The sequence below is a fragment of the Marmota flaviventris genome, chromosome 2 (assembly GCF_047511675.1).
Source record: "Marmota flaviventris isolate mMarFla1 chromosome 2, mMarFla1.hap1, whole genome shotgun sequence".
Taxonomy (NCBI): domain Eukaryota; kingdom Metazoa; phylum Chordata; class Mammalia; order Rodentia; family Sciuridae; genus Marmota; species Marmota flaviventris.
In genome coordinates, this window is record NC_092499.1 from 46,944,944 (window position 1) to 47,089,122 (window position 144,179).

Sequence of the window (144,179 nt, forward strand, 5' to 3'; positions counted from 1 at the left end):
CCTCGGTTAAATCCCTGGTGCCACCCAAACAAAACAAAGCAAAACAAACGAAATCCTGTACGGGAGAGGAAAAAATTAAGTCCGCACCGCACACAGCTCTTTTCCACACACCACACACACCAGCACTCCTCTCTTCCGGCTTTGGTAGGCGGGACGTCGGAAAGGGGATTAGACCGGAGTTCCGCGGACGTCAGCATAAGGGAGTGGCGCATGTAGATGAGCACGCACGCTGAGGCTGCTGGTCCGGCTCCTCCTGGGCCCCCACGTCCCGGGTGGGCATTATACGCATTGTCCGTGATGACTTTTTTCCGAGCCATATGGGGGCGGGAAGGTGAAGAGGCCGCGTGGGGGGATGACCGTGAGTGTAGAGTGAGGCTGGCGCCAGGGTGTGGGTCGAGGGTTGGCTAGCAACTCATACTTACCTGGCAGGGGAGATACCATGATCACGAAGGTGGTTTTCCCAGGGCGAGGCTTATCCATTGCACTCCGGATGTGCTGACCCCTGCGATTTCCCCAAATGTGGGAAACTCGACTGCATAATTTGTGGTAGTGGGGGACTGCGTTCGCGCTCTCCCCTGGTTATTCTTTGTTTTAAAAGCAGACTTTCGGGTCTCGGTTTTGTTAGAGTGGTGTTCTGTTTTGTTCTTTTTTTCCGTTCGCGATGTTTTTTTTGTCTCATGTAGCGTCTCACTGTGGACTGTGGTTAAGTTGTTCTGCGCACTCCGCGTGCGCCATGTGGATCCCAGTACCTTGGGAAGCTGAGGAGGAGGAGGATCGCGAGTTCAATGGTCACCTCAGCAGTATGGTGAGGCGCTGCGTCCAAGTAAAATGCGAAGCAGGGCTGGGGCTCAGCGGCTGAGTACCCCTGAGGTTCAATCTTCGGTACCCAAGGACGAGTAAGTGAAGATGGCTGTAGTCATCCAAGCAGTGAACAGACGCTGCTAGGATTTAGTCCTCCCGGGAGGTCGAGTTCATAGGAGCTACTGCCTCCGTCCAGGGTGAAGTCCTTGCTTTCCCAGAAGCAGGCGGGTGCTGGGCTGGTTGGCAGCAGGGTGGGTGTTCGGCGAGGCCTGGCACGGCGTCATCCCACTCCCCTGGCGATCAGCGAAAGAATACAGGACTTGTCTTTTCTTCAGTGGACTGGGGAACGCCTTCCATGAAAACCGGAAGGAGAGAATCTTTCTGCCTTTGAGCAGGATGAGTGGGGGCAACATTAACATGGGACTTTCTTCTGTTTTTACCTTCCCAATCCCTTTTATCTAATCTATGGGTAACCATTTCTTAGTCATATTCCTGTTCATCCTTGTCTAAATGGCACTTTCTTCTGCATCTATTGTGTAGGTGGCTTCCTTCTACTTCTATTTATCTCTGAGTTATGTATTTTTTAAAAAAATATTTTTAGTTGGACACAATACCTTTGTTTTTATGTGGTGCGGCGGATTGAACCCAGTGCCTCACGCATGCTAGGCAAGCGCTCTGCCACTGAGCCATAATCCTGGCCCCATATGAGTTATCTTTTTTTATTGTCGGTGGCAAGTTGACTGGACTCAGGTCCTGATGAATCTTGCAGTTTCTGCAGAGTATCCAGTGGATTGGCTATCCCCCCCCATCCCCCCCCCCCGTTTCTTTGTCTCTCTTCCTTACCTCCTTTCTTTCCAAGGTTTCACCAAGTTGGCCAAACTGGCCTTGAATTTAGGATCCTTGTCTCACCCTTCAGAGTCACAGGATTACAGCTGGGCACCACCGTGAGGCTTCTGCAGGGAATTAAAAAGATCAAGCCTCTTTGCCAGCAAAATCTGTCCCCCCCCCCCCATTTTATCTGCAAGTCGGAGTTTGGCTTAAAGGTGTACTTGGTACCCTCAAGTTAGTCATGCCACAGAGTTTACACCTGACATGGCAGAGCAGCCTTGGGGAGTGGTGAATAATCTGAACAGCTGCAACAGTCCTAAACTGCTATCCTTGACTTTCTGCCTAAACTTCTTGTTTTAAATACCTGTAGTCGAGGTTATATTCTTGCCAGCCTCCAATTTTTACACTGCAGGTCATTTTAAGGGGAAAGGATGGTGAAAGGGTAAAGTTTCTAAGCTGCTTCTAAACTGCAAAGCCTGAGTTAAAATGTAAAAGACCGGGCATTGTAAAGTTCCTAAGCTGCAAGGCCTGAGTTAAAAAGTGAAGGACTAGGTATTATTAAGTTCCTCTGCTACACCCAGAACCTGAAATTCCTGAGGCAGTTAAGACAACGCCCTACTGGCCATTTAGTTGATTAATAGCCTAGGGCCCTGTGCGATCTTGCACGTAGGCATCGCAGGGCCTAAACCAATCAGTTTGAATGTGTACCCCGCTTAGGAGTAATCAATCACCCCCGCCGGACCTGTTCCCGCCAATGAATGAACTAATCATGTTTAGGAATTGTTGTTTGATTTTCCCACGGTGTATGATGATTTGTTAAAGGAAACTGTGATGTATGTAAAGTCCCCGCCCTCCCCAAGAAGTGTACTTAAGCAGTGCTCAGCCCCTGCTCTGGGCTGCTCTCCTTTCTTGAGTGAGCACGGAGCCCCAGCACGCTGGATTGGATCCTCAATAAATAAATCCCCTTCTGCAATTGCATGAGTCAGTCTCTTGGTGGTCTCTTCCTCCCACGCTTCGCTGGACCCTTACAATGGGTGTGGGTGGGTGGCGGGAGACACGTTCCCTTTTCTATCCAAAACAACATAAGGTAAGAAAGATTCAAGTGGGATTTCACTCCCTTAATTAAAATCCCCAATCCTTCCCTGTTCCCTAGTAATTTTGTTGTTTTGTGGTACTGGGGATTAAACCCAGAAGGGTCTGCCACTGAGCTGCATCCCCAGCCTTTTTAGGTTAATTTTCTCTAAATTGCTGAGGCTAGCTTCAAACTTGTGATCCTCCTGCCTTAGCCTCCCAAGTAGCTTAGATTACAAGAGTGTGCCAGTTTACAGCAGTTTTTCTTTTTAAACCAACTACTTATTCTCCTCCTAATTCATTCCACATTTTAGAAAGATCAGTTTGAGCTCAACATCTATAGCTATTTACTATAAGACATTAGGAATATCGTACAAAATTCTCTAAGTACAGACATCTCACTCAGGCTTTTACCCTCACTGGTCAAACGAATCAATCCAGTATCTTCTGTAATTTCAGTTCCAGCCTTCTACACCTGCACTGCATAAACTTTTCTTCCTAAACTCCCAGGTTCCACCCCATAGTTGACTCATCAAGCTTCTCCCATTGCTTAGACTTCTCTTCCTCCTGCCCCTTAAGAACACATAATCATCACCTGAGAGGCCCTATAACTCCCACAAAGTGCTTCTTGGCTCCCAAGGAACCATCTTAGAATAGTAACTGCGTACAGTAATTGTCCACGCATCACCTTCTCTCTACATAGCCTTGTCTTCCCACTTCACCTTTGTATCTCCTAGGTACAAGACTGTCACTAAATGTTAAAATGAATGCTTCAACTCGACTGGGACATACTCCATTTTATTAATCCTCCTCAAAGAACCCAGGTTGGCTGAGCTTTGAAAAAAAATGTTTGTTCTGAGAGCACAAAAAAATCTCTCCTTAGTATACCCACGATGGAGTGATATACATTCTCTACCTTATTTGAAGATTTTGTGAGAAGGCCTTGCATAGTATGTATAGATTAAGCACTCTCCCCCCTCTCAGCACACAATCTAATGCTAACTCCTTCCTGTTTATCTTGATCCCTACAAGCATTCTAAAAATGTAAACCAGGAGGAGTGTGGTAAAGTGGTAAAGCAGTTGACTAGCATGTACAGGCTCTGGGTTCAGTCCCATTGCCTGCAGGGATGGGGGTGGTGCACACAATACAAGATAATTTATTTGCTTGGTGTAGTAATATACACCTCTGATCCTAGCTACTCAGGAGGCTAAAGTTGGAGGATCCCAAGTTTAAGGCCAGCATGGGCAGCAAGACCCTGACTGAAAATTTAAAAACAAGGAGGGGGGGCGGTTGGGGATGTAGTTCAGTGGTATAATGCTTGCTTAGCATGCTCCAGGCCATAACAAAACACAACAAAAATCATCAGGTGTCCAGGGACATACTCCATTCTACATCCTCCTCGAAGAAAGAATATCCGATAGGTAGGTAAAACACTGTCTAGCTCTTGGCCCTGTACTTTCTATTTCTTAGCATTTACACAGCATCTTCACATTTCCAAAGTAAGGTACCAACATTTATTAATCCTCACAACACCCCTGTGAGGTAGGTCAATATGTCCTTTATAGTAGAGAACAGAGGCAGACGTCTAGCAACCTGCTCAAACTTGCTTGAGACCACAGGGCTTCTGGGGAAGGACTACAGCTGAATCCAGAAGCTAGGTCCCAACATCCCACCACTGGTGGAAACTGCATGGGCATATTCTTACCAATGAAGGTTACATGAAGGACAAAGTACATAGCTCTCTCAGCCAACAACAGAAAAACCAACAGTTCAAATGGCATTGGGGAACATGTCAATTAAAAAGACAAAACATTAACCGGTACATGAGTGAGGCAAGAGAACATGCTGCTGAGAAAGGCTGGAATCGTGACTGGCAATAAGACAGAGACCAGGTGACCAGGCAATCTTCAGAACCATTTGGGAAAATGTAAACAAATCAGGAACCCATTCAAGGGGTGACCAGCTCAAATGCCTGAAGTTAGAAAAAGACAGTGGAAAAGTCCAACCACTCAATCTAACTTTAAAGTAGAAATGACAATAATGTTCATTCACATTAGAAAGGCCAATATTATTTGTAATGTAACTACTCACAATTAGTATCCTATATGCACACCAACTTTCATCCCAAATAGTCCCTTTTCTTCACACGCAACAACTTCCCCTTCTACACATCAGTCTATATACTGGCATAACTACCAAGTGGCTCAATAGCATACATCTCATGGTTAACTGGCTGAGTTAGGGACGGAATCCAGAAAAACAGACTGCATGCTGCTCCTCTCCTGCCTTTGCCCAGTTCCACCTATGAAGTGCACATGGGTGAGCAGTTCATTCTTTTCTAAAGGGATTAGTGAACCTGGTTCAATATGCCATTTTAAAAGAAATAGGGGGGAAAAGGAGAAATCAAGACCTGCACTGTAAAGCATAATATCGGAGTAGATTTATTAGAACTACTCCAAAATTTTAGAGTGATACCATGACCACAAAGTTAAAAACTATAACTGTTATCGCTGGTTATTTTACAATAATTGGTTTAGTCTACAAGTTTAAGGCAAACATACAAATGCATTTGCTTTTCTTCAGAGATCATACTTCTAAAGATTACATAAAGTCTGGCCCAAACCTTTTATGTTGATTAATTAAACGTAAGTTTGATTAAGATGCTTTACAAGAATGAATGAAATAAAGTATACAATGCTTTTTAAAAATGAAATTTAAAAAAAATTCAGAAAGGCAATCTTTATCTCGTTTGAACAATGTATTTTAAAAAGGTTAAACTTCAGAAATTATTTAAAGGTAAATAAGATTGGCAGCCATAAGGAATACTATTTATAAAGTAAACACAGTTATAGAGGCTACTTAAAAATAAAGACCAAACTTTGGGCTTCTGAGTAGGACGACTGCACGGTGACAGACCACCGTCTAGAGGAGCAGAGTGCAGCCTCACATCACACAGATGGGCATTGCGGGTGCACAGCGCTGCTCCACTATTTCTCAGAAAAAGAAGAGTAGATGCACTTTGTCAGCTGTTTTGTTTTCAGTGAGCATAAATGCTTTAACATCATTAAGAAAACAAAAATAAGATTTAAAGGAAGGCAGCCCTTTTTAATAGGAAGTAGAATGTGGCTTATGTGTCTCCATTTAACACTGCCAGGCAGTTCTGCAGTAACTGGAGGTTACCCTAAAAAGAAAGAAAAAATAAGTTATGAATGTCTTTAATTCAAAACAGTTTGAAAACATCTTACTGAAAATATACATGATTAGAAACCAAACCATTTAAAATTTGTTAAGATACCAGAATTTTGCAAACAGCCATTCATTACAGTCAAATAAAGGTTTAAAGACAATAAAAAAAAAAAAAAACAGATACTTCAGTAAATTTCTATCTAGACCAATATTAATGGTTTGGATTATCTGACATGTTCTAGTAAGCATAAAGTATGCCTTTTGTGTCTTAAGTTTAATTATTGAACTTGACTCCTAATTTTACGACAGGTTTTATTGCTTCCTTTAGCTATATATACATTAGCATAAATGTACAATTTTTTGTAAACACAGACCACTTACAAAAGTATTCTATAAAATTATCCCTTGTACCTGCATACCCCTGGGTAGAACCAGTGAACTTGCATCCAAATTTATAGATAATAAGGACAAAGACGGTTAAGTTACATTAATATGCAAAAGGGGGTGAAGGGACAGCTCTTCCTTACAGAAGAAAGTCAACTACAATGGAAAAATGATGATGGAATTAAAAAAAAAAACAACCACCATTTGGGGCTGGGGCTATAGCTCAGTGGCAGGGTACCTGCATTTGCCTAGTATGTGTGAGGCCCTGGATTTGCTCCCCAGCCCCATCCAAAAAAAAAAAAAAAAAAAGAGGGAGAGACAGAAAAAGGAAGAAAGAAGAAAGAAAAAAAAAAAAAAAAAGCTGGACACTGCAATCCTTGAGACTTGGGAGGCTGAGGCAAGAGGATCCCAAATTTAAGGCCAGCCTCAGCAACTCAGTGAGACTCTCAGGAACTTAATGAGACCCTTTCTCAAAATATAAAACAAAAAGAAGGACTAGGGATGTAGCTAAGTGGTACAGTACTAAAAAAAAAATAAAAGCAGCAGGGCATGTTGGCATATGCCTATAATCCCAGTGATTCTGGAAGCTGAGGCTCATAAATTCAAGAACAGCCTCGACAACTTAATGAGACCCTATCTCAAAATTTTAAAAAAGGGGTAGGGATATGGCTCAGTGGTAAAGGGCCTCTGGGTTTAATTCCTAGTACCCACACACACACACTCAAAAGGAGGAAGGAAATCGACATTTGGCAACTATCATAAAAAAAAGTGATTCAGGCAAGAATCATTATTTTTTTGGTGGGGGGTGGGGTGGGGTAGGTGGGACATAATATTGGGGATTAAACTCAGGGTATTCTACCACTGAGCTACATCCCCAGACACTTTTGTGGGGGTGAATGAGTACTAGGGATTGAACCCAGAGGCACTTTATCACTGAGCTACATCCCCTACCCTTCTCATATTTTTGATACAGGGTCTCACTAAGTTGTCCAGACTGGCCTTGAACTTCCTACATCAGCCTCCCAAGTTGCTGGGATTACAGTGTAGCACCTAGCTTTCATCAATGGATCCTAAAAGCAATGTGGAAATACACTGTCAATACTACAGTTACTAGCCATAAGTAACTAGTTTTCATCAATTAAAATTAAATGAAGTTAAAAACTCAGTTCTGCAGCAGCACTACCCATATCTTAAGTGTCTGACAGCTAAAAGTGATCAGTGGTCATCATACTGGACAGTGCTGATTCTAGAACACTGCTATTACTGTACAAAGTTATACTGGAAAGTACTGGTTATGGGATATTTATATAGTCCCAAAGTACTTCTCTCCACAGAATACCTCCCTCATAACTACAAAGTATAAAGTATCTTTCTTTGGGGGGGTGGGGGGTGGGTTGGTACTGGGGATGTGGCTCAATGGTTAACCCTCCTGGGTTCAATCCCTGGTATAAAAGTTTTTTTTTTTTTTTGTATTTATTTTTTAGTTACAGGTGGACACAATATCTTTATTTTATTTTTATGTGGTGCTGATGATCAAGCCCAGTGTCTCACACATGGTAGGCAAGCGCTCTACCTCTGAGCCACAACCCTAGCTCCCCAATTTTTTTTAAAAGTTAGTTTAGGGGTTTATATTTTGTCCATGGTGAGCCAGAGTCTGTCTTTCTGTCTCTCTCTTGCTTCTTGGTGCCATGACCTGAGCTTCTTTCCTCTGCCTTGATGTTCTGCCTCAGCTCAAGACTCAAGGAATAGAGCTGACCATCTCTGGACTGAGACCTCTGAAACTGTGAGCCCTAAATAAACTTTTCCTCCTCTAAAATTGTTCTTATTAGTTATTTTTGACACAGCAATGAAAAAAGCTAACTAAACAGGAGTATTCTATAAATAGTCCTGTACTCTTCAAAAATGTCAGTGGAGAAGCTGGGGGGTATAGTTCAGCAGGGAAGCATGTGCTTAGCCTGGGTTAGATCTCCAGTGCGGGGAACAATAAGACTATGTTCAAGAATACAAGCGATCTGGCTCTGGGGTTGTGGCTCAGGGGTAGAGTGCTGCCTAGTACATGTGAGGCCCTGGGTTTGATCCTCAGCACCACATAAAAAAAAAAAAAAATGTATTTTGTCCAACTACAACTAAAAAATAAATTATTTTTTTAAAAAAAGAATACGAGTGATCTAATCTAGCTTGCCGTTATAACTGGATTTCAATCATGTGGCAAGGCAAAACTATAATAAGTGAAATCCAAAGTAGTTTCCAACCACCTTACTGTACATTTTACTAATATCTAGTATTTTCAAAACAATTTATGTGGATTCTACAATGGAATCAACTGGGAAGGGCAAGGATAAAAGATGGACAGAACAAGTTCCATAAAGGGCATCAAAACAGAGTGGAAGAATTACTTTTGAGTTTTCTTTAGCACAGTAGGGTAACTAGTGTTTGTTTAATCTACAACAAGATGAGGAGGTCCATGCCTACAATACCAGCTGCCCAGGAGGCTGATGCAGAATGATCCTAAAATTGAGGCCACACTAGGCAATTTAGTGAGACCCTTTTCTCAAAATAAAAAATAAAAAGAGGGCTGGGGATATAGCTCAATGGTAAAGTACCCCCAGGTTCAAATCCCTGAACCATAAAATAAATAACTATGTTTCAAAACCAGTAGAGTATGAAAATTTCCAATACATAAAAATGATGAATGTTGGAGAAATGGAAATACTTATTACTGATTTCATTATTTTACATTGTGTACATGTACTGAATTACCATAATGTACCTCATAAAGATGTACAAATCTTATAATTTAAAAAATGGGATTGTTCAGATTTTCAAAAGCATTTAAGAGAATCTGAATACAATGAGCAGGGTCTAGGAAACAGGAGGCAGGAACAATGTCCAGCTACAAAAGTGGCAAGGAGCTCCTGAAACAGCTCAAGACATGGATGAGGAAAATGAGCAGAAACAAAAAGAGAAGAAACTAGAGAAGCTAAATGTGAAGGCCTGTGGGAAAAGACCCCTAGGCCACAGGAGAAATTAAGAAATCTGTCAAAAAGTAAGTAGTTGTTTGAGCCTGAGATGAAGATGTGTGACCTTGATTTCATTCATATTTAAATATCTGAATTCCCTGCTATAGTATCTTTTGCCCCCTAAAGCTAGAATGAAGTGTTATCTTGAAGTCTGTTGCAAATTTAAGAATAAACTTTTGTTTAAAAATAGTGGGGTAGGCAATGGAATATTACTCAGCACTAAAAAATAACACGATCATGGCATTTGCAGGCAAATGGATGGCATTAGAGCAGATTATGCTAAGTGAAGTTAGCCAATCCCTAAAAAAACAAATGCCGAATGTCTTCTCTGATATAAGGGGGGTGACTCAAAATGGGATAGGGAGGAAGAGCATGAGAAGAAGACTACCACTAAATAGGGAAGAGAGGTGGGAGGAAAAAAGAGGGAGAAGGAGAGTTGCACGGAAGATGGAAGGAGAACCTCTTTGTTATACAGAATACATATATGATGTTGTGATGAGAAAAAGAAAAAAAAAGTGTGTCACATTAGATTGGATAGAGAGAAAGGAGGGGAGAGGAGGGGAAGAGTAGGGGGATAGGAAGGGCAGCAGAATAGAATAGACATTATGACTGATGTATGTACATTCCATGTATGTATTATATGTAAAAATACATTCTGCTGTCATGTATGACTAAAAAAAAATAAAAATAAATCGTATGGTTAAAAGAAAAAGAAAGAAAAAAAATAGTGGGGTAGGGAGGGGGAGTATGGGAGGAATAGAGAACTTTAGATAGGGCAGAGTGGTTAGAGGGGAAGGGAGGGGGCATGGGGTTATTAATGATGGTGGAATGTGATGATCATTATTATCCAAAGTACACATATGAAGACAAAAATTGGTGTGAATATACTATGTATACACCCAGAGATATGAAAAATTGTGCTCTATATGTGTAATAAGAATTGTAATGTATTCCACTGTCATATATAAAATTTAAAAAAATAATTAAATAATAAATAAACAAATAATATAGAGAAAGCCAGCCTCAGCAATGGTGAGGTACTAAGCAACTCAATGAGACCCTGTCTCTAAATAAAATACAAAATAGGGGTGGGGATGTAGCTCACTGGTGGAATGCCTCCAAGTTCAATCCCAGGTACCTGCCCCCCATCCCCACAAAAAAAGAATGGGGGAGGGGGAAGAAATTTGAATACAGAGAAAAACTCATTTCAAAAGGTTTATAAAGGTACAGAGTCTAGAAACCAGAGGCAGAAATCAGCAAACTTTTTCTGCGAAAGACTAAACAGTAAATATTTTTGCACTGGAGAGACATTTGGTTTCTGTTCCAACTACTCCATGGCATAAGCAGCCAGAGACAAACTCGAATGAATGGCTGTGTTCCAAGAAAATCTTATTTACAGATACTTAAGTTTGAATTTCATGTAATTATCACTATTCTTCATTTGCTTTTAAACAAACATTTAAAAATGTGAACATCATTCTTGGCTCACAGACTGTACCAAAACAGACTAGTTTGCCAACCCCTAATCTACAAAATTTAATAATTTTTTTGGTTGTGGTGATGGTGGTGCTGTGGATTGAACCACAGCCTTGCCCGTGCTAGGCAAGTACTGTACCATTGAGCTACATCCCCAGCCCTTACAACAGAATTCTTGCTAGTTCAAATCTCTTTAAAAAAGAATAAACAGTGGACATTAGAAACCAACACAGGTTCAATAAGATTAAATCATGCCAAGCTTAACAAAACATTTTTGGGAGGGGGGTTACTGGGGAATGAACCCAGGAGTGCTTAACCACTGAGCCACATCCCCAATCCTTTTTTTTTTTTAAATATAAACAATGTAGATGGACACAATCTATTTTATTTATTTATTTATTTTTACGTGGTGCTGAGGATAAAACCCAGTGCCTCATGCATGCAAGGCAAGTGCTCTACCACTGAGCTAGCCCCCCAATCCTTTTTATTTTGAGACAGGGTCTTGCTAAGTTGCTGAGGGCCTCCATAAATTGCTGAGGTTGGCCTGGAACTCGGATCCTCCAGCTTCCCAAGTTACTATGATTACAGGCATGCACCACCACACCTAGCGAAGAACTAACATACTGAAAAAGGTATCATTATAAGCCAAGTCCAGCCAGTGCAATATGGCAGTGAAAAAAGCTATCTTGGCTCAGATGTAATTCACTGGTAGAACACATCTTGGTTTTCTCAAGGTCTTGGGTTCAATACCTATCAACACAGAAATAGACACAAAAGCTATCTTATAAAAAAAGGTACCTTATGTAAGGTCTAAATTATAAAAGGGGAATTAAATTTATCTTCATTACTTAGACCTATTCATTAGTTGATGCAGATCTGTATTCCTTATAGGGGGTTCCAAATACCTTGGTACAGTTTTTAGGTTTAAGAATTTAAGAATGTAAATGCTCTAATCTATCAAAAAAATTACACTTAAACTGGGTGTGGTAGTACATTTCTGTAATACCAGTGACTCAAGAGGCTGAAACAGGAGGACAGCAATTTGGAGGCAGACCTCAACAATTTAGCAAGAACCTGTCTCAAAATAAAAAATAGCCAGGTGGAGTAGCACACACCTGTAATATCAGCAGCTCGGGAGGCTGAGGCAGGAGAATTACCAGTTCAAAGCCAGTCTCAGCAAAAGTGAAGCACTAAGCAACTCAGTGAGACCCTGTCTCTAAAAAAATACAAAAGAGGGCTGGGGATGTGGCTCAGTGGTGGAGTGCCCCTGAGTTCAATCCCCAATACAAAAAAAAAAAAAGGGATGGGTGGGGATATAGCTCAGTAGTGAAGTACCTTTAAGGGTTAATATCCTTAAAGGATATTAACCCTTAAAGGTACCTATCCTTAATAATAAACATTATTGGTTTAACTGACCCCCAAAAAACAAAAATGACAACAACAACAACAACAAAAAAACAAACCTAAAAGTTTATATTAATTTCTTGGAGAAATTTAAATACATTTTGTATTTATAGTCTCTCTAAAGATAGAAATGTTAAATAAACATTTTTGGTTTATTCTTCTTAAAATTTCTTTAATATAAAAAACTTACAATGCTGGGGGTATAGCTTGGTGGTAAAGTGCATACCCAGCATGTGTTCAAACCCCAGAACCACAAATACACAAAAAAAAGTTCCCAAAACCGTGTGTTCACCATCAACAATTTTCTTTCTTTTTTTTTTTTTAAACTAAAAATACTTAGGGAAAAAAAAAAAAACTAGTTAAAAAATATTTTCCTGTTAGGTCCTAGATTCTTTCAGAGCAATATTCTTGCTTGAATTAAATAATCTTTAAAATATTTCCCAATTCTGAGATTAACTATTTTTAAAATTACCATAGTTTGAGGGCTGGCATTATAGCTCAGTTGGTAGAGGGCTTATATTGCATGCACAAGGCCCTAGGTTCAATCCCCAGCACCACAAAAAAAATAAATAAATAAAAATTAAAAAAAATACCATAGTTTGAGCCAAGCTTTATCTTTATATTACATGCAAGAAGAGGTTGTGGCTCAGAAGTACAGTGCTCACCTAGCACATGTGAGGCACTGGGTTCAATCCTCAGAACCACATAAAAATTACAAATAAAGTTACTGTGTCCATCTATAACTGAAAAAAAAAATAATAATAAAAAGAGGTTTACTTCAAAGTAAACAAATACCAAACAAATACCAGAAGGAAGCCATTTATTTACTAAAACCAAATATTTAACAGGGTGGGGCATGCCTATAATCCCTGCAACTCAGAGCAATTTAGCAAGATTCTGTCTTAACAAAATAAAGAACTGGAGATGTAGCTCAGTGGTAAAGCACCTGAGTTCAATCCCTAGTAAAAAGTTAAACCAACTATTTTGAAGCAGTGTAATCATCTTGGAAAACATAATTCTCATTCAAAAACAGTTCTTAGGATGTCCTTATAGAAGGTAACTATCATTATAGGATTATCAATTTTATAACTGACTCAATTTTAAATGTCATGTCATTTAAATTTATTAAATCTTTTAACACAATACTACCTTTGCATGCTTCAGTTCTAATTCTGCAAGTTCCACTAAATTTTTTCTAAATGCAGCAACTCTTCTTGTCTTAAAATCTATAAGTTCTGTGAACAACAAAAAAATAAATTAGAGTTAATTCACATAATAATCATGAAGCATATCTTGTGATTAAAAGGTAAGTTAACAGTACCTTGTTTTGCAGATTCAGATATTTTTTCAAACTTCTGACAACATAATTGTTGGGAAGTTTCAGCCTGTAGAACATCTTTATTTTTCGCTCTTGCTTTATCCAGTGCTTTGTTAGCATTTTCATAATCCACTAGTGATCGAGATCTTCGGTAGAGGAGATCCTATAAAACAATGTATCATAATGTATGATGTTATGTTTCTAGTAGTTTCACTCTACTATCTCCACTACCACCACCTCCAGATATAAAATTATATAGTGAATAATACAGTTACTTTTTTGTTTATTTATTCTGTTCGGACCCAGGACCTTGCACATGCAGCACTCTACCATTGACTGAGTTACACCCCCAGGCCATAAATGTCTTTTTTAATTAACATCTTTACTGAGACATAATTCACACCATACATACCATTTAAACTACAAAATTTAAAATGAGAAATTATACTCCAATTGATTTAAATATATGAATTGCCAAGATCATTGTAATGTCATGTGTAGCTAATAAAATAAACAAACAAACTACAAAATTTAATGGTTTTTAGTATGTTGACAATTATAAAACCATCATCACAACCAATTTTAGCCCTGGGCAACCATTACTCTGCTTTTGTTCCCTTCACTTTTTCTTTCTTTCTTCTTTTTTAGCACTCTGAAGCCTAGCATACGCTAGCAAGTACTGTATCACTGAACTAAATACTTTGCCCCACCCCCCAACCACTGGTTGGTTTGTTAGAGACAGTATCTCAATAAGTTGCCCAGGTTGGCCTCAAACTTGCAATCCTCCTGCCTCACCTCCTGAGCAGCTGGGATTACAGGCGTGCAATACGTGGCTATTAATCTAGTACAGATTGGTCTATTCTGAACATTTCATAAAAACTGAATCATATAATATGCATCTTTTGTGTCTGTGGCTTCTACCATTTAGTAAGTTTCAAGTTCATCCACACTGTAACATAAATTAGTTACTTCGTTCCTTTCTATTGCAAAATAGTATTTCATTATACAGATAAGTTTGTAAGTTGACATATACAATATTTAAGTTTATTAATTAATGTATTTATTTTTCTAATACTGGGATTGAATCCAGGAATTTGAGACAAATTCCCAGCCCTTTTTATTTTGAGACAAGATTTCACTAAATCACATAAGCCAACCTCAAACTCATGATCCTCCTGCCTCAGGCTCCCGAGTTACTGGGATTACAGGCATGTGCTACAGTACCCAGTGACAATTTAATTTTAATAGAGTTTGTTTTATTTTTCTCACTGGTTGATAAGCTTAAACCATTACCTAACTAATCCAAGATCAAGAAAATTTATGTCTGGGTAGTATTCTAAAAGTTTTTCAGTTTTAGCTATTTTATATGTTCTGTTAGGAAGGGGTCAAATTTCATCCTTTTGCATGTGGCTATAGCTGTCCCAGTATCAGCTGTTGAAATCATTTTTTTTTGCGGGGGGTGGGGGGGGGCGCAGAGAATACCAGGGATTGAACTCATGGGCACTCAACAGCCCTATTTTGTATTTTATTTAGAGACAGGGTCTCACTGAGTTGCTTAGCGCCTCCCTTTTACTGAGGCTGGTTTTAAACTTGCAATCCTCCAGCCTCAGCCTCCAGAGCCACTGGAATTATAGGCATGGGCCCCCTCATCCAACAAAATCATTCTTGTCCCTACTGCATTATCTTAGCAATGCTGTCAAAAATCAGTTGACTGACTCAGTAAATTCAAACTAGAAGGAAATTTTCCTCAACTCGATAAGAAAAAAATCTCCAAAAAACATCATACTCAATGGGAGAAACTAAAAGTATTCTGCTAAGATCAGAAATAAAACAAGGAGGATGTCTCTTCTAATCACTCCTTTCAACACTGTAAAAGTCCTAATTAATGCAATAAGAAAGAGAAATAAAAGGCATACAGATCAGGAAGGAGAAATAACACTGTCTTTGTTCATAGACCTGACTGTGCAGAAAATCTGAAATAAAGGGAAAAAAAAATCTCCTGGAGGGAATAGGAGCTAATAAATGATTATAACAAGACTGGAGGACACAAGGTTAATATATACAAAAGTAAATCACTTTTTTTGGTGGGGGGGTACTGGGGATGGAACTCAGAGGCACTCAACCACTGAGCTGCATCCCCGCACTATTTTATATTTTATTTAGAGACAGGGTTTTACTGAGTTGCTAAGCACCTCATCTTTGCTGAGGCTGGCTTTGAACTCCAGATCCTCTTCACTCAGCCTCCTGAGCCACTGGGATTACAGGCTTGTGCCTCCACATTCTTACATATCGGTAATGAACAATTGGAATTTGTTTAAAAAAAAAAAAAATTACAGTAATACTCCCCAAAATGACACAAAATGAAATACTTAGACATTTATTTCATAAAGATATACCAGATTTGCATGAAGAAAACTACAAATCTCCGATGAAAGAAATAAAAGAAGCTGGGTGCAGTGTGCATGCCTGTAATCCCAGTGCCTTAGGCTGAGGCAGGAGGATTTTGAGTTCAAAGCCAACCTCAGCAAAAGTGAGGCACTAAGCAACTCAGTGAGACCCTATCTCTAAATAAAATACAAAAAAGGGCTGGGGATGTAGCTCAGTATTTGAGTGGCCCTGAGTTCAATCCCTGGTACCCCACCCCCAACCAGAAAGAAAGGAGAGAGAGAGAGAGAGAGAGAGAGAGAGAGAGAGAGAAAGAAAGAAAGAAAGAAGCTAAAGCTAAATAGATAGATATTCCATATTCATGGACAGAAAGACTCAATATTTTCAAGATAGCAATTCTTTTTCTTTTTTTAAGATAGCAATTCTTTCAAACTTGATTTACATATTCAATGCAATTCAATCAAAATCCCAGCAAGTTACTTTGTAAATGTCAACAAACTGATTTTAAAGTTTAAACAGAGAGGCAAAGAACCTACAATAGCCAACACAATATGGAAGGAGAACAAAGTTGCAAGACTAACATTACCCAATTTCAAGTCTTACTATACTACAGATGGTTTTGTATGATGAAAGAACAGACAAATAGATCAATGGAACATTGTTTTAGCAACATGGTCAAAAACAGCCCAGAAACAGAACCACACAAATACAGTCAATTGATCTTTTCACAAAGGAGCAAAGATAAGACAAAGAACAAAGAGATTTTTCAAAGAGTTCTGGGTTTTTTTTTTTTTTTAGTACTGGGGATTGAACCCAAGGACACTTTACCACTGAGATGCATTCCCAGTCCACCGCCCTCTTTTTGGGGGTGAGAAAGGGTTTCACTAAGTTGCTGAGGTTGGCCTTAAACTTGTGCTTCTCTCCTGCCTCAGCCTCCAAATTGCTAGGAATACAGGTGTATGCCACCACATGGTAATAAGAGGTTCTGAAACAAATAAAAATCCACATGCAACAAAAAATGTTTAAATTATACTTAGATTTTACACCCTTCACAAAAGTTAACTAAAATGAACCATAAACCTAAATATAAAAGGCAAGGCTATAAAACTCCTAGAAGGGCTGGGGGGTATGGTAGAACACTTTCCTAGCACTAATGAGGCCCTGAGTTTGATTCCCAGCACCAAAATAAGTTTGTTTTTTTGTTTGTTTGTTTTTAAATAAAAATTTGTCTGCAAAAGATGCTCCCTAGAAAATGAGAAGGGGATACAGCTCAACTGGTAGAGTGCTTGCCCCACATGCACAAGTTCAAACCCAGCACCACATTAAAAAAAAAGAAAATGAGAAGACAAGTCACAGACTAGGAAAAAATATAAACAATCCAACTTAAAAATGAGCAAAAGAGGGCTGGGGTTGTGGCTCAGAGGTAGAGCATGAGCCTAGCATGTGTGAGGCACTGGGTTCAATTCTCAGCACCACATAAAGTAAAATAAAGACACTGTGTCCACCTATAATTAAAAATAAATATCAAGAAAAAAATGGGCAAGAGACACCTTACCAAAAACAAAACACAAGACAGATCAGCATATGGAAACATGTTTCACATCATTTTAGAGAAATGTGAATTAAAATACAAGGTAACATGCTTATAATCCCAGTGACTGGACTGGCCAAGGGAGGTTTGCAAGTTCGAGGGCAGCCTCAGCAACTTAGTGAGACTCCAACAACTTAGATCCTGTCTCAAAATAAAAAAAAAAATAAAAAGGACTGGGGATGTAGCTCTGTGGCAAAGTGTTCCTGGGTTCAATGCTCAGTGAAAAAGAGAAAGAGAAAGAAGGAAAGGAAGGAGGGAGGGAGACAATGAAATACCACTATATATCTATTAGAATGGCCAACATCCAGAACACTGACAATATACACCAATGCGGGCAAGGATACAGACATTGCTAGTAGAAATGGTACACCAACTTTGGAAGACAGTTTGGTGGTTTCTTTTTTTTTTTTTTGGAGAATTTTAATATTTATTTTTTAGTTTTCTTGGCGGACACAACATCTTTGTTTGTATGTGGTGCTGAGGATCGAACCCGGGCCGCACGCATGCCAGGTGAGCGCGCTACCACTTGAGCCACATCCCCAGCCCCAGTTTGGTGGTTTCTTACAAAATTAAACACAGTCTTACTCTATGACAAAGCAATTTCACTTAAAAAAAAATTTATCGATGGACAGCATGCCTTTATTTATTTTTTTATACGGTGCTAAGGCTCGAACTCAGTGCCTCACACATGCTAAGGAAATGCTCTGCCACTGAGCTACACAGCCCCAGCCCAGCAATTGCACTCTTTACTTACACCAATGAATGTTTTTACAAGCCTGCACACCGGTATTTATAGCAGCTTTATTTATAATTGCTAAAACTTGAAAGCAACGTACATGGTCTTTAGTAGATGAATGGATAAGCTATGGTATATCCAAATAAGGAAATATTACATATCATTAAAAGAAATTAGTTATCAAGCCAAGAAAAGACAACAGAAGAAATTTAAATGCTTATTACTAAGTGAAAGAAGTCAATCTGAAGAGGCCACATGCTGTATGATTCCAATTACATGACACTCAGGAAAAGCAAAACTATGAAGACAGTAAAAGATAGGTGGTTAGCCAGGTATGGTAGCACATGCTCATGGTTCCAACTACTCAGAAGGCTGAGGCAGCAAGATTATTGAGCCCAGGGTTCAAGACCAGCTTGGGCAACACAAACCCTGTCTTAAAAAACAATCAATAATAATAAAAATAAATCAAAAAAATAAAATAAATAAAAACCATATCAGGCTGGGGATAGAGAAGATGAACAGACAGAACATAGCACATTTTTAGGTCACTGAAACTATCCTATATGATACTATAATAATGGTACATGTCTATACCTTTTCCAAACCCAAAGAACACACAAAATCAAGAGTGTAAACTATAGATTTTGGCGGGAAGCCATCCATGAAATACATGAGGACCTTCTCTTGGCATGGAAGCCAAGGAGGGATAGGCCTGGCATTGGGAACTTCTAGTGGCTCTTCTGCAGTGACAGACAGCCAAAAGCATGTGACCTTCCCCTCTGCTCTGCTAGAAAGGTTCCTCATAGTAGCACTAGAGATGGCATAACCCATTAATGACTGAACAGCCTACCTTTAACCTTTTTTTTTTTTAAGCTAGCTGTTGATGGACCTTTATTTTATTCATTTATTTATATGTGGTGCTGAGAATTGAATCAAGTGTCTCACACATGTGAGGCAAGTGTTCTACCACTGAGCCACAACCCCAGCCACCTTTAACCTTTTTAGGAAAAGAACATTTTATAGAATCTCTTCAATGTCTCTGGATATAAATAAAGCAGGCACAGACCCCATTTTGTCAGGAGCCTGATCTGTCTGGTCAGCTTGCCAGTCCTGCCCCTGCTTTTGAAACTACTTTTTATGTTCTACGGTTCTATTTTTCCTAGCTTTTATTTCTCAGCTAGCCCATTCCACTGAAGGGAACCCCATTCCCACCACCAGGGTGGGACATGGGTGGGAGACTTTGTTGCCTGGTCTCTTTTTTTTTTTAATATTTATTTTTCAGTTTTCGGCGGATACAACATCTTTATTTTATGTGGTGCTGAGGATCGAACCCAGTGCTCCGCGCATGCCAGGCGAGCGCGTTACCACTTGATCCACATCCCCAGCCCTGCCTGGTTTCTTTCATTCCGTAAATAAAACAAACAAAAATAAAGTGGGGTCATTTATTCATTTGCCACATGTTGGGGCTCATGCATGCTAGGCAAGTGCTCTACAACTGAGCTTCATTCCAGCCCCAAATTACTTTTAAGTTCATCACATAGTTTCATCTTATCTGTAGCTCATTCCGTTTTATTGTTGAGTGGTATTCCATTATATGCCAATAGCACAGTCTGTCTAGACATCTGTGTTGTTACCAGTTTAAAACTATTACAAATAAAATCGCTGTGAAGGTATGCATAGAAATATGACTTCACTTCTTGTGGGTAAACACCCAGAAGTGATGTAACTTGCTTTTGTTTTAAATTAAGTCTCTGGTTAAGTGTTTACAATGTATATTAAATAAGTACATATTTGTTGTCTTGTGTAAAATAAAATATACTTTTTTTTTTTTTTTGTACTGGGGATTGAATCCTGAGGCCCTTTACCACTGACCACATCCTTGGTCCTTTTTATTTTGACATAAGATCTCACTAAATTGCTAAGACTAACCTTGAACTTGTGATACTCCTGCCTCAGCCTCCAAAGATGCTTGAATTACATGCATATACCACAGCACCCAGCTGTGGACCATATACTTATAAGTGTCTAAATACTCAAAATTAAAATTAAAAGGTTTTTGATTATTTGATAAAAACTGTCAGCCAGGCTGGGCGAGGTGATACACATCTGTAATCCCAGAGGCTCAGGAGGGTGAGGCAGGAGGGTCACTAGTTCAAAGCCAGCCTTAGCAACTTACCAGGGCGCTATAGCAACTCAGTGAGACCCTATGTCTAAATAAAATACAAAAAAGAACTGAGGGGCTGGAGTTGTAGCTCAGTGGCAGAGTACTCACCTAGCAAGTGTGAGGCACTGGGTTCGATCCTCAGCACCACAAAAAAATAAAATAAAGCTATTGTGTCTACGTACAACTAAAAAGTATATATATATATATATATATATATATATATATTTTTTTTTTTTTTTTTTTTAAAAAGGACCAGGAAGTGGCTTGGTAATTAAAGCGCCCCTGGATTTAATCCCTAGTACAAAAAAAAAAAAAAAAAAGTCAGCCAGGCATGGTGGTACATGTCTATAATTCCAGTGGCTCTGGAAGCTGAGGCAGGAGGACTGTAAGTTCAAAGCCATCATCAGCAACTTAGCAAGGCCCTAAGCAACTTAGTGAGACCCAGTCTCTAAATAAAATATATTAAAAAAAAAAAAAAAAAACCTGAATGGGGATTTGGCTCAGTGGTTAAAGTGGCCCTGGGTTCAATTTCCAGTACCAAAAAAAAAAAAAAAAAAAAAAAAATCAATACCTCTGATCAGATAGGAATTTCTGTAGAATATCTTAAGTTTTTAGTGCTTTGTAGACATCTATGTTAAAAAATGTTTTTGAGGACTGGAGTTGTGGCTCAATGGTAGAGTACTTGCCTGGCATCTGTGAGGCCCTGGGTTCGATCCTCAGCACTGCATATAAATAAATAAATAAATAAAATAAAAGATCCATTTATAACTAAAAAAAATATTTTAAAAAATGTTTTTGATTACTAAGAGGTTTTTTGCACATAGCTTTCTAACAAGAAATGTGAGTTGCCCTAAAATTAAGCATGTTTTTGTTTCATGGTGCTTTCATCCTCGATGGAGGACTCATACAAACTTCATTTATGTTTTTGCAGGAGTTTACCTAAAGAAATATACCAAATTTTTGGTTTTAAATTTCTAGATCATATTATATCAAAGGTTTATAAACTTTTAAAAAAATATTTATTTCACAACCAACAATAAAAATTAAAAAATATATATTTATTTCTTAGTTACAGACACAATATCTTTATTTTATTTTTAAGTGGTGCTAAGGATCGAACCCAGTGCCTCATGCATGCGAGGAGGCAAGCACTCTTCCTCTGAGCCACAATCCCAGCCCCAAAAAGTTTATAAACTTTTATGTGGGATTCCCTGATCTACAATTCCAAGAGGAGAAAAAAAAATTTACATTTGAAAATATAATATCCAAAAATAAGCCATCCTTTAAACAGTTTAAGTCCAGCAACCTGTAAAGAAACGAACAATAAAGTTACCTTAGCCGCTTGAGATTCTCTTAAGTAATATTTCAAAAGGTCAGAAAGTTTGAGGTCTTCATCAGCAGATACTCTTGCTTCTATTTTCTGAAAAAAGGGGGGAAACTGGGTATGAAATCAATAAATCATCACTCAACATTCTCATTAATAATTACGAAAAAAATTAAAGTTATAAATAACTGCAGTATCTGTTTGTTTTATCTAGCTTTCTTTCCTTTTTCCTTCCTTCTAGTTTTTTGCTTTTCTTTGCAACTCTGACAAAATGTTTTGTATGTGGTGCTAAGGATCGAACCCAGGCCGCACGAATGCCAGGCAATCGCGCTACCGCTTGAGCCACATCCCCTGACAAAATACGAACAGAAAAATCAGATCAATGACATTAGTGAACTTATAGAAAGATTTTATATCTGATTCCAGTTCTTGGCTACAACAGGTGTCAACATCAATAGCTTCATTTATCTATTTATTTCAATGGCAAGTGCTATGTACATATGATTTTAAGATAACAAAGGCTGGCAATGGCAGATTAGATAATTCAAACCAAACCTTCTTAAGTAGAAAATCTGGTCAAAGCATTAATAAAAAGTACTTGAGGACACCAAAGAAGCATCAAAATGTAGTAAATTGAGCTGGGATGGAAATGGGAAGTAGCCATGCCAGACTTAAAAAGATGAGAACTCTTTGAATCTGGAGAGACCTAGGATAAGAGAAATGTATCATGTCAATCAAATGCAATATCGGGCTTCATTTGGATTCTGACTCAGACTACACTGTAAAAAAGCTACTTATGAGATAACAGGGAAAAATCTATACACTGGGCATTTGGTGACATAATCATGGATAACAGTAAGGGCCATATTAAATCTAATAATTCTTATCTGTAAAAAAGGAGAGATGTACACAAAAGGATACAAAACAGAATAAATATGTACTATTTTTAAACTTTACTATAAATATGAAATTATCATCAAAAGTTAAAAACAAACAAAAAACCCTACATGCACACCAGCAAGCTGTGGAATAACCTGAATGTTCTCATTCATTCTGCTAGAAGTATAAATTGGTACAATCACTTTGGGAAACAAATTGGCAGTATCTACTGAAGCTTTTCATATGAATACTCTATGATCCACCAATTCGCTTCCTAGTTATATAAACCAACAGAAATGTATACTGGAGTTCTGCCAAGGATATACAATTGTCTTTTTTTAAAATATTTTTGGTTGTAGATGGACACAATAAATTTATTTTATTTATTTTTTATGTGATGCTGAGGATCAAACTCTGTGCCTCACACATACTAGGCAAGCGCTCTACCACTAAGCTAAACCCTAGCCCATACAATTGTCTTAACAGTAGTATCTGTAAAGAATCCCAGACCCGCTGGGGGCAGTGGTGCTCGCTTATAATTCCAGCTACTTGGGAGGCTAAAGCAGGAGGATTGTAAATTCAGGGCCAGCTTCAGCAATTAGTGAGATCCTACTGCCTAATAAAAAGAACTGGGGATGCAGCTCAGTGATAAAGCATCTCTGGCTTCAATTTCCAATATACAAAATAAGAACCCCTGTTGGGCACACTGGTGCACACCTGTAATCCCAGGGACTCTGGAGGCTAAAACAGGAAGATCACAAGTTCAAGGCCAGTCTCAGCAACTTAGACCCTGTCTCAAAATAAAAAGGGTTGGGAATGTAGCTCAGTGGGAGAGAACCACTGAGTTCAAGCCCAGTATCACAATCAATAACACCGACATACAGAACCCCAAACAAACTATACAAATGACTACCAACTAAAAGTAAAACAGATAAATTAATGGAATACTATACAGCAATCAGAAAAAAGGAACTACATGTATGCAACAACATGGGGATCAATGTTGAATAAATAAAACTAGACATAAAGAATACATACTACATAAGCATTTATATAACAGAAACAAAATAAATCTCTAGTGTCAGAAACTAGGAAAGTATTCCTTTTGTGGAAAGTGGTGTCTTATGAGGTAGGTGAAGAGGGGCAGGGCATTCTGTGAAGCTGGTAATGTTTTATTTCTTGATCTTGGTGTTGACAACAATTGTGAAATTTCACTGAGTCACATATACACTTCTGATGTATATATGACTATTTATCTAATATACTGCAATAGAAGGTTAAAAAAACTTGAAGCTTCTAAAAATTACTACATTGTGGAGAAATAAACTTACAGAATCCTTTTTCTTTTGAAGTGCTGGGGATTAAAACTCAGGGCCCTGTTCATGTGAGGCAAGTGCTCTACCACTGAGTTACAAACCCAGCCCAGGAATTTCTTACAAAGTATGCTAAAAATTTATTTAGATTGATAATAGTAGATAGTATGGGTGTTTTAAATTATGACTCCCCTCCTACCATTGAAAAGTAGGCTGCATGCCCCCACCCCTTAAATCAAGGTTCTTAGACTGACCAGTAGTAAGCACTGTGCCCGTTTCCAGGTCTCGGCTTTAACAAACCAGTAGCTTTCAATTCCTGTTATATGGGGTGGCTCACTTCTAGAAACTAAACACCAGGTTGTAAAACACAAGCAGTCTTGTGGAAAAGGCCACATGTATATGGGACGGCTTCTCCTAGCTCCCGCCCCCCAGCCACCTAATGCGGTAGCGAGGTTTACAGAAGAGACTAGCAAGAGAGAGAGAACACGCCAGGGAGTGGGCTTTTATTGGAGAACAAAAAATTCCAGGGAAAATCCCATTCAATGAAGGTTAAGGGGGGCAGCATCCCAAGGTCAGGGGCGATGACTGGGTCTCTGGGGCAGTGGCCAGACACGCCTCTGCACGGACAAGCCCTCAGACCTGGAGAAGGGTGGGGAATAGCTCTGACACAGTTGTGTTTAAGCGCCTCTCGCCCAGCCAGGGAGGTAAATCAAATCACATGCGAGGATGGCCTCCCACACTGTACTGTAGTCTGAAGGTTCTTTCTGCCTACTGTGCTCCTTCCTTTCTATTCTTCACAATATATCTCTTGTACATCTAATCCTATCTTGAAGTCTATTTCTCAGCGTACTTGACACAATTATATTTTGGGATAGGTCTTTATGCTTTTTATGTAAATGCACAGAAAACCACCATATATTCCTAGAAGATGCTCAGTAATACAAACATGAAAGGGATAAGAATGGCATTATGGATATGAGGGTGTCACCACCTACGCATTTGTCCTTTGTGAGAAAGTTTCTTTTTTTTTATCCCTACTATACATAACTCAATTGGCAGATTTCTATACTGGACTGGCAACCACTTCTCAGCTAAATACCATTAAACAGCTGAAAAACATTTCCACTGTTTTATCAACTGTTAAATATTGTCTAGACTCTAACAGTAAATTATTACTACAGTGAGTACAACTTTACCACAGTTGTATACTTGCCTTGTATTGATAATTTTTTTTTTTTTTTTGGTGGTGCCAGAGATTGAACCCACGGGAACTTAACCACTGAGCCACACCCCCAGCACGTTTTATTTTTAATTTTAAGACAGGGTCTTACTAAGTTGCTTAGGGCCTTGCCACATGCTGAGGCTGACTTTGAACTTGTGATCCTCCTGCCTCAGTTTCCCAAGCTGCTAGGATTACAGATGTGCACCACCTTGCCCATGAAACTATTCATTTTTGTGGGGAGCGGGGGACTACTGATCAAACCTGCAGCTTCATAAATGCTAAGCATGTAACAACTCCATCACTGAGCTACACCAGTAGGCCCAACACTGTTTTTACTATTTATTCTGTGGTGCTGAGATAACACTATTAATTTTTAAACCAGCATGTTACAGAATATCAAAAGCAACATAGTCCTTAATTTTTAAATTTTAAAAAAATCTTTATTTATTTATTTTTATGTGGTGCTAAGTATCACACCCATTACCTCACACATGTGAGGCAAGTGCTCCACCACTGAGCCACAGCCCAAGCCCATAATCCAGTCTTTTTTTTTTTTTTTTTAATTTTTTAATACTTATTTTTTAGTTTTCGGCAGACACAACATCTTTGTTTGTATGTGGTGCTGAGGATCGAACCCGGGCGGCACGCATGCCAGGCGAGTGCACCACCGCTTGAGCCACATCCCCAGCCCCAATCCAGTCTTGATATAGTTAAAATGAATCTAAGACTTCCTCTGAATTTACAAAGCTCCAGAAAAGGATTGATTGTTCTTCATAAAAAATAAACTAGGTCTTCTTTTTTTTTTTTTTTAAGTTGTCTATAGACTTTTATTTTATTTATCAAATGCAGTGCTGAGAATTGAGCCTAGTGCCTCACACATGCCAGGCAAGTGTGCTACCGCTGAGCCCCAGCAACAGCCCCAAACTCTATCTTCTTAATGAATGTTTTCTTTTATACAAATACCAAAACTCTTTAACAAAAACAACTTCCTGAAAAACTCTCAGTGGAATTAAAATCTATCATAATCCTGAAATATATTCATCTTCCTCAATAAATTAAACACAACTACAAGTTAAACATTACTATATGCAGAGATTTAGATCCTCAAAGGCTTAATTACCTTTTTGAAAAAAATTATTATGGTAATAATACATGACACAAGATGTATCCTTTTAGCAGATTTTTAAGTATACAATACAATATTGTTCATTATAGTACAGATATATCACTATGCAGTAGATCTCCAGAATTTAGTACTTACTCTAGTTTTATCAAACAGTTCTGAAACTTTGAGGAAAAACCTGGAAGGGAAAAATATTTTCATCAGAAGCTACATTTGAAATAATTTCCCACATCAGATATTTACAGAATATGTTCCCAAACCATTTCATTAATGAGCATTATTGTTTCCTTATATAAAACATTCAATGGTCTTATTAACTGGAGACTTCATTTAGTTCAGGAAAAACCTCCTATACTTCCACCAATATAACACATTACTTGAAATCTGTTATAGGAAATTTCCCCATTTCATTTCAAGACACAATCTAAGCCATATACCAAACTTAAAATTTATCTTGATATTCCTTCAAGTAATATATCACATAATACTAAATAGAGGCTGTACTTTCAACATTATTACAGAAATACAAAGCAATTACACTGAAAGAGACAAAAGGTTGACTGACAGTACTGAAGCTGGAGAACTTCTTAAAGTTACTGGAGAGTTATGTTTTACATTTTTGATACTGTAATTGAATCCAGGGGTACTTTACCACTGAGCTACCTCTCCAGTCCTTTTTATTTTGCAACAGACTCTCACTAAGTTGCTGAGGATCTCACTAAGAGGCTGAGGCTGGGTCTCAAACTTGGGATCCTCCTGCTTCAGTCTCCTCTGAGTTTCTGGGATTACAAGCATGTGCTACATGCTCAGTGATAGTTTTATTTTAAACATTTTCAAATATAGCTACTTTGTTTTGAAAAGTAATGAAAATGAACAACCAATTCCTAGCTCAGAATTAATTTTCCCTTTACTAAACAGTCTGTCAAATGCTGATATCAATTAAAAACTATCTCACCTGGCATGGTGGGCTCACCTATAATTCCAAGTGGTTGAGAGGCTGAGGCAGGAGGATATCAAATTCAAATGAGCCTCACTAATTTAGCAAGGCCTTGAGCAACTCAGTGAGACCCTGTCACTAATAAAATATAAAAAAGGGCTGGGGATATGGCTCAGTGGTTAATCGCCCTTGGGTTCAACCCCTGGTACCAAAAAACAAAACAAAACAAAACAAAAAACAGTATCACAGGGACTAGGTTTATAGCTCAATGGTAGACTGTATGTTCAGCATATTCAAGGCCACGTGAAACTATTAAAAAGCATTCTGTAAAATACATAATCATAAATGGCATGATAATTGGATTAGGGCAAACTACAGAAAGCAAAACCACAATTTAAGCCAGGTGCAGTGGTGCACACCTGTAATCCCATTGGCTTGGGAGGCTGAGACAAGAAGATCAAAGCAAGCCTCAGCAACCTTGAGAGCCTAAGCAACTCAGTGAGACCCTGTCTCTAAATAAAGTACAAAATAGTGCTGGGGATGTGGCTTAGTGGTGGAGTGCTCCTGAGTTCAATCTCTGACACCCCTCCCCTCCCCGCCAAAAAACCCCACTATTTAATAAACTTTGTTTTACTGAACACAACTTGCCTTAACAGATTGTTTGATAGCATTGCAAGGTTTATTTTTTTCTTCTTATCAAAGACTTAAGTATTAATTCTTCACATGTCTATAATTCCAGCAACTTGGGAGGCTGAGGCAGGAAGATCAATTCAAAGTCAACCTCAGCAACTTTGTCTCAAAATTTAAAAAAATAATAATAAAAGGGTTGGGAATATAGCTCAGTGACAGAATGCCTCTGGGTTCAATCCCTAGTACAAGAGAAAAAAAATTTTAACTCTTTGGCGAGATAGAATCTTCATTATTGTAAGTTATGATCTCTTGCTTTGTTCCAAATATTGGCCCTTAAATGTGTACTAAACACATTTAGAGAAGAGGAAAGTTCAAGAATATGTCTTGAAAAAAGAAATGAATTATGAAACATTGTTTTAAAATGTATTTGATCTAAGTGTTGTGGTGCATGCCTCTGGCTATTCCAGAGACTAAGGCAGAAGAATCACAAGTTTGAAGTCAGCCTCAGTAACTAAGCAAGATTCTGTCTCAAAATACAAGAAATAAAACAGCTAAGGTTTAGGGACTGGGGTTGTGGCTCAGCGGTAGAGCGCTTGCCTAGCACCTGCGAGACCCTGGGTTAGAGCCTCAGCACCACATTAAATAAATAAATAAATAAAAATAAAGGTATTGACAACTACAACCAAAAAATAAATATTCAAACCAAAACAAAAAAAAACAGCTAAGGCTGGGCCAGTGGCGTACACCTGTAATCCCAGTGGCTCAAGAGGCTGAGGCAGGAGGATTGTGAGTTCAAAGCCAACCTCAGCAACAGCGAGGCACTAAGCAACTCAATGAAACCCTGTCTCTAAATAAAATACAAAATAGGGCTGCGGATGTGGCTCAATGTTTGAGTGCCCCTGAGTTCAATCCTTGGTCCCCGCCCCCACTCCCAAAAAAACAGCTGGGGATGGAGCTCGATGGTAAAACCCTTGCCTAGAATGCACAAGTCGCTAGGATCAATCCCCAATATCATAAATAAATAAATAAGCAAACAAATATATATTTGAATTATTTTTCAATAAACAAGTAATATTATAGGAGCAACTAAAATTAACTAGTTAAAACAACTAGCATAAAGTCAATAAAGAATCCCAAGTTTGAGGCCAGGCTCAGCAACTTAGCGAGGCCCTAAAGAACTTAGCAAGACCCTGTATCAAAATAAAAAAATAAAAAGGGTGTGGATGTAGCTCAGTTAAGTGTCCCTGGGTGCACTTCCTTCCCCAGTATGGAAGGAAAAAAAGTCCAAGCTCCAATGAAATACACACACACACACACACACACTCACCCCGACTCCTGTATATAAAATTTCAAAATAACATTTATTATTTATGATAAACAACACTAAAAAATTCTCTAATACACAAATATCCCACTTTCATCTAACAGAAGATTGTAAATACTAAAACTACATACTAAAGCTTATTTTATTTTTCAGATTTAAAAAATATTAGATAAGAAAAAATGAATCAACTCAAGTTTATAAAAACATTTCTTATTATCAATGCTTTGACAAAAATATTCCAAAATGCCTGCCTAGAGATTACAAGTATGCCAACAAATTTTTATTTTGCTTATATCTAATAATGTTTTTAATTAGAATCCTTACTTGCATATATCTGTAGAATCCTGAGTTCCTAAAGCATATAATGAAGAACCAATTCTATTGTAATCATCTGCAGCACCTATGGAAAAAGTTTCAAGAATATATTTGGTCATTAATTTAAAAATACTGACTGAACAGCTATCTGCAAGAGATACACCAAATCAAGTAAAGGAAATAACACAAACAACCATAACAATTCAATGGATATTATATTGGGTATATGTGAAAACTGCTTTAAGAACAGAGGAAACAGATGATTCCTACTTCAGTAAGTCAAGAAAGGATTTACAAAACTATAGAATGAGCTGGAGTTTGTATGATGAGCAAATCTTTACCAAACAAAAGGATAACATTTTGCATAAAGGGAATAAGAGAAATACATATCATAAAGAAGAATAGTATATTCAAAGAGCCTGGGGTGGGACTGCAGGATGCATAGGGGAGTGAATGGAATAAAAGATCATATAGGCCATGATAAGAGTTTAGATTTGATCTTGTGACAATGGATCTTATTGAACATATTTATGTCATAGTAGTGGTAAACTCCACCTGAGAAGGATTTTAGATATTAAAAAATTCTGTGGAGAAAAAAAAATCAGGGTGACCAACCAGCAAACTGTTCCAATAATCTGATATCAAACCTCTGAAACTGTGAGCCAAAATAAACTTTTCCCCTCTAAATTGTTCTTGTCAGGTCTTTTCGTCACAGTGATGAAAAGCTAACTGAAACAGTAGCTGAAACTGGCCAGCTGGGATCCAGGCAGGTTTCCTGGCTTGGTTATTGGTAACAGAAACCCTCACAAAAGAATGACACAAGAACAGAAGTAGCCAAGCCAGAGACTTCTTTTCTCCTGTTACTATAAAATGGAGGTTAATGATTCTAAGTACTCACTCTATTGACTTGACCCTATTTCGGAGGTTATCCAAATTTTGATCTTAGGATTCCTTTACATTCTTAAAAATTACTGAGGAATCTGAAGAGCTTCTTTTTACATGTGTTATTATCTATCAATATATACTGTATATTTTTCAAAAATGTAAAACAAAAATTTTGAACATTTAGTAATTTATTTAAAATTAATAGCATTAGGGCTGGAAATGTGGCTCAGAAGTAGAGTGCTTCTTAGCACATGTAAGGCACTGAGTTCAATTCCCAGCACCACAAAACATAAATAAAAGGAAAAAATAAAATTAACATACCACTGAGCTACATTTAAACCCAGCCTGTTTAAACCCATATTTACATAATAAGTAAACTTTCAAATGAAAAAGAGCTATTTTTTAAAAAATTAGGGAGGAGCATGACAACATTACATTTTTATATATCTCTGTTGTACCTGGTTCAATAGACAACAGATTCTCATTATCTGCTTCTGCTTTCATTCAATCTGCTTTTCATTCGATCTACTATGATAATACTGCTTTTAAGTATGTGGGGGGAAAAAATCCAGCCTACACGGATATATAACTAGAAAAGGAAGAGGTATTCTACTAACCTTTTCAAATAATCATGGATATTCTTTATTATTACACCAAACTCAATAATTACTTGTAATGTGGACTCTAAAATCATTATCAATGAAATTCTTTTTGTTGTTTTTTTGCAGTACAAGGAATTGAAATCAGAAGCACTTTACCAGTGAGCTACTCCCACTTCTTCTTCTTCTTTTTTCCCCCCCCCATTTTGAGGGAGAGTCTTGCTAAGCTGGTGAAACTAGCCTCAAATCTGTGGTCCTCCTACCTGAGCATCTTGAGTAGCTGGGATTATAGGCATGTGCCACCATGGACAACTTAATACACTTCTTATACTTATAAATTAAAACCCATTAGTATGCCAGGTACACACTACACACTACAAACTTAGTAAAGTTGCAATCCACAGATTCAATGCAATTCCAATCAAAATACCTATGGCATTCTTCACAGAACTACAAAAAACAGTCCTAAAATTCATACGGAACCTCCCCGACACACACACACACACACACACACACACACACTGAATAAACAAAGATATTTTGAGGGGAAAAAGCAAGCAGGACATAATATGCTGACTTCAAAACAGAGTACCAAGCTTAGTAATTAAACTGATAATATTAGCAATAAATACAGACACACAGACCAATGCAAGAGAATAGAGCCTAGACACAAACTCATGGATTTACAGTCAGTCATCTGACTTTTGACATAGGTGCTAAGAAACACATTGAAGAAAGAGCCATCTTTTAAATAAATGGTGCTGGAAAAATTGGATATTTATATCCAGTAGAATAAAACTAGACCCCTACCTCTCATCAGTCAAAAAATGAATCCAAAATAGTTTAAAGACTTATATAAACCTGAAACTATGAAACCACCAGAAGAAAATACAAGGGAAATACTTTAGGACATCAGAATAGGTAAAGATTTAGCAAGGCGCAGTGGTGCACACCTGTAATCCCAGAAGCTTGGGAGGCTGAGGCAGGAGGATCACAAGTTCAAGGCTAGCTTCAGCAATGTAGAGAGGCCCTAAGCAGCTTAGTGAGACCCTGTCTCAAAATAAAAAACTAAAAAGGGGTGGGGATGTGGCTCAGTGGGTGCCCCTGGGTTCAATCCCTGGTATCAAAACAAACAAACAAACAAACAAACAAAAAACCCCAAAAAAACTAGGCAAAGATTTTTTTGAGAAAAACCCCCAACATACAGGAAATAGAGAAAAACAAACTTGTGGGACTGTATCAAAAAAAAAAGCTGCACGGCAAAGGAAATAATAAAGAGACAATCTGAAGAATGACAGAAAATATTTATAATATGTATATTTGATATTGATATCTAGAATACATAAGGAACTCAAAAATTCAATAGCCAAAAAAAAAAAAAGGATTAACCTAATTAAAAAATGTGTAACATGGGCTGGGGTTGTAGCTCAGTGGTAGAGCACTCACCACACAAAAATAAATAAATAAACTAAAAATAAATAAATAAACTAAAAATAAATAAATATTTTTTAAAATGTGCAACAAACCTAGACATTTGTTAAAAGACAACATATAATGGCCAAGAGGTATATTAAGAAATGTTCAATAGTGCCAAGCATTATGGCACACATCTGTAATCCCAGTTACTTGGGAGGCTAAGGCAGGAAGATAACAAGTTCATGATCAGCCTGGGCAACTTAGCAAGACCTTGTCTCAAAAAAGGGCTGGGGCTGAAGATGTGGCTCAGTGGTAGAAAACTTGCCTACTATGCCTGAGAACCTGGATTCAACCCCAGTATTGCAAGGAAAAAAAAAATTCAACGTAACTAATCACCAGGAAAATGTAAATCAAAGGTAAAAGCTAGCGACCTATGAAGAAAAGAAAACACTTGCACACTGTGGTGGGATTATTAAGTTAGTAAAAGTCATTACAGAAAACAATATGAAGAATCCTTGAAAATTATAATAGAACTACCATATGATCCAACAATTCTATTACTGGGGATAAATCCCAAAGAAGTGAAATCAGAATTCTGAAGAGACATCTGTATTCCCATGTTCATTGCAGCACTATTCACAATAGCCAAAAATTGTAAACAAGGGGTTGTAGCTCAGCAGTAGAACGCTCGCCTAGCATGTGCGAGGCCTTGGGTTCAATCCTCAGCACCACATAAAAATAAATAAATTAAATAAAGGTATTGTGTCCAACTACACCTAAAAAATAAATATTAAAAAAACTGTAAACAAGATAACCATCAATCAACTGATGAATGAATGAAGAAAACATGGTAAATAAAAATAGAATACTGTTCAGACATAAAACCCTGACATCTGCAATAATGTGGATGGAACTGGAGACCATCATATATGAAAGGAGAAGTTTCGTTGTCGGAGATTAAAATGCACACAGATAGCAGTGACAAGATGAAGCACTTTACTGCAAGCTGGTGCTAGTTTATATAGAAAGTGAGAGTCAGTTATCTTAAACCAGGAAGCTCCGGGGGCCAATCATAGTAAAGGTCAGATCATCACCTACGGTGCACGCACGTCCACCCTGCATAAGATTCATGGGGGGCACGAGCTGTCCACGATCACAGAAGATGGGAGGACCAATTAGAAAATTTTCAAAACAACTTGTTATCCGCCCACTGGCAACTTGCCTGCCGCCATGTTGCATTAGGGGCTCCTTATCTGAAAGGCCCAGGGAGTTCTAGCCGCCCACTGGCAATTTGCCCACCGCCATGTTTGAAAGGCCCGGGGAGTTCTCAAGGAGACTCCCAACAATATATACTGAAATAAGCCAGGCACAGAAAGACAAGTACATGATCTCACTCATATGTAGACACTACTCATAGAAGTTGAGAGTAGAACAGTGATTACCAGAGGCTAAGGAGAGTAAGGGGGAGGGAATAATGATAGAAGGTTGATCAATGGGTATTAAGTTGTAGTTAGGAGCAAGGCGGTCCTTTTCTCCCCATATTTTTTATTAGGAGAAAGAAGTTCTGGTGTGCTACTACACAGTAGGGTGGCAAAAGGTAAGAATAAGGTACATTTCAAAAAGCTAAAGAAAAGATTTTAAAGTCTTCACCATAAAGATAATAAATGTTCAGAGACAGATGTTTAATGTGGTTTAAATATTATACAATGTGCCTATATTAAAATGTCACTTAATACTGCATTAATATACATAATTTTTATGTTTTTATGTATTAGTTAAAAAATAATGCTAATAAAAAAAGACTGACAAGGATGTGGAGCAACTGAACTCTCACGTCACTGCTCTTGGAAATGCAAAATGGGATAATCATTATGAAAAAAGTGCCAGTTTCCTAAAAAGTTAAATTTACATCCATGCAAAGAGACATGCAGGTGGATAATGTAATAGACACAAGTTAGAAATGACTCAAATGTTCACCAATAGGCAAATGAACAAATGATTATGTTGGCATATCCATACAATAGAATACTATTCGGTATAAAAAAAAAAAAAAAACAAAACTCAACAATAAAAAGTATACACTAGGGCTGGGGATGTGGCTCAAGCAGTAGCGCGCTCGCCTGGCATGCGTGCAGCCCGGGTTCGATCCTCAGCACCACATACAAAGATGTTGTGTCCGCGGAGAACTAAAATAAAAATATTTAAAAAAAAAAATTCTCTCTCTCTCTTTAAAAAAAAAAAAAAAAGTATACACTAAAGGCCACTTTCAGGGGTTATGGATACATGTTCACAATTTTTACTATGATTAAACTGTACACTTTGACACCAAATCTTATAAATACTAATTATAAAAAAAATACTAAATATACTCAAATAAGCTGTTCATAAACTTCATTGATCTATCTTGTACTTTGAGTGAATCTTTTATATACACAATTTGTGGCATTATGCACTGGTTGTTTGGGAAATCTGTTAGTTGTTCTTACAAGTAAATATGGTATTCCATGGAAAAAGCACTTAGTTCAGTCACAACTCAACAGTATTTAAAATGCCCTTCCAGAGAGAATCATAACATTTTAGTATGCAAAGTGCTTTATAGATATTTCCCATTTTATCACTCAATATTTAAAAAATGTGAACTCTGGGGTGGAGATTTGTTATAATTTTTGCTGCTACATCAAAGTTACATTTTTAGAAAATTGTAAGTCATGGCAGGAAAAACTACAATGACTATTATTAGTAAAGTCTGATGCTACTGCCTTGATTTGTATATACTAAGGCACAAAGAGTTTTATCCATTTTTTCCTTTGCATCATCAATGTAAATGTCAGAATGGTGAAAAAGGCAAAAAAGTATCTACAGTATTTTTATGAAAATAATTTTGGACCTTGCAGACTCACTTGGGGTCTAAGCTTCAATAGACCACAGTTTGAGAACCACTGTTTCATATCAAGACTTTTACAAACTCTAAGTAACAAGTCAGCCTTATTATTACTATTCCATTAAAAATTTCAAGCTAAAGCCACAAAAAAAAAAAAAAAAAAGTCTTACTTTTGTGGGATCTTGTCATCCTATCAGACTTAGCAGACGCATCCTTAACTCGGTTATGATATTCTAAAAGGAAAGTTCGTTCATGCTCAAAGAAATCATCTACATCCTATAGAATCAAAAGAAAATATGAGCTTTTTTCACTTATTTTGCTTTAGTATGATATAGAAATAACTTTGTCAACATTATAAACATACAAAGATTATCAGGAAAACAGCACAGCTATATCCTCTAAAAACCAAGAGTTTAAAATCGATTTTATGAACATATTAAGACTTTAATAGACATGCATTTCTTTCTTTGTTTTGGGATTTTTTTTTTTTTTTTTGAGAGGGAGGGACTTGCTTGCTATGTTGTCCAGAATGGCCTCAAATTTGTCATCATCCTGTTTTGGTCTCCTAAGTAGCTGGGATTACTAGCATGTACCACCACACCTACCTTAAGTATCTGGCTTACCTTTCTATCAAGTAAGACATCTAGGGTTGGGGCTATGGCTCAGAGGTAGAGCACTCGCCTACCATGTGTGAGGCGCTGGGTTCGATCCCCAGCACCACATACAAATAAAATAAAGATATTGTGTCCACCTATAACTAAAAAATAAATATTAAAAAAAAAGATATCTATAGTTTTGTAGCTGAAGGCTCAGAGATCCTCTTATGGTTCACTTTCCCATGTTTTACTCTGAAACGTGTTCCTACTTGTGCTCTACTTCAACAGACACCTTAATGCCAGTGGGAGTGATCAACTGTTTTTCAGAAAAAGAAAAATTCTGTCACTAGAAGTAAACATTGATTTTCTTGGTCTAACAGACAATCTATGAGCTATTCTGTGGCTTCCACACCTTACTCATTAGGGCTGACTGCTCTGGGGAAACTGGCCAAATTACCTATCTGGGAGCAATGATATGATTAACCACTGTAGTCAATCTTTAAAAAAAAATAAAGCCATGTATACATGAGAAGTGAAAAATCATATATTCACAGTACTTTTACCCCTTCTAAACTAGCAATGTTTCATTGGAAAAATATCAGTTAATAATGTGAGACTTACATCAATAGAACACAAGCAGCAAGAGTTAGTATTGACAAAAATGTTTAAAAATCTTTAATTCATATATGCTAGTTTTAACTATCAACATGGTAAAAAAAAAAGGCAAAAAGTATCATAATAATTTTATGAAAATGGTTTTGACCTTGAAGACTTGCTTTAAAAGGGTCTTTGGGGCTGGGGTTGTGGCTCAGGGGTAGAGCACTCGCCTAGGATGCATGAGGCACTGGGTTCTATCCTCAGTACCACATAAAGTAAAATAAAGACATTGTGTCCACTTATAAAAAAAATAAATAAAAATAAAAGGATCTTGAGGTCTAGGTTTCAGTACACCACATTTTGAGAACTAGTGTTTTATATCAAGACTTTTATAAACTGTAAGTAAATAATTAATTTAATAAATAATTAGCTTTCTAAGTATTATTACACATATTATCTTATTCAGTCTTTTCAATAATTCTGTGAGCTAGGTCATATTATTAACCCCATTTTGGAAATGGAAAAAATAAAATTCAGAGAAAGAAACTTTCCCCAAGAACATATAACAGCAGAAGGCAACACTAAAACTTCAAATGAGATCTTCTAACTTCAAATCTGATTCTAGGTCTATCTCTTAATATTTGCAAGGCTAAGCTAAGGGCAAGTGTAAAAACATTTGCAGCCCCTCTTCTTATTCCACCCTACAGCTCTAACCTATACCTAGAGGGTCCTTGGGCATATACAGGTGAACATTTCAACCTGCACACTGATCTTTTCCCTTGCCCCTCCCCTTTACTTAGCTGCCTTACAATCACCCCTTCACCATCCATGAAATGCACAGCAGCAGCACAGCTGGGGAGAAGACATCTATGCAGAACCTGGAAGGTGGCTTTGGATTTGGGCAAGGAAACACGGGAGTTGAGATATCTGCAACATGGTCTTTTTGTAAAGAAGTAACTCCAGATGGATAAATCTCCTGGACTGCAGACTTCTCACTCCTTGGAGAAAAGAACTCACTAAAGAGAGCCAGGGTAGGGACACAATTTCCCAGGCCTAAGGATTCTATTGTCCAAATTCTTACTCTAATTCTGAACATACAAAATCTCAATCTATTTCCCTTTCAAAAGAAGTAAATTCGGTCTGGGGATACAGCGCAGCTGGTAGAATGCTTGCCTTGCATGCACAAGGCCCTGGGTTCAATCCCCAGCACCACAAAAATAAATAATTAAATAATGAAAGAAGCAAATTTTCAACCAATAACACTGTTAATCAAGTCTTACCTTTACTCCTGAAACAATTACTCCATCTGCTGATTTAACCATGTTTTTAAAGAAATCTTCAAGTTTCTCTTTTTTATTTTTTCCTCGCACACTCAACTGAAGAAAGGTAATTACAATTAGCATTTTTTTAAGGTTACAAATGCAAAGTAGTATGTCTTTTATCTTAGACATTTAACTTATAATCTCAAAAGAATCCCAGTTTTTAAACTTAAAATGGAAATTTCATCATGTGTATTAACAGTTTTCAAACTTTAGGGCATAAAAGAGGATTTTAAGCTAGGCATGATGGTACACACCTATAATCCCTATAGGCTTCTGCTGTGTCTATAATACTTACGGGAGTGAGGTGGGAAGACAGCAAACTCAAGGCCAGACTGAGCGACTCAACAAGATCATGTCTCAAAATAAAAAAGGGCTCAGTGGTAGAGTGTTCCTGGGTTCAATCCCTAGTACTAAAAAGTTTGGTAATAACTCCAGCCTTACTCTAAAAGATTCAGGTGGACTACAATAAGGTCTAGATAAGTCCAATTTTACAAGCATATTTGATAATTCTGTTATAAGTAGCCCTTTCACCTTACTTTGTCAAGTACTATATATAATACAATAACAATAAAAATTTAACTCAGGGGCTGGGGTTGTGACTCAGTGGTGAGCACTTGCCTAGCATGTGTGAGGCACTGGTTCGATTCTCAGCACTACATGCCAATAAATAAATAAAATTAAAAATCCATCAATAACGAATAAAAATGTTTAAAAAAATTTAACTCAGGAGTCCTTTTAAACATGAAATTTACTGAGGTAAAATATATCATCATATGATTCTGTAATACCTCTGAAAATATATTCTGCAAATTTCTCACTCTGAACTCATCCAAATATCAACTCTTTATCCTGTGTTGGGGGTCAGCAACTCATAGTATAAGAAACACAAAAGATGACTTTGAATGGATGAATGGTCATCCAAGAGTAAAAGTGAGAAGCAGCTAACTCTTTTTGACTCCTAGTGCTTGCTGCATCAAGGTGCCCTATAAAGCAACACACCATCTAATTTCCTTACACATTGCCATGACTTCAATGCCCACAAGACTTAGACATCTTGAGTAATAACTACCATAACTGATCCGGAGTAACCCTAGTTGGCTGAGGGCTATATGGAACCTTATGACTAGACTCTGGCTCTAAGGAATGTGCCTGACTCTTTAATATTAGAGCTTAAGATTAAAGAGGTATATTCTAGCTAAGATGAAGTCACTTTTGTCCTAACTTATATATACACATATCCTTCTAACCCAAATTGTGTGGATCCAACTGGTCATGTTGCTACCTTGAACCACACTTTTAGCAAGACCTCTAAAATTGCATTCTGCAATCCTAGATCTGTCTGCCTCTTTCTCCCATGACACACTGGGGCCAGTTATCATACACTAAGACTGAATTGTTCTTCAAGCTGACAGAGAACATCTATAAAAAGTCCACAACTGGGCTGGGGTTGTAGCTCAGTGGTTGAGCACTTGCTTCACATGCGTGAGGCACTAGGCTTGATCCTCAGCACCATATAAAAAATAAACAAATAAAACAAAGATATTGTGTCCATCTACAACTAAAAAAAAAAAAAGAGTCCACAACTAACATCATCTTTAAGGGTGCAAGGGTGAATGCTTTCCCCTTAACATCAGAAAAAAGGAAAGGATGTCTTGCTTTCGCCACTTCATTTAACAATGTCCTAGAAATTCTAGCCAGGCAAGTTAGGCAGGAAAAAGATATAAAAGATAACTAGAAAATAAGAAGCAAAAATAAAATATAAAAGTTAATAAATGAGTGTGGCTGCCAAGGTGGTTGATCATTATGGGGAACATACGAAGTTTAGGAATTTGATTTCTGATTGTTTTCCACTTTCCTGAAACCAAGGTTATCATCTGATCAAGAGAAACTGATGTGAGTTGAAATTCGCTATTACAGAAAATGAAAAGATGGAAGTTTGTTATAAATGATAGGGAAAGTACTCTAGATGAGAGAAAGGTACACAGGAGAACTGCTAACAAGAGTCAAAATGAAGTCAATGGTCTTGATGTATGAATGAGTAATGGAAATAGGAAGAAGAGAACAGACAAAAGTCTGTTCAGAGTCTGTAATACTAAGGCAATGAAAAGATCCTATGTGTGCCTACTGATTGAGGTAGTTTATTTAATGGAAGTTAGGGGATTAAATATATTATGCTCTGTTGGCTGGGGACTTAGCTCAGTGACAGAGCACTTACCTACCATGCATAAAGTCCTAGGTTCCCAGCACTACCCAAAAATAAATAAATAAATAAATATCCAGCCCAGCTTGGTGGCCCATACATGTAACCCAGCAGCTCAAGAAGCTGAGGCAGAGGATCACAGATTCAAATCCAGCCTCAGCAATTTAGCTAGGCCCTAAGCAACTTAGGGAGACCCTGTCTCAAAATAAAAAATAAAAAGGAATGGGGATGTTGCTCAGTGGTTAAGTGTCCCTGGGGTCAATCCCTGATACAATTAAAAAAAAAAAAAAAATCTGTTGTTAAACAGACTCAAGACTATTCCCCACTGGATAAGTAAAGCAAATTAAAGGCTATTATTTCTCATAACAGTGGCCCTTTCTCAATTAAATACAAGAACAAGGCTTTCTAGGTCTCCCCCTAAGTCCCATGGCCCTGTGATACTTCAACTGTTCATCTGTCCACTCTGTAAACAATTAAAGAACATTTTCCAGTGCTTTTTTTCTGGGGTGAGGTCAAGTGGTAGGATTGAACCTACAGGCACTTTGCTACTAAGCTACATTCCCAGCCATTTTTATTTTTTATTTTAAGACAGGGTCTTGCTAAGTTGCTTTGAGCCTCACTAAATTGCTGAGGCTGGCCTGAAACTTGCAATCCTCCTGTTTCAGCCTCCAGAGTTGCTGGGATTACAGGCATGCACCATCGCACTAAGCTCCAGTCCATCTTTTTAGGCTTTCTCCAAAACACCACTTGCTGATATTAAAAGAGTTTTTATGGGGCTGGGGTTCTGGCTCAGTGGTAGAGCACTCACCTAGCATGTGTGAGGCACTAGATTCAATCCTCAGCACATTAAAAAAAAAAAAAGTATGAATAAAATAAAGGTACCATGTCCAACTACAACTAAAAAAAAATTTTAAAAAAGGGGTTATTAGAATATATCATCCTCCTTACTAAGTGTGTATGTGCCAATATACACACACACATACACATACGTATACATATATATATATACATATGTGTGTATATATATGCACACGTGCATGCGCACACGTGCACACACACACACAAATACATTTTTTAAGCAAGGTCTCACTAAATTGCCAGGCTGACCTTAAACTCAAAATCCTCAGCCTCAACCTCTTGGGTAGTTGGGATTATTGGCATGCATCACTATGCCTGGCATGTTTGTTTAAATGCTTGTTTATAAGGAAAAAATAATAAATAAATTTGCTTTGGTGTAAGAAAATGTATGAACCCCGAAGCTTTCTGAAAGCACCCAGAGATGCTTCACCATCAAGCTACATCCCTAGACTTTATTTATTTATTTATTGAGACAGGGTTTCACTAAATTGCTGAGTGTAGCCTTGAACTTAATGTATAATTTATATTTACTAAAACCAAACCAGAAAAATAAGCTTATATTCGCAAAATTCTTTAATCCTGATGTTAACTTGTAATCAAATTAAGCACTATCCTACATGTTTTCCATAAAAGCTATGAATTAGTCTTGTCATCTAAATATAAGTTCTATGACAAGTATCAACTATCTACTAAAATAAAATTTTGCCAGCACTATGAATAAAGAAATCTTTAGCTTGCTCTGCTTCCCAGCTGCCATAAAGTAAGTAACTTTCCCTTGCATGCCCTTCCACAATAATGCTGTGCCTCCATTCATTCCCAACGCAATGATACCAACCAACCACAGACTGAAACCATGAGCCAAATAAATTTTCCTCCTCTTAGAAAAAAAAACCTTTAATGCTCAGTCACCTAATTTTCTTTTTGCCATTAGTAATTTTTAGGCAGGGAAGCAAGAAGGGAGTGAGAAACATTAGAAGCCATCAGCACTAAAGAATGTCAGTTAAATAGATCAGGAGTCAGTGATTTACCCAAAGCAATCTAGCACTTTTTTTTTTTTTTTTTTTTTTGGTAGTGGGGATTGAACCCACTTTATCACTGAGTTACATAACCAGCCCTTTTCTATTTTTTTATTTTGAGACAGGGTTTTGCTAAATTGCTTAGGGACTCACTAAGTTGCTGAGGCTGGTCTTGAACTTATGATCCTTCTGCATCACCCTCTCAAGTCACTGGAATTACAGGTATGCACCACCATGTCCAGCCATAATCTAGAATTTTTTAGCTCAAGAACCTCCCTGGAATTCTCCACAAAGCTTCAGAAGGCCCAAATTCAAATTTAAAAACATTAATCAATTTGATAACCCTATTCTATCTTCCGTGTGTGTGTGAGATAATGAGGATTGAACTCAGGGCCTCCGGCATGTTAAGCAAGTGCTCTACTACTAAGCTACATCTCCAGCCCACTTTATTTCTTAAGTTCACTATTCAGGATGAAATATCAGTATCAACTTGATAAAAGTACAGGGTGACTTTTATCAAAATACTTGGAAACACAGCGTTTCAGATTTTGGAGTTTTTTGAATTTGGGAATATTTGCACAGATTTTACCAACTGAGCAGACTTAATCCAGAAATATAAAATGCTCCAAAACTGAGCATCAAGTTGGTTCTCAGAAAGTTTTGGATTTTATAGTTTTGGATTATAGGTGCTCAGAATAGAACATGATTTACCACCATTTCTTTAATTAATCCACTCAATTAATGAAATATTTCAGTATTACTGAAAATGTGCCCCTTTAAACTTTTTTAAAAAAATAAAAACATTCTTAAAAAGGCTTTATACTAACTACTTCCCACCTTTTCTAATGACTCTTTAAAAAACCTGAACTACTGCATTCATCAACTTGATACTCACATCTTGATTATATTCCAAGAAGACATGGAAATTTAGATCTTTTCTCAAAATAGGATGTGCTGCCACACGACATAGGAACACTTCATGCATTGCAACTGTCTTCTTGAATATTGCCAAATATTCACTAGAACAACACACAAAATTAAAGGCAAAAAACTATCAACTAGAAAGTCATCTGCAATAAATTTTTTCAGGAAATACTTTGGATTATTCTAAAAGCAAAATCATGAATACAAAATACAATTCATGTAAACAAAGGTTTTAATTGAACTGTTAATTAAATATATAAAACACAGCCCTAAAAAAGACTTCATGCTGGTTAATAGTATTTATTATATCTAAATGTTAATATTTTTAAATTTTACAAACTTTTCTCACTATGCAAGTTGATGTTAAAGGTCTATGGGGGTGTTTATTTTTACCTCCAGAGAAATTATGATATAACCTTAGGTTTCAATTTTTACTACTGATTTTAATTTTAAATACCTTAGTACAAAACATACCAAAATCCAAACCTCAGCATATTTTCAATGTTAATCATTATTTTCATCTAATGACCCAAACACACAAGAAACACACCATAGACTGGTTTTTGCCATTACACTGAAGAAATCTGTTTAAGAGATTTTAATATCACCATCAATGAATCCTAGTGAACATATAGTAATACACGTCAGTTTGAGGGAAGGAAAACACTCAAAAAGCCCAATATTCTTGCTTCAACTACGTGCAAGAAGGATAAGTTTTACATACCAGCAAACCAGCAGGATCAATGTTGGGAGAAGTTTGATCTCTGTGAGGGTAGTCATTCAGTGAAGACAAAAAAGAAGGATGCAGAGGATGGAGGTAGCAGTAGAATAAACCCAAGGTTCTGTTATCCAACCCCTAACCAGACCACAAAAGAATCATGATCAGGGCCACTGGAAAATCACAGATTCTCCAATATTATTATGCTTTCCTAATTTTCAGTTTTCAATCTTATAAACTTTAAAAATGTTTGCTATCAGATTATTGCTTGCACCCATACTGACAGAATAATTAAAATATCTGTCACTTTATACTTTGACAAAGAAGATCTATTTGGATAATTTTTCTTTTCAAAAGAGTTTATGTAGCTATTCTGAAGAGGAGTCTAGTAGCTCTATAAATATATGCTTGAAAACTGAAACTCAGTGGAAGAGAAGAAAAAGAAATGCAAGAAGAGAAATGACCATAAAAAAAAGATATGGAAGTGACAATAAAGCAAGGACAATTATTTCCTTGTACAACTCTCAAAATAGAAATAATTTAGAAACTCCAAAGCATAAATGTTCAATAAAAGGGGAAAAACTGTATTTTTAGCAAATAAGCTAAAAATGAAATTTAAACTATCACAATTTTCCAAGGACTTAACACATTAATAGTGTATATAGAACCAATAGTTAATGAAAAACAATTCTAAACTATTCTCTGGTTCCTTTGCTTCTATTCTTTTCCTTTTGGTCAGAAGTCAAAGGCAGAGAAAAGGAGAAGAAAACTATTACATGTCAAAAAAAAAAAAAAGAAGAAGAAGAAGAAAGTGCTCAACACTTTCTATGAGAAACAGAAGTTTTAGTATTATACACAAGTTGAAAAAAAGAGAACCAGATTGGAAATGACTATGGCCTTGTGAAAAAAGATATACATTCTGCTTTAAAACATCATGTTCCCTTTCTACTATTGTTTACAAGCTTTTGGATCCTCTGTTTATAATTTCCAGAGTTTATTTAAAACAGTAATTTTACAAGGGAGACAATGATTCTATAATTTTCCCGTAGGCTCTGATCATGATCATTGACACTAGTTGTGTGACTTAAACTTGCATCTTTCAGAGTCACAATGGTAAATGATTAAAAGAATGGACTATCAGCACAAAAAAAGGCATTAACAAACACAACTAACAAAACAACAACAGAAAATATCACATACGCTTCCAGTTCCTGTTTCATCTTTGTGAATTCTTCCTTTGTCATTGACCCTTCTCCTTCTCCAAGCTTCTGTAGTTTTTCCCTTGAAGCATCAAAATCAGGTCTTGGTGGTGCTGGTGGAATCTATAATAAAAGTAAATCACTTACTTTAAGGGACTATCATTTCTTTCCACACTGTACCACTACCACCATAAGACGGTGTCTGGGAAACTTAAAGGTATCCTGAATGAACTGAACACTGTAAACTATCACATTCAGATTGGAGAACTTCATTAGTTTTCAGGGATTTTGTTTGTTTTTGTAGTACTGGAATTGAGCCCAGAGTCTCACACTTGCTAGGCAAAGCACTAAGCTACATCCCCAATCTTTCTTATTTTTATTGGGACAGGTTGTTGCTGGCCTCTAATTTGTAATCTCTCTGCCTCAGCTCCCGAGTAGCTAGGATTACAGGTCTGTACCACCATGCTGTGCTTCCAGAGCTTCACTAATTTTAGAAATTAAGATCCTTGAAGTCCTTTACACCAAAAACGAAATATAGCATAACACTACTTTCTGGTTTTACAATTGTTCTCAAACTTCCATCTGCAGACTCCTACACAGCAACCCAGAATCCTCAAATTCCTATGTGCTCTAAGCTCTGACTACAGACTGAATAAATGTATACAGTAAATATATATGCCATTTTTGTAAAGGCATGATTAAATACAAATATGATTTTTATTTTTTGTTGGTTTTTCCCCACTTTTAAAAAATTGGTCCATTAAAATGAATACAAACAACAATAAGTGTTGGCAAGGATGTGGGGAAAAAGTTACAATCATACACTGCTGGTGGGACTGCAAATTGGTGCAGCCAATATGGAAAGAAGTATGGAGATTTCTTGGAAAATTGGGAATGGAACCACTATTTGACCCAGCTATCCCTGTCCTCAGTCTATACCCAAAGGACTTAAAAACAGCATACTACAGGGACACAGGCACATCAATGTTTATAGCAGCACAATTCACAATAGCTAAACTGTGGAACCAACCTAGATGCCCTTCAACAGATGAATGGATAAAGAAAAAATGTGACATATATACACAATGGAATATTACTCAGCAATAAAAGAAAATAAAATCATGGCATATGTAGGTAAATAGATGGAGTTAGAGAAGACAGTGCTAAGTGAAGTTAGCCAATCCCAAAAAAACAATGCCGAATGTTTTCTCTGATACAAGGAGGCTGAGTCATAGTGGGGTAGGGAGGCAGAGCATGGGAGGAATAGACAAACTCTAGATAGGACAAAGGAGTGGGAGGGGAAGGGAGTGGGCATGGGGTTAGAAATGATGGTGGAATGTGATGGACATTATTATCCAAAGTACATGTATGAAGACATAAATTGGTGTGAGTATACTTTGTATACAACCAGAGATGAAAAATTGTGCTTTATATGTGTAATATGAATTGCAATGCATTCTGCTGTCACATATAAATAAAAAAAAATTTAATTTAAAAAAACTGGTCCATTATAATTGTACTTATTGATGGGATTGGTTATTACATATTCATACATGCACACAATTTACAATATAACAATATAACTTGGCCAATATCAATTCCCAGCATTTCAATTAAGTTTTGTAGATGGACACAATACCTTTATTTATTTATCTTTATGTGGTGCTGAGGATAGAACCCAGTGCCTCACACACGGCTAGGTGAGCACTCTACCACTGAGCCACAACCCCAGCCCCTCAATTAAGTTTCTTTTTTTTTTTAAGAGAGAGAGAATTTTTTAATATTTATTTTCTAGTTTTTGGTGGACACAACATCTTTGTTTGTATGTAGTGCTGAGGATTGAACCCAGGCCGCACGCATGTCAGGCGAGCGCGCCACCGCTTGAGCCACATCCCCAGCCTCTTTTTTTTTTAATATTTATTTTTTAGTTGTAGTTGGACAATACCTTTATTTTACTTATTTATATATATATTTTATTTATTTATTTTATATATATATATATATATATATATATATATTTTTTTTTTTTTTTAATTGTCTATGGACCTTTATTTTATTTATTGATACACGGTGCTGAGAATTTAACCCAGTGCCTCACACATACGGGACAAGCGCTCTGCCACTGAGCCACAATCCCAGCCCTATTTATTTATTTTTTATGTGGTGCTGAGGATCGAACCCAGGGCCTCACACATGCTAGGGGAGCACTCTACTGCTGAGCCAAAACCCCAGCCCTCAATTAAGTTTTTTAATTAATGGGTTCGTAGTAGTTTTATACTACATGTATTTTCTAAATTAACAAATACTAAAAATATTATCCAGCAGGAAATGTTTAAAAGGATTCTGGATTAGAGGAATTTACCAGAAGCAAAAAGATTCTTTTAAAAAGCTAACAAACTAAAAATAACAAAAAAAAAGAAAAAAATTAATAAGATAAATTAATGACTAAACTCATTCTATTTATCCATAGGTGAAGCAGATGAATAAGGTAAAACATGTAATGTAAAAACCTTTAAAAACATGTAAGGTCTAGAAGAGATATACCACTCAAGGTAAAGATATAAAAAAAAATTATCTTAAGAGGAATGGCCGACAAATAACAATTAAGGGCACAATGATGAAAAGCTAAAGAAAGGAAGTGGAAGAAAAGTTAAATTGAGAACTGCTATAAAGGCTGGGGATATAGCTCAGTGGTAGAACATTTGACTAGCATGCATGAGGCCCTGGGTTTGCTCCCCAGCACTGCTAAAAAAACAAAACAAAGACCTACATGAAAAAGATTACACCTTGGCTGGGCGTGGTGGCACACGCCTGTAATCACAGCTGCTTGGGAGGTGGAGGCAGGATGACCACAAGTTCAAAGCCAACCTCAGCAATTTAGTGAGGCGCTAAGCAACTCAGTGAAACCCTGTCTCTAATAAAATACAAAATAGGGCTACGGATGTGGCTCAGTGGTTGAGTGCCCCGAGTTCAATCTCTGGTAACCCAAAAAATAAAAGATTACACCTAGGGTCAGAAAGTTATCAAGTACAGTTCAACACACATTCTCCAAGCATCTAGTATATACATACTAGGCATAATGCTGTGCAACAGGTATATAAAGATAAATAAATAAGTCTTAGTCTTTGAAGAGCCTATGGAAGAAAAAAAGAAAAACGTACCATCACACAAGAAGGTAGGGGGAAAAGGTAGAACTAGAATGAGAAAAGAAAAATGTATACTGGTCATTCACCAAAATCTAAGGTATTAAAAGGAACAAATGACTGAAAATGAGTGGTGGTTCCAAGAACAGAGATGGAATCGGGTCACAATGATTTTAGAAAAAAATCTAATCAAATTAAATTTCACAAATCTAAGTGTGGTCAAAAGCTGAGGCATAATAACCATTGTTTATTGATGATAACACCTTAAGGAGGCTTCCAAAAGTAAATACCTATCCACTTAAGGGTTCAAAGCCAGTATGATTTATAAAATCCCTTAATTAATTTCTAGGACAAACTCATTTCATTTCTAACAGAAAGAATCTAAGTTTAAATGAGGAAGCATAACATATTCCCACAGATCCAAACAGGACAACTCAAGATAAAAGATGGTAACCCAGTTTTGTAACAAAACTGGGAAATTTTTAAAAATCACATCAGTGCTAGGCACAGGGGCACATGAATGTAATGCCAGCAACTCAGGAAGCTAAGGCAGGAGGATGCCAAGTTCAGAGTCAATTTGGACAACTTAGTGAGAACCTGTCTCAAAATAAAAGAAAAATAAAAAGGGCTGGAAATAGAGCTCAGTGCCCCAGGGTTCATCACCAGTATCCCTGTCCCCCAAATAAATAAAATAAAATAATAAAAAATAAAAAATCTTATCATTTACTAAAAATGCTAAAAGACTGCAATAGAGAAGAGTATACAAAATGCTCTTAAAAATGGGATTTAAATAAAACCTCAATACTTACAATATATCCTGCATAGTCTTCATTTTCAACGAAGGAATCATGAAGCCAGATAAATTCTTCATGTTGTCGAACAACAGAAAACTCGTTCTGTTTAAAATTTGGCAATGAACTCTGCAAAGACAGATTCTTTTTGAATAAAAGTCAAAATTACACTAACAACTTTTGATAAACAATACATCTCAATTCTTTAAAAATCAGTCTTAGCTGGGCACAGTGGAGCACACCTATAATCCTAGCAACTTGGGAGGCTGGGATAACAAGTTCAAAGCGAGCCACAGAAACTTGGTGAAGCCCTAAGCAATTTAGCAAGATCCGGTCTCAAAAGAATAAAATAATACAGTCGGGCCTAGTGCACACACCAGCTTGGGAGGCTGAGACAGGAGGATCACAGTTAAAGCCAGCCTCAGCAAAAGCAAGGTGCTAAGCAACTCAGTGAGACCCTGTCTCTAAATAAAATACAAAACAAGGCTGGGGATATGGCTTAGTGGTTGAGTGCTCCTGAGTTCAATCCCTGGTACCAAAAATAAAATAATATATAAAAAAAGGCTATGGGGGTAGGGTTGTGGCTAGCGGTAGAGTGCTCACTTGGCATATGTGAGGCCCAGGGTTCAATCCCCAGCACCACATATAAATAAATAAAATAAACATATTAAAAAAAAAAGACTGGGGATGTGGCTTAATGGTTAAGCACCCCTGGGTTCAATTTCAGTACCAAAAATAAATAAAAATTAGTCTTATGTGAAAGACTACCAGTGACATTAAACTCTAGTATGAAAACTCCAAGACACTTAGTCAAATTTATCCTCAGATCTTTGGGAAATGTTGACAGGCTGTTATTATCTTATACTGCTACCATTAATTACCTACTGAGGTAAAACAAGCAGAACAGGGAAGGTGGACAAAAGGAAGAGAAAGAAAGGGATGATACAAGGGAATAAAAACTAAAATAAAAATTATTCTATTGATATTTATAAAACTCAACTATTCAAACAAACAAAAACAGATCTACAATCTGATAATGTGCCCAACTGCAATAGAATGATAATTTGAAGCCAGGTGCTATCGTATAAACATGTTATCCCAGCTACTTGGGAGGATAAGATAGCAGGATCACAAGTTCAAGACCAGCCTGAATAACTTAGCAAGACGTTTTTATTTATTTTTTAAAAAATAAAAAAGAGACCTTCCCTCAAAATCAAAAAATAAAAAGGGCTCAGGATGTGACTCAGTGGTAAAACATCCTGGATTTAACTGCTACTACCAGAGAAGGAAAAAAAAAAAGAATGTGTAGGATAGCAATCTAACTGAAGGAACAACAACAAAATTTGAAAATAAAATTATACTAAAAAATAGATAAAAACCTACACATAATTAAATTTGTATTATATGTAGGCTCTATGATTATGTCTTAAAATGTTCATCTTTAAAAAAGTACATTTCAGGGGGCTGGGGATGTGGCTCAAACGGTAGCGCGCTCGCCTGGCATACATGCGGCCCGGGTTCGATCCTCAGCACCACATACAAACAAAGATGTTGTGTCCGCCAAGAACTAAAAAAAATAAATATTAAAAAATAAAAAAATAAAAATAAAAAATAAAAAAGTACATTTCGGGGCTGGGGTTGTGGGGCTCAGTGGTAGTGCACTTGCCTAGCATACGTGAGGCACTGGATTCAATTCAGAGCACCACATACAAATAAATAAAATAAAGGTCCATCAACAACTAAAAAATAATAATAAATAAATAAAAGTGCATTTCACCAAGTGCGGGGGTGCCTGCCTGTATTGCCAGAGGCTCTGAAAGCTGAGACAGGAGAACCCCAAGTTCGAGGTCAACCTCAGCAACTTAGCAAGACCCTGTCTCAAAATAAAAACCAAAAAGGACTCAAAAAAGGCTTCAGATATAGCTCAGTGGTAAAGTGCTCCTGGGTTAAGTCCCCAGTACCAGAAAACAAAAGTAAAAAGTATACTTCTTGACAGGAGTGGTGGTGCACACCTATAATCCTAACTACTAGGGTGGCTAAGGCAGGAGAATCCCAAGTTCTAGACCATTCTAGACAATTTTATGAGATTCCATCTCCAAATTTTTAAAAGGTTTGGAATATAGCGCATGGTGAAGCACATGCCTAGCATATGTAAAGTACTGAGTTCAATCCCCAGTACCCACTCCCCAAAAGTAATTTCCATAAAACTTCTTTTGTTAAAATAGCAGAAATTGTAAACTATGTCCCTTTTCAATTGAGTTCAAACTCCAAGTTCACATCGGCATATTATTATATTTTTTCTTTTTTTTTTTAATAGGTTTTAAAGTTGGGTTCAAACCAACAAATTCATACATGCATGGAATTCAATTTTAGTTTATAATCTCCCCCTTGTCCTCCCCCTTATATAAGTAACATTAACACAACAAAAGATAAAATATAAAAATCCCACTTACTTTTGTGTGAACAGTGAATTTTACTTTATCCCTCTCACTAAGAGCATCGGAAATGTCCACTTGCAGCGCAGCATCACTTTGAAGATCTACATTTATTGCTTTAAGCTAGAAAAAGAAAATAAGTAATATCTTAAAGAAATTCTGTGTGCTTTCATATAATTTTATTCTTCTTCCAGACAACAGGATAATGGGGGGAAAAAAACACATACACACAAAAGAATCGCAAGTATAAAAAAGTATAAAAGCTCATTTTATCTACATACATAGTTAGAGGCAGGTGTTTTAGGTAAATGGTATTTTCATTCTACACCATTCAACTAAACTCTGCATTGCATTGAGTCGCTAAACTAACCATGATCCATCATAGTTTCACCCCAAAAGAAAAAACTATTTTCCAAAGGGTACACTCATACATTCTTGGTGGGACTATAAATTGGTACAATCACTCTGGAAAGCAGTATGGGGATTCTTCAAAAAACCAGGAATGGAACCATTTGATTCAGTATTCCACTCCTCGGTAAATATCCAAAGGATTTAAAATCAGCATCCTAAAGTGATGCAGCCACATCAATGTTTATAGCAGCATAATTCACAATAGCTAAGTGATACAGCCAACATAGGTGCCCTCTAACAGATGACTGGATAAATAAAATGTGATACACACACACACACACACACATAATGGAGTATTGCTCAGACATAAAGAATGAAATTATGGCATTTGCCAGTAAAGGGATGGATCTAGCAATTATCATGTTAAGTAATCCTAAGAAACCAAATATTTTCTCTGATATGTGGAAGCTAAAGGGGTAGGGATAGAAGTTCACTGGAGTAGACAAAGAGGAATGAAGGGAAGAGAGGAAGGATGGGAAAAGGAAAGAGGGTGGGATGAATCTGACATAACTTTCCTATGTACATATGAATACACCACAGTGAATCTCACCATCATGTACACCCACAGAAATTAATTTAAAAAATAATAACCACAGGTAAATGACAAAAGGATCAAAAAAGGGAAAGGAACAGTGGTGGGGAAAGAGAAGGGGAGGAAGAGATACTGGAGTCTGAATTTGAACAAGATGTATTCTAATAATTATTTATAATTATAATTTATAATTATATCAAAATGGATTATGTCTTGTAAAACTAAAAAGAACCAATTAAAAATAAATTAATTAATAAAAGAAAACCATTTTCTAGAAGATGGTCCATTAAATTTCAAGTGTTCTAAACTTAAGGAATATAATAAAAGAAAAATAATAAAAAGAATGATGAACAATTTTAACTCTTACTGCTTACTATATTCCTTACTGTTTAAAAATACATAATAAAACTATTAAATATATTATATATAATATATGTAAAGTACTATGAAAAATACTAACATAGTAAATATTCAATAATAAAGCTATAAGCTACAGTGCATTTGAAGTATTGGGTAAGTTCCCTATTTAGAGTTTTCATTTGCCTATCTAAGATAACTTTTACACTTACTTGTTTTTTTGAGGTGTTGGGGATTGAACTCAGGGCCTTATGCATGCTAGGCAAGTATTCTACCACTGAGCTATATCCCCAGTCCCTACAATACCATAATTCTACTTATAATTCTTAAATTTCATTCATGTTTACTCTTTAACAAAAAGTATTGTAATATGTTTGGGTAGAGACTTAACAAGAGTCAAATACACTAAAAAAACAAAATAAAATCTTAGCCAGCTACAAGATATAAAATATATAAAGTCTAATTAACTAGCCTGTTTCAAATATTCTAGTTGTAAAACCCAGGACTTGGTAATCTCATCTAGCTACTAGCTTCTCAAATTTTAATTACAATGTAAGTGAAAAAAAAAAATGTTAGAAGAAAAACTGTTAATGCACATTGCTCTTATTTATTTATTTTAAATGCATACAATAGTTGGGCAAGGTGGTACATGCTTATAGTCCCAGCAGATGGGAAGCTGAAGCAAGAGGATCATCTGAACCTAGGAGTTCAAGATCAGTCACCCACTATCTCAAAGAGACTTACAAAAAATACACCAAAATTGTGAAAAAGCAGATTTTCTCTATATATTCTCTATTCTCCCAATTTTCCACAATGTTGCATGTATTCCTATTATAAATAGGGAAAAAAGTCTTTGTATCAGAAATCTAAAACAATTAATTTGAGCTGGGCATAGTGGCACAAAACCTGTAATTCTAGCTACTCAGGAGGCTGAATGCGGAGATCACAAGTTTGAACCCAGTCTGGATAACATGGAGAGACTCCATCTCAAAAAATATATATTAATTTCATAAAATTCCTTATTTAAATATGGCTTAAAAAGTAACTTATACTCATTTAATTTTGCAACTGGTTCTTACATGAAATGCTTTTTAAAAAATATGTTTTAGATGTTGATGGAACTTTATTTTATTCATTTATTTATATGTGATGCTGAGACTCGAACTCAGTGCCTCACACATGCTAGGCAAATGCTCTATCACTGAGCCACAACCCCAGCCCATGTAACATGCTTTTTAAAAATAAGTAATAATCCCAACAACTCAACAGGATGAGGCAGAAGGATGGCAAGTTTTGAGGCCAGCCTCAGCAAGACCCTATTGTAAAATTAAAAATAAGAAAAGGGGCTAAAAATCTAGCTCAATGGCAGAGCACCATGTTTTAATTCCCAGTAACACCAAAAAAATTAATAAAACATAAATAAGTGCTATTACATAAAATACAAATTAAAATTCACAAAAGAAATAAATTATTGTAAGTTGCTGTGATACTATATATGATAGCCTTTTTTTAAAAAGAGAGAGAGAGAGAGAGAGAATTTTTTTAATACTTATTTTTAAATTTTCGGCGGACACAACATCTTTGATTGTATGTGGTACTGAGGATAGAACCCGGGCCGCATGCATGCCAGGCGAGCCCGCTTGAGCCACATCCCCGGTCCCATATGATGGCCTTTAATAAAAACTTTATTGATAACTTTAATAAGTTAAACTTCAATAAGCAAACATATCATTCAAAGTTCATACTGTAGGGCTAGGAATATAGCTCAGTTGATATAGCTCAGGTCTTGGATTCAATTCCCTACACACACACACCCCACAACTGATACTGTAAACTTACACATAAAAACAACATGTTCTAAAAAAATCATTATTGTTCTCAATGCTACATGTAGCTCATTATCTGATAAATAATAAATTAAACGTTTCTTTTTCACTTTCCAACTATCTTGTTACCCCTTCAATATTAGAAACATTTGAGAGTAATTTGTTCCTTGTTTTTTTTTTTTCTATTTAGTTTTATCAGGTATTCATATTGTCCTTTTCAACCTCTTCCTCAACCCTTTATCTTAGTTCTAGTTTAAGAAATCTGTTTCCAGGGGCCCGGGGTTGTGGCTCAGTGGTAGAGCACTTGCCTAGCATGCGCTAGGCACTGGGGTCGATTCCCGGGGAACCACATAAAAAAAATAAATAAATAAATAAAATAAAGGTATTTAAAAAAAAAAAAAAAAAGAAATCTGTTTCCTTTTTATTAAACCTCATTTCTAGGCCACTTTTTAGGTATTTACTGTGCTAGGCTGAGTAATGTTACCCTGTATGGCAAAAAAGGACTTTGCAGATGTGATTTAAGTTTTTTTTTTTGTTTGTTTGTTTTTGTTTTTTTTTAATACCAGGGATTGAACTCAGGGGCAATCAACCACTGAACCACATCCCCAGCCCTATTTTGTATTTTATTTAGAGAGAAGGTCTCACTGAGTTGCTTAGTGCCTCACTTTTGCTGAGGCTGGCTTTGAACTTCTGATCCTCCTGCCTCAGCCTCCCCAGCCACTAGGTCAATTAAGGTTTTTTGGTTTTGTTTTTAAGAGAGAGAGAGAGAATTTTTTAATATTTTTTAGTTTTCGGTGGACACAACATCTTTGTTTGTATATGGTGCTGAGGATTGAACCCGGGCCGCACGCATGCCAAGCAAGCGCGCTACTGCTTGAGCCACATCCCCAGCCCCAATTAAGGTTTTGACACAGGGAGACTATGCTGTTTTATCTAGTTAGACCTTAAATGCAATCACATATTCTTTTATAAATGGGAGGCAAAGAGAAATTTGTCACACACGATAACTTCAATAATTAACAACTAGAAGCAGAGATTAAAAGTAATGTACTACAAATCAGATTTCTGGCAACCACTAGAAGCTCAAAGAAGCAGCAAATTCTTCGCTTCCACCTCTGGAGGACACCTTGATTTCAGCTCAGTGACTAATTTCTTACTTCTAGCCCCCAGAATTGTGAGTGAATAAATTTCCATTGTTTTAAGCCACCAAGTTTGTGGTAATTTGTTAAACAGCTACAGGACACTAGTGCATTTATCATATAGTTTCTGGAATAACAACACTGTTGGCATTTCTCCACTTCTTTATGTTTTCATTGCCTAGTCTAGCATTTCCCAAACACAACTTAACCTGACACTTATTAAAAATACAAAACCTGGGTTGGGGTTATAGCTTGGCAGTAGAGTGCTTGCCTAGCATGTGTGAGGCACAGTGTTCAATTATCAGCACTGCGTATAAATAAATAAGTAAAATGATCCAACTAAAAAAAAAATACAAAACCTAGAGTAAAGGGCCTTAAAAATCTGTAGTTGGAAACACTGGCAGAGATGTTTCAGCATTTTCTATGTCTTCATGGTGTGTCAAAACTGGTAACATTTTCTTTTTAATGATTATATCAAATAGATTTGCCAGATTTCATGTTTATGAGTACAATTTTCATTTGATTTTTACTACTGTTCTGTCAGATGAAAATACACCCATCAGGGATTTTTACATCTGAGTGGCTGCCAGTTATTCTTCTAATTTAAGATTACTTCAAGTTATATTTCTCTTCCATACGAAATACAGTACCTTTTCCTTTTGATAACTTTTTTATTATAACTTTTATCTATATAAAATATCCCCAGTGTTAGACACTTAACACTATGGTCCCAGATTCTATTTTTTTAGGTATAATTTAAATGCAATAAAATGCAGACTTTAATTATATAAATTTGAAGTTTTAATAAACATATAGGTTACATACAATTGAAACATCACTCCCAGAAAGTACCCTTATGCTCCTTTTAAGTTTTATGCTTCTCTTTCATTACTCTTAAATCTTCTGTCACTTGTATATTTTTTTCTCTTGTATGCCTTATTAAAGCATGTTATCTACTTGCATATCACTTTAACAGACATTGAATCTACTATTTGTCTTTTTCGTTCTTTTACAACTTAGTTCTAGAACTGATCTCAAGAAAGTATACATGTACCACACGTGCTGATATTTTGGGGCAATTCTGCATGATGCTAAATGGTGATAGTGAGTTTCTGATGTCTTTCATTTACATTTCATAATAAATTCAAAACACCAGCTAACGTGTACATTCTGATATTGCACCTTCTTACAGTCAGTTCCTACTTATTCTTTACACTCCCAAATGATTATTTCCCATATCCTGAGTATACAGAAAAGTAGACATAAAGGATTATTTTGTTTGACAGTAAGATATGCTTTGCATACATTAAGTTTTTTAAATTCCTATTTCTAACAACTAATATTTATAATGGAAAAGCAAGTCTCTAAAATGAAATCACCCCTATATTAGCACAAAACTTCAATGAAAGTCAATGTGCTTTATTTCATCAACTATTGATGCCTTTTGTATTTTAATATCTGAAATAGGAATGTCTTTCATTTGATGACAATTACAATTTAACTAGTATTTTTTTTCCTTTGTGGTACATGGAAAAAATAGATCTTTCAATTATACCTTAAATTTGAAAAAACATTACTATAAATTTAATGTTAATTACTCAAAACGCACAGCTTTTCCAAGCTGATTTTCTTCCCTGTTTAAAGAAACTCAATAACTTTAGAGGGTCTTATTTCATTTTATTTGGTACTGGGGACTGAACCCAGGGGTGCTTCACACTGAGTTACATCTCCAGCCCTTTTTATTTTTTATTTTGAGACAGGATCTCGCTAAATTGCTAATGCTCATCTCAAACTTGCAATCCTCCTGCCTCAGCCTTCAGAGTTGCTAGGATTACAGGCATGTGTCATGCAGGGTTTTGTTTTGTTTGTACCATGCATTGAACCCAAAGGTGCCCAACAACTGAGCCACATCTCCACCCCTTTTATTATATTTTTGAGACAGGGTCTCACCAAATTGCTTAGGGCCTCACTAAGTTGCTGACACTGGCTTTGGAACTTGTGATCTTCCTGCTTCAGCAACCCGAGACTCTGGCACACACTTGTGCCACCACACTGTCATCATACAGGGTTTTATTAAGAAAAAGACTCAATGCACACAACTTGTTTAATTAACATTTCTGAAACTTTTAATTAACTTTCTGAAATTAGTGAACTGAATTTATCTGAGTAAATTTCCGATGAGACTACATTCAGTAGTTTAATCTTTCTTTTTTTTTGTACAGGGGATTGAATTTAGGGGCACTCAACCACTGCCAAGCTACATCCCCAGCCATATTTTGTATTTATTTATTTATTAAAGAGAGAGCGAGAGAGTGAGAGTGAGAGAGAATTTTTTAATGTTTATTTTTTATTTTTTTTAGTTTTCGGCGGACACAACATCTTTGTTTGTATGTGGTGCTGAGGATCGAACCCGGGCTGCACGAATGCCAGGCGAGCACGCTACCACTTGAGCCACATCCCCAGCCCTGTATTTTATTTATAGATAGGGTCTCACTGACTTGTTTAGCACCTTGCTTTTGCTGGGCTGGCTTTGAACTCACAAGCTTCCTGCCTCAGCCTTCCAAGCAGCTGGGATTACAAGTGTGCACCACTGCACCCGACGTGGTTTAATCTTTATCTAGGCCAATAAACTTTGTACTTTCCTTTTGTCAGAGACTGACTGAATTATTTGAGTCCCTGGTCAAGACCAGGACAGAATATGAATTAAGCAATAAAATTACAGTATTACTAAAAACTAAGATCCTGCCCTATTGCTGGTATTTATAATTACTTAGTAAAGAAGACATTCATTACTAGGTATTAGTGGTGACTTATATAGTATAGTAATATATTATAACTTATTATATAAAGGATTCCCAATTGGAGAAAAGCTAAAGTCCTTACAGTAGTCCATCAGGCACTATAAAATCTCCATCTGACATCATCTCCAACTAATCTACTATACTTCTGGCTCACTGAGTACTACCATATGGTCTCTTTGTTCCTTGAACACACAAGCATACCGCCACCTAAGGAATCTGTGCAATTACTATTTACTCTGCCTAGATATCTACCTGTATGGATCATTTCCATTAAGTCTTGAAGCCCTTCTCCAAAAGACCTTTCCTTGTCATCCCATCTAAAACACAGCTGAAACACTGTCCTTCCATATAACAATCCCTATTCCTCCTTCATTTTTTTCACAGCACTTATTCAACATCAAATATACCATAATTAGGGGCTGGGGTTGTGACTCAGTGATAGAGCACTCGCCTAGCACGTGTTCAATCCTCAGCATCACATATAAAATAATTATTTTTAACGCCCCTCCCCAACTAGAATTCAGCTCCATAAGGACATAAATTTTTGTCCATGTGGTTTTCTGCTGTATTGCCAAATGGTGGTCTTCAACAAATATTTGTTGAATAAAAGAGTGAAATAAAATAAAGATTCTAACCATAACTGGACTACAAAACTGTTATCAGAGCCAGGTGTGGTGTTGCATGCCTCTAATCCCAGTGACTCAGAAGCCTGAGACAGGAGGACTGCAAGTTTGAGGCCAGTCTCAGAAGCTTAGGGAGATCCTCAGCAACTCAGACTGTGTCTCAAAATAAAAAACAAAAGGGGATGGGGCTGGGGTTGTGGCTCAGCGGTAGAGCGCTCACCTAGCACGTGTGAGGCCCTGATTTGACCCTTAGCACCACATAAAAATAAATAAATAAAGGTATTATGTCCAATTACAACTAAAAAATAAATATTTTTTTAAAAAAGGGCTGGGGGGCTGGTATTGTGGCTCAGAGGTAGAGTACTCGCCTACCATGTATGAGGCACTTGGTTCGATCCTCAGCACCACACAAAAATAAAGATATTGTGTCCACCTATAACTAAAAAAATAAATTAAAAAAAAAAAAAGGGCTGGGGATGTAGCTCGGTGGTAAAGCACCCCTGGGTTGGATCCCTCCCCTCCCCCCAAAATCAGGTAATTACAATACAATCAATGAAAAACAAAACCATGAGATAGAATTACATTAAGCTCATTAATTCAGGCCAAATTCACACTATTTAACTAGTAGCCTAGTTACGATTTTTTATAAGAAGTTCTATGATATTTCCATTACTAGTATATACCCTATACACTCAGCAGTTAATGTTTAATTATACATATTCTAGAAAATGACATTTGAACCAGATTTCCTCTCATATGTCATACTAGAAACAACAAATCACCAGTGGGGTGGTACTAATGGTGTCTACCTGTAAGTTAAAAGTTAACATTATTGGTAGAACAAATGTAGACCCTTGATTCTAGGCAGTATAACAATATGCATTTCTTTAATAAATTTTTCAGCACATATTATGAAGGACTTAAGAAAAAAGCCCCAACTTCATGAATTTATTTGCAGCAAGGAAACAATCAACTTTAATACAAAATGAAATAACTTCTTGTTTTCTGCCACTTTTACTATACATATGATTTTGCATTATTGACATCTCCAGTTCTATGACCTTTCCATATTTCCAGTCTGTCAGCACCTACTCTGTGATCCACCTCTTTCTTGTTGGTCCCTTTAACACTACTGCTCTTTCACCCTACTTAGCTTACAAATTCCCATATTCAGGATCAATTTAATCAACAACTTTCTTCTTTTATTTTGGTACCAGGGATTAAACTCGAAGGCACTCCGCCACTGAGCCACATCTCCAGCCCTATTTTGCATTTTATTTAGAGACAGGGTCTCACTGAGCTGCTTAGTGCATCGATAAATTGCTGAGGCTGGCTTTGAACTCGTGATCCTCTTGACTCAGCCTCCCCAGCTGCTGGGGCTACAGGTGTGTGACACCGCGCCTGGCCTTCCTTTTGCTTTTACATTTGAGCTGCTGAATGTGGCTAGAGAACAATCATAAATGAGCTGGATATGATGGCACACACTTGTAACCCCAGATTCTCAGGAGGCTGAAACAAGAGGATCACAGGTGAAGGTCAGTCTGGATAATATAGTGAGACCTTGTGTCAAAAGGCTGGGTGTGTAGCTCAGTGGTCCAATGCTTGCCTGATATATGCAAAGTCCTGGGTTCAATCCCCAAATTACCTATATGTTATCCTTTTAGTTGGCATGTCCTCCTTCACCCTTCCCTGAGTCTACAAAATCCTGATCAATCAACATTAAGTGGCTAGCCAGCATGTGGCTCATGCCTGTAATCCATTCTAGTAACTCAGGAGGCTCAGACAAGAAGACAAGTTTGAGGCCAGCCTCAGCAATTTAGAGACCCTTTCACAAAACTAAAAAAAAACAAAACAAAGCTGGGTTTATAGCTCAGTGGTAGAGCATCCCTTGGTTAAATCCCCAGTAGAAAAACAACACCAAAAAAATAAATAAATAAATAAATAAAGGTCAGCACAGCCCAATTGATGATAAGAGGTTAAGAACCCAGCCCAGCATGGTGGTACATGCCTGTAATTCCATCAATTCTGAAGGCTGAGGCAGGAGGATCACAAGTTTGAGGCCAGCCCCAGCAATTTAGTGAGAACTTAAAGCAACTTAGTAAGACCCTGTCTCAAAATAAAAAATAAAAGGGGGTGAGGATGTGACAGAAAAGAAACGAAACCAGACCCTAGAGCTAAACCAACAGTGTCTGACTGCAAGTCCTACTGGCTGTATGACCTTGAGAAGTTATTTAATCTTTTTAAACCTTTGTTCCTATCCAAAATAGGAACAGCAGCAGCTACTTCCCATACAGATTTGAGAACCGAGTCAATACACATAGTCCCTACCACACAGTCAATGCAATACAAGCCTGTAACTTGTGTCTTTTACTATCCCTGTCCCCAAAGTTAAACACTCTCTTCTTTGTGCTCAAGGCACTTTAACAAAAGGGATAATAACTACCTTCCTCCTTGCACTGTTATGATCTCAGGGCAAGAACCTTGTCCTATTCATCTTTTTAGCCTCAGAGAATACCATATTACTTTTTCCGTGGTGGTACTGGGGATCCAACCCAGGGCCTTGCACATATTAGGCACTCTGCCACTGAGTTACATCCTAATCCTTTTTATTTTTGAGCCAGGTCTCACTAAATTGCCCAAGCTGGCCTTGAACTTGAGTAGTCCTCCTGCCTCAAGTTTGGGCCATGATGCTCAGCTCTATGTCACATTTTTATTGGGAAAAAAAAAACTATTAATAAATGTGGAATGTGTTTAAACTAAATGCTGTGCATGTACAAAATAAAAAGCAAACAGCTGTGCCAAGTGTTGAAAGAAAAGGTAGTGAGGAGGAAAGCACTCCACAACGCGGAAATGCATGCATAAAGCAGACATTTAAGTGCAGAGGTGCAACTGGGCAATGACAACAGACGAAGGTATGTGTAGGGTGGGGGCAGCATATTAAAGCCAGCCAGAAAACAGTTATAAATGCTAACCTAAAGAATCTGGACTTTACTTCAAAAAGAATGAGGTTAACATAAGTACTTTTGACTCACGAAATGACTTAAATGATTTCAGTTATGTAACTATGCGTAATGTGAAGGCTGGATTAGAAAGTAGAAAGGCTAAGGATGGACAAATGATGGTTACTGCTACAACTCAGGCAAGAAGTAGCAAAGATTAACTGGAGCCATAGAAAAGACTTAAGATGGGATACACATTCTAAGGTAAAATTAACTGACCTCAGTGACTATTCTAACATAAAAATATGTATGATTCAGAGGTTTCTTGCACAACTATAAAATGAGGCCATTAATGAAGATAAGGAATACAGAGGGAGGAGGAAGACTGAGTCCAGGATAAGATATAGTTACCCCACCTAAAGTAATTTTTTTTAAGGGGGGGGGGTGGAGAGAGAGAGAGAATTTTTTTTAATATTTATTTTTTAGTTCTCGGCGGACACAACATCTTTGTTTGTATGTGGTGCTGAGGGATCAAACCCGGGCCGCACGCACGCCAGGCGAGCGCGCTACCGCTTGAGCCACATCCCCAGCCCCTAAAGTAATTTTTTAAAACAATAAACATATTATTTAGAATTGGAACCGAATGCTGAGAATTATGCCATCACTTTGGCATGTATTACACTTAATTTAACAAATACATCACAGCAAAATGTGTTCAGTTCAAAGGGCTCATTTGTTTACTAAATAACATGTTACAGTTCTTCATTTGGGGGAAAAATCTATTATGCTGCGATGGAGCTGAAGAGATCAAAATGTGGCCAATAATTTTCAACACTGTGTGTTCTTATAAACTTATTTGTTTCTCACAAAACAATACTTTCTTGATGCTATAAGATTCTGTTCTGATCCAATTATCATGATGAAAACCTACTTGCTGCTTTGTACACTTTTTATTTTTGAAGGTGGGATATTTCCTCTGCAACTCATATCAAATACTCATTTCATGCTTTTCTGTATCAAGACTCCCTTTCCTAAAGACTGAACAAGATGATCTAAACTAAAACTGCAATGCCTTAAAGTTCTAACTGTGGCAGTCTATTTCTATCAGGACAAGTACAATTTAAGGAAATTTAAACAGGGCGGGCACTTCTGTTCCTGAAATGAAGAAACACACAGTAACTTTGTGAAACAGTGATCAAACTTCAGTGCACAACACAAACTCTTGGATGTTAACGTAAAAAGCAGATATTTGGGCTTGGGTTGTGGCTCAGTGGTAGAGCACTTGCCTAGCATGTGTGAGGCACTGGGTTCGATCTTTAGCACCACATAACAAACAAACAAAGGTATTGTGTTCATCTATAACTTAAAAAAAAAAAAAAAAGCAGTTATTTGGGCCAGTATGGTTGCACACAACTGTAATACCAGTAACTCAAAAGAAGGCAGGAGAATTGCAAGTTCTTAGCAACTTAGCGAAACTCTGTCTTAAAATAAAACATAAAAATACCGGCTGAAGGTGTGGCTCAGTGGTTAAGCACCCCTGGGTAAAACCTCCAGTACTTAAAAAAATAAATAAATTGTCTTCCCACCCCAAGAGATTCTGATTTAATAAGGGCATGGGATCCATAAATTTTTGTTTTGCTTTTCAAACACTACAGGTGATTCTGATGGAAATATTTCAAGGCCATTCTGAGAAACACATGTAATAGTTCCAATGTCAGTAACTAGGTTTAAAATCCAGCTCCCATTCACTGTGTGACCTTAGACTACTTTCTTAGTTTCTGGAAGGTTTGGATTTACTATAAAAGGGGCATACTTCAAAGATGTTATTAATGAAATAATGCCAAAATAGTGCTTAACAATGTGCTCAGCTATAATTATTACTATAATTCAATTCACCTAGTTCTATAAGACAAAAATAAGGAAAAATTGGACATATGTACACATTCACCATGACATCTAAAAACTTTCTAACTCATAACTATGTTTTTTCTTTCTTTTTTTTTTCTTTATTGCAGTACTAAAGATCAAACCCAATGCATGCTAGGCAAGCACCTACCACTGAGCTATATCCTCCACCCAGTTTTTTTCCATTTCATATTAAAGTTTTCATCTCCAAGATTCTATAAGAACCTCCTAGTCAGGCATGCTCTTTGTCTTCTTCCCCTTGAATTTTGTAATAATTGAAAAACGCAGACATATTACTTAAGTGTTTCCAGTCCTATAGGGAAATCTTACAAAGGCATAAAGTTATGAATACAAATATTTACCAGAAAATATTCTACTTTTCACATCATCAATGTAAATGCTCCAAAAATTAGTAGTTTTATCAAACAGATCTTAATTTAAAAAAAATCCTATTTGCTCTTTTCATGTAATCACATAAACACAAAGTTATCTAAATAATGAAGGTCATGTTTTATTTTTAGAAAAAAAATCAGTTTAATTGCACTATTATCAATTCATTTAATTTCATTAGTAGCTCTGTTGGTTTCCCCTATTTTAAAATCCAAAATATAATTTGCAAATGCTCACATAATTCTCTTATCCCAGAAGATACATATACATTTGCACATACCCATTTCATTTTATAGTTCTCTGAAAAGAAATTTTGGAAACTAGAAGTTCTACAAACTTTTGCACTAACCAAAAATCCTAAATTTTGTGTAAAATGAGAAAATTATTAATTAATTGATCATTCATAAAAATATGCAGCATCCTCTGCATCTTATTATTTGAAAGCTTAATACTTACCACCTCATTTCATTAAATACAGCAAAAACAGCTAACAAAATTTTACCCCCTACCAAAAACCCACTAAAGATGTAGCTCTCACATTATCTAAGATGGATAATGTGAAGGAACCAGGGACACTTTGCTGAGCAGCAATTATCATGTATCAATATTTTTCGATGTTCATTTGTACAAGGCACCATACACATTACCATTCTTTGCTCAAGGCAATCGGAAGCAGAGTTGAGAGAAATTGGAATCTAGAAGGCCTTTAACACCAAAGGTAGAATAGTAGTTACCAGAGGCAGGGGGTGGGGGAAGGGTTGGAGGAAAGAGGAGAGATTGGTCAGATTGGTCAAAGGGTACAAACTTTCAATAATTTAAATAATTCTGGAGTTCTAATTTTCAGCCTGGTGACTGTAAGTAAAAGAATACTTGTAATTTACTGAGAGTATATCTGAAGGGTTCTCATCAAAAAAGTAAACTGGCAATTACTCGAAGTGAGGTATATGTTAATTAGCTTGACAGGGTAATCATTTCACAATGTATACATATGTCAAAATATTACGTTGTACATCCTAAATATACACAATTATTATTGTCAGCCATACCTCAATAAAGCTGAGGGAGATACCAGGGAACCCTGCAAAAGATGGGGCTTTGTTTGTTTTTGATGTTAGAAAAAGTAAAGATACCATGGGCTACCAGCACTTTGTAAAAATCTGGTAGGACGCTGAAGAACAGTTGAGGTTTGACGACTGTGAAAATCCTTGCAAAAGGGTAATGTAGAATAAACCTGTACTATATCTGCTCGAGAAAGAGAAGGGTGGGTAGGAGAGGGTTCGAGAGGTTCACAACGGGGGAAGATTGAGGGTGCCGCCAAGGAAGGTCTGAGGACGGGTTTTCTCGGCCTAAGTGACGAGAGAGTGGAAGCATAGCAGCTTGGCCTCCACCTCCATTTCCCTACCTGCACCCTGCTGGGAGAAGGGGAGGAGGTTCACTGAAGGGTAGGATCTGGGACTGGAGAAAAGAAAGCCGCCCCGGGTCCTCTGGAAATCAGGAACAGAGCGGCCCTCAGGGAGGAAGGGCTGCAAGAGGGCGGGGCGCGATGCGGCGAGGAAATCCAAAGGACTACGACCCAGACGTGCGCAGCGCGGGTGGAGACCCCTACTCAATAATAACACCCGGGGGCTGAGGCAGGGCAGGGCGGATTCCGCAAGAAGACGAGACAGAACTTACTCCGCGGTCTTCCTCCGAGAGGAAGTCGGGGCCATCGTCCAGGCCTTCCTGCTGGGTCGGCGGGCCGAGCGCGCCGAGGAAGAAGATGAGGTGGGGAAGACACAAAAGGAGACATTAGTGCCAGGCCGGCGCGGTCCCCGCGCCCGCCCCGCGCCCGACACCCCCACCGCGCGCCCGGGGCTCGGCGCCGCTAAGAACACCCACCATCATGGCTGCTCCGAGACGAGGACCAGCGCAGGCGCGAACACACTGCCAGCCCGAGGGAGCCGGCGGCAGGGGGTGGGGCGGGGTGGGGTCTGGGGGCGGGGCCTTGGAGACCCGCCCCGTCCCGCTCTAAGGCGACTGGAAGGGTGTGCCAGGAAGGGAGAAGGACGCCGGTACCTTGGCACATTTGAAAGCCCCCAAGTCAGGGAGGGTTCCAAGCTCCAGACCCAGCTGGTGACAGCTAGCGGCTAGTGAGCTCTGATCCGAGAAGGGCCGAAGGCCACCCAGGGTGCTGTCCAGTTAGTTCCCTTGCCCTAAGGGCTCCAGAGAGAAACCTTTCAATCTGGTCTCTGTAATGAGCCACACGATAATTAATCACAATTAATATCACATTGCCTATGGAAGTTGTGGGAACTAAGGGCCTTCATACAGTAAGCAGGGGCTATAATCAAGCTTTTACTACTGGCTAGGTAATAACTACCTCAGGGTTTGGGGCGCTAATGTCTGAGCATTATAAAAGTGAGCTGTTCTCATTACAAGAGTATTCCTTTCCTTTCTAGGAAGAAGTTTCCCCAGACCTACTCCAGCTGTCCAGCCAGATAGCACTACACGGTATCCACAGAAACTTCAAGATAAATCATTCCCAACCCCTGCCATACACTCACCTCTTGCGAACAAACACACACGCGTGTGTGTGTGTGTGTGCGCACACACACACTCGCAATCTCTGTGCTTCCATTCAGTTGATGGTATCAGCATCTAACAATATTCAGGCTAGAAACCTCAGTCCTGTTCAAATTCTTCCTCTCTGTCCTCACATCCAGAGAAATGCTATTGCTTCTACAATTGATTCTCTTCATATTTCTTGAATTGGTCCCATTTCTCCCACTTCCATCAGCATCCCTTATCTGGACCTTTAATAATATCCTAACTTTTATTTTTTGCGTTTTCTTTATTCTACGCACTACTGCCAGTTTTCCTCCTAAGACTTGGATATTGGTGATAATACTACTACTGCCCTACTCAATAATCTTTACATCTTTACAAGCCTCCATAAAATAATGATCAACTCCTCAGCCTACATTCCAGGTCATCCACTTTTGAATTCCTTTGTATTGCCAAGCCCTCCATGCTTTTTTTTTTTAAGTTGTAGATGGACACAATACCTTTATTTTATTTGTTTTTATTTTTATGTGGTACCGGGGATCGAACCCAGTGCCTCACTCATGCTAGGCAAGCACTCTACCACTGAGCCACAACCCTGGCCCCTTTTTTTTTTTTCTTCCCCTTTTTTGGTATCAAGGATTGAACTACTGAGCCACATTCCCTTCCTTTTAGAGTCTCAGTAAGTTGCTTGATGCTGGCTTGGAATTTGTGATTCCAAGCCTTAGCCTCCTGAGTCACTGGGATTACAGGTATACACCACCACCCAGTTCCCTCCATCCTATTTTTTTTTTTTTTTTTGGATTGAAATTCTCAAAACAATAATAGTAAACTTACTAATATTTCCATGAAAACTTCTTATAGCTTTCATTTTTGTGTGTAAGGAGAACTGAGGCAGAGAATAAAAACAAAGGTTTACTCTCCAGTATGGTAGGGAAGAGAACCTCATTTTTTATCCTTTGTTTCTTCCTTCCCAATGCATTTTAATGACTACTAAAGTGATCCTCCTCACTGGGAGTCACGAGGAATTATGCAATGTCACTGAAGTGTCAGAAGGAATGTTTTAAGAATCTGGTACTGATAAACAGTACTAATGATCCCAGATACTCAGGAGACTAAGGCAGGAGAATTACAAGTTTTAGGCCAGCCTCAGTAATTTTACAAGACTCTGTCTCAAATAAAAAAATTAAAAGGGCTGGGGATTTAACTCAGTGGTTGAGTACCCTTGGATTCTATCCCCAGTACTACAACAAAACAAAAAGTGCCAGTATTTCCTAATGACTTGTTTCTGAATTAAAGGTAATGCCTATAAAGCTTCTCCTAGGTTGAGAAAGAGGATTGGAGCTATAATAAAGGAGCAGAATTTGTGTACAACTGATAGGAGGTTCAGCTTTGGACGAAGGTCAAGAAGTGCCATATAAACTACTTCAAATGCCTATGATCATTATCCAGGGGTTTTAAATGTCAACATTAAAACAAAGTCCAGTAATATTAATGAAAAAACTTTAAAATTACTAATTGTGAATAATTAAAAGGATAGGATTCAAAATATAAGAAAGCACAAAATTATGACTAAAGATGTATTATATAATTACTGCAGCTATAATCCATAGCAGAAAACTCACATAAGTAGAGAACCCAATCTTGAAATAATAAAATTGTTTATTAATGCCTGAGCTTTCCTTTCAGAGCAAAGTTCTCACTATATTGGGCAACTGATAGTAACAGCTATCAAGAACTAGGTTATAAAGCTAAGGAAATTCAAAAGAAAAGAAATGAAGGTAAACTCACATGACTGCTTATTAAAGCTGAACCATACTGGGCACTGTGATGCTGGGTGTGGTATGCACATTTGTAATCCCAGAGACCCTAGAGGCGGAGACAGGAAGATCTCAAATTTGAGGTCAGCCTGGGAAATTTAGGGAGACCCTGTCTCAAAAGAAAAAAATTTAAAAGGCTTCAGAAGTGGCCCAGTGGTGGGCTGGGGCTGTAGCTCAGTGGCAGAGCACTTGCCTAGCATGGGTGAGGCACTGGGTCCAATCCTTAGTACTGCATAAAAATATAAGCAAATAAAATAAAGTCATGCTGTCCATCTACAACTACAAAAACAAAAATTTAAAAAGGAAGTGGCTATTCCTCCCATCCTCCCGCTCCCTATCCCACCATGAATCAGCCTCCTTATATCAAAGAAAACATTGGGCATTTGTTTTTTGGGATTGGCTAACTTCACTTAGCATTATCTTCTCTAACTCCATCCATTTACCTGCAAATGCGATGATTTTATTCTCTTTTATTGCTGAGTAATATTCCATTGTGTATATATGCCACATTTTTTTTTTATCCATTCATCTATTTAAGGGCATCTAGGTTGGTTCCATAGTTTAGCTATTGTGAATTGTGCTGCTATAAACATTGATGTGGCTGTGTTCCCTTAGTATGCTGTTTTTAAGTCCTTTGGGTATAGACTGAGGACAGGGATAGCTGGGTCAAACAGTGATTCCACTCCCAATTTTCCAAGAAATCTCCATACTGCTTTCCATATTGGCTGCATCAATTTGGTGTATGAGCATTCCGTTTTCCCCACATCCATGCCAACACCTATTGTTGTTTATATGCATAATAGCTGCCATTCTGACTGGAGTGAGATGAAATCTTAGAATGGTTTGGATTTGCATTTCTCTAATTGCTAGTGATGATGAACATTTTTTCATGTATTTGTTGACTGATTGTACATCATGTTCTGAGAAATGTCTCTTCAGGTCCTTGGCCCTTTTATTGATTGGGTTATTTGTTTTTTTGGGTGTGTTTAGCTTTTTGAGTTCTTTATATCATTAGTATCCAAAATACATGTATGAAGATACAAATTGGTGTGAATATACCATGTATACAATCAGAGATATGAAAAATTGTGCTCTCTATATATAATAAGACTTGTAATGCATTCTGCTGTCATATATAAATTTAAAAATTTACATAAAAAAAGAAAGTGGTAGTGCACCCCTGAGTTTAACCTCCAGTACTGAAAAGAAAAAAAAAGTTAAATTCCTTTGTTTTATCATGTTCTAATAATCAAAGATTTTGTTAGTAGCAGATGCATTGGGTTCTCTACTCTGTGTCTTCATGAGAAGATTTCAAGCAAGATAAGTATAAAGAAGTTAGCCAGGCACAATGATGCTTGCTCTCAGCAACTCAGGAAGCTGGGGTAAGGGATTCGCAAGTTCAAGGCCAGCCTCAGCAATTTTGCAAAGCCCTAAGTAACTTAATAAGACCCTGTCTCAAAATAAAAAATAAAGAAGGGCTGGGAATGTAGCTAGTTGGTAAAGAACCCCCCCCCAGGATTCAACCAATCCCTGGTACCAAAAAAAAAAACGAGACAGACAGAGGGAGAGGGAGAGGGAGAGAGAGAGACAGACAGACAGACAGATAATGGGTCCTCTGAGAGAAGAAGAAAACTCACATCTTTGTCAGCTCCATTTTATTGGGGTGAGAGGGGAAGTTTCTAGAGAGTCCTGCCTGAGCACTAACTCCTAGTTCTTGATTGATAGTTGAATTATATTGAATTTCTAAATCTCTGTTGTATATGCTTCACTCATGAGTATCTAACTGAAACCCACAGGGGTGAAAATTTATAATTACAATATGATTAAATAACAGGCCAAGGACCTAAATGCAACTTTAGACATCTTCATTCCTGCCTTCTGATTTTATCTAGAACTTGATTTCACAGCTTTGAGGCCATTGAGCTATCCAGTTTCTAGCTGAGGCAATAAGTCTTTATTTTATCAAAGGAGGAGACTTAGGCAAAAGCTCCTCAGCCCTGTGGAATGAGGCTATTATCTTAAGTCCCAGGATGATTTTTTTGTAAGTTATTTCTTTAAAAACATGTTGAGAATTAGCACACTGGCTCAGTCTGTAGAGTAAACCCCTCCTTTTCCATGCTCTCATTGTTCATGTCTACCTGATCTCTATCAATTTTAGTAAAAGATGTTTTATTAATTTCACACTTCTCAAATTCTAGGCGATTTCCTAATTTGTTCCCCCCTTCCCCCCTAAGAGTCACACTACAACAAAATTCTCTATGGGAAGATTACTGAACTCCACTTTTTCTGAATGAACTATATCGATCACAATGCTTTTGACTAAAAGCAACAGAAAACATCAATTTAACTAAACTTGAACAGTGAAAAAACTTATTCTCTTGTATCAACAACAAACAAGAAATAAGACATCTCTGGATATAATATAATCAGTGACTTAATGATGTGTTCAAGGACCCAGATTCCTCCCAAGTCTGTTTTACCATCTCCAGGGAGAATATTCTAAAGTTGGTTCTCCTCATGGTCCATGATGACTTCATCAATTCTAGGTTTCGTTATGACATAACAACACACTCAGAAGCACCCCCCACTTCACTCCCATATTTCATGGACTAGAACTGGGTTACTTCCCCTCCCCTAAATTACCACTGACAAGGAGACTGATATGATTAACTTAGAGTTTAAGTTTTAGCCCCATCAAAATTTACCCCTGGGGCTGGAACTGGAACTCTCATCCCAAACCAAAATGCTTCTTAAAGAAATGTGAGAAACTGACTGGGAGCAGTGGTACATACTTGTAATCTAAGATACTTGGGAAGTTGAGGCAGGAGGATCACAAGTTCAAATCTATGCTAGGCAATGTAGCAAGACCCGTCTCAAAATAAAAAAAAAATAAATAAATAAAAGTAAAAAAATAAGGACTGAGGATGTAGCTCAGTGGATAAGAGCCCCTGGGCTCACTTCTCAACATCCAAAAATAAATAAATAAATAAAATTTAAAATGTGTGAGTAAAGTTGGAGTTGTGAAGAAGAGGAGGGGAAATAGATGTGAAAGCCCATAGTGTCTCCTATAAAAAACAAACACTTTTAATATGTTAACAGAAGATAATAGTAACATGGGATAATAGTAACCAACAAAGACTGTTATCTGACACTGTCCAAATCTATTAGGTGGAATGATGGCTCATAATCCACTATGAGTAAATCACTTTACATATTTTGGAAAATATCCTCGTGTGTGTGTGTGTGTGTGTGTGTGTGCGTGTTTGTATGTTACTGGGGATTGAACCCAGAGATGCTTTACACTGAGTTACATACCTAATCCTTTTTTTTCATATTTTATTTTGATATAGGGTCTTGCATAGTTGCTGAGGCTGGCCTTGAACTTTTTTTTAATATATATATTTTTAGTTGTTGATGGAGCTTTATTTTAATTATTTTTATGTGGTGCTAAGAATCGAACCCAGGGCCTCCCACATGCTAGGCAAGCACTCTTCCACTGAGCTACAACCCCAGTCCTGGCCTTGAACTTTTGATTCTCCTATCTCAGTCTCTTGCATTTGATGGGATTACAGACATGAGTCACCATGCCAAGCCACAATTCTTCTTCTTCTTTTTTTTTTTTTAGGATTAAAAATCATATAAGTTGGGGCTGGGGTTGTGGCTCAGCAGTAAAGCACTTGCCTTACACTGGGTTCGATACTGAGTACCACATAAAAATAAAAAAATAAACAATATAGAGGTATTGTGTCCATCTACGACATATATATATATATATATATATATATATATATATATATATAATAAAAGTTTGGTTTTTTTAACTACAATGGAACGACATTAGAAATTAAAAGCCAAGATTTGAAAATTTACTCATGTGAAAATTAAGCAACTCATTGTTAACCAATGAGTCATAGAAGAAATCAAAAGAGAAATAAAAAATTTTTTTTGAGAATGAAAAAGAAAAATAATAAAAACTAGTACCATAACTGATGAAATACAGAGTAGAAAAAAGATAGAAATAAAACCAAAAAGCCCAAACGTTATTACTTTGAAGAGATCCACAAAAATGGGGCTGGAGTTGTGGCTTAGTGGTAGAGCACTTGCCTAGCACATGAGAGGCCCTGGGTTCGATCCTCAGCACCACATAAAAATAAATAAATAAATATATGTAAATAAATAAAGGTATTGTGTCCAATTAAAAAATAAATATAAAAAATAAAGTAAGAGTGGCAGCCATTATGAAGACAAACAACAAGTGCTGGCGAGGATGCAGGGAAAAAAGGTACACTTATGCATTGCTGGTAGGACTGCAAATTGGTGCGGCCAATTTAGAAAGCAGTATGGAGATTCCTTGAAAAGCTGGGAATGGAACCACCATTTGACCCAGCTATCCCTCTCCTTGGTCTATACCCAAAGGACTTAAAAACAGCATACTACAGGGACATAGCCACATCAATGTTTATAGCTGCACAATTCACAATAACTAAACTGTGGCACCAACCTAGATGTCCTCCAGTGGATGAATGGATAAAAAAAAATGTGGCATTTATACACAATGGAATATTACTCAGCAATAAAAAAGAATAAGATCATGGCATTTGCAGGGAAATGGATGACATTAGAGAAAATTATGCTAAGTGAAGTTAGCCAATCCCCAAAAAACAAATGCCGAATGTCTTCTCTGATATAAGGGGGATGACTCAAAATGGGGTTGGGAGGGAGAGCAAGGGAAGAAGGTTACCTCTAGGGCTGGGGATGTGACTCAAGCCCACGTGCTTGCCTGGCATGCGCGGGGCGCTGGGTTTGATCCTCAGCACCACATAAAAATAAAATAAAGATGTTGTGTTCACCGAAAACTGAAAAATAAATATTAAAAAATTCTCTCTCTCTCTCTCTCTCTCTCTCTCTCTCTCTCTCTCTCTCTCTCTCTTCTCTTCTCTTCTCTTCTCTTAAAAAAAAAAAAAAAAAAGATTACCTCTAGATAGGGAATAGGGGTGGGAGGGAAAGGGAGGGAGAAGGGGAATAGCATGGATGGTGGAAGGAGACCCTCATCATTATACAGAATACATGTATGAAGATGTGAATTTGGTGTCAACATACCTTATATACAATCAGAGATATGATAAATTGTGGTATAAAGGTGTATTAAGAATTGTAATGCAAATAAATAAATAAATAAAAATAAAAAGATATCCACAAAGTTCACAAACCTACCTAGACTGATAGGGGGGTAAAAAGGCAGAAGACACAGGTTACTAAAATCAAGAATGAAAGGTCACACCTGACCTTACTGATTTTTTTATAAAAAGAGATTTTTTAAGAGAATACTATAAATAAATTGGTTACAAGATTTAGTATCCTCTATCCACCAATTTGTTAGTTTATAATAATTAAAGGTGCAATATAATATTAGAAAGGACTAATGTAAAGTGATACTTAATGTTCACTAGAAAGCCTAGAAGTCAGAGATACTCTTTTAAATTTTTCTCATGCTTATGTCTCATGTAGTATTTTTCTGATATAATCAAGATAATATTTTATAGCATATGTTGTATTACTGAATATATTTCTATTATTTAGCATGAATTTGAATAACTGTATAATAATCTATCAACTAGATATATCAATATATTTATCCAATCCTCATTATTTTAAAATAACCATATTTTGGGCCTGGGAGTTTAGCTCAGTCCTAGAGTACTTGCTGGCATGTGTGAGGCACTGGATTCGATCCTCAGCACCACATAAAAAATAAATAAAACAAAGGTGTCCATCTACAACTAAAAAACAATATTTTTTTAAAAAAATATTTACTATGGCTTGTTATTTTTTTTAAAATAGTGTAAAGCACATTCTAGTAGTGTGATCTTTGGAAAGATCCCTGATTGTTTTCTAGATGTACTATTATTATTTGGTCAAAAGCTTTAAATACATATTCTCATTCATATTCTCTTCTCTCTCTCTCTCTCTCTCTCTCTCTCTCTCTCTCTCTCTCTCAGAAAGTACTGGCAGGCTGGGGTTGTAGCTCAGTGGTAGAGCACTTGCCTAGCATGTGTGAGGCACAGGGTTCTAGTCTTAGCACCACATAAAATAAATAAAATAAAGGTATTGTGTTCATCTATAACTAAAAAAGTTTTTTTAAAAAAGTACTGGTAATCAAGGGCTGGTGGGGCTCAGTGGCAGAATGCTTGCCTAGCATGTGTGAGACACTGGGTTCTGTTCTCAGCACCACATATAAATAAATAAAATAAAGGTCCATTGACAACCAAAAAAAAAGAGATAAAAAATAAAAAAAAGTACTGAGAATTGACCTGGTGCAGTGGCGAATGTCTGTAATCCCAGCGGCTCTGGAGGCTGAGGGAGGAGGATTGCGAGTTAAAAGCCTGCTTCTGGGGCTGGGGTTGTGGCTCAGCGGTAGAGCACTTGCCTAGCACGTACGAGGCCCTGGGTTCGATACTCAGCAACACATAACAATAAATAAAATAAAGATATTGTGTCCAACTACAACTAAAAAAAATATTTAAAAAAAGCCTGCCTCAGCAAAAGCATGGCCCTAAGCAACTCAGTGAGACCCTGTCTCTAAATAAAATACAGAATAGGGCTGGGGATGTGGCTCAGTGGTTGAATGCCCCTGAGTTCAATCCCCTGTACCCCCCCACCCCCAAAAAAGTACTGGGAATTGAACCCAGAGCCTCACACCTGCTAGGCAAACACACTACCACTGAGCTACATCCCCATCCTTAAATACATATTCTCAAATTACTCTCTAGAAAATTTCAAAAAAATTTCCATTTATACTTCTTATTTATATTCCTCTAAACATTGCTTAAATTGTCCACTTTTCTCATACATTTTCCTACACAGCTATTTTATGCCCAGTGCAGTGCCTGCCACAGAACAGACATAAAAGAAAATATTCATTGAATAATTTTTTAAAGGCAAAAACGGAATCAACTTTTCTTTTATGAATTACCTCTTTCTTAGCCTGTTTTTTTATTACTGTGGGAATTTTTTGTTTTGTTTTGTTTTTGTGGTACTAGGGATTGAGCCCAGAGACACTCTACCACTGTATTACATCAGAGGCCCTTTACTATTTTTTATTTTGAGACAGAGTCTCACTAAGTTGCTAAGGCTAGCTTCAATCTTGTCATCCTCCTGCCTCAGCCTCCCAAATTGCTGAGATTACAAGTGTGCTCCATTGTGCCTGGCTTTTACTAGTAGACCTGGCTTTTAGTATTGCTTTGTGAAAGCTCTTTATATTTAAATAATAAAGGCTTTTGTTAGGTATGACGAAAGTAATATTTTTATTTTGTTTATTTATTTTTATGTGGTGCTGAGGATCGAACCCAGTGCCTCACATGTGTGAGACAAACACTCTACCACTGAGCCACAACCCTGTAGTAATATTTTTAAATTAACTTTGCCTTTTAATTTTAGGATATGTTTTTGACATGTATAAAAGTTTTTTAAAATTAATTTAGCTACAGCCATTGTTCTTCTCCTTTTAGTCTTATTTTAATGACAATGCCATGAAAGACCCTACTTATACCAACATTATTATATAAATAGCCAACAATATTTTTTCTACTAACTTTTTGGATTGGAGTTATTGACCCAGTTAATGGACCTAATCATATGAAAAAAAATAAATGTGTCAGCGTTATTCTTACTTGATCTTATCCCAAACCTTAGGTATTAAAAAATAAAAGCAAACAACACTTTATTTAAATAAATCAATAAACAAGCAAGCACTGCAGGCACATCTGGAAGGTCAAAAAATAAAAGTCGGACCTCCACAGAACAAAAGTGGAAAGGCTGAATTGCATTACTCTTAGGGAAAAAATCAACTCCAGCTTTCCTGGTATTCTGACCTGAGAATTAGCACCAAAGGTGAACTAGCTGATCTTGATCATAGTGCCTAAAATTAAGATAAGTGACATAATCTCAGATCCCAGGGCAGGTGCAGATTTATTTGTCGGAGTCCAGCTCCAACAGGGGGTCTCAGGAGACGATGGTGAGGAGTTGGCGAAAGGGGTGGAGAAACAACACAGACACCAAGGTGAACATGCTGAATCCCAATCTTTACTTGTGAAGTTAATCATATATACTTTTCATTTTGGCAGGCTCACAGTACTTTGTGGTTACAAAACAGGAATCATTATTCAAAGAAACAAAATATTATGTAGCTACAATTAGAATAGAAGAATGTATCTTGGCTTATGCATAAGCAAGCATTTTTCCTTTCAGTTCGCGTTTTGCTTTGAGCTGTTTCTGCTTAGTTAACTTTTTTTTTTTTTTAAAGAGAGAGAGAGAATTTTTTTTTTAATATTTATTTTTTAGTTTTCGGCGGACACAACATCTTTGTACGTGGTGCTGAGGATCAATCCTGGGCCGCACGCATGCCAGGCGAACGTGCTACCGCTTGAGCCACACCACCAGCTCAAGTTAACTTTTAATAATAGTTAGAAATGTCCCAGACTATTGGCCTATACCTTGACTATTCTTTCTTGACTTACTGACTAGAACCGGTGCCAAGGTTACGGCAAGTGGTTAACTTGAAAAAAGAGGCTATTAATTTTAATCAAACAAGAGTAAGAGCACAAACCATTGTGCACAGAAACAAGTTGCCCAGTACTAAGCACTAATCTGTCTTCTTAACATTAATTCTTCTTCTCTAGATTTTAATTTAATTTCTCAAAAACTTCCTTGACAGGAATACAGGGAGTTTTTCATTAAACATTAACAATTTACGCTCCACAGCTGAATCATTGCATTTAGAGCAAACAGATCTATTCTTTAGAAGTAGTTGCATTAATTGGGAAAGTCATGTTTTTTCCTTCATACTTAATGGTCATATGAGAAGTCGCAACTATACTTATTAAAGGAATACAAAAACAAACCAGCCCATTCCCAGAAACATACTGCGCTCCTCCAGAGGATGGACGCCTTGCGCCATCCACCTCAGTAGGGCCTTGCCATTGCCTGAGTCAGGGGAGGGGCGCAGCATTTATTGATTAATGTCAGTACATCAATCTGTATTTGGAAGCGTTCTATTTGGAAACCAAAGGTTATTGAACTAAAGTCTAATGCACTTTCTTCTACCTGTTTTTTTTTTTTTAAGATGTTGATGAACCTTTATTTTATTAATTTATTTATAGGTGGTGCTAAGAATCAACCCAGTGCCTCACATATGCTAGGCAAGCACTCTACTACTGAGCCACAACCCTAGCCCCTCTTCTACCTGTTTTTAACATGTTTCTAGAGGGAGAGACAGAGGATAGTTTAATTTTGTTCCATGTCTAAAACAATGACCATGGGTTTTGTTTTCTTTACCTATTCAAATATTTATTAAACAACTATATCAAAATCATTTAAGCAAAATTGGTAGGATATCTAGAAGGAGGTAACAATTTTAGAGTTCTTAATATTTTTAGTTTCTTTAAGAGAAATAAAAAAATTTTTGAGAAGAATGAAAATGAAAAAAGGGAAATAATAAAAACGATTACCATAACTGGTGAATAGAGAGTAGAAAAAGTTTCCTTAAGTCTAAACTACAGTGAGTACAGTAGGGTAACTTTTTTTTTTTTTCTTTTTTGGTACTGAAGATTGAACCAGGGAGGTTTTTGACCACTGTGACACTTCTCCGACCTTTTTTTCTTTTTTATTTTGAGACAGGGTCTCACTAAGTTGCCAAGGCTGGCTTGAATCTTGCAATTCTCTTACCTCAGTCTCCTGCATTGCTGGGATCACTGGCAAGTGACATCATGCCCAGCTATTGTTTTAAAATTATTTCTTATTTAACTTTGTGTGCACACACACACACAGGATATCGAACCCAGGTTCTTGTAAATGCTAGGCAAGCACTCTGCCACTGAGCTATTCCCCCAGTCCCTACATTAAATGACGTCTAAATTACATTTCAATATTGATGATTTGGTAATCTCATTTTTCGCTCACACAGCTACAGTGGAGGCACACAAAATTAAGTGGAGAAAATATGGAAAAGAAAGCACTTAGACATGATACTCATAAATGGTGAGCAAATTTAACATAAAAACTTATATTTAGGATTCCCCAACCCTCTAACCCCAGATGGAAAATGCTTTAGAAGAGAAACCCGACTCTATTTAGATATATTTTCTCTCATCTTTTATCATATTCCGTTATTTCACTTGAGGACCCAGGCATGCAGAAAAAGCAATAACAAGAATAGAAATATTTATTTTATTTATTTATTTTTTTACATGGTGCTGAGGATCAAACCCAGCGCCTTGCACATGCTAGGCAAGCACTCTACAGCTGAGCTACAACCCCAGCCCCAAGAATACACATCTTTTTTTTTATGTTTATTCTTAAGTTTTAGGTCACAATATCTTTATTTTACATTTATGTGGTGCTGAGGATCGAACCCAGTGCCTCATGCATGCTAAGCGAGCGCTCTACCACTGAGCCACAACCCCAGCCCCAAGAATACAAATCTTTTTTTTTTTTTTTAAGAGAGAGGGGGAGAGAGACAGAGATAATTTTTTAAAAATTTTTTTTAAGAGAGAGAGAGAATTTTTTAATATTTATTTTTCAGTTTTCAGCGGACACAACATCTTTGTTTGTATGTGGTGCTGAGGATCGAACCCAGGCTGCACGCATGCCAGGTGAGCGTGCTACCGCTTGAGCCACATCCTCAGCTCTAAGAATACAAATTTTTAGAACAGTTTTTTAAAAATATTTTTTTAGTTGTAGATGGACACAATACCTTATTTTATTTATTTATTTTGATGTGGTGCTGAGGATCAAACCCAGTGCCTCACACCTCCTAGGTGAGCACTCTACCACTGAGCCACAACCACAGCCCCTAGAACAATTTTTGAAATAAAATATCTGGTATAACAACTTTACTTGTGTTCTAGGTACAGTGGAGCAGGCTAAGAAACTTTCATCACCACCTGTAATCCCAGAGACTTGGGAGACCAAGGCAGAAGGATCACAAGTTCCAGGCCAGCCTGGGCAATTTCATGAGACACTGTCTCAAAATTAAAAGTATGGGGCTAGGGCTGTAGCTCAGTGGTAGAGCATTTGCCTAGCATGTGTGAGGCACTGGGTTCGATCCTCAGCACAACATAAAAAATTAAAAATATAAGGGATCAGGGCCTGAGAAATAGCTCAGTGGCAGAGAGCACTTCTGAGTTCAGTTCCTAGTACTGAAAAGAAAGAAAGGAAAGAAGGAAGGAAGGAAAAGAAAAGAAACACTACTATCTATTACTTGTCAAGAATTTTACCAAGTAGAGCAACTACTAGGGAGGATGAAGCAGAAGAATCAAAAGTTTGAAGCCAGTCTGGGCAATTTAAGAAGACCTTGCCTCAAATAAAAGGGGCTGTAAATATAGATCAATGGTGGAGTCCCCTTGGTCTGGGATCAGAGGAGTAGGAGGGATTGTTTCAATTCCCAGTGCCACCAAAAAAAAAAAAAAAAAGAATTCTACCAAGCTAACTATAAGTCAAAAAACTTTTCAAGCATCTAAAATATTTAATTTCCAAAACTTCGACTTTTAGTCAGATTTTCAAGAATATACATATTGTGCAATGTAAGACTTGGCTGTGTTTCTTTAATGATATAAAAAGAGGATTTTAAACAATTTTACTGTGAGGAGGGGTAGATTAATGGTAGAGTGCTTACCAAAAAAAAATAAGCCCAGTGACTCAGGTGGCTGAGGGAGGAGGACTACAAGTTCGAGGCCAGCCTCAGCAATTTAGTGAGATCTGGTCTCAAAATAAAAAAACAAAAAGGGCTGGGATGGGGACTGAGGCTGTAGCTCAGTAGCAGAGTACTAACCTAGCATGTGTGAGGCACTGGGTTTGATCCTTAACACCACATAAAAATAAACATAAAATAAAGGCATGCTATTCATTTACAATTACAAAAAAAGAGGGCAGGGGCTGGGATGAAGTTCAGTGATAGAGCAACCCTAGGTTTAATCTCCAGTACTGGGGGGGAAAAAAGATTTTATAAAATTATTGGACTCTATGCAGCAACTAACCCATTGGTTCTCTTCAAAATAAAAAGATATACTTCCCTGGGTAAGGCAATCTTCTACTTCTCTAGAGTAGTTCACTCCTTTTTCCTTGTGTGTGTGTGTGTGTGTGTGTGTGTGTGTGTGTGTGAGAGAGAGAGAGAGAGAGAGAGAGAGAGAGAGAACGCAAGCGCAAGAGCACTTTTTCTTGTATCTCGTATCTCAAAATCTGCAATATTTTTTAAGTCTTTGTAAACAATGTTGCTGACTCAGCATGTGCGCAAACAAAGTTATTAATACAAACACCAAAAATGTAGCAACTTCAAATCATTTTATTCTCCCAGTGTACTGTCATCAATATTATATTTTTCATCTTCTAAAGAGTGAATTCAGGAGTTGAAAATTCCTTGTTTTCTCTTCCTCATATTACATTAATTTTAGAACATTTTTTATTCTTTTGGTGAACTAATAGACAATCAGCTTTAACAATAGCAGTTACATTTACTATCTAAAAAACACAGCTTGAATGATTTTTCAATACCAAATGAATTCTGGGTGAAATTTCAATTTCATAGTTGAATTGAGCACTCTCATGTGGGACACTGAATGAGGCACTACTGTTTTCAAAACAAAAAGTTCTGTGAAACCATTAACAGGTTTCTATTAACATGCTTTCTAAAGCATATTACAGGTAGAGAGAGAAGAGGGGAGGGGAGGGGAGGGGAAGGGAGATAGTAGAGGATAGGAAAGGCAGCAGAATACAACAGACACTAGTATGGCAACATGTAAATCAATGGTTGTGTAACTGATATGATTCTGCAATCTGTATACGGGGTAAAAATGGGAGTTCATAACCCACTTGAATCAAAGTGTGAAATATGATATATCAAGAACTATGTAATGTTTTGAACAACCAACAATAAAAAATTAAAAAAAATAAAGCATGTTACAAAGTACTCTGCCGGATATTGATGTGTTTTTTAAAGAGAAAGAACAGAAATAAATTGAAAATTACCTCCCCCACATCACCCCATTTAAAGTCCATAGTGATTGTCAAGGCTATGGGTGGGGAAAATACAGAATAGTTGCTAATGGGTACGTGGTTTCTTTTAGGGTGATGGAAACATTCTGGAATTAGTTGCACAATATTATGAAGACACTAAAACCTACTGGATGGTAGATTTTATTTGTCCCTGAACCAGTCATGGGCAGGAGAATAACTTCTAGATCTAACAAATGCTATTCTGGAGCAAAATGGTGTCAACTTCCCCTGGGAAAAGATTTGTTGGGGCAGAGGTGATTTCCCTGTTAGAATGGAAGAGAGGGAAAGGTGTTCTGGGCAGGCCAGCCATGCTGCCCGCATGCTTTCTCACATGGCTCTATTGAATGAAAAGCTTTGACATATTAAATTCAACAGAATTTTACTGAGTAAGGAAAAATTCACCAATCCAGCAGCCACCAGAACCAAAATAGGTTCAGAGCAACTCTTCCTCACCACATGGTGGTGGTGGGGATTATATTTATCCTGAATTTTAAACTTTAAAAGGGTGACTTTTATAGTATGTGAACTGAATCCCACATTAAAGAATGAAGTGTGAATTTCTTTCTTAGGAACTTGAGCCTAGAGTTTTTACAAAAGTTATTCCAGCCAGGTGCAGTGGTACACAACAATAATCCCAGGAACTCCATAGGCTGAGGCAGGATGATTGCAAGTTCAAGATTAGCCTCGGCAATTTAGTGAGACCCTGTCTCAAAATAAAAGACAAAAAGATCTAGGGATATGGCTCAGTGGTAGAGCACCCTGGGTTCAATCCCAATACCAAAAAAAAAAGAAAGAAAGAAAGCTTCCTACATTATTTTCTGCAAAGATATCTTCATGTTTACATAAAGAGAATGAGTAATACATACAAAATCCACATCTTGATTAGAAAACCTGTGGCTTTACCTACTCCTTTTATCTTTCTAGAAACAGCTTATCCCTTTGTTTAAGATCTAAGATTACAGGGAACAAGAAACAATTTCCAGCAAAGACAAATGGGGTTAAGTCTCAGGGAGTCTGTGAAGTGGCCTCCATCTCTGCCACAGAAGTCCCAAGAAAGAAGAATTCAAGGATCATAGAGCCCTTCCAATCCCTGGAGCAATTGGCCTGAAAACCCTCACAGAGGCTCAGCCATCCGCCCTGAACACCCCGTTTGTCTGTCTCTGCAGCACTGCTACTGAGCCCCAATTAGGCCACACACTGTCAGACATCTGAAGTTCTCCAGTTCAAGAGCAAACCTGAGACTGTGTAGATGCTACATTCAGTAGGGAATAAAGTGGCAGGCCAGGACACCAACAAAGATTTGTAGTGTTAAACTTTCCCTCTCATTATGATGAAAACAATCAAAATATGGTCTCATCCAGAAGGAGTCCTTTGAGAGTTTGGTATGTGTAGATGGTGTAAGGTCTTTCTGTGTTCTTACCACCTGTACTGACTTCCTTTCTCATCTTTGCCTTTCCCAATCCAATCCAACCTTGAAGGTCTGGCATGGGAGATGCCTCTACTTCCTCTTTACCTACAATGGTTAAGAAAAGGGCAAGAGGTCTGGAGACCTTCTGCAGAGCTCGAATCCTGCCCCTGCAATCTTGTAACCATGGGTGAGCCATTTTGTCTTCCTGAGCCTGTTTCCTCATAATATGGTGGTGTTAACATAGACTCTGGAGTCATACTGCCTGGGATAATTAGCGGCCTTGCCACTTAATTACTGGGTAACCTTGAACATCTTTTATGCTTGTTTTTTATTTTCCTCTTCCTTAAAAAGGAGATAATCACTTGTATCAATATCAAAGGGCTTGGGGCAGTTTAAAATAATTTATATAAATGCACCAAAGAGGATCTGGCACATGGTGACAGCTCATTAGATGTTTGTTATTATGAGATTATTATTTTCTTAGAACTGCCCGTCCCACACAAAGGTTGATGAGTCCCCAAAAGCCATGTTTCTACCAGGGACAGCAGACTCCTGAAAATAATAGATTGCACCAGAGGAAAGCATCTGACCAAAGCAAGCCAGACCACTCACATTATTTTGCTTAAGAATTTTAGCTGGGGCTGAGGTTGTGGCTCAGTGGTAGAGTGCTCACCTTGCAAGAGTGAGGCCCTGGGTTCGACCCTCAGCACCACATAAAAATAAATACATAAATAAAATAAAGGTATTGTGTCCAACTACCAGAAAAAATAAATATTAAAAAAAAAAGAATTTTAGTAGATGGGCTGAGGTTGTGGCTCAGTGGTAGAGCACTTGCCTAGCACATGTGAGGCACTGGGTTTGATCTTCAGCACCACATAAAAATAAATAAATAAAATAAAGGTATACATACATGGAATATAACTTATAAAAAAAAACCAAAGAATTTTAGCAGAGCTGGACTTGGTACTCCATACCTATAGTCATGAGACTATAAGGCTAAGGCAGGAGGATTGCAAATCCCAGGCGAGCCTCAGCAACTCATTGAGACCCTGTCTAAAAGATAATAAAGATTGGGTGGTAAAGTGCCACTGGGTTTAATCCCCAGTACAAAAAAAAAAAAAAAAAAAAAATTTAGCTGAGAATGAGATTTGAAAGCTGAGCCACTTTAATGGTTATGCCCATTGCAAAAGGCAAGTACCCCAAAATGTTGTTGCTGAGATCCCTGGATCTATTTAATTCCAGCCCTTTAAAAAAAGTCTGAAAATGTTGGGATAGAGTACTGCTCAATAGGAGAGCACTTGCCTTGCCTGTTGAGGCCCTGAGTTGGACCCCTACCATAGCAAACAGGAAAAAAGCCTGATGATCCTACCTCTCCTTGTATTCAGATGCCTTATTGCTCTCCAAGTAATGTCAGGCTTTAGTAAGAAAAATAATTTTTTTGTGTGTGTGTGTGTGTTTTTTTGGGGGGTGGTGGTGGTGTATCAGGGATTGAACTCAGGGGCACTCAGCCACTGAGCCACATCCCCAGCCCTATTTTGTATTTTATTTAGAGACAGGGTCTCACTAAGTTGCTCAGGACCTCACTAAGTTTCTGAGGCTGGCTTTGAACTTGTGATCCTCCTGTGTCAGTTTCTGGAGCTGCTGGAATTACAGGCAAGCACCACCACATCTGGCTCATCTGATTTATTTTTATTTATTTATTTTTAACATTGAAACTGTTTTTAACAGTGTAGCAACTCTAAAATGCAACAATTATCAGCTTGTCAAAGACTCAAATTTCAAAAAATCATTTTTTATATTACTCTTTCATACATATTTGACAAAATAAAGGCATGATACATTTAAATCTTCTTTGTCCTACTTGTACTATGTTCCTAATATATTTCCTATCTCTATAGTTTATGCTGTGATTCCCATCAGATGGTATATATGAAAAAATAAAATAGTAACCTCTGCTTCGATGTACAGTTTCCACAATCTGCTAGAACTTGGGAACTGGGCAACAAGGCATTCATAAGTTTTCCGTGCTTTGTCTGTAGGTTGATTCTATACCTGTCAAATGAGAATGCTGTAAGCATCAAGGTCATATGGATTCTCTTCTAATTTCTTTTCCACTTTCTTCACTTTCTCTGGGACGTACTCAGCCACCTGCTCCATGGCTTCGTCTCCGGACATGGCCTCATGATTACAGTGTGCTCACTGACCAGCAATGGGAAGCTAGAAAAGAAAAATTAAACTAAAAACAACCCCCAAGCCAGAAAAATAAGCCCCTGCTCAGTGGAGTCAGACCATCAATACCTCATCTGATTTATGTGTTACATATGTAATATGTATTTGGTAACAGGATAGTTTGGGCGTGAAGTTCCTGCTGTATGCATATATTTAGAAACCTAGTCTCTTCTCATTTTGTGGTTCTGCCATTTCTTTTAGGACAATCATGGACCCTACAGTATTCAGGGAATCCTTGGACTTGGATGGAGAAAAAATATATACATTTTAATTTTCTCTAGCCTTTACTGTAGACAACAAACCACAGTTGTATTACCCATAACTTTGTCGCCAAAAGAAATCACAGATTACAATTGTATAGTTATTACAGAATCTCAAAATAGGATGTAGCTCCATAATAGAGCACTTGCCTAGCATGTGTGAGGGCCCTGGGTTTGATACCCAATACTGAAACACAGACACACACACCAAAAAACAGAATCTTGAAATAATGTTTACGCTCATAGTTATTTTGAAATTCTGATAGTTATTACACCTATCATTAGATCAAGTTTTAAAAAATGTTAATGAAAGAACACATATATTATTGTATCACATTCTTTTTTTAAATTTCAATATCTATATTTCAAGATTATTTGTTTCCTTTATAATACTATTTTATGCAATGAAAAGATTACTCTGGAATTCTACAAAATACCTGATAAGTGCTCCTCAAAACAATCAAAGTTGGATAGATCCTGTATATTGGAGATTTAGCTCAGTGGCAGAGCACTTGCCTAACAGGAACACGGCCTTGGGTTCAATTCTTGATCCTGGGGGTGGGTGGGAAAGTCAGTCATGAAAAAAGTAGACTGAGACACTGCCACAGATCAGAGGGGGCTGAAGAGGCAACTAAATATAATGTGGTATCTTGGATTAGATCCCAGAACAGAAAAGGAACATTAGTGGGAAAACTGATGAAATCTGAATAAAGTCTGGAGTAGAGCTAATAACAATAAATCAATATTGGTCTCTAAGTTTTGGGAAATGTACCACAACAATTTAAGATGATAACATTAGGGGAATTGAGTGAGGAATACATGGGAACTTTCTGTACTATCTGCGCAACTTTTCTGCAAGTCTAGAATTATTCCAAAATAAAAAGTTTGGTTTTTAAAAAAATCATTACTTTAGCTAATTTTTTTCTCAGGAGTTAAACCACATCCTCCTTCAAATGCATATTTCTTGCTTTATCCCCCAAAAGATTCTCTCAGTTTCTCTCTCTCTCTCTCTCTCTCTCTCTCTCTCTCTCTCTCTCTCTGATACCAGGGATTGAACCCAAAGGCACTTTACTACTGAGCCACATCCCCAGCCCTTTTATATTTTGAGACAGGGTCTTGTTAAATTGCTTAGGCTCTAACTAATTTGCTGAGGCTGTCCTCACACTTGAGATCCTCCTGCCTCAGCCTCTTAGGTTGCTCAAATTACATGTGTGTGCCACTAAACCCAGCAGGCATCTCTCTTTCTTGAGATTGCCCCCATTCTCCCTTGACTATGTATTCATTTTCCTAAGTAAGTATTTGTCTATGCCTTTAAAATTTTTTTAAATCACAAAATAAATAATCATATTTCTAAAAGGAATTCAGGCATTCATGATAGAAACGATTCAGATCACCTGCCTCCAATGTTGCTGAACAAGGACAGAGAGAGCACCAGGATCAAGCGGAAAGTTTTGTGGCCCAGGCCTGGCAGCAGGAACATCAACTTATACCCACCTTCAATCATGCATCCACCTTCTCCTTGACACAAAGGAGTCTGGTAAAGGTAACCCTGGGCTGAGCAGCAACAACTCTACATTACGGAGGGGGTATGTGCCTGTGCTAGCCATCTGCCACATGACTTCAAGTGGTACAGTCATATAGATCCTGTATATCACTCAGCCTTTTTTTAAAAATTTTTTTAGTTGTAGATGGACACAACATACTTATCTATCTATCTATCTATTTATTTTTATGTGATGCCGGCATTGAACCCAGTGCCTCATGCATGCTCCACAAGCGCTCTACCCCTGAGCCACAAACCCAGCCCTCCCTCAGCCTTTTAACAGGAAACAGATGGTACTCAAATTAAGATGATTCAAGGAAGGCTCATTTATAAAAGGAAAAAGTTCAGAGTTGAAAGGCTAATATAGGAACAGAGGGCCAGCAGAGGCCCTAGAGGACTTCAATCTTCCTGAGACAGCATTAGGCCCACTGTAGCAGTAGCCTAGTAAGGAGTCCTTGATAAATCTTAGAGGAAGAGCTTTAATAGAATTGCAATAAAATGGAGTAAAGAAGCTGGGAAATATAAAGCTACTCTGTCTTGAGCAGAAAATTTAAAGGATGACTTTTTCAAATAGGGCTCGGGATATGCCTCAGTATTTGAGTGCCCCTGAGTTCAATCCTTAGTACCCCCCCACAAAAAAAAAATAAACATTTAAAAAGTCTGGGGAGTAGCTTGGTGGTAAAGCATCCCTGGGTTCAGTCCCAAGTACAAAAAAAAAAAAAAAAAAAAGAGAGAGAGAGAGAAGAAAAGGGGGAGGGGCAAGGACTGGGGGTGTAGGTCAGGGGTAGAGCACTTGCCAAGCATGCTCAAAGCCCTGGGGCCAATTCCCAGATAACATACACTCAGAGGAGGCAAGGACATCAGAGGAGGAAGAATTAAGTCAGAGATGTGAGATGTGATGATTGTAGACATTGGAATGATACCAAGAAGGGGGTCATAAGCCAAGGAATGAAGAAGGAAGAAAGGACAAGGCAGTGGGCTCTCCATGACAGCCTCTAGAAGGGACCATCCCTGCCAACACCCTGACTTTAGCCCCATGAAATTTTAATTTTGAATTTCTGGTCTCCAGAAATAAGAGAGAAAATCTGTGCTGTGTTAAGTAACTAACATTGTGATAACTTGTTCCAGATGCAATAGAAAACCAATACAATCATGGAAGAGGTTTTTTGGGGATAGATGCGTGCACATGATTTTCAATCATATTCCACTGAACTTAGTCACACAGCCACTCCTATCTGTAGTGGGGCTGGGAATGTAATCTCACTGTTTTGCCAGGAATATTAGAGAACGCTGGGCCAATTTCTTCCATAGCCTTTCACAGAGACTTCTAGACCATGGGTCCCAATCAACCAGACTAAATGTCTTTCAGCAACTTACCAACACCACACTCTCACCCCATGCTAGGCGTTTGTGATTACTGACATCTCAACCTTTCATTGAATTCTGTGGCAGGTGATGGTGGTTTTCACTGGTTTCTGAAAACTACCATACCATGTGTTTTCAAGGTCCCCATTCATTTAAATGCAAGAGGGGGAAAGAAATGTGTTTAATAATTTAGAATTTAGTGTATGCTGCCAATATGCTTTTAAAACAAGGACTCACATGTTCTGACTTTCCTTTTTAGAAATTGCAAGGCAAAGGAAATTGTGTAAATAGCAAGATCAGGGAAGTGACTGGAAAATGTGGTTTTAGAATATAAGAATAAGTAATTCAATACATTTTCTGAATCATAAAGCAGAAAGAAGCCTCAGGAAATTTTTCTCTTGCTCAACTTTGCTTCTGCCTCTGAGAAGCCCCAGACTCAAATTATCCTTTGGGGTTTGATGGACATGGAAAGGGATGGAGACCAGAAGAAGGTCAGGAGTACCATCTTTCTAAGAGCTCTAGGCATTGAGATGGTTGTATAGAGCTTTTCCAAGTTTTGTCTGAGCCCTCAGAAGATCTCTACACAATTGAAATACTCAATGCCAAGATTTTCTAGGAGCTTAACATGAAAAAGACCTGCTGGTGCTCAAATCAGCTGTCTCCTGACTTTGAAGAAGGGCTGAGGATTGGGAAAACTTCTGGGCCTTGATTATTTTATTTAGAGACAGGGTCTCACTGAGTTGTTTAGCACCTTGCCGTTGCTGAGGCTGGCTTTGAACTTCTGATCCTCCTGTCTCAGCTTTCCAAATTGCTGGGATTACAGGCATGCACCACCATGCCTAGCTTTTATTTTTTATTTTGAGACATGGTCTCACTAAGTTGCTTAGGGCCTCACTAAATTGCTGAGACTGGCCTCAAACTTGCAATCCTCCTACCTCAACCTCCTGAGCTGCTGGGATTATAAATTTGTGTCATTGTGCCTAGCCCTTCTCTTTTTCTTTTAAGTACCCTAGTAAATCCTTGATTTCATGCTGGATGTGGTAGCTCACACCTATTATCCCAGCAACTTGGGAGTCTGAGTGAGTTCAAAGCCAGCCTCAGCAATTTAGCAAGGCCCTAAGCAACTCCATGAGACCCTGTCTCTAAGTAAAATATAAAAAAGGGCTGGGGATGTGGCTTATTGGTTGAAAGCCCTTGTGTTCAATCCCCTGTATTTTAGTCAGCTTATTTGATGCAGAGACTAAAGGATCCAATCAGAATAATTGTAAAGGAAGAAAAGATTATTTGAGGGCTCAGGGTTTCAGAGGTCTCAGTCCATAGAAGGCCAGCTCCATTTCCTGGAGCTCACCGTGAGGCAAACCATCATGGCAGAAGAGTATGGCAGAGGGCTGGGGATGTGGCTCAAGCGGTAGCGTGCTCGCCTGGCATGCGTGCGGCCCAGGTTCGATCCTCAGCACCACATACAAACAAAGATGTTGTGTCCGCCGAAAGCTAAAAAATAAATATTAAAAAAAAAAGAGTATGGCAGAGGGAAGCGGTTCATATGGTGATCAGGAAGCAGAGACTCTCCACTTGCCAGATATAAATATATACCCCGATTCCCACCTCATCCAGCTACACCCCACCACTCAGTTACCACTCAGTTAATCCTTATCATGGGATTAATTCACTGATTGAGTTAAGACTCTCACAACCCAACCATTTCTCCTCTGAACCTTCTTGCATTGCTCACACATGAGATTTTTGGGGGACACCCCATATCCAAACCATAATACCCGGTACCAAAAAGAGATCCTTAATTTAATCAGATCTACAAAGTCCTTTTTGCAACCTAGAAACAGATTCCAGAAACTAGGAACATGGACATCTTCGGGGGGCATACTCAGCCTGCCACAGTGATCTTACACGTTTTATGTCTTTGCAGTCCATTTATTGTGTTAAATCACAGTAGTAGATTGGGTTATTTGTCTCCAGTTCTTCAACCCTCTCTGTATTCACACCTTGGCCACCACCTCATTGTGGACAGAGTGTACTTTTTTTGTGTGTGTGGTGCTTGGGATTGAACCCAGGGCCTTGTGCATGCGAGGCTAGCACTCTATAAGCTATATCCCCAGCCCAGAGTGTAAATTTTTTTTTTTTAGGAAATTTCTTTTCTTTCTTTTTTTTTTAAATGAACACAATACCTTTATTTGTTTATTTTATGTGGTGCTGAGGTCGCATGCAAGGCAAGTGCTCTACCACTGAACCACAACCCCAGCCTCTAGAACGTACTTTTAAAAAAAGTTGTAGATTTAGTTGTAGATTCTCACCAGCAACCCACACTGATGAGATGAACTGGGTTCAAAAGAGCTGGCTGCAACATTAAGCTAAGAAAATGGCAAAGAAATCATGCAACACACAGACATGAGTTGTTTTTCAGGTTGAGGGTGGGACTGCTCTGCGACCTTAAGGGTCAGCTGGAAAACAGAGCGTGCATCTGGAATCTTTATTTTTATAGGGGCAGGGGACATACAAAGGAGTTTCCATAGAATGTTCTTTACCAAATAAGGCAGGGGATAAGGTTTCAAAGGTGGAGTCTTGCTTTGTGATGTCTTGTGGTCAGCAGATTGATTGACATCTTGGCAAGTCACACCCATCTCAGGTGTTGTGTGGGATCACAGGCAGAGCAAGAGGAGAGGTATACTTGCATTTAGCAGCCCAATCAGTGTGCAATGCCTGACTTGTCCCCTCTTATAGCTACAATGAGCATAGCTCACACACACACAGCCCATGGATGGCTCACAACAGTAGATGGACATAGTACCTTTACTTATTTATTTTTACGTGGTGCTAATAATCGAACCCAGTGCCTCGCATATGCTAGGCAAGCACTTTACCACTGAGCTACAAACCCAGCCTCATGAATATACTTCTTGACTCCTTGAATTTGAACCTAACCATGTGACTTGCTTTGGCCAGTGGTACATGAGTGGAGGTGACAGTGTGCCCAGGTTTTAATAGATTGCTTGTGCTTCCACTTGCATTAATTGTCTCAGCCATTGCCTTGAGCCCTGTCTAGATCACATCCCAGTTGGCCCACAAATCTGTGCTTTACAAAGAATGATCATTGTATGCCTGTAATCCCAGCTGCTTGGGAGGCTGAGACAGGAGGATGGCAGGTTCAAGGATAGTCTCAGCAATTTAGTGAGGCCCTGTCTCAAAAAATAAAAAGGGCTGGGATGTGGCTCAGTGATAAAACAGTGCTCAATGAGGGGGACTGTTCTTGAGACTGGAAATTTAAACATCAGTTAACTTTAGAAAGAAAAAAAAAATTAGAATTATCTTATGAATAGTAACAGAGAGGTGGGAAACACCTCTCTCCCCTCTCAACTCCTGTTGATGAGCAGGTACCATGTAGGTGGTGAGATCTTTACTTAGAAAGATAAGCTGTATTTGATTTAGGTTGTCCAATCTTTCTTCTTGTACCCAGAACAAAAAGAAAGACCGTGAATCAGGGCAGGCCATTAAAACACAAATGTTGTGGGATCATTCAGGAATTTTTGCTGTATACTTAAATAAGGTTCCAATTAAATGCAAATTCAAAAATGTCTTTCATTAATGCATTTAGTGAATACTTGCTTTGTATCAACTGGCTCATTATTTGTCTCATGAATTATAAAGGGACAAGAAAAAAGGCATGAGAATATCTACATATCCCTTATAAAAATTATGACTATCTACATATTCCTTATATAAATTTTTTTCTGGTAACAATACAATTCCAAAATAAACAGGGCTGATGTTTGAGTGCCCTAAAAAGAGATTGGAAATGCTCATAAATTCACTTATTTCTGTAGCTTTCTTTCATCCTGAGGATATGGAGTTTATTTTCTAGCAAAGTTGCCCAGAGCCATTCTATGAAACAGACAAATGTCCTGTTGTCATTATAGATGGCATTGCAGTGGAACATTTCATTTTATTTATTGATTGATGATTGATTGATTGATACCAGGGATTGAACCCAGGGATGCTTAACAACTGAGCCACAACTCCAGCCTGCTTTATTTTTAATTTTGAGACAAGTCTTGAAAGATGATAAAAGAAATGAACCTAAAGATAGCCTTTGCCTGGACAGTTTCCAGGCACCACAGAGAGGGAAAAAACAGAGTGGAGGCCAGAGGTCGCCCTGAGTTAAGGAGACAGAACCGAGAATTTGAGAAAACTAAGTTGTTTAGAATTTATGGGGGTGGGGGGAAGGTGGGTGTGTGGAGAGGCTCTCCAACGGTTCGAAAAGGGGGCTAGAAGTGTTGGCATCCAGCTACTCAGGAAGCTGAGGCAGGAGGATTGCTGGGATTACAGATGTGCACCACCATGCCTGGCTGCAGTGACACATTTCTAATTCCAAAATTTATGTGGTGTGATAGGCAGAACATATTGCAAGCCCCACCTCACCCCTAAGAAGTCTATGTCCTCATCTCTGAAACCTGCAAATACATTATCTTATGTAGCAAAGAAGAATTAAGTTTGCAGACGGAATTAAATTTGCTAACCAGGCCGGGAGCGGTTGTGCACACCTGTAATCCCAGTGGCTCAGGAGGCTGAGGCAGGAGGATCATGAGTTCAAAGCCAGCCTCAGCAAAAACTTTACTAAGCAACTCAGTGAGACCCTATCTCTAAATAAAATACAAAAAAGGGTTGGGGATGTGGCTTAGTGGCCAAGTGCCCCTGGGGTCAATCCTTGAAACCAAACCAAACAAAAAAATTTGCTCACCAGTTGACCTTGAGATGAAAGATTATTCTGGATTATATAGATGAGACTAGTATAGCCTGAGGGGTTCTTATAGGTGGCTGAGCACCGCAGAAGATGGCAATGTGAGAAAAGAGTTGGCCCAACATTTCTGGCTTTGAAGACAGAAGAAGTGGGCCCTGAGCCAAGCAATGCTACTAGGCTCTAGAAGCAGGAAAAGGCGAAGAAACAGATTCTCCCTTAGATCTATTGGAAGGAATGCAGCACTGCTTACAGCCCCTTGACTGTAGCCTCTTGAATTTTGTGACCTCTAAAATGATAAGATAAATTTGTGTTGTTCTAAGCCAATAAATTTGTGGTAATTTGGCACAACAGCATTAGGAAACTAAGCCTTCTCAATTCCATGAGCTACTCCTGGATCCCTCTAACAAATCCTCCTTTTTACTTAAGCTAGTTTGAATTGGGTTTTGGTTTTCCACAGCACCACTTACTTTTCCCTCATTATAATAAAATAATTCTCTCTGGGGACAAAAGTCATTTTTAAATTTTTTTTTCTTTTTTGTAGATGTAGATGGACAGAATGCCTTTATTTTATTCATTTTTATGTGGTGCTAAGGATCAAACCCAGTGCCTCACACATGCTAGGCAAGCGCTCTGCTGCTGAGCTACAGCCCCAGTCCCCAAAAGTCATATTTCTAAAATAGAATACATATATTACACCTTACCTACTCCATTGTGGTGACTCTTACCATGTAACCTTGATATTTTCCTCACAAGTTTGGACTAATCGAAACTCAATTGGAGATTTAAGGAGAACCTTCTTCAAGCCTTTGGCTTGTTAGTTTGTTTTTGGTGTTGGAGATTGAACCTAGGGCTGCTCTACCATTGAGCTATATCCCCAACCCTTTTCCATTTTTTATTTTGAGGTAGGTATCTTGCTAAGTTGCTGAGGCTGACCTTGGATCTTACAATCCTCCTGCCTCACCTTCCTGAGTAGCTGGATGCCAACACTTCTAGCCCCCTTTTCGAATCGTTGGAGGGCCTCTCCACACACACACCTTCCCCCCACCCCCATAAATTCTAAACAACTTAGTTTTCTCAATTTCTCGGTTCTGTCTCCTTAACTCAGGGCGACCTCTGGCCTCCACTCTGGTTTTTCCCTCTCTGTGCTGCCTGGAAACTGTCCAGGCAAAGGCTATCTTTAGGTTCATTTCTTTTATCACCTTTCAAAGATCACTCTTGTGTGAGGATAATGTCTGAACTGTTGTTTCACATATTTAAATGTTTTCTCCAGTTTTGAAAATTTTCAAGGCAGCGTAGCAAAATGAGTTCCCGTTACTTGCTCATGGCAGAAAGCAGAAGTCCCAGGGTCCATATGCCAATTACAGATGAGTCCCCCCCCACCCCCCCAGCGTAAGTTAGTTAACCTCGCAGATCTCACTTCCTAAATGATTTTAAATTATATTTATATATGTATAACACACATGTCAGCTTCATGAATGTCCCCAAGTCCTTCTAAATGGAAAAATCATTTGGTCCAAATAGCATTCTCAGTTTATCAGGGGATTCTCTAGGTATGCTCTTAGTTTCTTGGTGTCCTCTGGCTCTAGATCTTTCTTCCAGCATATTAAAGCTTCGCTGTTCAATGTCTCTCCTCTCTTTTCCCTAGCTCATCTTCTCACCAAAGACTGCCTTGATATATTTTCTCTGAAGCACCACATGTGACTGGGTCTTAATGAAGGAAGAAAGACACTGAAGGGATGACTTTCTAGGGCCAACTAACCCAAAATTGGATATTAACATTTCCGAACTTTAAAATCTCTGGTTCAAGGCTAAGGGCATATTTCAGTAGTGGTAGAGCACTTTCCTAGCATGTGTGAGGCCCTTGGTTTCGATCCCCAGCACTGAGAAATAAGTAAATAAATAAAATCCCTGGGCTGGGGGTGTGGCTCAATGCTAGAGTGCTTGCCTAGCACGCGTGAGGCACTGAGTTCGATCCTCAACACCATGTAAATAAATAAATAGAATAGAATAGAAAAGTTGGAATGTCCATCTACAACTAAAAATAAAATAAATAAAAATAAAAATAAAATCTCTGGTCTATTCACTCTTACAGAGGCATCATCCTATATCTTTTCCATCCAGGCTATAGTGTCTAGACAACATGTAGGTCCCTCTCGGGGTCCCTGCTGGTCCATATAATATCTTTGTGCACATTTTAAAAAAGGCAGCTCACATCCAGGAGGTCTCAAAGCTCATGACTTGATCAGAAAATGGGTCAGATTGTAGCCCCAGTACCCCCTCACCTTGCTAATTTCCTTGTCTTTAATTCCTCAAATGCTCATTCCTTTCTTTTGTTTTTTTTTAATGTTTTTAGTTGTAGGTGGACACAATACCTTTATTTTATTTACTTATTTTTATGTGATGCTGAGAATTGAACCCAGTGCCTCACACGCGCTAAGCAAGTGCTCCACCACTGAACTACTACCCCAGTCTTCATTCTTTTCTTGTGGAGCAGTTTAGTACTCTCTTTTCTGGCTCCAGGCCATCTAACTTATTCCCAAAGGGCCTCCATCTTTATAATTACTTGTAAAATGTACTCCTTAACTTTAATAGTTCTGACTAACACTGGGGATAGTTTTGATATTTTTCTCCCGCTACGTGCACACCATGATGCTGGTGGTGGTGGTAAAGAGGATGACCACAGTCCCTAAGTAAATATTTTCAAGTTGTAAAGTGAAGGAAAAAAAATGGCCTTTTCTAGGAAAATAAACAGTCTTTTCTTTGACATGTGAGAGTAGAAACCAGTATCTTCAAAGCCCTTGAAGTTCTTAAAATGAAAAATGCTTAACTCTGCAGATGCATTTTGTAAATGTATACATAGGGCAGAAAGCCAGCAAGTTCCTGGAAGGCAGCAGGCTGTGAGCCTCGCTTTATAAGCATATGTATTGTCAGAGTCATCATATTCTCCAGCCAAACAAGGGGAAGTGAGAGACACAGGCAACGTCTGACAGGATGAATTTCTGCAATTCTAACATGTACCAACTGTCTCTGGGGAAAACAAAGTGACACCAACTATAAGCTGCATCCTAATTTTTAAATTTTGAAAGTATATCTTAGAACCAGGGAATATAGGGCTTTCTATTTAGGTCATCTACAGCACATTCTTTGATATCCTGAAGAAAAGACCATGTTGATAATATTGCTCCTAAATAAATGCATAGTATAAAATAGAAACCAGAGAATGGATATATTCATAACTAGGCATAAGGTTAATTAGTCTCTTTCTAGAATTCATAAATATGAAGAATGTGGAGAATATAAATACAGTAGAGACTAGACTAACCTCTCTACGCCTCAATTCTATTATCTATTTCATGTGTAAAATAAAGCACTAACTCCATTAAGTTGGTAATAAAGATTAAATGAGATAATACATAAGGGGCTTAGTATAGTACCTAAAACACAATACTGTCTACTAATCTGCAGATTCAGAATAGAGCTGCAAAAAGAAAGCAAGGGGGTATTTTATTTTGTTACTATTGGATCCAATTCAACAAATGTTAAATGACCATCAACTTTATGTTAAGAACTGGGCTGAGAACTAGTCTAGAAGGAGATAATGAAGAGTGCTGTGGTCGTTTTGTTTTAGGAAGACAGAACAGATGAGAAATATGTATATTTAATTTTTTTTATGAACAATGTTAAGTTTGAATATTGAGAATGTCATACTTAAATTATTAAGTATATTATACTTTATATATTAATTATATTCTGTTGCTCTAAATATACATGTTAAGTTTAATTTGTACTGTTTTCGTTTTTAAAATTATTATTATTTTTTTTTTGTGGTACTGGGGATCAAACCCAGCTCCTTGCACATGCTAGGCAAGTGTTCTACCACTGAGCTACATCCTCAGCCACTAATATGTACTGTTTTATATAAATGACCTAGAGATAATTTTGTTTTTGTCAGTAATGTTAACCCTATAATGTCACACGTTTAAGTTTCTTCCTTAAGAAACTTAAAATAAATAAGCCAAATGGACTAGATTCCTCATTTGCAATTACTGGGCCTTATGAATAAATGAATCAATTAAGAACTATATTTTACTTCTGAAACAGCGAAGTCTGAAATGTGCTAGGACAAGACGCATCTTGTTTCTGAGCACAAGGGCGGATGGGAATTCCTGGAGTCATCTCATGATGATTCATGAGATAGGATACTTGAAGGAGACTGGATATTTTCCCAGGTATGCAGAATAGCTAGTCTCTGAGATGGCCTCCAGGGATGTGTGTGTTTTGGTATTCACATCCTTGGGTATTTCCCTCACACATTGAATCAGGGTTGACCTATGTGACAAATAGAACATAGCAGAAGTGACCGTGTGGATCTTTCAAGCTAAGCCATAAAATCCATTGGTACTTTTGCTTTGGCCTCTTGGATCACTCACTCTGGGAAAAGCCGACTATTATCTGATGAGATCCTAAAGTACCCCTGTAGAAAGTCTCATGTGGAAAAGAAATTAGGTGTTCAGTCAGCAGCCAGTACCAATGTGCCAGAAATAGGAATTTGTCAGTGTTGAATTGAGTCCTCAACCTCATTCAAGCTGTCAGATGACCATAGCCCTAGCCAAAATCTGTTTGCATCCCCAAGCTAGAACTTCCTGGCCAAGTCCTTCTAAAATTCCTGACCTAAAAATAAAATTAAAAATAAAATTTCTGACCTATAGAAAGCATGAGAAATAAGTGATTATTGTTATTTTAAACCACTATGTTTTTGGATAACTTTAGTTCTGATACAGAATTTATAAAGGAAATGTGAATCATTTTAGGTTGATTTTAGGTTGAGAGGTTAATGGTCAGACTTGCATTTTAGAAATAACTTGGCCTGCAGTGACATCTGTGTAGACTTGGGAAACTATAACATTTCCATTTTAAAATATCTATATGTGGGCTGGGGATATGGCTCAAGCGGTAGCGCGCTCGCCTGGCATGCGTGGGACCCGGGTTCCTCAGCACCACATACAAAGATGTTGTGTCTGCCGAAAACTAAAAAATAAATATTAAAATTCTCTCTCTCTCTCTCTCTTTAAAAAATAAATAAAATATCTATATGTGGCCAGGCACAGTGGCACATACCTGTAATCCCAGTGAGATATATATATATATATATATAATGTTTTGGGAAGGTTCACTCTTACCCAGGATAGACCATGTAGTGTAAATCTAGGACCCTTGGAAAAGCTCCCTCCCAAAGACCATTTCCCTATCATTTTTCAACAGAATCTGAAATCCAATCATTAGATGAATCATCATGAGATGATTCCAGGAATTCCCTACTAAATAGTACATAACCTTGTGTGTCTTCCATTTGCCCCCAAAGCTCTCTACCCTTTTTCACACTGTTGTATAGGGCCATTGATCTGTGTGAACAAGTTCAACACCTTTGGCTTCCAATTGGGTTCAACCAATGAAGATCCACAGAAGAGATCAGAAGAGAGGGCAGTGAGGATGGTATTATTATTTCCCAACTTCATTCTTGAAAGGTTACCTTGGACTGGCTGGGCCTCTTGATAGAAGGTCACAATTCCCCTCAAATTAGGTTCCTCTTCAAGACTCCCTGGAGTCTCCTGCCTCCTTTCATCCCTCCAGAACTCAGGTAGGAAAAACCCTGGTACTGTTGTTCTTTGTGGTTTCAGTAGACATTACACATACATACATGTGTAAATAGTACCTTTACTAACACCCCTTGAGTTATCTTAATTTGAGCATGCCATCTGTTTCCTCTTGGGACTTTGATAGATACATTTTTTTTTTAAATTGTAGTTGGAGACAGACAGCATGCCTTTATTTTATTTAGTTATTTTTATGTGGTGCTGAAGATCAAACCCAGGGCCTCACATGTCCTAGGCTCTGCCACTGAGCCCCAACTCCAGCCCCCGATAGATACATCTTGGTAGAAGAAATTTACCAAGCCATCATTGGTGGGGCTGGGGTTGTGGATCAGCAGTAGAGCGCTTGCCTAGCATGTGAGGGGCGCTGGGTTCAATCCTCAGCACCACATTAATAAATAAATAAATAAATAAAAGTATTATGTCCATTATTAGCCTATGTTCATATGTGATCACATGAACTGTGTCACTCTACATCATGTACAACCCGAAGAATGAGAAGTTATACTCCATTTATGTACGGTGTGTCAAAATGAATTCTACTGTTGTGTATAACTAATTAGAACAAAAACTATCATAATAAAAGATAGTGCAGAAAATGTTAATGAGCTCTGTAAACCTCTAGTAAGGATTTTCAAGATGAACAAAGAAACCACTCTAGGAATGAAAAGGGAGAAATGACTACAGATACCAACAAAGCTATGAGAATATCACCACCAATTTTATGCTATAATTGATAACACAATGAATGTATTTCTAAATAAATATGGTCCATTAAAAGTGACTTCATAAGAAATAGAAAGTCCGAATCGCTTTATACCATTAAGAAAAATAAATAAATAAATAGAAGTCCTCCAAAAGTCATCTTTGGGATATTGAAGGGAGCAAACCTTAAAGAGAAAGCTAAAAGCACTCACATCAAGATTTAAAAATCATACACATAAATTGAACTATGGAAAGACCTTAAAATTCCCCACTCTATTCTTCTTCTGCTCACTGGGTAGGGGTCAGAAATCTTTTTTTAGTCAAGGAGATGACAGTGGATATTCTAGGTCTCTGTTGAAGCCACAAAACTCTGTCACTGTAGTAAAAGCAGCAATAGACTATATGTAATAGAGTGCGTTTGGCTGTGTTCCAACAAAACTTTATTCATAAGAACGGTTGGTGGGCTGTATTTTTTCCTTGGGCTCTAGTTTGCTGAATCCTGATCCAGTGGGGATGATTCTTAATCTACTGGGCATTGAAAATATCTGATGCCTGATTTCTATTCTCAGACCCTCTGATTTAATTGCTATGTCATGACTTCTGGGCATCAAAATTGCTTTTTTTTTTTTTTTTAAGTACTAAGGTTTTTCTAATGTGCAGCAAAGTCCCACGTGACTGAGCCTGTGCAGAAGAAACCAGGGTAGTTTACTCACTGCTGGGAGCAAGTGCCTGGGGCCAAATTGCATTGCACTGTGTTATCAGCAAGAAATAAAGTTTTATTCTGAAAAGGCAAAAAAAAAAAAAAAGTATTATGTCCAACTACAACTAAAAAATATTTTTAAAAAATCATTGGTCATAAACATCCAATTGTAAATAAATATAAAACTGCTTTTCAAGAAATAACTTCCTAAGGTCAGGTTCAAAGGAAATGGAACACAGGACAAATGAATCTTCAAAGAAATAAAAGAGAAACAACATGACAGAAAGAGCGAAGTGTTTGAAACTAGGAGATCTCTGTTTGAGTTCCAGATCAGCAGTTTACAGAATCTTTGGAGCTAATTTTCCTTATCTCTAAAATGGGGGGAGGGAATCTAAGCAGATCAGTGACTTTCATTTCATATTCCCCAAACCCCATAGTTCCACACAGATACCTCCCTGTTCCCTAACCTTGTAGGGGAGAGATTCAGAGGAAAGATGGGAGAAGAGAGAGACAGACACCCATACCTACTTCCACCAGGACACCTCTGAGACTATCTGTTTATAAGTGACAAGATAACGATGGATGTGACCAGACAACTCAGACACTGGGAAATGTACTGACAATAGAATGTTTTGCAGATTTCTAAGGTCATAGATGCCAGTTTGGGTATTCCTTTGCCAGTTTGGGTATTCCTCTAGGGAAAGATGGGCTTCAGGCTGTGAGTGCATGCATGCATGTATGTTTAAAAAGTAGTTTAGCTTTCTGTTATTTGTATGTATAAACATTGGGCTGGGAAGAACATCCTTCTTACCTCTTTTAGGAGCCCCTATAGATATCTGTGATGGGGGTACAATCCAGGGCAATGGTGGGGGTGATGGAAATCAGTCTAAGTTTGACTTCCCCAGCAGAGGCCAGAAAGCAAGCCAAGAGGGTCCCACAGTCTGCCCTCTTTAGTTCGTGAACCCTGCTTTAGCCTCCTTAGCAAGGAGGCTTTGGCCAACTTAGCAAGCAAGACCTTAGCAATTTAGTGAGATCTTACTTCAAAATAAAAAATAAAAAGGGCTGGGACTATATCTCAGTGGCAAAGTGCTCCTGGGTTCAATCACCAAAAACAAACAAAAAAACATTTTAACATTAAAATTAAACAACTTTAAGCTCCCCATCCCGAGAGCATGTCCCCTCCTGTAATAAATTAATGAACTCCAGAGGGCAGACTCTGGGACTCTCTTGGCTTGCTTCCTGGCCTCTGCTGGGGAACTCAAACTTAGACTGGTTTCCATCACCCCCACTGTGATTAAAGGTGTATGCCATTGTGTCCTGCTCTAGTCACTGGACTTTTAAAACCTTTATATTTTGAAATAATTATAGAAGGAAGTTGAAGTTAAAAACTGGTATCCAGAGGTCCTATGTACCCTTCAACAAAAAGTATGTCTATGTATATATGTGTGCATATAGGTACACACACACACACACACACACACACGCGCGCGCGCGCGCGCGCGCGCGCGCGCGTCTAGGACCTCATGTGTCCAAAGCAAGCACTCTATACCTAGATAGGATGAGCTACATCCCTGGTCCTTTTCCAGTTTTATTTTAAGACAGAGTCTTCCTAAATTGCCCAGGCAGGCCTTGAACTTGTGATTCTCCTGCCTCCAGAGTAGGTGGAATTACAATCATGCACCACTGCACCTGGCTTAAAAGTATTATTTATTTATTTAAATACTGAGTATTGGACCCAGGGGCACTATCACTGAGCTACGTGCCCATTTTCATTTTTTAGAAAATTTTGAGGGGCTGGGGTTGTGGCTCAGCGGTACAGCACTAGCCTCAAATGTGAGAGTCACTGGGTTCGATCCTCAGCACCACATAAAAATAAATACACAAAATAACTGTATTTGTCCATCTAAAAAATTTTTTTAAAAATTTTTGAGACAGGGCCTTGCTAAACTGCTGAAGCTGTTCTAGAATTTGCAATCCTATTTAAGCCTCCCGAGTAATTGAAATTACAGATGTGTGACTACTGCTCATGGAAAAAGTATATTTTTAAAATGCAAAATTAAGTTAAATAGTTTTGGGCCACTTTATTCCATTGAATTAATCTTTTGAAATGCTGATTACTTTAAATGTCAGGATCCAAAAGACGACTTATCATATTTAAAATGGTATCTCAGACACTCTTCCGACAAACTAATCAAATTGGTACTAAAAAGTCATTGTTCTGGGCTGGGGCTGTAGCTCAGTGGTAGAGCGCTTCAGGCACTGGGTTCGTTCCCCAGCACCACGTAAGAAAACTAAACAAAATAAAGGTATTGTGTGCATCTACAAATAAAAATATTTTTAAAAAGTCATTGTTCTACCATTTAGAGGATAAGCCTTTGAAAGAAGACCACTCAACAGGGAAATTACAGGAGATGAAAGGTTTTATTTATGGTGTTAATTTCAAAATTTTGAGTACTCTGAAATCATTAGCTGCCTGACTTTCAGGAAGGGAACCAGTAGAGGGCACTCTAGGCTTAATAGACTGTAGAAATTTCACATGGCTTCTGCAGAAGTCAGAGATGGGCCTTAATCTTTTATTAACTCCAGCAAAATACTTTAACCTTATTATGAATTTGCCTACTGGATGATTGTAGAAATATTTGTTTGTTTGTTTTCTTCTGTACTGGGGATTGCACTCAAGGGTGCTCTACCACTGTGCCATGTTCCCAGGCTTTTTTTTTTTGATAGGGGCTTATTGCTAAATTGCGATCCTCCAGATTTCGGGCTCCACAGTGTTTGAGATTAGAGGTGACAGCCATTATGCCTGGTCAGATTTGGTTTTGGTGATGAAAACTGAATCTTCTGAATACCCAAATAGTCATAAATACTACACGAAACGTTTTTAAAATAATTCTGAAAGAAAGAGAAAACAAGACACAGACTGGGAGAAAATGTTTACAAAAGATATATCTACCGAAGTACTACTATCCAAAATTCATACAGAACTCTTAAAACTCAACAATATAAGAACATGAACATCCCATCAAAAAAAATGAGCAAGGGTTGTAGTTCAGTGGTAGAGCACTTGCCCAGCATGTGTGTGGTACTAGGTTCAATTCTCAGCATCACATAAAAATAAAAAAAAATAAAGGCATCATGTCCATCTACAACTAAAATTATTTTTTAAAAAGTAATGTTAGAGTTGGGCGCGGTGGTGCACACCTGTAATCCCAGTGTCTCCAGAGGCTGAGACAGGAGGATCACAAATTCGAAGCCAGCCTCAGCAAAGGTGAGGCACTAAGCAACCCTTCTCTAAATAAAATACAAAATAGGGCTGGGGATGTGGCTCAATGGTCAAGTGCCCCTGAGTTCAATCCCCAGTATTTAAAAAAAAAGGGCAAAACAGGCTGGGATTGTGGATCAGTAGTAGAGCGCTTGCCTAGCATGGGTTCGATTCTTAGCACTTCATATAAAAAAATAAAATAAAGGTCCATTGAAAACTTATATATATATATATATATATATATATATATATATATATAAAGGCCCATTGAAAACTAATATATACTTTGTAAGACAGTTATTTACAAAACTGAACATAAGTTTACCACATGATCCAACAACTGTCCTTGAAATTTACCTAAATGACTTGAAAACTTATGTCTCTACACAAACTGCATGCAGATTTTTACAGCAGTTTTATTCTTAATTGCCAAAATGTGAAAGTAACCAAGGTATTCTTCAGTAAGCAAATGGATAAATAAAATATGGTATACCCAGACAACGGAGTATTATTCAGCACTCAGATAAATAAAATATTAAGCCATAAAAAGTCAAGGAGGCACCTTAATATATACATTACTAGGGGCTGGGGTTGTGGCTCAGCAGTAGAGCGCTTGCCTAGCACGTGCGAGGTCCTGGGTTCGATCCTCAGCACCACATAAAAATAAATAAACAAAATAAAGATATTGTGTCCAACTACAACTAAAAAATAAATATTTAATATATATATATATTACTAAATGAAAGATCAATTTCAAAAAAGGCTATATTCTAGATGATTCAACTATATGACATTCTGGAAAAGGCAAAATTATTAAGACAGTAGACAAGATCAGTAATTTCCAGGGGTGAAGAGAGAGAGAGGAATGAACAGGTATAGCATTGAAGATTTTTAGGGTAGTGATAGCATTCCATATGATATTATGGTGATAGATTCATAATTGTCAAAATCTAAAGAATATATAATTCTAAGAATGAATCAAAGTCAACTGTAGACTAGACTGGGTGATAACGATGTGTCATTGACTATAACAAATATTCTAGCCCAGTGTAGGATATTGTTGTATGGGGGTACTGGATTTATGGGTTATCTTGTACTCTTAGCTCAATAGTGATGTGAAACTAAAACTGATTTCCAAAAAAAGTCTATTTTCAAAAATTTTACAATTTTGTGTAAACATTCCCCAATTATTCAGCTTGTTCTTCAAATCAGTCACTTATGTTATATGAATTTCCAGAGATAACATATATACTATTATCAGGATTTCTCTTGCCTTAATCTATGTTTATTTTCTGAACCCAAATGTGATGTTAGATCTGTTGTACAGTGGTCTTTAATTAACACTGTAAAATACTGACATGCTCTGAGCTGAGCAGCTGGCAAGAAAGCTCTTTTCTGCCCGCCACCCTCCCCCCCCACCCCACTGGAGATTGAACCCAGGTGCGCTTAACCCCCAAGCCACATCACCAGCTCTTTTTTTTTTTTTTTAAATTTTGAGACAGGGTCTTGCTAAGTTGCTGAGGCTGGCTTTGAACTTTCGATCCTCCTGCCTCAACCTCCTGAGCTGCTGGGATTACAGGTGTGTGCCACCGCACCTGCCTCTTTTCTGCCTTTTATAAACAGTGTACAGAATGAATTTATCGTTTTCCCTGCAACCAGTCAGAAATAACTAGAACTTTACTAGGAATAAATCAATATGTGCTTAAATGCAGCAAAGTTCGTCTGGTGGTGGGCAGAAAGCTAATATTTGTTGAAGACATAGTTGGGCATTTGCTGGGTGTTTTGCACACATGATCTCATTTTATATCTCTATTAGCATGCCTACCTTACACACGCAGTGAGCTTGTGGCAGGAGTAGAAAAAAGCAAACCCAGATATTTCTGATTCTGTATGCCTTTTTTCAGGAGAGTTACCCTGATTCATATTCAGACACCGTCATGATTTTTCTTGGAACTTTCTGGGCTGTGCTCTATAGTGGGGTTCATTTTCAGTGACTCCTGATTTTCTATAGTTTGGAATTTGCTTTCTGCTTTAAGCCTTCTGTTCTTATTTCTTATGAAATTGTACACAACTAGAGTGATAGAGGTTTAAAAACAAACTCTATTTTTTTTATTTTTTTAGGGGTTGGATGGTGGGAGAGAGAGGTTAAGTGAGGGCAGTGAAGGTAAGTTGGTTTTTTACTCTGTATACTGATTTCTGTGACGTTTGAATATTTTGTGATTAGAATATACTCATGTGTAACTTTTTTTTTAATAGGGAAAAAAGAAGCTTTCTAAGCAAATACAATGTAGAAAGAGCCACATTGCAGTATATATTCTATTTTTACAATGTATATATAGTAATTTGAAAAGAAAGACCTCTTTTGAGAGGAAAAAAAAGGACCAAGGTTTCATTATATGGATATTTGCTTCTCTTTGTCCCTCACACCCTACACACAGAAACACAAACAAAAGCCTCTCATTGTTTCCTCTGATGGAACAACTGATGACTAAGTGGCTGAATAAATCATCCAGAGTTACCAAAACTTCATTCCCCGTCATTTGACACCATTTAGGGAATACTATGTTGGAAATGTGCAGCTGTTGAAATCTTCACCACCCCCACTGACAAATCAGGGGATTTGAGGAAAAAGAATGTAGTCACTACTACTCTAAATAAAATGAGATGTTTCATTTACACAGTTGTTCTATAAATTTGAGGGAGAAAATATACTTCCCTTTTCCTTTTCCATAACTCTAGTACATAGTCTTTTCATAGTAAATTGAAGGGGAAATGTTTAAACCTTTTGGGGTTCAATTTGCAAACAAGAGCCTGTTGAATTCATTAACTGACCGTAAACTCCTCTAAAGTAAGATTCATACCAGTAAACCAAAGTGCTGTGGGGTTAATTTCTTTGACATGAATAAGAGTTTAGTAATTTCACCCTGATGATTCAGTATCTGCTGAGAAGAGTTTACCGCAGAGAATCACCACAGCAGAGAGGGACTCTACTCTCCCCTCCTCCATTACTTCATTGCTTTGAAACTATCAAAGCCAGGGTATTGTGAAGGCTCTGTTTATTTATTCCAGTAAATATTCCCTTGTTGGGGGGCAAGAAAATCTCAAATGTCTTTTCAACTTTTAGCAGTTGGTACCCTGCTTTTTCTTGTTCACACCAACTGAATAATCAGGAATGCCTGTGGATTCATCAGTGCTTCCTCTCTCTGTGGGGCATATTTTGTGTGAGTAGTTTGTATAGAGGGGGATGTTTTAAGAAACTGAGAGTCTATAGAGCAGATTTCCCTTTTGCCTGCCTTTCTGGTTTTCTCTCTGACCTTTTAAAAATTATTGAGTTACTATCTGATATACTTGTTCTTCATACATTTGTAAATCTCATGATATGTATAAGATCTATTGAACAAGTTGAAGGGATTTGCTGCAGTCATTTGTAACTATGCAATATTCACCTGTTAGATATTTTATTTCACAAAATATTTTTGCTTTTTACTTGGCTCTTGAGACTTTTTGCTAATATTTTTAGGAAGTTTCTTAATTTATCAATTTAGGCTTTTTTTTTTAATAGTATGAAGAAAACTTATTTTACATAACGAGAAGTAGACTGGTGGGGCAGTTTGGGAGTTGGTTAATTCAGTGGCTCAGTGTTGTCAAGGACACAGATTCTTTCCGCTTGTTCCCTGGCCATCCTAACCGAGTTGGCTTTTGTCCCCCCAGCTTGTCCCTTCATGGTCTCCTCAGCAACTTCTCTTCCTGATGATTACTCTTGAATCCCCACCACACACACGGTTCCAGCTCCTGCTCGGGTTTCCTTACCTAACAGAGTCTTGCCTCAGGAGAGCCGAGGTCTGGGGCTTTGCACCTCCAGCCTGGCCTCCTCCCTGCCCCTCTGGAAGGTTATTTGATCTTACTCCAGCTGGCAAAGCTGTGGACCCCAGGGTCTCTCTCCTGTCTCAGACTTAAGAATTAATTCCCATCTTGAATTAAAAATCATAACCAGCTCATGAGTGGGATTCATTGTTTTTATCTCATTACCTGAGTATCCATTTCTTCCTTGCCTCCTGGGACACCCTCTGCCTGGTTTTTATGGAACTCTCTGTGCTTCCAGGAGAAGCAGTCTAGAAGTCTCCCAAGTTTCAGAGTAGCCTTTCTCACAGAAGATTCCCTCCTCTGGGAAAAAATCCACCCAGCCTGTGGCTAGCCTTCTAACTTCTGTGCGTGACTTTCTTTACCTTATTTAAGGAGAGATTCAGGGTCCCATTTCCAACCATGTCTTGTCAACTGGATATTCTGGCATTACTTTGAATTGAATGTGCCCTAAGCTGGATGTTCTCTTCCTTTTCTGCCCACACCTGTCACTGTGTATATGCTGCTAACATTTATTATTCCATTTAAATATATTGTCTAAAGCTAAGAACTGAAAATAAGTACAACTATATTCAGTACAAATCACTTTGTTTAGAGTACAGGGGTCAAAAATGATGAAGAAAAAAACTGCTAGGACCCACATTTAGTTATAAGACTTATTAAAATAAATAAAAATCAATAGAATAACAGCCCTAGTTCCAAAGGGGGAAGGGCTGAATTTCGGAAGTGACTGGATGAGCCATAACAATTAAACACAATGTGGGATTCTACCCCCCTTTATTTCTTTTTGGATCATGGGTTTAAATACAAGACTATAAAAAGATAATATTAGGATAACTGGGAAAATCTGAATATGAACTATAAATTAAGTACTAGCATTATATTAATGTTAAATTTCCTGAGTGAGATACTTACTTTATGATTAGGTAGGAGCAATGTTCTTGTTCTTAGGAAATACATGCTGAAGTATTTTGGGATGAAGTGTCACAGTGTTTATAATTAATTCTTAAATGCTTCAGTAAAATGATTTTTTTTAAAAGAGAAAGAGGAAACAAATGCAGTGAAACTTAATTGGTTAATCTAAATGAGTAACATATAGTGTTGGTTGTACATCTTGAAATTTTTTAAACTGGAAAAGTTGTGACAGGTAGAAAATCACTCTTCTGACCCAAGGACTACATGTATGCCTGTGTGTGCACGTGTGCATGCACACACTTGTGGATGTGTGCAGAAGGTATCGTTTTTTATGTTTATATTTAGAAACTCTGGAGGCATAATCATTCAGGAAAGCAAATGAGATCATCATCTATTTAAAACTCCCATTAACAGTCTAATGGGTGGAGGGACTGGTTAGTGATGCAGCTCCCTGAAATCAGGGGCTGTGTCAATCCCCTCTTTGAGGCTTCCACCACTTTTCAGAAAACTGTTCACTGGACTTACACCCCACGGAGGAGGTTAGCTCCAACTCTCACTGCCACAACTGTGCTCAGATATAGGCACGGTTCCCTTGGTTTTGTTGGGCTGGGTTTTCATGGGAGGTGGGAAGTAACACATTTGTCCTGCCAGTTGTCACACTCTGACCTAGACTTGCACACACATCGTTTTATTTCATCTGTACACTCTCCTGGAAAGGAAGGAATTATCATCCCCACCCACAGATGAGGAAAGGAAGCTCACAGATGGTTTTTACTCCCAATCATAAAGCTGATAAATGGGAGAGGTGGATTCTTTCCACTAGGGAAAAAAACAACTGTTACAGTGTTGGTCATGTGACTTCACACTGCTTTGATTGTACATGACATGCAAATCCCACATAGCTTACAAAATTATCAACTGGATTGCGGAACAGACTTGTCAATTTGCCGTGAAGAAGCTGAGATCCTCTACGTCTCAGTCCCTTGTGGGTAGGTATTCTGCTGAGCCTTCAGGAAGGTTAGGTAGTTGTTTGGGTCCCAATGTTGCCCCACTGCATTGCTAACAATCAGATAAAATAGTTCAACTAAATTATTCCAGGCTTGCCATCACTGTACTAAATAGTAGTGACACTGCTATAGCAATTACACATCAGTGTATGAATCCATTTAATGTTGCTTTCCCATCTTTCGTTAAGGTTGGGAAACATTAGGTTTTCTTTGTTCCATTTTGATTTTTATTTTAGAAAGTGACTCAGGAATTAATTTCCTGAATTTCAATTATCTTGCTTTCTGTAGATGATCCTACAGATCCAGTAGTCCTTCATTTTTTCAATATTCTTGGTTTAAGCCCCACTTTTTTTTTTGACTAGAATAATGTAAAAAGTTTTAGTCTTTTGCTTGTTTGTTTTACGTTTAAGCCTTGCTTAAGCATTCACATTTCTAATTTTAAGTCTTCTAAATTATTTGCTTTTATACTTTTTTGGTATTAAAGAAATCTGACAGATAGAAAAGTACAAAGGAAGAAAATCATTCCAAATCTCATTACCCAATAAGTCACTTTTTTAAAAAGTCCTGATTTTCAAAAATTGATAAAAACATAAAAATTATACATACAAATGGGTATCATGTGATGTTTTGATACATGTACACATTATGTAATGTTTAACTTAGGTAAACATTTATCTCTCAACCATTTATCATTTCTTTTTTGGTATAACTTTGAGACAAGATCTTCTTAAGTTGCTTAGAACCTCACTAAGTTGCTGAAGCTGGCCTTAACTTGTAATCCTCGTGCCTCAGCCTTCCCAGTCACTGGTATTACACTGTACCACTGTGCCCAGTCGTTTATTATTTCTTTATGGTAAAAATCTTCAAATTTCTTCTTCTAGGTATGATTTAAATTTGTTTTTTCTTTTTGAAACATGATATGGCTTTCTTTTCTATTTTTTTTCCTTTCCCAAGACAGGTTATTTAAAAAAAAAAAAAATCCTTTTTTCCTCGTATCAGAAATTGAAACCAGTAATGCTTAAGCACTGAGCCACATTCCCAGTCTTTTTTAAAAAATAATTTTTAGTTGTGAATGGACATAATATCTTTATTAATTTATTTTTATGTGGTGCTGAGGATTGAACCCAATGCCCCACTGAGTTACAATCCCAGCCCCCAGCCTTTTTACTTTGAGACATGTCTCACTAAGTTGCTTAGGGCCTCATTCAGTTCTTGAGGTTGGCTTTGAACTTATGATCCTCCTGCTTCAGCCTCCCAAACTGCTGGGAATACACGGGTAAGCCACTCTGCCCAGCTAAATTTTTTTAAGTAATATATATATATATTTTTTTTGTCAGGCATAGTGGCACATGCCTCTAATCCTAGAAACTGGGGAGGTTGAAGCATGAGGCATGCAACTCAGAGGTCAGCCTCTGCAATTTAACAAGACTCTGTCTCAAAATAAAATAAGAAGGGATGGGATATAGTCCATTGGTAGTAAGGAAGAGGCTAATGTGCCAGGCCCTGGGTTCAATCCCCATTACTGCAAAACAATTAAATAAATAACTAAGTAAATACATACTGTTATTAAAAGGGAAGGTACATGATGCTGACAGCACATACCACTAGAAAGAGACCTGTCTTAATGTGGGGAATTATGCATAATCTCTCCAACAAAAGTGAAATTGGGCTTGAACTAGCTGAATCAATAGGCTGACCAAGAAGGCAGTAGGCACAGTGAGCACAAAGGTCCTGGACCAGGAAGCAACACAGGACATTTTAGAAACAGTCAGTGTAACTGTATCAGATGTTACTCAGAAAGCAAGAAGATATAGGAACTGGGGGCAGAAAGTTGGGGTGGGGAAATATTGGGCCCTAAAGGCCTCATTGAAGATTTTGATCTTTATCATAAAACTTAAAGCAGATGAAGGATTGTAAATAGGATGAATTCTGAGCTTGGGAAAATGTGTCCTTCTTGCAGTGTGGAGGACAGGCTGGAGATGGACAAGACTGGGAGGAACCTAACAGTAATCTTGATGATGGATTATAGCAGCCTGGACCAGGGCAGACAGGAAGAAGTGACCAATTCTGAGATGTGTTAGGAGATAAAACTGAGAGGATTGGTGATTGACTAAGGAGGGATGATGGTGAGGGAGAAGGTGGTGCCAGGATGATGCCTGGTTTCTCGCTTACAGAGCTGGAGGCAGTCTCCATCTAAGGAAGACTGGCAGAGAAGCATGTCTGTGGGAAGCAGTACACTCATGAAGCTTGGTTAGAATTTTTTTTTAGTTGTAGCAGGACACAATACCTTTATTTTATTTATTTATTTTTATGTGGTGCTGAGAATTGAACCCAGTGCCTCACACAGGCTAGGCCAGTGCTCTACCACTGAGCTACAACCGTAGCCCAGGGGGTTTGTTTTTAAAAATTAATTCTTTTTTACAATCTTGGTTTGGCTAGAAATTAAATACTCAGGAACTATTTAAATTTTCTGAATTTGTTATTAATTTCTAACTTCACTCCATGAAATGTATCATTTCAATTCACTGATTCAAACAAAAAAGAAAAGAAAATTCTTATTTTTTTTTCCCTTTAATATTCCAGGGCTCAGTATGGCATGTAGTGGTGGTAAATAGAAGGACCAAATTATCACCCATGGATTAGTTTATTGTTCTAAGGGGAAACACAACTTTGTTACAGAAAGGATCAGGCTGGGACTGTATGACTGATTAGTCCTTGCCACACTTGATATTGTGAGTACTTGGGAGCAGTAAGGACACAGTATCAGATAAACCATCTTTTTACCAAAAATGTTTAAACTGAATGTAATCAACCTTTTAGATCTAACTACCAGTTTACAAGAAATACAGAAATTAGAAGAATAAGGAACAAACTGAATTGATTTCCCCAACAAGCATTAAGAGAAAAAAAAAGTGTGTTGAAGACTGTTCTAGATTATAAGAAACTTAAAAACCAGATGGAACAAGTAGACTTTGTTGGACCCTTGTGTGAACATACCCACTGTAAAAAGACATTTGGGTACAATTTGGGAAATGTGAATATATATCAGGTATTAAGAAACTGTTAATTTTGTAAGATGTGGTAATGGCCTCTTTCATGCATAGCCAGGGAGCAGAGTTTCTAATCCTGGCCCAGAGTGAGTCAGGCAGCAGACCTGGGTATACTGCAAGTAAAATCAACCAGAAATTAGACCCTTGCATCATCAATTTGAGAGGTTACCTATCTAATCCCATTGATTTTGGTCCAGAAATATTGCAGAAAGTCAGGCCTATGAATGTTTATTTAGCTTCACTTCTCATTGTTTTTTTTTTTTTTTTTTGGTACCAGCAATTGAACCCAGGGGTGCTTAACCAAAAGCCCTTTTTATTTTTTATTTTAAGGGTCTTGCTAAGTTGCTTAGGGCCTCACCCAGTTTCTGAGGCTGGCTTTGAACTTGAGATCCTTTTGCCTCAGCCTCCCAAGCCACTGGGATTACAGGTGTGTACCACCTTGCCCAACTTCTAGTATTGATATGGAGTTTGCAACCCTAGATTCTACATAATATTCTTATCTATTGAGGTAAAGAGGAAAGAGGGAATTTACATCATTAAGTAGCCATTATTGACCAGGCCTTATATTATTTTACCTATATTCACTCATTTAATTGTGGACAAATATAACATAGTAGTTAAAGAGTCCTGGCTCTAAAAAGTGAAATCAAAGAAAGAAAAGAAGGAGAAAATAAGGGGGATGTGAACCTGGCAAAAAGTTGACAATAAATCTACATGAAGCAGGCTGGAGTTGTGGCTCAGTGGTAGAGCACTTGTCTGGCATGTGTGAGGCACTGGGTTCGATTCTCAGCACTGCATATAAATAAAATAAAGATCCACTAACAATTTAAAAAATTTTTAAAAAAAGGAAATGGAGGGTATATACTGCGATTTGGATATGGCTTGAATGCCCCCAAGGGTCTATGAAGGGGATTAAGATAGTTTTCATGGGACCCACTTGGTAATAATAAGCAAGTCTGACCCCTTGCCTGCTCTACTTCCTGCTTTGAGATGTGACTGTGTACTCTCCTAACTCACTCCTGCAATTATTGTCTGTCATGAGGTGATACAGGCAAGAAGCAACCCTTGCCAGAGCCTTCACTGTGCTGTTTGGACTTTCATCCTCCAAAACTGTGAGCTTTTCTTCATAAGTATTATGCCTCAGGTATTGCATTACAGAAAAAAAAAAAAAAACTTATCAGATATGAGTACTTGCAGCTTTAGAAATTTTTTGTAACAAAAAATAATGTTCTCAAATAAATAAATCATGTACCTAGTATATGATTGCTAGATATATTCCCAAGAAAAATGAAAATATCCATCTTCCACACACACAAAAAATTCTAGTATATAATGTTAATTGCAGTATTATTTATAAAGCCAAACAGAAAAAGCCTCAAAGTCTATCAACTGATGAATGGATAAATAAGATGTAAGATATCCATACAATGGAGTATTACTTAATAATAAGAAGCAATGAGGGCTGGGGATGTACCTTAGTGGTAGACCGCTTGCCTAGAATGTGTGAGGCACTGGGTTCGATACTCAGCACCACATAAAAATAAATAAATAAGATAAAGGTCCATCAATAACTACAACTAAAAAATTTTAAAAAAAGGAATGAAATTCTGGATGAACTTTGAAAAAAGCTAGTGATAAAATACCTTGGGGCTGGGGATGTGGCTCAAGCGGTAGCGTGCTCGCCTGGCATGCCTGCGGCCCAGGTTCCATCCTCAGCACCACCACATACAAACAAAAATGTTGTGTCCCCCGAAAACTAAAAAATAAATATTAAAAATTCTCTCTCTCTCTCTCTAAAAAAAATACCTTGTATGTATTTTATGATTCCACTTATATAAAATACCACATAGGTATTTTATATCTTATAAAAATATATAAGTATTTTGTACTTATATACCTTATATAAAATAACAGAATAGGCAAATACATAAAAGCAGAAGGTAGATTAGTTCCTGCCTAGAGGGAGGGATGTTAGGAATGAAACAACTAAAGGGCTGATCTGAGGACAATGTTCTAAAATTAGACTGAGGTAATCAGGTTTCACAACCTTGTAAATATACTAAAAATCACTTAATTTTACACATTAAACAGGTGAATTGTATATCCTATGAATTATATATCTCAATAAACCTGTTTTAAAAAGTGACGATTCTGTAGTTCCATATGGCTTGAGTTTGGATCTACTTTTTTTTTTTTTTTTTGGCAGTACCGGGGATTGAACGCACGGAGGCTCTACCCTGAGCCACAACCCAGCCCTTTTAATTTTTCTTTTGAATCAGGATCTCACTAAGTTGCCCAGGCTGACTTTGAACTTGTGATCCTCCTAAATTGCTAGGATTACAAGCATGAGCAACCACACCAAGCTTCCTATCTCTCTCACTTTCTTAGTTTCAGAAACCCCAGGGTGCTGTAAGAAATCAAATAGTGCTCAGAAGTAGCTCAGCAAGGCAAACTACTCCAAGAAGGGGATGCTACCAAAGAAAATACAGCACACTTGGGCCGGCAGTCCACTTGTTTTTATCCCTAAGGAAGCATTGCCCCGTTCACTGATAGGAGGAGCTTGGGGTTACAATCTACAAAATTGGCTACTTTAAAAATTGGGGAGGGCAAAAGGAAGGCCTATAGTTAAATTGGTTATGATTGGATCTGACATCCCAATTAAGGCTAAATACTGTTTTGAAAATGGACCACAGACTTTTCTATTTCTCACATTAGTCATGTAATGCTGGATAAGTAATTTAACTTTTAAACTACAGTTTTTATTGTGCAAATTTAGTAGTAATAGTCCTACTATTAGGTTTGTTTTAGAGGATAAAATAAGATCAGCTGGGAGTGTAGTTCAGTGGTAGAGTGCTGACCTAGCATGTGTGAGGCCCTGGGTCCAATTTTCAGTTCCCAGCAAAGAAAAAAAAAATAGTAAAATGCGATTATTCATATAAAATATGAAATCCTCATATTAATAGTTCAATAAATATTAGCTATTAGCTATTATTATTGAATATCCAATAGCCCTAGAGGCTGGTACTACTCCCATTTTACTGATGAGGATTCTGAGACCCAGGAAAGTTCACAACTTGTCCAAAATCATGTAACTGCTTCTATAAAGTAGGAACAAGCTTTTTTTTTTTTTTTTTTTTGGTGTGTGTGTGTGTGGGGGGGGTGGGTACTGGAGATTTAACCTAGGGGTGCTCTATCACTGAGCTTATACCCCCCCCCCCAACCTTTTTTAGTTTTCACTTTGAGACAGGATCTGCTAAGTTGTGTTGCTGAAACTGGCTTCAAACTTGCAGTTCTTTAATCTCAGCCTTCTAAATCACTGGTATTACAGGTGTGCACCACTGCTCCCAGCTAGCACTCTAATGATACATCTAACTGCAAAAGCCAGGCTTTTAACACCATGTAATTTTGCCTACTAGTGTGGACATATATTTGGATGCCTTAAGAATTATATACTGTAGGGGTGGGGTTGTGGCTCAGTGGTAGAGTGCTTACCTAGCGTGTGTGAGGCACTGGATTGGATCCTCACCACCACATAAAAATAAAATATAGATATTGTGTCCATGTACAACTAAAAAATATATGTTAAAAAGTCTTAAAAATTACATATTGTATGCAAGAAATCAATATGCTAAAAATACACTTCTAATTCTGACATAGGCTTTTATGCCAAAGTGATATAATTATTTAATATTCCCCCAAATTCTCTCTATTTGACACAAGGAATCAATAAGATCACAATTTGTCTCTGTAAGAAATAAATGGACTTTCCCACTATCCATGTGGTATTTCTGAATGACCCTGTGCTATTTGCAGCCAGGTTAATGGAATTAATAATGAACTATCTGCAGTGCAGGACTGTATACTTTCTGCCAACGTAAGGACCATTGAAATATATTTCTTCTCTTTCCTTCTCAGCAAGCTCTTTTAGAGAAATTGAGAAGACTACACATAGAATGTCTTCACTAAATTGCTTTTAAATCGATTGGCAAATACATGCAATCCATGTAATTTCAACAGTCACTACTTCTAATGTGGCAATAGACTTCCCTATAGATTATATAATTCATGCTAAGGATTGGTTGGAGGATAAGATATATATACAACTAAAGAATTAAGGTTGCTGGATATGGTGGTTCATGCCTGTAATCCTAGTGACTTGAAGGGTTGAGGTAGGAGGATTGCAAGTTAGAGGTTAGCCTAGATAACTTAATGAGAGAAATAAAAAGGGCTGGGGCTGTAGCTCAATGGTAGAATACTCCTGCATTCCATTCCCAGTACCAAACACACACACAAAGGAGTTAAGTTCCTCCTTACCACAGAATTAGGCAAGAGGCCATAATAACCCATACTGATTAAGCTAATAAGTTCAACTACCATTTATTTCAAAAAAAGTACTGAAAGTTCTCATTTTACTCCCCTACTTCTCCTTCCCCCAAAGTTTGTACACATACACAGCTGGAGTTTTCCTGTTTCTTTCTTAAGTCTATCAAATATGTCTGATTACGGACTGAGTCTGTAGCTCAGTGGCACAGTACTTGCTTGCCTAGCATGTGTGAGGCACTGGGTTTGATCCTTAGCACCACATAAAAAATAAATAAAGGCATTCTGTCCATCTACAACTACAAAAAAAAAAAAAATTTAAATGTCTGATTAGAGCTGGACGCGGTGGCACTTGCCTTTAATCCCAGAGGCTCCAGGGGCTGAGGCAGGCAGGAGGATCACGAGTTCAAAGCTAGCCTCAGCAAAAGCAAGCTACTAAGTGAGACCCTGTCTCTAAATAAAATACAAAATAGGGCTGGGGATCTGGCTCAGTGGTCGAGTGCCCCTGAGTTCAATCCCCAATACCAAAAAAAAAAAAAAAAGAAAGAAAGAAAAAGTCCGATTAGCCCAGCATGGTGGCATGTTCCTGTACCAGCTACTACAGAGGCTGAGGCAGGAGGATCACTTGAGTCCAAGAGTTTGAGTTCAGCCTGGGAAACATAAAAGACCCCTCTCACAAACAGATAAATCTTCCAAAATGATTACACTTAACAATCTAGCAAAGGAAGTGCTTTACCTGCATTAAAAAAATAATAATAATAATGTCTTCTAGCTGGAAAAAAGTCCCACTGAATATATAACCATAGAAGCCTAATCTGCCACACCCAACTGAATTTAAGGTTTACACATCCCCAGAGGGAAACTATACCCCTGGGACTCAGTGCTATGTCTGGCACATACTAAGAATTCAGTAAATGTCTGCTGAATGAATAACAGAAATTGACTCTTGTTCACATTGCCCACATTTAATATATGAATTTTCATTTTTCCAGGGACAGATATGAATTCCATTGTGTAGTCTAGGGGCAATGCTTTAGGTGAGATGAGGGATGCTTAAAAATCTGTCCAATTAGATAAAGAAGAAAGTGAAGAGATTTACTTGCAACTAGAGGTTTTTTTTTTTTTTTTTAATGCTAAAACATATTCTTAAAATTTGAGCTCTGTTCAGTTCAATACAGTTCTATTTCTTCTGTGGCTATGGCATGTTCCCAAATCTATTTCTTTGCTAATGTATGTCCTTGAAGAGGGAAGTCAAAGCTGTTATCAATTTAAAAGAAAAAAAAATTGAAGCACAGATCTTATTGAGGAAAGGTCAGGGATGTCATCTTAATAAACAGAGCGAGCCTGGTGTAGTTCCATATGCCTATAATCCCAGTGCTGAGGCAAGTGGATCCCAAGTACGAGGTCAGCCTCAGCAACTTAGTGAGATCCTGTCTCAAAAATAAAAAATAAAAAGAGCTGGGGATGTAGTCAGTGGCAAAACATCTTTGGGTTCAATTCCTGGTACCAAAACTAAAAATAAGAAGAAAAACAAACAGGGCTGGGGTTGCGGCTCAGCAATAGAGCACTTGCCTAGCATGTGTGAGGCTCTGGGTTGGAGCCTCAGCACCACATACAACTACAACTAAACTAATAATAATTTAAACAAACAAACAAACAGAGGTCAAGGGCTGGGACAGAGGGCTTGCCTAGCATGTGTGAGAGAGACCCTGAACTCGATCCCCAGCACTGGGAAAAAGAGAGAGAGAGAGAGAGAGAGAAAGAAAAAAAAAGAATCAGAAGACAATGAACTCAAAAGACTGAAAAGATGATAGGACTCCCTGATAATTCCCTGATTAGCAGTAAAATAAATATCTAGAGACTAGATGAGGCAGAATATTCTATTGTAAAATCTAGAAACACAGAATCTCTTAGATTCTCCACAGTTCACATGAAAGTTCACTACTTTGTTTAATAACATTTTAATTTGAATGATTTTTGTATATCAGGAACTACCTTAGGTGCTGGAGATTCAAATCAGGGGCTGAAAAGAATCTGAAGCATGAAAAACAGTAGGAAATATTCAGAAGAGAAAGTTGCAAGAAATAATAGTTAGAACCCTTCTTCAAACCCTTCCAGGCCCCATGGAGCATTGGCCACTATCTTCCTTGACAGTACAGCTTTTTAAAAGAATACATTCTGCTATTATACAGAATTAAGGCCATGACATCCAAGCACAGAACCAGTAAACTTGTCTGACTGAAGAGAGTATAGACCAGTTTGGTGGTTGTCCAACTCTCAGGGTAGATTGCACCTGGTGCAAGCTTTATACTATTCATGCACAATAGTACCCTGTCTTCACTTCATGATAGATTGGAGATTAAATATACCATGTTTCATCACAGAAATTTAGAAAGCACTGATCTATACTACACACACTGCACTTTTTTTTTTTCCTTTTTAGGGTTGGGGATCGAACTCAGGGCCTCATTACATGCTTATCAAGTCCTCTACCATTGACCTACCTCCCCAGCCCTCTTGTTCAGTCATTTGGCATCTATCCTTCTTACTCTGTTGGAAATACCACAGGAAAAGCTACTAACTTCTTTAAGGGCCAAATTCAGTAGTTTTTCTGTCCTCATTGTATGTGACATTTCTACAGCATTTGGCACCCTTTGCTTGGTAATATGACAGAAGGTGTGTTCTTCTCTTATCAGTTGACAATTCCCTGTCTTCTTTCCAGGCTTCTCTTCCTCTGCTCTTGGACTATTTTTCTTCCCTTGCAGCACTCACACAGATTTTTGCTAGGCATTTAATTAATGTTCTATGATTTCAACTATGTACTGTTGATTTCTGTTTCCGGGGTTATAAGCTTGATGGCATGCTAATGTCTTAAACATATGCAAAAGAAATCAGTTTAAATTTGCAAAAGCAAGATAAATTTTTTAAAAATTTATAATTGTTTTCAAAATTATTACTTTACACCACATTTTTGGGGGGAGGAGAGTACTTGGGATTGAACCCAGGGCTGCTTTACCACTGAGCTACATCCCTAAACCATTTAATTTTTTTTTTTTTTTTTTGGTACTGGGGACTAAACCCAGGAGTGCTTAACCATTAAGCCACATCCCCAGCCCTTTTAATTTTGCTTGTTTTTGAGACAGGGTCTTATTAAGTTGCTGAGGCTAAATCTAAATTGTTGAAGCTGGCATTGAACTTGTGATCCTCCTGCCTCAGCCTTTTGAATCACTGGTATTACATGCATGTACCATGAGCCCCCAGCTTCCCAGAAACCATTTTTATATCAATAAAATCTTTCATAAAATTCCAATATATGAAATAAAATAAAGCATCTTCTTTGACTAAAATGCATTTAAGGCCTCAAACTATCTATTCAGTGTTTTACTGCCTGGGTTTTCTCAGGTAATTGCTGAGTGTCAGGATCTCTTAAACTGGGATCTCTGGAATTCTAAAGCCATCCACGGCAAGAATTCCAACGACCCACCCAGAGGGTAGTGCATGCCTGTAGCAACTCAAGAGGGTGAGGCAGGAGGATCACAAGTTCAAAACCAGACTCAGCAACTTAATAAGACCCTGTCTCAAAATAAAAACAAGCAAAATTAAAAGGGCTGGGGATGTGGCTTAGTGGTTAAGCACTCCTGGGTTTAGTCCCCAGTACCAAAAAAAAAAAAATCAAAGGGCCTATCAAAAATTATCTCTTATTAACCACTCACTGAAACCCAGCAGTTCTTTAAATTATTAACATAGAAAATAAACCACAGTTGCCAGCATTACTTATAGCTTCATCACCAATAGAAATTACTAACAGATTCATGTAAAATAGTTAAAGGATATCTCAAAATATCATATATCTCCATCTACATATTATAGGAGTTATTAGAATGTCACTTGTTAAAACAAAGAAGCATATATAATATGCTTCTACAAATTATATATTTAACAATTATCCACATGGAAACAGAGCTTCCAAAGTTAAGTTTCTAGTTTGGCCCTAGACCTTCTCCAAAATGATTTAATGGAAGTGATGAAAAAAAGGAAAAAAGGCCCTTTTTATTCCTGACACTAAGGAGATATTATTCTCATGAAGAAAGTCTGTTGGGACCTTGTTTCAAATAACAATTCTATATATTTTTCTTTGAACATTTATTTCCCTAAGTGCTATTTAAAACTCACTTCTAGGAAATCTTTTCTTTCTTAGATTCTTTTGTCCTACATTCCCTCAATGCTTACTCAATTGCTTATTACTGAATTCTTATTAGTTCACAGGTCTATTTTGTTTCTCTAACTGGATTAGAAAAGTGCCCTTGAGAAGTTTATTTCTCAGGATGGCTGGAATAGTGTTCTACAAATAGACACTCAATAAGTGCTTCCTGATGAGTGTAAGGCTTTTCAGAAAAGTTAATTTATATTCCATAAAAGAAAAATTAAAAACCAATATGGTTAAGTAATCTGACAACAAGGCAGTGAAAAAAGAACATTTGATTTTGGATATTACCTGTGAAAGGAACTAAGACATTAGGCTTATAAATATCTTTTATTTACCAGTAAGAGTTAAAAATCTATTTTAATAGAAAGTGATCTTTTAGATGACTTGAAAAAAAATTTTTTTTTTTTTTTTTTAATCACCAGTGAGTCAGTCTTTCTCTAATGAGCAGATAAAGACCATTGCTAAATCTAAGGTCTTTCTAAACTCTGATTTAAGAATTCAGGAAAATGGCTTCTATACGGATGGACAAGTTTAAAACAGAATCTTAGGAAAATATTACTGTGATTTTTCAATCTATAGGGTAGTACACATTTCAAAAATGCTATAGCTATAGCAGTTTAAAAGTTTCCATTGTCACATGAAAGTCACTGAAATTCAGGCTTACAAATAAATTCAAACACCAGACTTACGACTTTTAAACCAATGATTTCATGATATCGAAATGTTATCACTTCATTAAAAGTGCTTATTTCCACATTTATGAATTTTCTATTGCATCTTTTCTGAGCTAATCTGATATTTAAATGATCTTAAATGTCAACAATACTAAAAATGGTCAAAATTTCCAAATAATGATTAAAGCTTAGCACCCTTTCATTATGAAAGAGTCCTGTCAGTCCTCCTAACTACCTCTCAAAGACACCCATTCCAGGTGTACTTTCTGCTACCTTAACTCAGTCCTCCAATTTCTTCCTCCTTCCATACTTTCTCACCATTGTCATAAAGCTATCAGATTTGCATTCAGAAAGATCACACCACTCCTCGCCATAAAAGAGGAGCCCTTCAACATACACAGGTTTCATATTCAACCCTATAACATGGTATCCAATGCCCTCAATGAATACCCACATCTTCCAAACTTGTCTCATTACAGTGCTTTCACACTTGGCAACTGTGACAAGTCATTTGCAGTACATATGCACAACTTTTCTTTCTCAGGGACAATCCTTTCCTGATTTTTGGTTAACTCTATCATCCTTCACAACTCAGCTTGAACATTACTTCTGTAAGGCCTTCTCCAAGCCCATCCCAATGCTGAAGTTAATCACTCCCTCTTCTAAATCTTGCAGTTAAAAGATATTATTGTAGTTATCATACTGTATAATTATATTTTATATGCTTGCCTTTTCTAAATTAGTGAGCTTTGTGAGACCAAGAAAAGATGCTTCATGTTTGTTAAACTGATCTGAGTTTGATCTAGTAATGATCTGAGTAATTGGAAAACAGAGATAGGATGTTTCCAGAGTGATTCATAGTGGCCAGGAAGATCATGTTTCTCCACAGTAAATATAAATCTTATGTTGCTTTAATCATGGGGATTACCAGACCCTCTTAGAATAGTACACTAAATGCAAACTCTCTTAAATTAGGCTAAATGAAAACTAAGGAAGCAACTAGTAATTTTGGTTTGTATAATTTTAACCAAATTAATAAATATCTCTTTTTCATCATATATAGAGTGCTTCTGGCTTAGAGCAAAACATACATTATATTTTATCTTAAATATTTGAGTGGGACAAAGTAGATTAGAGAAGAGTTTATTTACACTGTGCACCAGGATCTAGCATCTACTAAACTTTATCATACAAATGATAGGAGAAAAATAAGAGTCCTGATACATTGGAAACTTTATTTCATAAACAGTTCCTTTGAGGAAAAGTAAAAATCATGCAAGAGATGCCTATTATCAAGTTCCAATGTAATAAAAGTAGGTGGCACAAGAAAGACAGGAAGAGTTTATGGCTTCAAGTATTTATGGTGGATGGCACTCAGTCATGCAGTAAGTATTCAGGTAGATGCAATGCATCATTTTTGAGATCCAAATCTGCTCCTCTATGACTGGAGCCAGAGCTCCAGTAGTAAAGAATCTGCACAAACAGTATTTAAAGCAAAATCTTCCCTCTTTCTACATATATAATTTTTTTTAGAAAGAGAGAGAGAATTTTAATATTTATTTTTTAGTTATTGGCGGACACAACATCTTTGTTTTTGTATGTGGTGCTGAGGATTGAACCAGGGCCGCACGCATGCCAGGAGAGCGCGCTACCGCTTGAGCCACATCCCCAGCCCCCATATATAAATAATTTAAAACCAGTTTTAACTACAAGAATCTCCCAAATAATTATTATAATTTAATAGAAGTAATCTGCAGCATTTAAAACTAGCTCACAACTTAATTTGTTCTTTTCTTTTTGCAGAAGTTCCAACCTGAGCATATTTTTGAAATAAAAATGAAAAAACACAATTCATTTTTAAGAGTAATCCAGAAGAATATCAACCATATAACATTAGCCTATTTTTTAGGACTTTACTATAAGAATGTCATTAAAGCCAGGTGCGGTGGTGCATACCTGTAATCCCCGTCACTCAGGAGGCTGAAGCAGGAGGATTGCAAGTTCAAGGCCAGCCTCAGCAACCCAACTTAGTGAGAACTATCCCAAAATAAAAAAAGACTGGAGATGTAGCTCAGTATCTCCAAATAAAAAAGACTGGTAAAGAGTCTCTGGGTTCAATCTCCAAAGGCCAAAACCAAAAAAAAAAAAAAAACACCACGAAAACACATTACATTCTTTTTTTTTAAATTTTTTTAACCCAAGAATCATTTTCTATTACCCATTTATCTCACATATTGCAAACATAAATTTGAAATTCTACATAATCCTTCATAACTCAACTGTCAATAAGTGGCAAGTAAACTGAATGAACTAAAACAACCAGCTCAGAGCAGGAAAATTTGTAATGTCAATGACAGTAAATGACACTTAATTCCAAAACATTTTTATATCTATAGCCAGGTCATAAACACATATCTAAACCAGTCACCTGGTATTTCTTAAGAACTTCTACACCATGATTAAGTATTTTTCTTTAGCAGGTAGATAAAAGCAAAAGAAAAATGAGAGAGGTTCTGCTGTTAAGTTTAATTTAAAAATAATTAATTTAAAAATAAATGTCATTTAGCAATTATTAAAGGTATATACACTACTCAATATGTAACAATATTAAAAATTATAATTTTATTTTCCTTTAAGAACCAGTTAAAACTCAGCTGGGGGCATAGCTCAGTAGTAGAACACTTGCTTCTTTCAAGAGGCCCTGGATTCAATTCCCAACACTGGGGGGGAAATTTTTCTTAAAAATCAGTTATATCTTTTTTCAGGGGTGCTTTACCACTGAGCCACATCCTCAGCTCTTTTTCTGTTTGATTTAGACAGGGTCTTGCTAAGTTGCTGAGTCTGATTTTGAATTTGTGATACTCCTACCTTATCCTCCTGAGTCATTGGGATTACATGCATGTACCACTATGCCCGGCCCAGTTCAATCTTTTTTAAAACTAAATATATTTCAAATTAGGAAAATGGTAAACACTAGTTTTGTTGCTCATTCCCTTTTCCCTCATATAAGACTTTTAGAAATGGAAACCGCATAAATTTAGAATCTTATAAATTGCTTCACAACACAATTGCCAATAAGCAGTCATGAGTAAAGGGAATGCCACTTTTTCTCTTTGACCTATTACTACTTTGCACACAAAAAGTGTAAATATAATTTAATCTTCACATTATTTTCTCTCACTCTTTGAAGTATGACTCTTATATTATTTGTTTCTTGAATGGGATAGCAAATTTTTATGATTTGTAGGACAAATACTCTGTTGCCATTTCTACCTTTTATATAATAGTGTCTAATTATAACAATTTGGGAGGTGCTCCTTCTATCTGGTGATATAATGTGCTGTTAATAAAAAAAAATAAAAATAAAAAAAAAACCCACCCAGGCCCCTTCAACTCCTAAGAATACATATTAGGAAGGTTTGGGCTATATGCCCAGGAATTTTGTAATTCACTCAGTAACTATCAACTTCCCAAGGGAAATATTTGAAATTCCACCAGTGAGAACACATAAGAGAAACTGTGCCACAATATTAAGTGCTTTTCATTTCTGTGGAAAAAAATTCTGAATAACAATTGGTTCCAAATTTTTGTTTTGTAAAATGAACTAAATTGTTGTTTACACATTACCAAAGTAATTGACAAGGTCAAGAATGTAGTGGATAAAGTGTGTAGATGAAAAGTCCAGAGCTACTTCCTAGTAAGCATGTCTAGGGTACATGTAAGAAAAATCAAATAAACTCAAGTCAATTGGCATTTTATTTATTTTTTGAGATAGATATATGTTGCCCAGGCTGGGCTTAAAACTCCAGAAACCCTCCTGCCTCCCTCCTGAGTGTAGATGTGTGCTACCACGCCCTGCTGGCATTTTTTTTTTTTTTTTTTTTGCGGGGGTGTTACTGGGGACTGAACCCAGGGTTGCTTTACTACCAAGCTATATCACCCACCCTTTCTTTATTTTTTGAGACAGGATCTTGCTAGGTTGCTTAGGGTCTCATTCAACCTCTAAGGCTAGTCTCGAACTACCAATCCTCCTGTCAGCCTCCAGAGTCGCTGGGATTAAAGTAGGTGCTATAGAGCCTGGTTACATTTTTAGATTACTTTCTTATCAGTTTTTGTATCTTATTTACTTGCTTCAATAATATAAAAAAATTATTGAGAATATAACTTCCTTAGGGCTGGGGGTATAGTTCAGCAGTAGTGCTTGTCTAGCATGTATAAAGCCCTGGGTTCAATTCGTAGCTCTGCAAATAATATTAAATCTTCCTTCTCTCAATAATGAAATAAATTTCTTGTGTCTTTTTACTGATACAGCTACAAAGACAAATACAACTTCCTTAATGATATTTTAGATACACCTCAGTGGGATACAGTATTTATGTAAAGCTCAGCTATTTTATAAACCTTACTTGTAAAAAAAAAAAAAAATTAAAACCAAGACCCTAAAAGTACACCAGTTCTTTAAATGGGCAAAATAAATAATAAAAAAAAATGTGCCAGCATTTTCCTCTCAATCCTTCCCTTCTCAGTCTATTCACTTTCTTATACAGTTATAATGAACCTGGTTTTCCTAGTCCATAAGGTCCAAAAGCAACAATTAGCAAGTGCTACAGAGACCATACCACAACAGCAAAATATAGTAAACTGTCAGTTTACCAGTATCAAAATCCCAAAGAAAGCTATAAAAAGGCAAAGTCAATTCTTCCGAGGTTCATTACTGTACTTAATATACTTCATGGGCTTATATAATTGAAATAAATAAATGATGACCTTGAGTCTTCAAAGCAGCTCATTATAAATAAACTATTACATTTTAATATCAGCCTATTCTTTTTTTTAAGTACTGGGGAAGAAACCCAGGGGCACTTAGCCCTTTTTATTTAGAGACAGGGTCTCACTGAGTTGCTTAGGGCTTCATTAAATTACTGAGGCTGGCTTTGAACTCACAATCCTCCTGCCTCAGCCTCCTGAGCTGCAGGAATTACAGGTGTATGCCACTGCGTCTGGTTCCTTTTTGATATGATGACCACAATTCCTAATTTGCTTGGGATTGGTCTATCTTAAGCTTGTTGTCATGACATAATAGCTCTTTCACATGATTGGATCAAAATTTTAGCACCATTCTACTGAGCACTTACTATGTGCCAGGAAGTATTACAAGTGCCTTCATTTATTCTCACAATTCTATTATAGGGGGCACAATTATCTCCATTTTAAAGATGGAACAATTAAGGCTTTCAGATGTTAAATGATTTGCCTAAGATCAACTAGTATTAATGGTCTGCATGTGTAACCCAAGCAGTCTTTGATATCAAAGTCCTAGTACCTAACCACTATAAATACAGTAATCTTTCTAGAAAAACGGGTAGAGGAACATGGGAAGGGATATATCCAAGTTTTTGGAAAAAGATTAAGAGAGATGCTTTTTTCTTTTTCAAAAAAGTATAGTACTGGGGATCAAACCCAAGCCTTTGCAGATGCTAGGCAAGCACTCTACCTCTGAGCTACATCCCCAGCCCTTTTATTTTGAGACAGGGTCTCACCAAGTTGCCTAGGCTAGCCTTGAACTTGTGATCCTCCTACCTCAGCCACCCAAGTAGCTGGGATTACAGGCATGAAATCTTAGCTTTCTGGAACATGTATATATAATCCTTATTTTTCATAATTCTATAAATTTATAATACTGAAACATTCAAAAAATCTTGGAAACATAAAATATTTCAGATTTCATGGGCATGAACTTTCTAAAGAAAACAAAAATCTCAGCTGGATACAGGCACACACCTGTAATCCCAATGACTCAAAGGACTGAGACGGGATCCCAAACTTGAGGCTAGTCTCAGCAACTTAGAAAGAACCTCAGAAACTTAGCATGATTCTGTCTGAAAAAATAAGAAGGATTGGATATATAGCTCAGTGGTAAAGGGCCCCTGGGTTCAATTCCCAGTAACAAAAAACATTAAAAAAAAAAAAAAAAGTTACGGTATTTCAACAATCATACATTTATGACAAATATTCCATAGATTTCTAGCTTTCTCTTTACTTCAAAATTATTTTGGGAAAAAGACCATTATCTATCTATTCACACGTGAAAAAGAAAATTACACTAAAAAGATTAAAAGCAGTCATGGGGAAAAAAAAAAAAAGTAGCCATGGACATCAATCCAGAAGCTGTAATTCTGAGCTAACAATACATTTTATACTTCTGAAAAAGATGCTATGTATCAGCCAATCAGTCTTCATGTAATTAAATGGAAGTTATAAAAATAGAGGCTCAATGATATGTTATTTTTAACATAGTTCTTTCATCTATTTGATTACACTTATTAAGGGTACATGGTTTAAACAAATTATTACAGTTACATAGCACTTTCCTATTTCCAAAAAGCATTTTTATATTTGACTCAGCAACCAGATACAGTAAAGACATTATCATTTCCATGTTATTAATTTAAAAAACTAAGGGTCAGAGAGATTAATTTGCTCAGTTGCACTGAGAGGAAACTGGATTGGAGGGTTAAGTTCCAATTGTACACAGAAAGCAAGCAATTATTTGGATGTTTCAGAGCATAGAAAAGAACCTGACTTCTTTACTGCCTGAGATAAGATACAACATCTCTAAACTTACGTTGTCTGAAAAGCAATATTCAGTGGAGCCTGCCTGTACATCTCTAGTAGTGTTAATATTTTCATAAAAAAGTGAAAATTCACATTTTTAAAAAAATCTCCAACTACCATTACAAACAAAAATAAGAACAGAACATGATTTTATAAAAGAGGAAAACCTAGCAAAAAGTGTGTCAAACCCCTCAATGATTTACCATTGCTGAGATCTTTCCTTAACAAGAGAACAGTTTTTAAAAGAATTTTCTCCCAAAATCCATTTGTTGGATTCCATAAATTAGCTGCTACAAAGGATCTATATCAGAGAAACTCAAAACTACTAAGAGGCTTTTCTTCTAATCTAGTATAAAGGCACATTAAATACACAACGCCGGTCACACTATTTTAGATAATGATGGAAAACGACAGCTGACAGCCAGTTTGGGACAAATGCCAACTGTTCCTATTTGTCTGAAAATGCTAAAATTGCTTCAACATTCAGTTTTCAAAGAAAATATATCTCTACATGAAAAAGTTCATCAACTAAAATCCTGAAAAAGACTACAGATAATGGTGCCTCTTTGCTCTTAATTTTTCACCTTTTAATATTCCAAAGTGTAAGTAAACACATCTTAACAGCTTTAAATATTTTCATGTATTTTATTTTTTAAACACTTATAATTTTGCAAGCTAGCAGTAAAATACTGTCTTTAATATATTTTACTAATTAGCACCGTATATATTTTAAAGCTAACTGGAACATTGTTTCATTAGAAATGATTATAAAATAAAAATGATCATTTCAAATGCCAAATTAGTCTCAACATGTGATCTATTATTAATGATATCATAATTTTTAGCTCTGTGCACAAAGATGTATTTCAAAGATGAACTTAACTAGGGCTGGGGTTGTGGCTCAGCAGTAAAGCGCTTGCCTAGCATGTGTGAAACGCTGGGTTTGATACTCAGCACCACATAAAAATAAAGATATTATGTCCAGCTAAAACTAATTTTATATATATATATATATTATATATATATATATATAAAATAACTATGTTAATATCTATTTTATCAATCTAACAAATCAAAATATTGTAGTTTAAAGAAGTTATTTAATCTCTGAAATTATTAAAGAGCATATAAAGAAGTCAAGGAATTAGTTATAAAGATCAAAGATACTCTGATAACTTATTTGTTTTTTAAGAAATCCCTTATTTTCTAGAATGAGGAAATAATGAAAAATGCCATGGTGCAAGTATGTTACACATAGGGTTTAGTATATATTAGCATTCTCCTGCTTTGATTATTAAAAACTTGGCCTTTCCAAAAAGTCATCAAAATGTCTAAGACAACTCACATGGACAGTTGGAAATCTGAAATAAAATTGCTCAGTGCGAAAAAGATCCCAAGCCATTCATACAGTTTTAAATAGAAGCCTAGACATATAATCTTTTTAATGTTCTTATCTAAAAACTTTTAAAAATACGAAAAAAACCCTAATTAAACTCAAATTACTTCTAAATACTTTAAAAAAATATTTAAAAAGGGATATTTCCATTTCTTTTTTTCTGACAAAAGCATTCTTCAGAAACATGGACTTAAGTTCTGAGCCACAATTCACTGCTTACTAGCATGCCTATTTTGCATACCAGTAGAATCAAGTCCAGTTTTGCCATTTGTGGATAACTATGACAAGATACAAAAGCATGTGTTTGCCATAAATAGCTCTGGCTAACAGCAAACTGCTCACACTGAGTAGATCAAATTCTCTATAAGGAGAGCAATCTGGACCACTGCCAAATCCCACCAGTAATGTTTAAGACTACCAATTCTTTTCTAATTCTATTACAGTAGTGAAAATGAATATTTCTAAATATCAGAAGCATTAAACTTTTGAAGGACATTTAACAAATTATTATTTTGACCCAATAAGCAACAAAAATTTCCTGCTGCTTCTACTCAATTATTTCTAAGTGTAAATGTGAATAAAAAAATAACTGGAGAACAAATGAGATATTGAGGATATTTATGTCAAAGTGCAAAAACCAAAAGCCAAAAAACAAAAAAAACTGCTCTCCATATTACCACATAAAGAAATAAATAAACATGTTTAAAAAAGTACCACTCTTTACTAATGGTATTTTATATTAGGTGTCTTTAAGGATAGAATATTGTTTAAACCAAAGAAATCCAACAAATCTGGAAAATATCATGCATGAATGTTGTACAAAAAAAGTTCTCAAATGACCAGTGCAGAAATTTATAGCTGTTTACCCTAAAAGTGGTTCTACGTAATATTTTGCAAAATTTCCAAGGAAAACAAGGCAACGTTCTGTAACATGCCACAATTTTTATTGCAACGTGGCCATTTTTGTGAGGATGGGGAGTTTGATCTCAAAACAATGTTCCATTTAAGGCTCTTTTATACAGAAATTGCCATCATGACTGATATTCAAAATATCTTTAGTGTCGCAAGACTCACATGGTAAACATAAAACTCCTACACTTATTCAGTAGTGTACACTCAATGGAAAACAAAAAGGCATTAATAACAGATATTTCTTTTAAGAAGATATGTAGGTAATAGGAATGAACACTGAGGTACTAGGATAAATTGATGACACAGTTAATGAAACTTAATTGGCATTCCTTTGGGGGGATTAAACTCATTTAAAAAACAAAAGTGCTTTTAATGCATAGTGTTATATTCGTGCTGCCATGTCACAAAAGAAGGCTTGCCAAGGCAGGTGAGGTGTATGAATGCTCCAGCGCCTCACAGAACTACAATCAAGTGCAACTATAATAATACTGAAAAAAGTTCACCATCTGACCAGTGGATAATACTTTCAAGGCATTCAATCTGCTTACCCTTTGCAGTATTCTAGACTATTCACATTGACAATCACATTCATTGTAGTGCTTGCTGCAAAGGAGGCATATAACCAGTTGTTTTGGCTAAAATAAAGACAGGAAGGCATTCCTTCTACATAAAAATAACCATTTTGAAGAGTCTAATGGCAATCACTGACAGGCTGCTTAAATGAATGATATCTCCTTCATTCACTGTGTTGGAAGGGCCCAGAGGAAAGGGAAAAAAAAAAAAAAATGAAAAAACACCTAATGCTATTCCAATGGACTGAGCTGGAGAAATGAAACCCCTTAAGATCCAGATGGCACTTGATAGTCATTTTATAATGGTTTTCCTTCAAGTGAAACTACTACATTGCCTCCCAATTTCTCTCCAAGTGTTGATCGGTCCTTAATATCATCCAAGCCATTTACTTGCCACTCGTGTTTAATACCTAAAAAGAAAAAATATTCCATTATCTTATTATACTTAGAAAAGAGTAATTTCTTAACACAAAATAGTCAATATTTGTACCTGTGAATTTCTTTTTAATAGCATCTTTAGAGCTAGCATAAATCATCTTGCTTTTTAAGGGTGCACTTTCAGGAGCCCTATGAAAACAAAAAAAACAATTGTTGAATCTCACTTATAAGAAGAACAAAGGCAAAACTGACTATGATAATAATTATCCTTGCATTTTAAAAGTACTTTTTTCTTTTGTTTTTACACACCAGAATATAAATACTAGGTCTTCTTTCTTAGACTCTTTTGTTTCGTATGTGGCATCGTACAAAGCATATCGGCAATCATTCAGAGGTAGCAACTTCACAAAAGATGTGTAGGGGTCCTCTACAGTATCACCAATGTCACCCACCAAGATCTGCTTTGCTTCCTCTACAATTATTTGTCTTTTGTCATCGCTTAAACAGAAGAGAACTGCTTTCTTTCTTTTTTTGATCTCCTCTTGTGTAGAAGATTTCCTTACTTTCATATCATTAAAAACTTTGATGACTTCATCATTCACTGTAACTCCAGATGCCTGAAAATAAACAAAGAATGGTAATTCAGAACAAGCATTCTGGATTTAAACAAAATTGTCTGCCTACAGAGGATTCAATTTAGTTTGGACATTAAAAATTGCACTGAAGGATGCAAGCAGTCCAAACGGATTAATTTCATTTTAAAGATTTAGTACATGATACATCTAAAGACTCAAACTCATCCTGCCCATTCATCCTTTTTAAAGGTGTCCAGAGAAAGCAAATGGAAGGTGGAGCAAAAGGAACAAATACAAGTTGTCCCATCCCTGAAATGTTTCCTATTTCATTGGGTGATGTCAGAGCTTCAGGAGCAGCGGCAAAAATACCTTCTGTATTGTGTCAACTCTGCAGGCCTTTAAAAAAACACTTTTGGATTTCAGTTAATGCTTCTACTATTTTTTTTCTTTAAAGTCATCCTAGCCACTGTCGTTTCCTCATAAGGAAAGGGAATCAAGTGTAAACTCCAACCGCCTACGGCTACAACATAATTGCCCCACAGCTCAAAGGCAGATACGTTAAAACTAAAAAGTCCAATATAGAAGCTCTTTTACCACTAGAAAGCATTAAAAAAAAAAAAAAAAAAAACAGTTTTCCCACCTTTTCAGTCTTCCCTTAAGAGTTTTATTACAGGCCATCTAGACCCTGACCCGAAGCCTGAAAATCACCTACCAATTTTAGAGCGCGCGTGTTAAGAAAAATTAGGAAGCGAAGGGCAAACGCGGCACCTGGGGGGCTGGAACCTCCTGCAGCCCGGGCAGCACGGCCCCGACCCCCACCCCCACCCCACCCCCGCGCGCACTCCCGGGCCCTCCCCGCCCCCAAGAATCCCGAGAGCAGCAGGGCTGGGCCTGACTGCGGAGGGCAGGCCGGCCGGCTGAGAGCAGCGGGGCTGCTGCGGGGCTACAGCGCAGGAGCGCCCACCTCGGAGGCCAAAAACTGGTTAAAATGGCGGCCCCATTCCCCGGGTCGTGCGGGGCCGCTCTGGGGGCTTCCTTGCTGCGCCCCAGTCTCCCGGCCGGCGCGCCCGCCTTACCATAGTGCCCGCGGCTGTGACTGCGGCAGCTGCTCCGGCTCCGTGGATCTGGGAGGAGGAGAAGGAGGAGAAGGAGGAGAAGGAGGGGCAGGCGGGCAGGCAGGCGGCTGCGAGTGCGGGGCACGCCGGGAGCTGCAGCCCCGAGGAGGCGGCGGGGCTGGCGGGCCGCAGGAGGCGGGCGGGGCGGTCACGTGGGCACGCCCCGTCCCCCGCCGGCGCCGCCCCGCTCCCAAGCCCTTCCGCCTCGCAGCCGGGGGGCCCCCAGCCCGCCCGCGTCCTCCGTCTGACCCCGGAGCGCGAAGCCAGCAGGCCCGGGCCGCTGCGGAGCGGTGACGCGAGCCCAGGGGCCTGGCAGAGTCGCCTTCAGCCATCGGGCACCGCCCATCGGCCGGCTGGAGAAAGCGCCCGACTCCCAGAGGGGCGTTTCTACCCTGCCTCCGCGGGGCGCTGCTGCTGGGGTCGTGTGTGTATGTGAAGAACTGCCCGCGGAGGTGTCTTTCGTTCTTTCGCTCTTGGTTTCCACCCCAACGTGCCGAATCTCAACGTTTCGAGTCTTTTTGGAACCCTACCAAATTTGTGTGAACTGTTTATAACCCTTTCCTTACTAAATGAGAGTAAATGACGTACTCTGCAAAAACCAGATAATAGGCACCCGCGAAAAATAACTTCAAAATTCTGTAGTCGAAATAACAATGATAGGTAGCAGCATTCCTTGGTGATATCCTTTTCTGTATTAGACTCCTAGGAAGCGGGTTGCACTCGCTGTTAGGAATCTTCTGATGCCTCAGTTTATGACGGCTGACATTAGATAAATGAACCCAGGAGTGGAGATTCCTCCCTCTTGGCAATCAGAATGAAGGGATTCTAAAGCCTGTCCGGCTGAGGCGAGACGGCTTCTCAAATACATCTTATTTATCATAGAAAAGTTGTCACTTTATATCTTGAGGAAATTTTCATAAAATTTAACATTTTATGAGTTTATAATGAACGCGTTACAAATTAAACACTATGTTTAACGATTATAATGAAAAGCAGGTGCTACCTTTTCTCCTAAATCTTTACCATTCTTGCCTCACTTTATTTGTAAAATTGGTAGATTGAATTTAAAACTCTAATCAAAGTTAAATGTATTTTGTGAAAACGTTCTGTACTAAAAATGTAGAATTGTCATTGTCTGAGTTATTAAATTGAATCACTCAGGTGAATCTTGAAGCAAACGGAACCAGAAGTGTGGTGTGTAAGCCAGAACTTTGAGGGGGCAGATTTGGGAGAGTTGAATGCTACTCATGGTACTGCCCCATCTCTTATCCCCTCCAAACCTCACATTCTACGTCTGTACAAGTTCTCACTAAATTATCTTTAAGATCCTTTCCAGCTTTAAAATTTAGTTTCTGAGTCTGTCGGTGTTCAGTAGGACTGGTGTGTATGTGTCTCAGAATTAAGTTTAGGGATAGAAAATCATGAGGAGTGTGTGACAAATACGTGTGTGTGTGTGTGTGTGTAGTATGTTAGGTATTGCTCATGAAAAACAGGCTTATTTTTATGTCCATATTGTGCGTTTATTTTCTTAATTGGAAGATTAACTTAGAAATGAAGAGGAAATTTCCCAATGTCTAAGCATAAATCCCAAGTAAATAAATAAGCTGGCACATTACAGTTTATGAAATCTTTCTCTTTCTTGAATTTCCAAGAAAATCATGAAGAATTGTTCTCAGGACACTGATCATTTGCTGTGTGTGGGTATCCACAACCATTCTTTCCAGTCTCTTCCTCTCAGGGTATCCCTCCCTTCCATCCTGGAAGATTTGCAGCGGCCTCAGCAGAGAACAGGCCTAGATCAGGTTTCAGAATCTCTCCCACCAGAACTGGGGATTCCAAAGATGTAACACACACACTCACATACACATATATCCCGTTCTGATATCAATCCCTCTCTAAGCCTGTCCCCCTTCGACTCCCCAGATTAAGTTAATGGATCTCATGCTCTAGGAATTTTTGCCTGAAGATATTTTTGTCTTTGAACATATTTTGTTGCATTATAATAACTTGTTTACATGTTCTGTCACCCAAATACACTGTAAGTGCCTGAGGATTTGAGTCCTTATCATCTTTGAATTTCTGGAGCCTGGTATATAGTAGGTACTCAATAGGTGATTTAATAATGAATTTGAAGATATTCTAGTGCTATTAAGAGAACAAAAAGGAAGCTTCTAGAGATTGTGAGGTCTTTCCACATGAACTTGTGAGGATAGCTCTGAGAACCTCAGGATCAGTAGCAGCTCCCTTTCTTCAACCTTGAGAGTTATAACCAAAACAGCACCGCTTGGTAAAGGGGCAGCACTTCCAATCATTGCTGCGTGAATTTTGGCCCCATGTAGTGGAGGGACCTGAGTGTCAAACACCACAAGTATTGGTGTTTTATTGTTGCTGAAACAAATTATCACAAATGTAGTGACTTAAAACAACACAAATTTATTTTCTTACAGTTCTGGAGGTCAGAAGTGAGTCTTACAGGGTTACAATCAAGATGTCAACGAGGCTTAATTGCTTTTTTTTTTTTTTGGTATTGGTACTGGGGATTGAACCCAGAGACACTTAACCACTGAGCCACATCCCCAGCCCTTTTTATTTATTTTTTAGTTGTAGATGGACACAATACCTTTATTTTACTTATTTATTTTTATGTGGTGCTGAGGATGGAACCCAGTGCCTCACACCTGCAAGACAAATACTCTACCAGTGAGCTACTGAGCTACAGCCCCAGTCCACACCCCACCCCCTTTTGTATTTTATTTAGAGACAGGGTCTCAAATAGTTGCTTAGGGCAACTTAGCAATTGCTAAGTTGCTGAGGCTGGCTTTGAACTCTTCATCCTCCTGCTTCAGCCTCCTGAGCAACTGGGATTAAAGGTGTGCACCACCACAACCGTAGGCTTAATTGCTTTTTGAGGCTGTAGGGAAGAATCTGTTTCTTTGTTATTTCAAGTTTTTAGAGGCCCCCCACATTCCTTGGTTTGTGTCACAGCCAGCAATCCCATCACTCTGACCTCTGCTTCAATCATTGCACCTCCTCTCTTTCTCCTTTTCATTTATTTATTTTTTTAAATATTTTTTAGTTATAGATGGACACAATACCTTTATTTTATTTATTTATTTTTATGTGGTGCTGAGGATTGAACCCAGGGCCTCACATGTGCTGGGCAAGTTCTCTACCACTGAGCCACAACCCCAGCCCTCTCCTTTTCATTTATAGAGAACATTATGAATTCTTTGGTCCCTGTGTGGTAGTTTAGTAAAGAATTTCTTTGTAAGAGCCTTAACTTGATCATGTCTATAAAGTCCATTTTGTTGTGTAAGGGAACATATTCACAGGTTCTGGGCTTAGGACAGGAACATCTTTGGAAGGCTATTACTCTGCCTACCACAGTGTACCCGTTCTCTTCACAATTTCAAGCCCAAGCAAACAATTAGCAGATGAGACAGAAGAACCTTGAACAATCCTGTATTAGAGCACACATCTGAGCTATAATTACCCATTTACTGGACCACACATGAATGGCAGCAATAAACAACTATTAGGTCTGCCGCGCGACCAGCACGCTAGCTTCATACTAGAGGTTCTAAGCATAGAAGTTAACTAGTGAGATCAAAATAAACACACATAAACTCAATTTACCTTTTTCTTGACCAGGTCTCAGACGGCACTCCCCGGCTCCTGCCTCGAGCCACCCGGTGGGTTGCGAGGTTTACACAAGAGACTAGCAGGAGAGATGAAGAGAATCCCAGAGAGTGGCCTTTTATTGGGGAACAAGAAATTCAGGGGAAAATTCCATCCAATGAAGGTCGAGGGGGACAGCATTCCAAGGTCAGGGTCAGTGATTGGTCTCAGGGTCAATGGTCAGTCACACCCCCACACGGATGGGCTCTCGCACCTGAAAAGGGTGGGGATAGGTTCTGACACAGCTTGGCCAGAACGCCTCACACCCAGTCAGGGAGGTGCTCAATCACGTGCGAGAATGGCTTCCCACAATTAGGAACTGAGAGTAACCTCTGAAAGGGATCTCAGTTCTGACTGTGGTGGTATAATGTTAGGCCATTGACTTTACTGTTATAAGGATCAACTTTCTCATGTGTAAAATGGGGATGATATTACCTCCTCCCTCTCAAGATATGGAGAGATCAAGTGATATAATGTATGTAAACCTCGTGTCCAGCTCAGATTTAAGGATCCTGGATGCAGAATGAAGGTGAATGCACTGATTTTTTGATTTGTTCTTTTTGGATATACATGACAGTAGAGTGTATATATGGTATATATATAACTTATTGTAATTAGGAGCTCATTCTTGTGGTTCTACACGATGTGAAGTTTCACTGGTCATGTATTCATATATGAACATAGGAAAGTTGTGTCTGATTCATTCTACTAATTTTCCTATTCCCATCCTACCTCCCTTCCCCCTTCATTCCCTTTTGTCTAATCCAATGAACTTCTATTCTTCCTTCCCCCTTTTATGTGCGTTAGCATCTGCATATCAGAGAGAACATTTGGCCCTTGGTTTTTTGGGGATTGGAGTATTTCACTTAGCATAATAGTCTCCAGTTCCATCTATTTACTGGCAAATGCCATAATTTCATTCTTCTTTATGGCTGAGTAATATTTCATTTATATATATCACATTTTCTTTATCCATTCATTTGTTGAAGGACACCTAGGCTGGTTCCATAGTTTAGCTATTGTGAATTGAGCTGCTATAAACATTGATGTGGCCAGGTCACTACAGTATACTGATTTTAAGTCTTTTGGGTATATGGTGAGGAGTGGGATAACTGGATCAAATAGTGGTTCCATTCCAAATTTTCCAAGGAGTCTCCATACTTCTTTTCAGAGTGGTTGCACGAATTTGAAACCCTACCAGTAATGTATGAGTGAACCTTTTCCTCCACATCCTCACCAACATTTATTGTTACATGTATTCTTGATAATTGCCATTCTGACTCGAATGAGGTGAAATCTCAGTGTAGTTTTAATTTGCATTTCTCTAATTGCTAGAGATGGTGAACATTTTTTCATATATTTGTTGACTGATCATATTTCTTCTTCTGTGAAGGAATGCACTGATTTTTAAGATATATATATTTTTAAAAATTTTAATCAACACACAATAATTGTATATATTTACGGGATCCAGTGTGATGTTTCAGTGCATGTTTACAATGTATAATTATCAGGGTAATTGGCACATCCATCAGGTCTAACATTTATTATTTCTCTTTGCTAGGAACATCCCAAATTCTAGTTATTTTGAAATATATAATTGTCAATCATAGTTTCCTTCCTTTGCTATAGAACATTAGAAGTTATTTTTACCCAACTGCACTCCTGAATCTGTTAACCATCCTCTCTCCCCTCCCACCCCTTTTCCAGACTTGGGTAACCACAATTCTACCCTCTTCTTCTATGAGATCAACTTTTTAAAACTCTCCATATAAGTGAAAACATGCAGTATTCATGAAAGTGCTGGTTTTACCAACTCATTGACAATAGACATGACACAGTCCCTGTCCTCATTGATTCTGAAGGTTCAGCTAAACTTCTGTTTACTCAAGACTCCTTGGGAAATGAGAGCAACAAACACTCTCTAAAGGATTCTTTCAAGAAACAATCTAAATGGTAGTTCCGTGGCATGTGAAAGTTTAAAAATCATTTTTCAAAACCTACAAAAAATGATGAATATGGAAAACTATGTTTGTTTCAAACACCAATTATTTATGAAGCCTCAGCCACTACATAGTTTGAGCCCCACTCCCTGTCAAGAGACAATCACACTCTCAGCTCCCAGTCACTTTCTGACAGAGACAAGTGTAAGCACAAAAGTGCTCAGCACTTTAAGGTACACCCTTCTACTCCCATGCCTCCTTAACTCTGATATCCTTCCTACCCTACGCCTGGCTAGAAGATTGATGAGGAAGCTTCTACATCTGAATTTCCTTGTTCAGGACATTTCACAGGAATGGAATTGTATAATATGTGGTCTTTTGTGACTGGCTTTCATTTGAATAACATTTTCAAAGTTCATTCAGGTTCTACATCTGAATTTGAACTTAGAACTAGAAAATAAACACAGAGTGAGGTGTCTGTGGGAGTCTGATCTCCATAAGTCACCCTCTGATCCATACAACTCACTTGGGATCTTACACACCTCAATTCTTTCTAATTTAGAAGACAGCTCGCAATAAAGGAACTTAGCAGTCTGTGTCACATGAAGAGGTAATGAGGTAGCAGTAGAGAAATGTAGTAAATCGTGACATAGTTAAAGATGATCTCAAACTCTATGAATACCAATTTCAGTAGCTCGTATGAAGACATACCAGTTTTCATTTGTTGATTCACAGATATAATCTGTTAAATTCAAACACCAGTTATTTATAAAGCCTCAGTCACTACATTAATAATGCATCGATAATAATTGAATTGTGATAGTAAAAAATCATACAGAAACATTATCTTAAAAATAATATTACCAGTTTTTCTTTTTCTTTTCTTTTCTTTCTTTCTTTTTTTTTTTTTTTGAAGTACTGGGGATTGATTCTAGGGGTGCTCTACCACTGAGATACATCCTCACCTCACACCTTGACACATACTCCTTTTTTGAAACAAGTCTTGCTAAATTGTCCAGGCTGGCCTCAAACTTGTGATCCTCTCTCCTCAGCCTCCCAAGTTCCTGGAATTATAGGTGTGTACTACACCTAGTAACTTATGTGATAGCAATCTTTTATCTAGCTTACTTTATTAAAATAAATTCAGGAGCTGGGGCTGTGGCTCATAGGCTGAGTGTTCGCCTAACATGTGCGAGGCCCTGGGTTCAATCCTCAGCACCACATAAAAATAAATAAATAAGATAAAGATACTGTGTCTAACTACAACTAAAAAATAAATATTAAAATAAATGCAGATTATCATTATTTTTTTTAACAGAGTCTTGCTATGTTACTTAGACTGTGTTCAAATGCTCCTCCTGCTTCAGCTTCCCAAGTGCTGGGAATACAGATGTGCACCACCATGCTTGGCTCAAAAGTTGTAGATTTTTTTTTTTTTTTTTTTTGAGACACATTGATTTTATTAAGAGAAAGCAAGATGTACATACTCTGAAAGATAGGGTAGAGAATGGATGTTGGAGAAGAATGCTCTGGCTTCACCTTAGCAAGGTATATTTGTGTATGTAAAATCCATAGTATAGAGACAGGCTCTGGGCTGGGGATGTGGCTCAAGCAGTAGCACACTCGCCTGGTATGCGTGCGGCCCGGGTTCGGTCCTCAGCACCACATACAAACAAAGATGTTGTGTCCGCCAAAAACTAAAAAATAAATATTAAAAAAAAAAACTATTTAGAGACAGGCTCTGGGAGTATTTTTAGTTCTCCTTTCTGTTGGTCACTTGATATATTTATCATTACCTACTAGGTCTTGTGTGTTAGTCAGCTTTGTGTCTCTATGACCAAAATATCTAACAAGGACAACGTAGAGGAGGTGAAGTTTATTTTGGCTCATGGTTCAGAAGTTTAGTACATGGTGGACCAACTCTATTGCTCTGGGCCCAAGATGAGGCAGCATATCATTGCAGAAGAGTGTGGTTGAAGAGCTCACTTCATAAGCCAGGAAGCAGAGACAGGGAAGAGGGGAAGGGGCCACAGGGAAGATTTACCCTTCCAGGACACACCCCCCAGTGACGTACCCAGCCATACCCCCTACCTGTCTTCAGTTGTCACCTAGTCAGTCCATTCAAACTAGGATGTACTGATTAGATTACAGTTGTCATAATTCAATTATTCACCTCTGAATATTTCTACATTAACATAGGAGCTTTTGGGGGACACCTCATGTCCAATTCATAAGAGGTTGGAAAGCTGTAGATTTTTAAACCATAAACAGAAAATCATATTGACTTGAAAATCATAAGATGAAAATGGTATTAATACACATGAATAAGAGTAGGAGATCAAAAAACTAATTCAAGAATGAAGTGCGTTTATTAATTCTACTCATTCATTTCTTTTTTTTTTTAAATAATTTTTTAGTTGTCAATGGACCTTTATTTTATTTTTTTATATGCAGTGCTGAGAATTGAACCCAGTGCCTCACACTTGCTAGGCAAGTGCTCTGCCACTGAGCCACAACACCAGGCCCATCATTTCTTTATTGCATGTATTAAGTACCTCTCCTAAGGTGAGGGATTCAAAGATAAAAACTGTTCCCTCCCTTGAAGAAAGTCATCCCTGGCTGGGGATATAGCTCAGTTGTTAGAGTTTTTGCCTCGTGTGCACAAGGCCCTGGGTTCAATCCCTAGCACCACATACACACACAAAAAAAGCCCTGTAAAACACTGCAAGGAAACTGACATTTATGGAACAATCACATGCATGCTACTGGCATATGCACAGGATGTCTTGTGAGCACAAAGGAGTAAGTTGGATCTTAGGGACAAATGGGAAGAGGAAAAGAAACTGAATGCACAAAGTCATAGCACATGAAAAAAGCACAAGAAATCCCAAGCAGTTTGCTGGAGCCTCTGGAATTGGTAGGGAATAAAGGAATGGTAGGAAGTACAAGGTCTTCTGAGACTTGTAGGCAATGCTGTAGTTAGAACTTTATTCTACAGGTGATAAGGTAGATAAGATTTTTTCACATGTATTTTTGAAATGGTAGCTATAATGAGATATTAAATGATCTTGGAATTCACCCTTTCAATGTTTTTAGTATATTCACAGTTATGAAACCACTATCTACTTTTAGAACATTTCATAACCTCAAAAAGAAAACCTCATACCCATGAGCAGTCACTCCACATTCTTTCTTCCCTTGAAAACTATTACTTTATTATCTCTGTAGATTTCCTTGTTCAGGATGTTTCACAGGAATGGAATTGTAATAATATGTGGTATTTTGTGATTGGCTTTAGTTTGAATAACATTTTCAAAGTCATTCAGGTTTTTAGTATGTATTACTACTTCATTCCTTTTTATAGCCAAGTCATATTCTGTTGCATAGAAATATATTTCCTTTATCTGTTGATTGGTTGAGAGACATTTCAGTTTGCACTTTTGGGCTATTATGAATAATGGTGCTGTGAAAATTTATGTACAAATCTTTGTAGCAACACATATTTTTATTTCTTTTAGATATGTACCTAGAAGTGGACTTAGTAGGTAATATGATAACTTTATGTTTAATATTTTGAAGAGCTGTCAAACTGTTTTCCAAGGTATCTGTGCCATCTTATAATTCTAACCACAATGTGTGAGGATTCCAATTCTCCACATGTTTTTTTTTAGTTAAGATCTTTTTTTTTTTTAGTTATAATTGGACATAATATCTTTATTTTGTTTATTTACTTTTATGTGGTGTTGAGGATCGAACCCAGGGCCTTGCACGTCTTAGGTGAGCGCTCTACAGCTGAGCCCCAGCCCCAGCCCAAGATCTTTTTTTTTTTTAATTTTCAAAATTTGTTCTAATTAGTTATACATAACAGTAGGATGTATTTTGGCACATTGTACACAAATGGAGCACAACTTCTCATTCCTCTGTACATGGTGGAGAGTTACACCAGTAGTATAATCATACATGTATATTTTCTCCACATTTTTTACCAACACTTATTTTTGTGTTTTTATTTTAATTACTCAAGTGGCTTGTGAAGTGGTATCTCACTCTGGTTTTGTTTTAAATTTCCCTAGTGGCTCCTGATGTTGAGCATCATTTCATTTGCTTATTGTGTTTCCTTTGGAAAAATGTCTGATCAAGTCCCAAGTCCATTTTTATATTAGATTATTTGTCTTTTTTATTGAGTTGTAAGGAGTTCTTTATGTATTCAGGATGCGATTCCCTTTTCAGATATATGATTTGCAAAAATATTCTCCCATTTTAGGGGCTTTTTATTGTCTCGATAGTGTCATTTGAAGAACAAAAGTTTTGAATTTTGATGTTTAGTTTCCTAGTTTTTATTTTGTTGCTCATGCTTTTGGTGTTATGTCTAAGAAAACACTGCCTAATCTAAGGTGTTTTTAAGAGGTTTATAGTTTTAACTTTTATGTTTATGTTTTTGTTTTTGGTTTTTTTTTGTTATGTTTGGGTTTGGGTTTTGGTTTTGGTGAATATTTAAACCAGAGCCTTGTATATGCTAAGCATGTGCTCGACTACTGAGCTATATCTCTAGTCCTCATACGTTCTATTGTGAGTTAATTTTTAAAAAAATTTTAGTTGTAGTTGGACACAATACCTTTATTTTACTTATTTATTTTTATGTGGTGCTGAGGATCAAACCCATGGCATTGCCCATGCTAAGTGAGAGCTCTACTGCTGAGCCACAACCCCAACCCTGAGTTAATTTTTTTAATATGATGAGGCAATGGTCCAACTTCACTCTTTTGCATGGTGAATATTCAGTTCTCCCAGCCCCATTTGTTGAAAAAATATTCTTTTATCATTATTATTTTAGATATACATGACAGTAAAGTGTATTTTGACATATTATATATACATGGAGTATAATTTATTCTAATTAAGATCCCATTCTCATGGTTGTACATGATGTGCAGTTTTACTGGTTGTGTGTATAAGAACATAGGAAGGGCATTCAGCTGCCCTTCCCTTCATTTCGCTTTGCCTAATCCAATGAACTTCTATTCTCCACTCTCCCCACCAAAGACTATTCTTTCCCTTGAATTTGTTTTTAAATCAGGTGTGGTGAAACCTGGTGTGGTGCCAGTAATTCAGGACTTGGGAGGCTGAGGCAGCAGGAACAAAATACACATGGTCCCTCATTCATGGAACTTATAATCTTAGTAGCAGTTCCAGACTAGGGGACGTATGGGATATTTCTACAGTTGAAAAGTCCTCTAAACAAAGTCAACAGCACGGGGGATATATATATATATATATATATATATATATATATATATATATATATATATATATATATAAAATTAATTAAAAGACTGAGCTAAGGAGGAGTGTGGATCTTTTGTGAAAATAAAAGGCCAGTGGAAATAGAGTGTATTGAACAGAGAGAGAAGGATGAGACTAAAGAAAAGGTCATGGGGTAGTTAATGCAAGCCTTATAAAGCATGTCCCATCCGTGCTCTGGAACTCCCTGGTGTGCCCCAGCCAACCCTCTTGGGAGCCTTGAATATTTTTAAATTTGAAGAGAAACACAGCGACATCTGCTGACATCATGGGAACTATTATCTGGAGCTAGTTTACACTTCAAATCCTACAAGGGGGTTTTTCCACCCTTTGTGATAAAAGGCAATCTCAGGTAAATCAGGATGGAGCAGGAAATGATGGTGGAGGTTGAGTCCCACCCCATTTCAAAGTTTGAGAAGTCACACAGTGCCCAGCAGGCACTAA

General features: G+C 37.6%; 2 protein-coding genes and 1 non-coding gene across 4 annotated transcripts; 1 reads left to right on the forward strand and 2 right to left on the reverse strand.

Moving 5' to 3' along the window:
• The first annotated feature begins 414 nt into the window (after nt 1-414).
• Nucleotides 415-578, forward strand: LOC114088315 (U1 spliceosomal RNA). The gene has a single exon (XR_003581972.2). It is a non-coding gene; the product is annotated as a U1 spliceosomal RNA (small nuclear RNA).
• Nucleotides 579-4,201: 3,623 nt separating this feature from the next.
• Nucleotides 4,202-65,864, reverse strand: Snx6 (sorting nexin 6). Of its 2 annotated transcripts, none has more exons than XM_027929547.2 (14): nt 65,814-65,864; nt 65,610-65,657; nt 51,031-51,135; nt 48,596-48,706; nt 44,645-44,766; nt 42,698-42,821; nt 37,687-37,782; nt 35,384-35,489; nt 29,442-29,517; nt 26,365-26,404; nt 21,699-21,785; nt 13,493-13,652; nt 13,321-13,406; nt 4,202-5,882 (listed from the first exon to the last, which is right to left on the reverse strand). In XM_027929547.2, the coding sequence occupies exons 1-14, from the start codon at nt 65,817-65,819 to the stop codon at nt 5,829-5,831; spliced, it is 1,221 nt and encodes a 406-aa protein (XP_027785348.1). In that variant the 5' UTR covers nt 65,820-65,864; the 3' UTR covers nt 4,202-5,828. The 2 variants fall into 2 exon arrangements, with proteins under 2 accessions (XP_027785348.1, XP_027785347.1); XM_027929546.2 differs by having other exon boundaries at nt 65,610-65,660; nt 65,814-65,837.
• Nucleotides 65,865-122,465: 56,601 nt separating this feature from the next.
• Cfl2 (cofilin 2) lies at nt 122,466-132,920 on the reverse strand. Its single transcript, XM_027929544.2, has 4 exons — nt 132,775-132,920; nt 131,433-131,740; nt 131,236-131,312; nt 122,466-131,155 (listed from the first exon to the last, which is right to left on the reverse strand). The coding sequence occupies exons 1-4, from the start codon at nt 132,775-132,777 to the stop codon at nt 131,043-131,045; spliced, it is 501 nt and encodes a 166-aa protein (XP_027785345.1). The 5' UTR covers nt 132,778-132,920; the 3' UTR covers nt 122,466-131,042.
• Between the last annotated feature and the right edge of the window lie 11,259 nt (nt 132,921-144,179).

Coding starts and splice junctions, on each gene's coding strand:
- Snx6 (XM_027929546.2), bottom strand. Junction 44,767..48,595: donor AAGACTATGCAGGATATATT/GTAAGTATTGAG, acceptor CTTTTATTATAG/ATTCCACCAGCACCACCAAG. Junction 13,653..21,698: donor GAGAATCTCAAGCGGCTAAG/GTAACTTTATTG, acceptor ATTGTTTTATAG/GATCTCCTCTACCGAAGATC.
- Cfl2 (XM_027929544.2), bottom strand. Junction 131,313..131,432: donor GACCTAGTATTTATATTCTG/GTGTGTAAAAAC, acceptor TTGTTTTCATAG/GGCTCCTGAAAGTGCACCCT. Junction 131,156..131,235: donor TATTAAAAAGAAATTCACAG/GTACAAATATTG, acceptor TTTTCTTTTTAG/GTATTAAACACGAGTGGCAA.